At 37.7% G+C, this 111497-nt stretch overlaps 7 protein-coding genes, 1 long non-coding RNA gene, 2 other non-coding genes and 1 pseudogene across 12 annotated transcripts; 6 read left to right on the forward strand and 5 right to left on the reverse strand.

The window, feature by feature from the left end:
- Positions 1-5936: 5936 nt before the first annotated feature.
- LOC147789064 (uncharacterized) lies at positions 5937-6650 on the forward strand. The gene has a single exon (XM_087118492.1). It carries the CDS (start codon positions 5937-5939, stop codon positions 6648-6650), a length of 714 nt encoding a protein of 237 aa, XP_086974618.1.
- A 6783-nt stretch (positions 6651-13433) lies between these two features.
- Positions 13434-21791, reverse strand: LOC111777216 (nuclear pore complex protein NUP98A). Its single transcript, XM_023656701.2, has 13 exons — positions 21655-21791; positions 20945-21015; positions 19964-20269; positions 18668-19354; positions 18330-18557; positions 17638-18242; positions 17162-17249; positions 17009-17069; positions 16210-16345; positions 15962-16081; positions 15651-15822; positions 14733-14789; positions 13434-14375 (listed from the first exon to the last, which is right to left on the reverse strand). The coding sequence occupies exons 2-13, from the start codon at positions 20961-20963 to the stop codon at positions 13711-13713; spliced, it is 3144 nt and encodes a 1047-aa protein (XP_023512469.2). The 5' UTR covers positions 20964-21015; positions 21655-21791; the 3' UTR covers positions 13434-13710.
- A 4237-nt stretch (positions 21792-26028) lies between these two features.
- Positions 26029-30915, forward strand: LOC111777200 (cellulose synthase-like protein D3). Its single transcript, XM_087118532.1, has 4 exons — positions 26029-26498; positions 26761-27669; positions 27877-28687; positions 28932-30915. The coding sequence occupies exons 2-4, from the start codon at positions 26792-26794 to the stop codon at positions 30687-30689; spliced, it is 3447 nt and encodes a 1148-aa protein (XP_086974658.1). The 5' UTR covers positions 26029-26498; positions 26761-26791; the 3' UTR covers positions 30690-30915.
- A 3736-nt stretch (positions 30916-34651) lies between these two features.
- Positions 34652-41461, reverse strand: LOC111785629 (pleiotropic drug resistance protein 1-like). The gene is made up of 22 exons (XM_023666004.2): positions 40924-41461; positions 40734-40854; positions 40576-40664; positions 40401-40485; positions 40160-40319; positions 40002-40078; positions 39878-39931; positions 39411-39803; positions 39049-39330; positions 38650-38966; positions 38408-38568; positions 38217-38320; positions 37977-38133; positions 37636-37901; positions 37220-37552; positions 36842-37132; positions 36685-36768; positions 36471-36604; positions 36165-36392; positions 35915-36086; positions 35150-35404; positions 34652-35061 (listed from the first exon to the last, which is right to left on the reverse strand). The coding sequence occupies exons 1-22, from the start codon at positions 41244-41246 to the stop codon at positions 34804-34806; spliced, it is 4344 nt and encodes a 1447-aa protein (XP_023521772.2). The 5' UTR covers positions 41247-41461; the 3' UTR covers positions 34652-34803.
- Positions 41462-49458: 7997 nt separating this feature from the next.
- On the reverse strand, positions 49459-66408 carry CPSF73-II (cleavage and polyadenylation specificity factor 73 kDa subunit-II). Of its 3 annotated transcripts, XM_023657614.2 has the most exons (13): positions 66098-66408; positions 65840-66017; positions 65669-65741; positions 64340-64457; positions 63443-63516; positions 62119-62255; positions 61130-61193; positions 60494-60559; positions 60311-60380; positions 59523-59627; positions 58389-58530; positions 58022-58118; positions 49459-50781 (listed from the first exon to the last, which is right to left on the reverse strand). In XM_023657614.2, the coding sequence occupies exons 1-13, from the start codon at positions 66120-66122 to the stop codon at positions 49900-49902; spliced, it is 2031 nt and encodes a 676-aa protein (XP_023513382.2). In that variant the 5' UTR covers positions 66123-66408; the 3' UTR covers positions 49459-49899. The 3 variants fall into 3 exon arrangements, with proteins under 3 accessions (XP_023513382.2, XP_086974759.1, XP_086974760.1); XM_087118633.1 differs by lacking the exon at positions 66098-66408 and having other exon boundaries at positions 65669-65724; positions 65840-65969; XM_087118634.1 differs by lacking the exons at positions 65669-65741; positions 65840-66017; positions 66098-66408 and adding an exon at positions 64879-65451.
- Positions 66409-72912: 6504 nt separating this feature from the next.
- Positions 72913-73034, forward strand: LOC111777911 (small nucleolar RNA SNORD14). The gene has a single exon (XR_002812436.2). It is a non-coding gene; the product is annotated as a small nucleolar RNA SNORD14 (small nucleolar RNA).
- A 119-nt stretch (positions 73035-73153) lies between these two features.
- Positions 73154-73277, forward strand: LOC111777914 (small nucleolar RNA SNORD14). Its single transcript, XR_002812438.1, has one exon. It is a non-coding gene; the product is annotated as a small nucleolar RNA SNORD14 (small nucleolar RNA).
- Positions 73278-75288: 2011 nt separating this feature from the next.
- On the forward strand, positions 75289-77042 carry LOC111777335 (cytochrome P450 89A2 pseudogene; annotated as a pseudogene).
- A 689-nt stretch (positions 77043-77731) lies between these two features.
- Positions 77732-80232, reverse strand: LOC147789065 (uncharacterized). Its single transcript, XR_015412164.1, has 3 exons — positions 79549-80232; positions 78923-79001; positions 77732-77929 (listed from the first exon to the last, which is right to left on the reverse strand). It is a non-coding gene; the product is annotated as an uncharacterized LOC147789065 (long non-coding RNA).
- Positions 80233-90707: 10475 nt separating this feature from the next.
- On the forward strand, positions 90708-92644 carry LOC111777684 (cytochrome P450 89A2). Its single transcript, XM_087118341.1, has one exon. It carries the CDS (start codon positions 90920-90922, stop codon positions 92516-92518), a length of 1599 nt encoding a protein of 532 aa, XP_086974467.1. The 5' UTR covers positions 90708-90919; the 3' UTR covers positions 92519-92644.
- Positions 92645-106083: 13439 nt separating this feature from the next.
- On the reverse strand, positions 106084-107767 carry LOC111777376 (cytochrome P450 89A2-like). Its single transcript, XM_023656935.2, has one exon. The coding sequence runs from the start codon at positions 107747-107749 to the stop codon at positions 106211-106213; it is 1539 nt and encodes a 512-aa protein (XP_023512703.2). The 5' UTR covers positions 107750-107767; the 3' UTR covers positions 106084-106210.
- Between the last annotated feature and the right edge of the window lie 3730 nt (positions 107768-111497).

Genomic DNA, 111497 nt, shown 5'->3' on the forward strand with positions numbered 1-111497 from the left:
AGGGTTTGGAGAAAAAGATGAAACTGTTTTCCTCACTCATGCAGAATGGAAGGGACGAGAAAATGCAAAATCCTCAAAGAAAGAATGGAAGGATCAAGGCAGTTCCAGAGGAGGCAGGGGATGTTGGATTTCGATAATCAGCCAGTGAAATTCTTTCTTTTCGGTGAGAGGAAATCTTCGACAAGGGGTTGTTGGAAGAAAAATAAAATGCGTACATATAACAAAGAGAGAGAAAAGCTGAAATTTTGACTGCGCTTAAAATCAGGTTGTTTGATATTCTCGATAGATTTCCTATTTAAATATAAATTATCCTAAAAATGGCTGGAGAGGGACCAACTAAATTTGTGCCACTCCCTACAAAATTGTCGTAACTTTGGTGATCCATTCCCGTATTCTGAAATCGTGTGAATCTAAATAAGGAAAAACTGAAAAACTCAGGTTTTATCTAACAATCTTTTATCTAACAGGGGACGGGGTCGTGGAAGATGGAGAGGCTGTGGGTGAAGTGACTGGCATCGAGGAGATGAAGGAGAGCCACAACCTCAGAAGAAGAAATTCGACAAAAGTAAAATTAAATGTTACAAGTGTTAGTAGATGGGACACTTCGCATCAGAGTTTCCACAAAAGACGAACAACTCAACTTGATAGAGACGTAAAAGGATGAGGAGTCTTCATTGATTATGATAGAGGCGTGTGAAATTAAGACCACACATGACAAAGAGCCTGATTTTGTGATGTTAAATGAAACTATAGTGCCGCCACCAGCCAATATTGGGGCTGAAAATTCCTTGTACCTAGATACTGGGCAAGCAACCACATGTCAGGAGAAAGGAGGGTGTTTCGTGAGCTCGACACATCTGTTGTTGGAAAGGTACGTTTCGGTGATAACTCTGTAATAGACAATTGTGGTCGAGGAATAGTGCTCTTCAAATGCAAAACCGATGAACACTTGATCTTATCGCAAGTCTATTACATACCTAAACTCAAAAGCAATATAATCAGTTTGGGACAACTGGACAAGAGTGGAAATAAAATTGTTATAGAGGACAGTGTGATGAAGATATATGACAGGGTCAAGAGCTTGATTATTATGGTGACCAGAAAATCCAACAGATTGTATGTAGCAAAGCTGAAGCTTGCAGATCAGGTGTGTTTAATGGCAAATATCAGTAACGATGGTTGGCTCTAGCACGCAGGTATGGACACCTGAATTTTCACTCTTTAAAGCAATTAAATGACAAAAGAATGGTTGAATGGTTGCCGCAAATGACCCAGGTCAATCAATTCTGTGATGGGTGTTTAATTGGAAAGCAGAATATGACTCCTTTTCCGCGAACAACAAATTATCATGCGAAGGAGTCATTGGATCTCATCCATGGAGATCTATGTGGACCTATTTCGTCAATGACATATGGAGACAACAGATATTTCATGTTACTGGTGGATGATTTTTCACGATTTATGTGGGAGTTTTTGTTGAAAAACAAGAATGAAACAAGGGTGGTATTTAAAAAGTTCAAAATCAGTGTGGAGGTAGAGAAAGGCAAGAAGATTAAGAGCTTTAGAACGGACCGTGGAGGAGAGTTTGTATCTACTACTTTTAAAGACTATGACGAGAATGAAGACATGAAGAGATTTCTTACTGCACCATCTTCACCACAGCAAAATGGCGGAGTAGAAAGGCGTAATCGAACGGTTGTAGAGATGAACAGATGTATGTTAAAGAGCAAAGAGATGCCTGCAAAATTTTGGGGAGAAGCTGTCAAAACTGCCGTGTATATTCTGAACAAATCGCCAACAAAAGGAGTTGCAGATGGTACATCATATCAAGCTTGGTTTGACAAGATACTGAAGGTTTATCACTTTAAAATCTTCGGGTGTCTTGCTCATGCCAATAATACATATTCACACCTTCTTAAAGTTGCTAATAGGAGTGTGAAGACAATTATGTTGGGATATGAAGATGGAACCAAAGCTTATAGACTATTGGATCCATAAAAGAACAGAATTATGGTAAGCAGGGATGTGTTGTTCGAAGAGGAGAAAAAGTGGTGTTGGGAAGAAATCATAAACGGTGATGATGAATAAAGAGAAACTTTCACGGTTCAAATTTCAGAAAAACAGAGTAGAACAGAGGAGAGGAATATTGAACAAATCGAAGTTGATCTAGATGAAAGGCAAAGGGAAAATTCGTCCTCAACTTTATCAACGCCAGACTATACCTCAAATGCATCATCATCAAGCTTGTCGACGCCCAAAAAGTTCAGGTCTGTAGAAGATATTTATAGAGAACTGAACGAAGTAGAGGAGGGAGCAGTGGACCTTTGTTTTCTTTATATATAGGAGCCAACCTCATATGAGAAAGCTGCTACGAATGAAAACTAGAGGAATGCCATGAAGTCTAAAATTCTCTCCATTGAAAAGAATAGAACGTAGGAACTCACAGATTTGCCGAAGAATCATAAAGCAATCGACATCAAATGGATTTTCAAATTAAAGAAAAATTGAGATGGAGAAATCTGAAACATAAGGTGAGACTCGTGGCAAAGGGATATGCACAGTAGTTTGGTGTAGATTACAGTGAAGTATTCGCACCAGTGACCAGGTTAGAAACAGTGAGATTAATTATTGCCTATGCAGCCATTAAGAACTGGGAAGTACATCACATGGATGTGAAGACAGCTTTTCTAAATGGCGAGTTAGAAGAGGAGGTGTATGTTGTTCAACCAGAAGGGTTCGTTGACAAGGAAAATCCAAACATGGTATTAAAACTACGTAGAGCCTTGTATGTATTTAAACAGGCTCCAAGGGCCTGGAATTTTAAACTTAATCAATATTTGCAGTCACTTGGTTTTGTTAGATGTCCACCGGAATATGCTCTTTACAAGAAAATTAATGGAGTTGAAGCAATGATAATCAGTACATATGTGGATGACTTAATCATAGCCGGCTCAAACAAACAAGTTATAGCTCAGTTCAAAGAAAAGATGCAGCAAAACCTTGAGATGAGCGATCTTGGACTTTTGAGCTATTACTTGGGTAGTGAGGTACAACAAAGCAATTTGTAACGAGGATCGAGTACCACTACTATGAATATCAACTTATTAATTCTTTCCACTGAGCCCCAATATTTTCATACTTAACTTTCATATTTGAACTCATGTTACTTAAAACAGAGTTCACATTTGTACTCCACTGAATTAAAAGTTCTCGAATACCCCAAAGTTCATGAAAATAAGAATTAGAAGTCACATATAAAAAACCACTTATCTTCGTAGTGACATCATAGAAAACCTTTAAAAACTTTACAAACGCTGCAACATTTTTCCAATTATCAATGGTTGGTGACCCTATTCTTTTGTTTCCATGATCCTCCTTTGGAGTAATCAACATAATCTAATTCTTCTTCCTCTAATACTTTGAAAGCTTTTTCAAATTTCAAGGCATGATCAAGCATCAAATAAGTGGAATTCCATCAAGTCGCCACATCCAAACAAACAAGTGCTTCACATTTAATTTTTTCATGTTCAACACGATCTTTAAATTTTGTCAATTTCTTGGAGGATGATCTAACATACCTCACGATATTGCGAACACTAGAAATGGAGTCATGCATTTCTTTAAGCCTTTCATTCACAATCAAATTAATTATGTGAGCACAACACCTCATGTGTAATATTTCTCCATGACAGGTGAATTCCAACTTCTAAGCCTTCTCATAAGATATGAAGTAGTTATATCCTTGGAACTTGCATTATCTACTGTGATAGAGAAAACCTTATCGATTCTCCATTCCAGTAAACAACTCTCAATAATCTTGCTAATAGTCTCTCCCTTGTGGTTAGCAACTTGACAAAAGTTGAGAATTCTTTTATGTAAATTTCATTCTGAATCAATAAAATGTGCGGTGATTACCATGTAATTAATGTTTTGCAACGAAGTCCATGTGTCAGTGGTAAGACAAACCCTCTTGGAATGACTGACTAAAAAATCTTTCAACTCCTTTTTTCTTCCACCTTTTTTCTTCCAGATAGAGCTCAAATATATCTCTAACAATAGTTACTCTTGACGGATGGTCAAACTTGGGACATGCAATATACTCTTGACGGATGGTCAAACTTAGGACATGCAATACTACAAAACAATTTGAAACCCCCGTTCTCTATAAATTTAAATGATAATTCATCCATAATTATCATCTTGGCACATGTTGCTCTACGTCTTGTTTGACTAAATAATGAAGTAATAATATTACTACCACCCTTTCCATCTATTGAACGTTGAAAACTTAGAGTGGTTTGTCCTTTGTCCTCCACCTTATATGTGTACTTTCTACACTGATTTTTTTAGTGCTTCCATAACGTGCTAGTTCCACAAGAATTAGTATCACAAGCGTAAGCATACTCCTTAGAACAATAGTTGCACTTGCACCTCTTATTATTGTTTCTAATCTTGTAAAGTGATCCCACACGGTTGATTTACTGGGTTTCTTCTTCTTAAATTCAGATTGTGTAGCCAATGGTGGTTTCGATGCATTATAATTACTAGAGCTATTTACACATACAGTTGTACTATTGTTTTCCATCTATAGAAAGTAAAATAGAACTATTATGATTCAAACATTTAACCCAATATGAACAGTTATCATAGAATACATCAAAATTAAAATATACAATCAGTCTTTGCAAGGGGATATAACAAAAAAGAAAAAGCTTACCCGTTATAGCATTCCAGGAGACTAAAGAGAGAAAGACGGCGTGTGAGAAAGAAACAAGACAAAGAACTAGAGAGAATGCTATTGAGATGAAATTTCTTATGAGAGACTAAGTATCGAGAGAGATTTGTATGTTGTGGGGAGGCTGAGAGGAGAGAGGCAGGGAGAGAGGTAGGGAGAGAGAAGAATAGATTGTAGAGGAGTAGGGAGAGGAATGGATTTAGAGCCGAATGGATTGCAGAACTGTAGGGAGAGGAATAGATTTAGAGTAGAATGGATTGCAGAGAGGTAGGGAGAGGAATAGATTTAGAGTAGAATGGATGGCAAGATGGCAAAGAGTTAGGGAGAGGAATAGATTTAGATAACTTGATTTAAAATAACTTGATTTAAAATAACAGTCATTTCACAAGAGAGTAGAGGGAGGGTGCCTGCAAGAACCCAGAGCACATAGCAGAGAGGGAGAGAGAAATTTCTTTCACTAATCAAGTAATTACTGGGTTTAGGGTTTAGGGTTTAGGGTGTTTGGGCTTGGGTTTTGGTCAGAGATTAGATAAATTGTAGATTGGGCTTTGACTTTGGACCTTTGGGCTTTATTTATTTTTTAATATTTTTGGGTTGGGTCGGGTTGACCCAATCATTTTCTTTTGGTACCCCAACCCAACCTAACCCAAATAAGATCGAGTTAAAAAAATGGACCCAACCCAAACCCGAAATCCAACACAACCCAACCCCCAACCCTTATATTTCGGGTTGGGTCGGGTTGGGTTATCGAGTTTTCGGGTTGGGCATACATCCCTAACGACAAATGGAGTAAATTTGTTATGTCAAGGAAACTAATTTGGAAAATTAAGTTGAAAGGAAAAGGTGGAGTTCTCTCGAATGATGATTGTAAGATTTATGAGAGTTTCTCTCCCCTATTATTAGAAATATAAATTTTTTTAGTGGATGAGGGTAGAATTTAGGAGAGTTTCTCTCCCACTGTTATTAGAAATAGAAAAGGTATACCTCATTCCTTTCCAAGTAAGAGGAAAAGAGCAGAGAGCAAGAGAAAAGAACTCTAGGCCCCTTTTGAGTATTTCTTGTCTCTCCCCTCTCGACATCTCCTTCGTAAGTATGCGAGTAGTACTTTTACAAAGCGGTATCGGAGCGTTCGATTGTTAGTGTGTGTGAGATTAATTCACAAATGAGTGAGTTTTATTTTAACAAATTGGTATCAGAGCCGATGGCGAATGTGATGGGTCAAATGCCGCTACCGCAATTAACAAAGACGAACTACAAGAATTGGAGCATCCAAATGAAAGTTCTTCTCGGTTCTCAAGACACATGGGAGGTGGTTGAAGAAGGTTTCGAAGAACCAAAAGATACCACTGGTTATACGGCGGCACAAAACAAGGCGTTAAAGAAATTGCGATCAAAGGATAAGGCAACATTATACATGTTGTTCCGAGCCGTTGACGAGTCAGGCTTTGAGAAGATTGTCAGGGCAACTACTTCAAAAGAAGCGTGGGGCACTTTAGAAAAAGTGTTCAAAGGAACCGACCGAGTCAAGCGAGTGCGTCTCCAAACTCTGCGTGGCGAGTTGAAGAGAATGAAGATGATGGAGTCAGAAAATGTATTTGACTACATTACCCGCGTACAGACTGTGGTAAACCAACTAAATCGAAACGGAGAAATGTTACCCGAGACACAGGCTGTGGAGAAGATCTTGAGGTCGTTAACCAACAACTTTGAGAATGTTGTATGTGCGATAGAAGAGTCAAAGGACCTAGCAACGTTCATGATCGATGAGCTCGCCGGTTCTCTTGAGGCACACGAGCAATGTAAGAAAAAGGAGGAGGAAACACTCGATCAAGCACTTCAAACCAAAGCATCAATAAAAGATGAAAAGATACTCTACTCTCAAAATATTCAAGGTAGAGATCGTGGAAGTCGCTGAAATGGTCGAGGTGGTCAAGGCAGTAGGTAATAAAAGACATTATAAGGAGAAGAGACAACCAAGCCAAGCAAATTGGCGTGAAAGAGGATGCAGTCGAGGAAGAGGCGGTCGATCAACCTATTCCAACATTTAGTGCTATAAATGTCAAAAATATGGTCACTATGCGAATGATTGTAACTCCAACAAATGTTACAATTGTGGCAGAGTGGGGCATGTTGCAAAAGATTGTCGAACCGGAAAAAGGGTGGAAGGAGCAACCAACCTAGCCTTGGAAGACGTAACAAATGAAGGTCTTCTCCTGATGGCTCAAGATGAAGACAACATCAGCAACAACACTCTGTGGTACCTCGACTCAGGGGCAAGCAACCATATGTGCGGTCCCGAGTACCTATTCAAAAAGATGCAAAAGATTGAAGATGGTCATGTGTCATTTGGAGGTGCGTCAAAGGTAGAGGTCAAAGGCCGAGGTACGATACATTTCTTGCAAAAGGATGGTGTAATGGGGTCAATCTTTATTACGTACCAGACCTCAAGACCAACATATTGAGTATGGGGCAACTAACAGAGAAAGGTTACTCGATATTCTTAAAGGACCATCTGCGACACCTAAAGGATAAGCAAGGGCATTTGGTTGCTCGAGTCGAGATAGGAAGAAATCGGATGTACAAACTGAATTTAAGAAGCATACGAGAAAAGTGTTTGCGAGTCGACGTAGAAGACAAGACAGCACTATGGCATCTCCGTTTTTGTCACCTACATTATTGCGGCCTAAAGGAGTTAGCGAAGAATAATATGGTGTATGGGCTACCCAACATGGACTTTGAAGGAAAATTTTGTGAAGAATGCATGCTCAGCAAGCATGGAGAACCTCAATTCAAAAGAAGGCTGAATTTTGGGCTAAACAACCTCTCGAGTTGATCCATACAGATATATGTGGTCCAATTACCCCCGAGTCTTTCAACAGAAAGAGGTATTTCATTTCCTTTATCGATGATTACTCACGAAAAACTTGGGCTTACTTTCTTAAAGAAAAATCTGATGCGTTCGAGGTGTTCAAAAGGTTCAAAGTGATGGTGGAGAAGGCAACTGGTAGACACATCAAAGTTGTACGATCGATAGAGGTGGCGAGTATACTTCGACGGCTTTTATGGAGTATTGCGAGGAGCAAGGCATAAGGCGATTTCTAACCGCACCGTACACCCCTCAACAAAATGGTGTGGCCAAGAGAAAGAACCGGACTATTCTCGACATGGTTCGATCAATGCTCAAAAAAAAAAAAAAAAAAAAAAAAAAAAAAAAAGCAAAGAAATATATAACAATAGAAAAGATTTTTTCAGTATTCTTTGTCTCATTGTCTCTACTCTCTCGACATCTCATTCACAAATACGCGAGTAAGATTAATTCATAAATTAGTGAGTCTTATTTTAATAAATTGGTATCCACGTACAAAATCGATGTCCACATGCGAAGTTAGATGATCAAACACCACAAGAGGCTTGGAGCGGACAAAAGCCTACAATCTCTCATCTTAAAGTGTTCGGTAGTGTGGCTTATGCTCACGTACCGGATCAACGAAGAACGAAGCTCAAAGACAAAAGCAAAAGGTATATCTTTATTGGATATGATGAGAAGACAAAAGGATACAAGCTACTTGACCCGATAAGCAAGATGGTGATAGTGAGTCGCGATTTGCGAGTAAATAAAGCAAGCGAATGGGACTGGAACAATTCGACAAAAGTCCATATCGAAGTTGGAGAATCATCAGTCGTTGCACCAACAGACTCAAAAATTTTCAATGATGAAAATGAACAACGACAACCCAAAATGCAAAGTTTGCGAGACTTGTATGATTCAACAAATGAGGTACACCTTGTATGTCTTATGGCAGATGCTGAAAATATCAGCTTTGAAGAGGCGGTGCGAGACAAGAAGTGGCAAACAGCCATGGATGAGAAGATTAAAGCAATTCATCGCAACAATACATGGGAGGTGATAGAATTACTGGAAGGAAATCAGCCCATAGGTGTGAAGTGGGTATTCCAGAAAAAGATGAATTCTCAGGGCAAGATTGAGCGGTACAAGGCACGACTTGTTGCGAAGGGATACAAGCAAAAGGCGGGAATCGACTATGACGAAGTGTTTGCTCCCGTCGCAAGAATGGAGACAATTCGATTGCTCATTTTCCAAGCGGCTCAATTTAAATGGCCGATTTTTCAAATGGATGTCAAGTCGGCATTCTTGAATGGTGTGCTTGAAGAAGAAGTCTACCTCGAACAACCACCCGGGTACATGAAAATTGAAGAAGATAAGAAGGTACTAAAATTGAAGAAGGCATTTTATGGGTTGAAACAAGCACCGCGAGCATGGACTACTCGTATCGATACATATTTCAAGGAGAACGGGTACAAACAATGTCCCCACGAACATGCACTTTACACAAAGAAGAGTGGAGGTAATGTGATACTTGTGGCTCTTTATGTCGATGACCTCATCTTTTCAGGCAACAATGATGAAATGATAGAAGAGTTTAAAAGCACAATGACACGAAAATTTGAGATGACAGACTTGGGCTTGTTGAAGTTTTTCCTTGGTTTGGACAAGGAGAGATGGGTATCTTTATATCACAGGAAAAATATGCAAAGGAGATTTTAAAGAAGTACAAGATGGAAAATTGCAACCCGGTATCAACAACAATGGAACCAGGTGCAAACTCTCAAAGTACGATGAAGGAGCACGAGTAGATGCAAATAGGTACCGGAGCTTGGTAGGAAGCCTTCGCTATCTTACATGCACAAGGCCAGATCTTTCATTTGGAAGGCGTTGAAGCGAGTCATACGGTACATCCAAGGAATGGTGTTACTTGGGTTATTCTACTCGAAAACAGAAGATTACAAGTTTGTTAGTTACTCTGACAGTGATTGGTGCGGAGACATAGACGATCGAAAAAGTACATCAGGTTATGTATTTTTCATGGGCAACACAGCATTTACTTGGCTTTCAAAGAAACAACTGATTGTGACACTCTCGACATGTGAAGCTGAGTATGTGGTAACATCTTAGTGTGTGTGTCACGCGATATGGCTTAGAAATTTGCTAAGCAAGATGGAGCTGAAGCAATGAGGTGCAACTGTGATTCAAGTTGACAACAAATCAGCAACTGAGTTGACCAAGAACCCAGTGAACCATGAAAGATGCAAACACATTGACATTCGATTTCATTTTATTCGAGATCATGCGAAGGAAGGAAGCGTGGAATTGCTGCATGTGGCAAGTCAGGATCAAGTTGTGGACATCTTTACAAAACAGCTACCGAAAGTACTTTTCGACAAATACAAGAAGATAATTGGCACGACAGATGGTAGGAGCATTTAGGTTTATGGGGGAGAGTCATAAACTTAAAATGTCAAATGGAGTAAATTTGTTAGGTTAGGAAAACTAATTTGGAAAAGCAAGTTGAAGGGAAAAGGCCCAAAGTTCTTTTACCAAATGATGGTAGGGATTATGAGAGTTTCTCTCGCCCTATTATTAGAAATAGAAAAGGTATAAATAATACCTAATCGGGCAGAGTCAAAGGAAAAGAGCAGAGAGCACGTGTAAAGAAAAATATAGTGTTATAGAAAAAGGTTTTTTCAGTATTCTTTGTCTCCTTGTCTCTCCCCTCTCGACATCTCCTTCACAAGTACGCGAGTAGTACTTTCACAAAGTAGTATCGGAGCGTTCAATTGTTAGTGTGTGTGAGATTACTTCACAACTTAGTGAGTTTTATTTTAACAGTTAATACCCAGCCCGACATAGCCTACTCAGTGGTGTGATGAGTAGATACATGGAGGCACCAACAACTTCACATCTCACAGCAGTAAAACAAATATTGAGGTATGTGAAATGTACTCTAAGTTTTTGTTGTGTTTATAAGAAGCTATCGAATGTGGAGCTGGTAGGATTTAGCGACAGTGATAGGGCTAGGGATATTGATGATAGGAAGAGTACAACTGGAGTATTGTACTATTTGGGAGTAAATCCAATCACCTGGGTATCACAGAAGCAGAAGGTGGTGGCTTTGTCGTCATGCGAGGCTGAGTATATAGTCGCAACTGCTTGAACGTGTCAAGGAGTATGGTCGGGCAGAATTTTGAGTAACATCAGTCAACTGCAAGTAAAACCCAAGCTTAATGTTGACAACAAGTCAGCTATAGCGTTGGCGAAAAGTCCTATTTACCATGATCGAAGTAAGCACATTGATACCAGGTTCCATTTTATTCGCCAATATGTGCAAACTGAAGCTATTGAACTTGAATATGTGAACACAGATGAACAGTTGGCGGATATTCTGACAAAGCCGTTTGCAAGACAACCGTTCATGTAGTTAAGAGAGAAGATTGGCTTGAAGAAAGTTAGATTCAGCATAGTTAAGTTAGTATTTATTTTATTTTTGTTGTTTATTTCTCCCTAAAAAAGGCCCGAAATATCCTAGTGTAACTAGTTTTTAGGGAGTGGAATTAGTTAAAGGAGTGGTTTCTTTCATATTCTATATGCAGCCTTGGAGATCAGGGTCATTCCGGGTTCAAGCTCGATGTTGAAGTTCATTTTCTACATGGGAGGAAAACTAAAACGTTCATTAGGAAATACATCTTGAATTCATTTAATACTAGAAGTAAAGTTTATGTCACATCCCATGCATCCAACATCTACAATACTAACCAAGAGAGCCCAAGCTTCTCGACTTATCATTTTTCTCACCTTCAAGCACGAGATCAATTTGGGTACACCCTTAGGCTTCGATCCCCTAAATCTAAAGTTCTTTCCAAAGGGAGACTAGAATATAACGTCTATGATGTAACCATCCATGTTGGCATGATTTTTTACTTGTCAGTCTGTACTCAAGATGACATCAAAATTACTCATGTCCAACACCATCTCTGTCGTATGAAGGGATCATCCATTACACCATTGCCTTACCAGCCTTGATGCTCTCTTCTACCAACAATACTATCCCATATGGGTAGATACTAACCATCTATATTCTAAACGTTCTAACCTTAGTTGTATTTGTCTAACGAATGTAGTAGAATGTATAGACCTAAAATAAAATAGGACTAAGGCATAATGCCCATGTATGGCCAAGTATTTGCCACCACAATGTTGGCATCCTTCAGTCTCATGCTCGTGATAGCATTGGTCATGCCTCATCCCACTTCTAGTTCGAGCCTAAATGTTTTTAACTTTTGGACACTATTTGTATGGACAATTTACTACTATATGCCCACTTTTGCTGTGCTCTCATTTTATTTCCTGTCTTAAGAATGCATTTTGATTCCAATACCTAATCATTGCGGAATAGTACTTTCAAGAAGAAAAAAAAACTGATCTAGAATAGGTGACTGGTCTCTGGTTTTGTTCTACTAAAACACACTAAAAATGGGTCTTTTATCACCACAATTCATATACTTGAAAATGGACTTCCAAATCAAAAATCGGATGAAATCATGTGATTTTGGTCGAAAAAAGTTATAATTTTTCATGTCGTCAACCATACGTTTATAGTGCCAGTGATTTTTATCAATTTTCTATTTTTCTTCATTGGGTATTACATTCTACCTGGGTATAAAATTGTAAGAGAAAGAATGTGCTAAAAAGTTCAATGATGGGCCATAGTTCTTTAAAAATAAATAAATAAATAATTTAAGAAAGCTACAATCTAAAAACTTAATATCCATAATTCCTAAACATATATTATTAAGACAGAAATCTTGAAACACTTCAATTTCAAATAATCACTTCATCTAATGTTATGAAATCTTTGAAATATGATCTACGAGATAAATTTTATAACATAATCTTTAAAATGTGATCGACATGATTAAGAAAATTCATTACTAAACTTGACCTGAAACAAGTCATATTGACATAGAGTAATCAGCTAGTCATTATATACATAAGGAAGACTCGAAATACACAACAAACAAACAAACAAACAAAAAAAAAAAAAAAAAAATCTAAATAGCGAGTCGGACTTGTTCAAGTAATACTTGTAGGGATCACTAGGCATGCTAACATGTGAGCGTATCTTACTTTATGTGGTTAGAATATGCATGATTAGGACACTTAAAATGGGCAATTTGGATGAAAGTGTTGGATATGTTATGAAAAATTACTAAATTACCTTATGATGAGAATTCAAATTGTAGTCTATTTGAATGATTTTCGATGTGTAAGACGGGAAGATTGGATTTTGTGATCTGTATTCTGGGAGTTTGATCGATGTTATCACCCCGATGAGTTTGTATGAATGATTATATTATGATTTATGTACTTTAGGCGATGGATATGAATATTTTCTTAATATGTATGAATAAATAGATCATGTTTCTCGTGCTTTAGGTGATTCATAGGAATATCTTCTTAACCAAGCATGCATGAGTGAGACAAGTTAAGAATAGTGCACCAAAGCTAGAGCGGTTTTCATGTTGTCCAAGGTTATTACGTTTCTAGTAGATCAAGCACCCTAGGCTCATGAGCGGCAATCAAAGATTTAAACTTAAGTGCACCAAGATGATTGGTTTAGCCCCCAAGGAGCTATCCCAAAAGAAACACGAGATGAGATCTAAACCACCTAAACATCCTAAAAACCTAGTAAATCTTCACTGCACCCAAGAAAAGTTATGAGAACTTGTGACCGTTAGCAGCATGAACGTGTGTAAAATAAACTCAAAGACAAGGGAGTATATAAATAATTGACTTGAAGAGTGTGAAGTAAACCCACTTTTAGAGGGGGAGAAAGAGACATTTTGGGGACCTAAGTATCTATCTAATTGAAAATATTAAAAGAACAATCTGTAAGCTTACATCAATATTCAGTAACAAATCCTTTAAAACATATAACACTAACACTGAATTAGAATAGAAACCAACCAACCAACCTTGAATGCCCAATACAGACTCCTAAAAACAAAACTTACCTCTTCCTTCCTTACTTGTACATACTTCTTTACACACACACATTTCAAACCATTCATTCAACACAAAATCAACTAAAGTACAGACCAGGCAACCATGAACACACTCATTCCCAATCTTCAACTTCCTCCATGTTATACCTGCTGAAATGTTCAACCCTGAACTTCCATTCCCCTTTCACTGAGTCGTGGGATATGAACGTCGCACCTTGACCCTCCGTCTTCTTCCTTAGCAACTCCTTGTATTTCTCTACTTTCGGCCCTTCCGTATACTGATTCCCGCTTTGCTTGTCGATGCATTTGATGTTCAGTATTGTTACTTCAGCTGGCTTATTCAGACCCTGCCCGCAAGGGGGCTTCTTGCTCTCATCTAGGTACACGATCACTTCGCGATTGTTAAATTGAACAATGGACTCTAGATCCAGCCTTCGCACGTCTGTTTCACCAAAGAATTTGATGCTTCCGTAACCGTGGCGACCCACCACAAAATCTGTCACACGGCGGCAAAACCCAGGTTCGGCCCTTTCTTTGGCAGCTAATTCTTGAATTTTCGGCTCGGTATAATAATCTGAATGTCGGAGCTTTGGCATTAATGCCTCAATATCTGCCCCATGTTCATAAACAATGGCAGCCTCACCAGCTCTGTACCCTCCAAATGTCCTATAACAGTCTTCCTTTGAAGCAGGGTGGTCCTCATGGACACCGTTAGGTTTTTGGTTTACTTTGTTAACATGAATGTTGTCTTTGCAGGTACCATTCTCAACAACATTTCCTGCAATAAACAAAACAGAAATTATTTAACATGAAAAATGCAGCTCCTACTATGATGCACACTGCACTTCCATGATGATAGCCAATTTATATCGGCTCATCCACCACATCATTCAAAAAAAATATTATGAGCAAAACCCAATAGTCACATCACAAAGGTATCTATAAAATGGAGCTTTTTTCTCATCTGTTGAAAGAAGTTAGAAACTCCAATTTTATAAATAGATTCCACCACAAAATATTTCATTGCAATCAGAAGTAAAAGAAGAAATAAGACCTTGTTCTTTGAGGTGTGTGGAGAGGCAAAATGGAACAGAGAAACTGAAAATATACTAAACTCAAAGGGTAAAAAGCTAACCATTGGTATCCTTCGAATTGTTGACAGCCGAGGAGGAAGCATCTTCAGCAATCTTCCCTGTTAAAAATTAAGATTTGCTCAACAACAAAAACTTAAAAAATCTAATCTCAGATCACAGGGCCACAGGCCATTACTCGATCTTAGCTAAAAAGAAAATAATTATACTATCACGCTAGGTAACAGAAACCATAAAATTCTCTTAAAACTAAAATTACGATTAGAGTAAAAAACATCCCGATTATAAATAGAAGAAAATGGGTTTAAAAAGTCCATGTTAGTATGGATTGTTGACTTGGCACCTAGCTATCTCAGCAAATCAGCACTATTAATAAAAAAAATAAGTACAAATGACAAAGCTCAGGATCATTTTTGTTAATGTGATGAACAAGCCGCTCCTCGGACCATCCTTTTTTTTTTCCTTCTTTTTTGTTCTTCACCAAGCCACTCCACATACTTGGTTATAGAGGGAAAATGTTAATTAAAAATAGAGAGAGACATCATCACAGTGCAAGATAGCATCTTCAAAGTAAAACACTATTCCACAATATAAAAAACATCATTCACGGAAAAAGTAGAAACAAAAAGTTCAAGACTATCTTAATTAATCCTTCCAATAGATAGACTTGCTTGTTATCGTATCCAATTTAATTTTTTTAATTTCAAAGTCGCTGCAAATGAATTTAGTTAATTTCTAGACACAAAAAGTGAGAACATTAAAACAACATTTACATGCTTCTCAATATTTTCAAATTACCCAACATATTCTCAAACAATGAAAACATGAAAGACAACTCTATTTTACATTAAATACCTTGTTTTCAAATTCATGATTTTGAATCGCCAACCAAATGAACCCTTTTCAAGTGTTCTCAATGATGAAACATAAAAATTCGAAGGCGCAAAACAAAAAAAGCATACCATTTTCACGCACTGAAGTATCCTTTGATGGCAATGCTTTCTCTAAACTGGCTCTTGAAGGCCACTGATCAGTGGGACGAATAACCAAAGCTCTAGGATTCTCTCTGGGAATAAAAAGAGCATCGGCCTTTGGTGTACTTGGTGTTTCTTCATCATCACTGAAAAATGGAACCTATAAATGACAAGGAGATATAAGCAATCCGTAGATACAAAATTCAAGTGGCACACCATTTTTGTAACCACTCAACCCAATAGGAATGTGAGGAAGGAGAAAAGGAAAAGATTAACTATAATAGAAGAAACATTCATACCCTGGGACTGCCATCATTCTTAGGATTATATTTTCTCACAGGCAATCTCATCCGTCTGTTAGATAGGTGGCGAGGCGTCAAGAAAGTTGATATTCTAACAGGAGCCGCTTTATCAACAACCTACATTAGCAGTATCAATTAATGGAAAGAATGAAAAGAGCATCAAATCATATTCTTCTTGCAAATATCAATCGCTCATTGATCTAAACCAACTCAAACTTCAGTAAATAAAGACAAGTTCAATTTACCGGCATGCTGGAAATTCCATATTGAATCGAAGGTGCTGCTCCTGGTCTGCTAATTGACATATGTGGCATTGCAGGGAGTGTCCCAAACGGATTTGTAGCAGGTGCTGGTTGTACTGCGGGGCTTTGGGTGATAGGCCTGCAAGGTACGTGCATGGAAATTAACGATACATGGCAATGAATATATAGGCACAAAAGATTGTATGTTTTATATTTATGTGGCCCTAAGTTATCATAATACAGGTCAATTAGTTGATGCCTGACAGATAAAATCACCATACAAATCACATGCAAGAACCAGAAAAGGAAATTTCCATGCAACAAAATTAGAAACATTGGTATCGGAGCAATTCAACCTGGGAAGGATCGGCAAGATGGCACAAGAACACTTGGAAGAAATAAGGAACTATAAGGAATCAAGGAGAATGTACAGAAACTGCCAACGTTTGAAGGGATAGACCCCTGTGACACCCAGTGTCCAGGCAAAGGTCGAAACCCGGGTAACGGAGTAAATTCATGAAACGATGGCAAACATGAGTGCAAAAATCTCGATGTGTTAAGGGACGTATTCGTCAATTTACTATGGTCTTTAATGTGCTTAAGGACAATACTTTGTATGCCAATGCTGGAAAATGTCAGTTTGTAAAGGAACAAATTGCCTATTTGGGACCACCCATAAGAAATGTCATCCTTATTAAATTCAAAAAGTAATAGTAATAGTACTAAAAAATCAAATAAGAGAACTAAAACTCAACAACATGCAAATAACAGAACCAATAACCAAGCAATGCATGACTCTTACGATTGCCCAAAGTTATTCTGGCCAAACATGCTTGAAGTTCCTGCAAACCCACTTGAACCAACTAGTGGGTAGAAATAATCAAGTTAGTACACTAATATAAAAGGTTTGAATGCTCAACAAAATGATCAATCAATTTTTATGAAATGAGCTTACTTGGTTGAGCCTGACCCAGGTTGCTAAAAAAGGAAGTGGGTGCCTGTGCTTGTGCTTGTGCCGGTTGAAAAGGCATAGAGAAAGAGCCCTACAGTATGAACAAGATTAGAAGCCAGTTAGTATAAAAACTATAAATAACCAACTACAACTTACAAGTAACTAGTGTTACATGGAATTGAAACTATTACTCAGAAAAAAACCATTTAATGAATAATCGTTACTAAATTAACTCATCTTGAAAAAGTAAATAATCAATTGCAAATCAGAGCCAACTCATAGAGGCATAAAAGAAAGTGCAACCAAAAATAGGAAATTATGAACTTTACAACTACACCTAACCCAAAGTAAAATCGAGTGAATCATCAAACATAAAGTTCCATGATCATACATTTACATTTTACTCTAATAATCAATACACAATTGTCTCCCCACAATAAAGGTATAAAGTAAAATGGTAATGTCTAATGGCTACTTACAGATGTTTGACCAAAACCCATCGGATTGCTTGAAGTTAGGAGTGATGGCGAGCTTGAGAAAAGATTCCCTCCAACCCCAGACGAAGGTTGACTAAACAAGCTGGATTGTGAAAAGGGAGCACCAAAGGCTGAACCTGTCTGCCCAATTGAAGGTGTTGTGGATTGGAAAAGGGAAGATGTTTGAGTATTGCTAAAATTTAAGCTGGATGGAAAGGTAAGATTTGTTCCTGGAGATGTAGTTGAACTAAAAGCAGACTGTGAGGCAAGGGGTTGAGCGTTAGATGAACTGAATAGAGATGAGCTTCCAAATTGAGAGGTTGTTGATGGTAGGAAAGAGGATGTTGATGCTGCTGTTGTCGATGCAAAGGGGTTTGATGAAGAGGAAGGAGCAAATGCTGAAGAATTAAATGAAAACGTCGATGAAGGTCCAAAAGCACCAAAACCAGAAGATTTAGGGGCAAATGGATTGGTTGATGTGGCCGTAGAAAAAGGATTTGGACTTGATGATTGATTAAATGTTGAAGAAGCTAGAGGGTTAGGCTGTGCATTAGAAACACCAAAGCCAACACCACTACTAGCAGACTGACCAGCTGGAAGAGGTCCACCTGCAGACAACCACAAGAATCCAAAATTATCCATGAACTAAACTTTGTACATTTTTCAAGAAAAGAAAAAGAAAAAAAGAAAGGAACCTTTGTCTCCCGATTGATAATCCTCCCATCTCAACTCTTCGTGACTTTTATCTTTGTAAACAGGCATGGCTGATATAGACTCCAACTTTCCAGCTGCTTGTGAACTGCCACTTCCAGCATCGGGCTCAGTTGTTGGTGTATATGCAGCTACTCTACTGCCACCACGCTGACCACCAAAACCAGCCTGCCCAAAACCACTGGTCCCAAATGCAGATGTAGACTGTGCTCCTGTAAGAAATTCAAAAGAACACATACTCATACCCAATGAAGCAAAAAAGAAACAACTCCAAAATAGATTTTTACTGTAATAAGTAGTAAGAAATTTCAGAATGGCTCACCAAAAGGAGAGGTCTGGGCTCCAAAAGGAGATGTATTAGTACCAAAAGTGCTACTACCAAATGCAGAAGTAGACTGGCCAAACGCTGGAGTGGACCCAAAGCTAAAGGATGGAGTGCTAGAAGCTCCAAAAGCAGGAGCACTTGAAGCCCCAAAAGCAGGAGCACTTGAAGCCCCAAAAGCAGGAGTACTTGAAGCTCCAAAAGCAGGAGTACTAGAAGCACCAAAACCACCACCAGATCCAAAAACAGGGGTGCTTATTGAACCAAATGCATTCCCAGTACTACCAAAGGCAGGAGTGCTTGTTGAACCAAAGGCAGGAGTGCTTGTAGCGCCAAAGGCTGGGGTGCTTGCAGCACCAAAAGCTGGGGTGCTGGTTGCACCGAAGGCTGGAGTACTTGTGGCCCCAAAAGCTGGGGTGCTTGTGGCACCAAATGCCGGAGTGCTCGCGGCGCCGAAAGCTGGGGTGCTTGTGGCGCCAAAGGCAGGGGTGCTTGTAGCGCCAAAGGCAGGAGTGCTAGTAGCTCCAAATGCAGATTGACTAGGGGCGCCAAAAGGTGATGTGGAACCAAAGACATTGCTTCCAAATGCTGGCTGAGATTGCTGGTTTGTATTTCCAAATGGATTTGTTTGAGTGGGAGTAGATCCAAAGCCTCCAAATAGGGGCTTCTGCCCAAAAATGGAAGAACCTGCCAGAAAAGAGAGCCTTGGATTTATACAAGCAAAAAATTATCTACCCAATTTTCCTAGTTACCATTTGTGTAATGAATTGAATGCCATTCAATAAAAGTAATGGTAATGAGGAAATATACAGTGGCTTCATCAAAAGGAATAAGCAAAGAAGAAGTAATCAAGTTTTCTTAGATAAAAGAGAGACATTTTCAAATGAAATAACGCTAGAAAAGTTAATCCTTCTCCCAAGGAAGATAACAAATACATCCATATAAGCAGAACAAAAGGCAACCATTCCAGTAACCACATTTTAAAACCCCACAAATGAATAGGTCTGACAGAAATATGTTCACAAAAATCAGAATAACATCAACTCTCTTATGTTCATTGAAAAAATGGTCAACTAAAAATAAAATATAGATCTGAGAACTGCATTTGCAGGAAAATGATGGTTTAAGAACACAAGGGAAAATTTCTCATAGCTGAACAACCAAATAAAATGCATGCACAATATAGCACATATTTGATGTATTCCATGTAAAAGACATTAGCATTGCTGAAACTCTTACAGGGTACATGAAGAACTGATTATCCGAGGACAAAAAATAATAACTTAGAAGACATACCTCCAAATGATGAAGATGATGAACTACCAAAAGCAGGAGTTGACGATGCTCCAAAAGTGGATGGAGTAGCTCCAAAAGCTGGTGACGATGAACCGCCAAATGTTGTGTTGGAAGGAAAGGGGGAAGAAGATTGGGCTGCCCCAAACACACCGGTTGATGTACCACCAAATACTGTATTTCCTGTCTGTGAGCCAAATGGGGATGTACTGCCGAAGGGCTTCGGTGCAAAAGGATTATTACTTGCGTTGGCAGTCTGCCCAAAGACTGGTTGAGATACAAAAGGGCTGGTAGACGGTTGCCCAAAAGCTGTGAAAGCAACAATGGACAAAAAAAAAAAAGAGCCCAGTTAGCACAGGAACTTAGAATTTCAATCAGTAAAAAAGAAAAAGAAAGTTCAAAGATAAAAGAATCGAAGGTAAGATGTGCAGAAGTAAATAAGTAGACAGTTTCAATGTGAAAATAATCTCACAAGCTAAGCCATGACTCAGGATTCCATATACAAATGTAAATTTAAATACACTAAAAAGCTAGAAAAGAAGCAGGAAGGCTATGATAATTAAGAAGTACACATACCTAATCCCAGGCACACATATCAGAAAACTGATAAACAACAAGTTAACATGATAAAATCCTTAGTATAAGACTGCAATCTACATGTCATGCTTCCAGAAGAGGTGCAATATAATTACGAAATGAAATATAGTCCCATAATTTCTTGGACCCTTATAGGGATTGAGATCTCCTCCACTTAATTAATTTAAAGGAAATATGAATATGAGAGATTAAACAATGTATTTAAGCCTACTCGTTCCAAAAATTCCTACTCGGTTTCTTCCCTACATATCTTTTTCAAAAGAAAAATGAAACATAGAGTAAGGGGAGTCCGCAGCTCAGCAAACAAAGTGCAATTAGGATAACAACCTTATGAGAAGACAAGCACCAATCCTTCAAAATATAAAAGAACTGAAAAGAAATACTTACGGTTGGGAGAACCAAACATCGCTCTGTCTATTCCCAGGCGCAACAGAGTAAAGCTAGCAACTAATCTCGAACTGGCAAAGAAACAGAACCCAAATCAATCATTCACGGAGCACATAACATAAAACAAAAATCTCCACCACTAGCATTGAGTCACAAAAGGCATAAAAATAAAAAACACGAAGAAAGAAAATTAGTATTCAATACAGCGCAACACAAAATTAGTTGAACAAAAATCAAATATAAAAGCAGGTAAAAATAAGAACACGTCCAGAATCGGAAACACGTCCCCGTTAGAACATTCAAAAAAGGAATAAACAAACTCTAAACAAGCATAGAGCAATAAATAACGATGGAGCATGGGGCATACGCATACCGTAAGTTTTGCAGATTTTCCTATTCCCTAAATGAAATCAACAACAACATCGACAAAAACACATAAAAATCGAGATTAAAAAACCACAATGGCACAATAAAATCCACTTCCTCCCGAATAAAATAAAATAAAATAAAATAAAATAAAAATAAAAAGCCCTAGCATCAAACCATTGAACGAAGAACCAAAAACCCAGCTGCCTCCAATAAGGAAACGACAAATTCCACCATCCAGAACAGGAAAACAAGGGTAGAGAAAAACAGAAAAATGCAGGAAGATAGGGATTTAGATGAGGAACAGTGCGCACAGATCTGTATAGGGGGGAAGAGAAGCGTACCGAAATCGATTATGTGAGCATAAGCAGTGAGGTCGAAGAGGAAAAAGAGAAGCCCAGAGAGAGATGAGAGGAAGAAGCGATGGAATGAAACGACGTTATTTATGCGAAGGAACCAGGCGTGTAGCGTCGATACTAAGTCCCTACTCCGAAGTCCCTATTTTTTAATTAGCGTTTAAATCAAGTCCCCAAATACAAATTCTATACGACGTCGTTTTACTCTTAATTGAGAAATAAAAATAAAATTGGGATCCAAAATATGATCCATATTTACAACCGTTCAAATACGATACAAACTATCAACTAATACCTAACAATAAAAAAAAATATATAACTAACTAAATCTTGTAGATAAGATAAAATATACTGCTAATCATATCAACTAATACTAAATCTTGTAGATAAGATAAAATATACGGCTAATCATATCAACTAATACCTAACAATAAGAAAAATATATAACTAACTAAATCTTGTAGATAAGATAAAATATACTGCTAATCAAATTCTAAGATAAAATATACTACTAACAACTCCCGAAAATAAAGAAAAAATATTAACTGAATATGTAAGATATATTCTATAACTAATTATTAAAATATATTCTCCAAATATCATATCTTAATACACTGAGATATTAGGGTGTAGTTTGATAATTTGACAAATTCAAACTAACTAACCTAATCTATTATATATTTTTCGATTCTGGTTAGGTTAAATATTTAGATAAGCGAAGAATTCATTTCGATTTGTCGCATAAGTTAAGGTTTAACGTAGAGGAATTCAAAACAAAGTAAGTGGCATATCGAGCTTCTCAAGAATATTTGTTCGTTAAAACTTAAGTAAATGACAAGTTAGCTACTTACCGAACAATTTAATTACTTATCAAAATTATTTTATAATTTCTTTCTAGATAAATGTGATGCAGAGCGACCGACCAAGGTGACGAGGCAACTGAGCCGGAGACTTTAGTGAATCCTTTCTAGATCGGAGTTTGTTTTAAGTATATACGCGGTTATTGTTGTTTATAAACTTATACAAAATATTCTGTTTTATGGTTTAGTTTTCAAAGCAAATTATATCTGTCACCTCCCTCCTGTGATTCGATGTGTCGATGAGCGGGCGTTACAGAAAGCTATTAAAACTAAGGACAAGAGTTTTCACGTAGAATCAAAATAACTAAAAAAAAAAACATGAATAAGACCACTAAAGCATAACTCAAATTCAAGTCAAACTCTAACGGTAGTCTCACTACAATTGTTATAAGCGGTAGAATTACAGGTACAATCAATAACATGGATGAATATAAAAATATTTAGTAAGCAGCCCACGCTCATAATTACTCAGACATCATAAAATTATAAACTCTTGATACTATCATTTGGGATTCTAATTGTTCTTTCATACTTCATTTGAAGCATAACAATCATACTTTTAGGTTAAGTTTATGGAGCGGTACAACTAGCTATAACCGTGTCAAACTAGCTAAACAATCAATGTGGGTCTAGTCATAGTTGACTTCATCATTGCTAGAGGTATCTGATGATAACTCTCTGACGTAAAAGTTCCATCATAGTAGCATCATAACATAGATAAGTAACCCAAAGATAATATGTGGGTTAACTATATTTGACTCTCAATCACTAATACGGGCTTTACCATATAAAGCTTCAAACGTTGTCATCTAAATAGTTTCCTAATATATATTATTCTAGGCAAATTCGACCCGGTGCAGGTGGGTATTCCAACTACCTGCAAAGCCCAGTACACAATCTCGTAACGTGCTTTATGTAATTTGACTAAGTCGTCCTATCTTATTATTTTTTAGGATAGAAGGTTGTGATGAAGTTTAATCGAGCACCAATACCTTTTATATACTCCTTCAAAAGTTAGACCTATAATGAGTATCTCTTCCAAAGTTAATGTCACTGTACTATGGGTTAAAAAGATTAAAATTATATATATATATTTATTCTTTAAATAATGTGACTATATAAGTTTTGTATTTATTATAATTAATAGTGTCTAAATATATACATCCACTCCTTTGATATTACTTTGATATTACTTTTATAAAAATTAATATATATAATTTTATTTTTCTAATTAATATTACTTTTTAAAAAATTAATGATATTATATTTTAAGAAAATTATAAATATAACTTTTTATAAAAAAATTATTAATCTTATTTTTTAAAAAAACTATTGATTTTATTTTTCTAAAAATTATTGATTTTATTGATCTAAAAAATATTAGTTTTATTTTTCTAAAAAACTATTTATTTGGTTTTCTATATAAAAAAAGTAATTATTTTTTCTAATTTTTTATTTTTAAAAAACTTATATATTGTATTATAATTTAAATTTTATTTTAAAAAAATTATTTTATTTCATTTAAACATATTAATTTTAACTTTTTATTGATTAATTGAATTTTAAAATTTATTTTTTATTTAATAATTACATGTATTAAACTAATTTATAAACAAAATTCATCCATATGTTTAAATAACTTTCAATCAATTAATGAAAAATAAAATTAGGTCTTAAACATTTTTTAAAATATAAACAAAATCATAGTCATACTAAATATGCACCAATCATATTTTTAAAAATTGATTATTTAATATTCAAATCTCCACTTGCAGGCTAATTTTATTCAATTCAATTTTAAAAAAATTAACTTTATTAATTAAAAAATAAATTATTTTGGCTAAACTTATCTAATTATATCAATTATATCTCCCAGCTTTTAATTTGTTACTAAATGTGGCCATTTCTATTATATATATTCATTTTTAGCTAATTCACATGTCGGTTCAAGTTGCACGTTGACTAAATTAGAAAAATATCATGGATATATAAGAACGAGGCACTATTTTATTGTTACGAGACTTTTTTAGTGAACTAAAACTAAAGCCATGAGAACCTGTATTCAAATTATACAATAACGAACCGTCTTAAACCACATCTTAGTGAGTGAGTTGTTGAATAGACGGTGACCTCCGAAGAGAAGGAATAAAAATAATTATTTTTGAAATATGAATATTTTCCGACGTTATTTTATGCCGAGAGGGAAAAAAAGAAATATTACCGAATTAAAATTTTATATTATTTTTTAATAAATGTGAAGACATTCTCTCTATATATATATAAATGCAAAAGAGACGTAGGAGAATGTACAAAACCTGGATAATTTATTTTGAGAATGGAATTACGTTAAATATATTAATGAAATATTAAATATTAATAAATAAATAAAGAAAATTGAAGTATTGAAGGAAAGACAGCTAATTAATAGCTTTTATTATTACTTTTTTTTTTTTATTTATTTTTATAATGAAAAGGCTTATTCACGTTTCACGCACCCGAAAAAAGAAAAAAAAAAAGAAAAAGAAAAAGCAATATAACAAAACAACTGGCGTTTGCACACCAATTTTGAACCTCAAATTAAGTACCCATTAAAAATATAATATTTTTTAAAAAATTATTTTATATTAATTAAATTTTTAATTTTTAAAACTGATAATTTAAAATACATTTTATTATTATTATTATTTTCTAATATATATATATATATATATATATATATATATATATATATATATATATATATATATTAGGTTAAATTTTAAGTTTTTTTTTTTTTTTAAATTTTATTTGGCCTCTTCCATTTAATTTTTATAATTTAATCAGATGGGTAGAAATTGAACCCTTGATAATGAGGTTCTTTAATTTTTTTTTTTTTTTAAATCTCTATATTTTCATAGCGAAAATAGAGAAGTAAGTTTATTCCGACTCTCCGGATTTAGTTTGCTGCAGTTTGTTGGATGAAAGTATCACGTCCGCTAATTTAGGAATGATCATGGGTTTATATCAAGGAATACTCTCTCCATTGTTACGAGGCTTCTTGTAAGCCCAAAACAAAGTCACGATAGCTTATGCTCAAAATAGACGATATGGACAGTCATGTTCATCTAATATGGTATCAAAGCCATGCTCTAAACTTAGCTATGTCAAAAGAATCCTCAAATGTCCGAACAAATGACTCCAAAATAGTATGCAGAAAAATTTCATAATTTTTTTTTAGGATCTTACCTTCTTTGATGGGAAGATGTTGTTGTTAAGCTTTTATAGTCTAGTTTTTCATTATCAATATCCTCGATAGGATATTCATCAAAATTTAATCCCGTAATCAACAAAAATCCCTGAAAATAAGAACATTATATCTTGTAATAACACAATTTTGTAGATAAGATATGAATTAGCGTTTGCCAACATAGAATATAATGAAGATTTAGAGTATATACAAAACTTTACATTAGAAAAGGTAATTTATTTTTCTTTTTCAATGATGTCCGCATTCTACTCCATCCTGTCCGGATTAGACCCAAGCAACAAAAGGCCACACACTCCCATTACAATTTGAAAATTCTGTATTAATTTATTCAGAGTTGAAAAACGGGTTCCTGAATTAGCTTGAATCCTTGTTTTGAAGCAGAGACGGGTAGATATTTGATAGGAGCCGGTGAAGAATCGCCCGCTGTTCGTCTACTCTGGTAGACGATTTCCTGAAAACGCTATCACTTCAACTTTCTTGCCATTTCTGTAAAACCCCATTAAAGTTAATCTCCTTTGAAGGGATTAAATTAATCCCAAAACCCTTCTGTTATCATATGATTTGTGGGTGTTTCCCCTCTTTCTCTCTGTATCTTCCTTCGATCTCTTCATACCGGAGGAGGGTTTAGTGGTTTGAATTTGATTTCTTCATCATCGGCGACTGCATGCGGCGGACGCGGCTGAGCTGCTAGATCTTCGGTGTTTAGCTAATAAACAGAGTTAAAGGTGTGAGTTCATCCTTTCTTCCTTTGCTAGGTTGTTCATCTTTTGTGGTAATGTAGTGTAGCCTACGAGTTCTCTGCTAGGTTTTTCATCGGCTAGATGGGTTCTTGATTTGTTTGATAATCCGCCATTTCTGCTCTTGGAAGCTTTCAATAGATCGATCGAACGATTTACTTTTATTGTGATGCTGTTAGGTAGGATCTTGTACATGGTGCTGATGGATTCTTGATTCGGGTTTGCTTTGTTGTATTTTGTAATTGCAGAGTCTCAGGGAAGAAGCTTGTTAGTGTTTGGTTATGGCGTCTAAGTCATTTAAGCTGACCCGTTCAAATCTGTCATCATCTTCTGATGTGTCTGATGCACAGAAGCATCCAATGACTCAGATTGTAACGTTTGCCCGGAGAACTTCTTCTGGTCGGTATGTTCGGTATTCGAGGGATGATCTTGATAGTGAGCTGGGGAGTAGTGATTTTACAAACTACACAGTTCACATACCACCAACACCTGATAATCAACCTATGGATCCATCCATTTCACAGAAGGTTGAAGAGCAATATGTTTCAAATTCACTATTTACAGGGGGGTTTAATAGCGTGACACGAGCTCATCTTATGGATAAAGTAATTGAATCTGAAGCAATCCATCCTCAAATGGCTGGCATGAAAGGATCTTCTTGTGCAGTACCAGGGTGTGATGCAAAGGTTATGAGTGATGAACGTGGTAACGACATTCTCCCCTGTGAGTGTGATTTCAAGATATGTCGAGATTGCTATGTGGATGCTGTTAAACAAGGGAATGCTATCTGCCCTGGTTGCAAGGAGCCATATAAGAACACAGATACGGATGAAATAACTGTTGAAGATGAGCGTCTGCTGCCACTTCCTCCCACACGCACAATGTCGAAGAATGAGAGAAGATTGTCATTAATGAAATCGACTAAGTCCATGATGGTGAGGAGTCAAACCGGTGTTGGAGATTTTGATCATAATAGGTGGCTTTTTGAAACAAAGGGTACTTACGGGTACGGAAATGCTATATGGCCAAAGGAAGGGGATATGGGAAATGGAAATGATCAAAACGATGAGGTTGTTGAGCCAAAAGAATTTATGAACAAACCATGGAGGCCATTGACACGGAAACTTAAAATTCGTGCTGCTGTTCTCAGCCCATATAGGTATGATTCTCTGCTACACAGGATGAAAAAGTTGCAGTATGTCGATAGTATTATTTAATGCGTATCAGTTATCCATGATTAGACATAGACCACCCATTTTAGTTTCGATTCACATTATGATTTGAATTGTATATTTGGTGCTCGAATTCATTTTTCCATTCCCGTTACGACTGATTAACTTTTGATATGCAATACGTTTCCTCACAGGCTTCTAATTCTCGTTCGTATGGTTATTCTTGGATTATTTTTGGCTTGGAGGATTCGACATCCAAACACAGATGCCTATTGGTTGTGGGCGATGTCAATTGTTTGTGAAATATGGTTCGCTTTTTCTTGGCTTCTTGATCAATTGCCCAAGCTTTGCCCTATAAATCGAGCCACGGATCTTAATGTTCTGAAGGAGAAGTTCGAAACACCTAGCCCTAGTAATCCTACTGGAAAATCTGATCTTCCAGGAATAGATGTCTTTGTTTCTACTGCAGACCCAGAAAAAGAGCCTCCTCTTGTTACTGCAAACACAATCTTGTCAATTTTAGCTGCTGATTATCCTGTTGAAAAGCTCGCTTGCTATGTTTCGGATGATGGAGGTGCACTTCTAACCTTTGAAGCCATGGCAGAAGCAGCAAGTTTTGCTAACACATGGGTTCCTTTCTGTCGAAAGCATGATATTGAACCTAGGAATCCCGAGTCTTACTTCAATTTGAAGAGAGATCCGTTCAAGAATAAAGTGCGATCCGATTTTGTCAAGGATCGCAGACGTGTGAAACGTGAGTATGATGAGTTCAAGGTTCGGATAAATGGCCTTCCTGATTCTATTCGACGTCGATCTGATGCTTATCATGCAAGGGAGGAAATCAAAGCTATGAAGCGTCAGAGGCAAAATGTGGTTGATGATGAACCTCTGGAGACCATAAAGATTCCTAAAGCAACATGGATGGCCGACGGAACCCATTGGCCTGGAACTTGGATGCAACCTTCTGCTGAGCACTCCAAGGGCGACCACGCTGGTATAATACAGGTACTTATTTAAGGTCATTGCAATATAATCGTCATCTGCTTGCCGATCATTCCGGCACGAAGTCAAAATGAAATAAAAGAAAACGAAAATTTGACTTCGTTTGTGAAAATGTAGCTGTAGCTTTTTATGTTCTCTGCATTCATTCATATTAGATATGTTTTTAGATTTTTTTTTGGAGTAAAGAAACAAATGTTGGAAGAAACAGTTGGGAAGTAGAGGGTTACTAATAATCGTTCGTATGCAGGTGATGCTTAAACCTCCGAGTGATGAGCCGTTACATGGAAGTGCTGATGAAATTAAGTTAATTGACTTATCTGAGGTTGACATCCGTCTTCCTTTACTTGTTTATGTCTCTCGAGAAAAACGTCCTGGCTATGATCATAACAAAAAAGCAGGGGCCATGAATGCTCTAGTTCGAGCATCGGCTATTATGTCAAATGGGCCATTCATCCTCAACCTTGATTGTGATCATTATATCTACAACTCCCAGGCAATGAGAGAAGGAATGTGTTTCATGATGGACCGTGGAGGTGATCGTATTTGTTACGTTCAGTTCCCTCAAAGGTTTGAGGGCATTGATCCTTCAGATCGATATGCCAATCACAACACGGTGTTCTTCGACGTTAACATGCGAGCCCTTGATGGCCTTCAAGGTCCAGTATATGTTGGAACAGGATGTCTATTTAGACGGATTGCCCTTTATGGTTTTGACCCGCATAGATCAAAAGAGCAGCACCCGAGTTGTTGTAGCTGCTGCTTTGGTAAACGTAAAAAGCATACATCGATTGCAAATGGCTCTGAAGAGCATAGAGGCCTAAGAATGGGTGATTCTGATGATGAAGAAATGGACCTATCCTTGTTCCCAAAAAGGTTCGGAAATTCTGCTTTTCTTGTTGATTCGATTCCAATTGCGGAGTTTCAAGGACGACCATTAGCTGATCACCCAGCTGTGAAATATGGACGTCCTCCCGGTGCTCTTACCATTCCTCGTGAGCTTCTGGATGCATCGACTGTTGCAGAGGCGATCAGTGCCATTTCTTGTTGGTATGAAGATAAGACCGAATGGGGCCAACGGGTTGGGTGGATTTATGGATCTGTCACAGAAGATGTGGTCACCGGGTACAGGATGCATAATAGGGGATGGAAGTCCATTTACTGCGTAACGAAACGTGATGCTTTTCGTGGAACTGCGCCCATTAATCTCACTGATAGGCTACATCAAGTCCTCCGATGGGCTACCGGGTCGGTGGAGATTTTCTTCTCCAGAAATAATGCACTCTTGGCTAGTTCAAGAATGAAGATTCTGCAAAGAATAGCCTACCTTAACGTTGGAATCTACCCGTTCACGTCCATCTTCCTCATAGTCTACTGTTTCCTCCCTGCACTCTCCCTATTTTCGGGTCAATTTATCGTTCAGACTCTAAATGTCACTTTCCTCACCTATCTTTTAGGCATCACCATCACTTTATGCCTGCTTGCTGTTCTTGAAATTAAATGGTCTGGTATTGAATTAGAAGAATGGTGGAGAAATGAGCAGTTTTGGTTGATTGGAGGCACCAGTGCTCATCTTGCTGCTGTGCTTCAGGGTTTACTAAAAGTAATTGCTGGGATTGAAATCTCTTTCACTTTGACATCCAAATCATCTGGTGACGATGTGGACGACGAATTTGCCGATCTCTACATCGTGAAATGGACGTCCCTCATGATTCCGCCTATTACGATCATGATGATCAACCTAATCGCCATTGCAGTCGGGGTCAGCCGTACAATCTACAGTACAATTCCACAGTGGAGTCGCTTGATAGGTGGTGTTTTCTTCAGTTTCTGGGTTCTGGTTCATCTCTACCCGTTCGCGAAGGGGCTCATGGGAAGAAGAGGAAGGACGCCGACCATTGTTTTCGTGTGGTCGGGACTTATCGCCATCACCATATCTCTTCTCTGGGTGGCCATTAGTCCCCCAAGTGGTGCAAATGAAATTGGAGGTTCGTTCTCTTTCCCTTGAGAGGTGATTGATATGAATCTAGCAATGTTCTTTAGTTCTTTATCTGGTTTATAAAGCCATCGTTGTTGTTTTATTGCTTTGGAAACCATGTCCTAAAGCCATTGCCTTGGGACTGTTTTAGTTAGAATTGTATTAAGAATAGAAACACATCATTTCTTCATATGTAACCATGTAGGATATCTGCAACTTTTATTATTTTATGATCATGTTATTCATTTTTAGTCTCCTTCCTATGATTCGATTGATCGAGAACGCTCAAATTAAGGAATGAATCACAAGGTGAATTGTAAGCCTCAACAATTAAGAGACGAACATTTTTTTAGGACTAGCTTGCTTCCCATTGCTCGAAAAACTTATTTACGTTCATATTATTTCTTGAATGACCATGATACTTTGATATTTGTGATTATATGACTGAATTCCTCACTATCATCCGTTAGAGGAGAGGTTTCTACATCTTTATAAGGAATGTTATTAGTCTAACGGTTTTGTAATGCGTTTGTCAGTGGAGAGGTTTCTACACCCTTATGAGAAATGTTTCGTTCTCTTGTCTACTACGTATGACATTAGCCTCACGATTTTAAAATGGTTTGTTAGGGGAGAGGTTTCCACATCTTTATAAGCAATGTTATTAGCCTAATCGTATTAAAATGCTTCGGTTAGTGGAGGGGTTTCTACACTCTTACCAAGAATGTTTCGTTCTCCTCTCCAATCGACATGGGATCTCACGGTTTTAAAAGTTTGAGTTTAAAAATTTAACCATAGTTAGGTAAAGATTTGGTAGAAAGGCATATAAGAAGAGGTCAATGAAGAAAAGGCGAATAAGTCAATGAATTTGTTGTAATTTTCTCACAAACAAAAGCATTTATTTATTTATTTAAATTTGACCATTGGTAGATGAACTAATAATTCTTGAATGATTATAAATGGTAGGTGAATGATAAATTAGAGTTATGACGGCTTTTTATTTATTTTAAGGTTACATTTATATAACGATTAATTATGGTAAAAAAAAAAAAACTATTACAAAGATTATAATGGTTGAAATGCCTCGTTAAAAGTCAAAAGGCCGGACTAAGTTTCTTTGCAATTTTATATTTTTAGATTGTATGCTCACAATCATTCCGTGTCATTTATTCATTTTGACTCTAAATCAACCGCTATTTTTCTATTTTGCCGTTGATTTATTTGCCCAAATTTATATAAATGTCCAATTTTTAAAAATATTTGAGGTTGGTCAATGGCCCAACCAAGTAAGAAACTATACATATCCCTATGGTTTACTTGTAATTATTGCAAAATTGAAAATATGGTAAAGAAAAAAAAGGGTAATATTTTTCATAACGGCTCGGATTCATATTAATTTTTTTTAGGGTATTAAGGCTAACAACACGGGTTTAGTGCAAAATTTTCATATGCTTCGACGATGTGCTTTTCGATGAACTGTGAGACCTTTTTTATCTTTAACAAGAGCATTTTAAATGTTGAAACTTTTTTTCTTCTTCAACAAGCTAAGTCAAACGACGAGTTGTTGTTCTGGTTGTTGGTATGTTATGTACGACAAAACATTGTCTAGTCTATTGCAACGGTGAACTTCCGAGCTGTAAAATAAATATAAAATGCTTAATAAACTATATAGTATAGCATTTGGAAGACTAAAAATGAAGATTTAATTACTACAACAAACATGACGATGATTTAAGAGTAATATGTGGAAATTCTTGTCTTTATATGAGAATATATAATAAAATATAAACAAATAATTCAAAAAAAAAAATAATAATAATAATTGAGAGGGTGATGACGTGGCGTGTGAGAATAATTATGAATATAATAAAATAGAAATGACAGACTCCGTGAATTGCGGCGGAAGAAATTGGAATGTTCGAAGTCAAAATTTTGATTTGTCATTATTATAAAATAAAATTTCTATAATAATTAATATTATCTAAAGTCTATCTTAAACAATTGCATCATAAATGTATAAAAAAGTCAATTAATTTGGATAACTTAACCTAAATTATAAATGTCGGGTCGGTTAGATTTTTTTTGTGTTTTAACTAGGTTGAATTTTTTGAAAATCGAAAATTCGGGTCAGCTTGTGAGTTGACATTTTTTGATTGAGTCAACTCGACCATCATGAAAATAGGATTACAACCCAACTCTATCCTATTTTTAAGATTATTATGAATATTAAGAATATTTGACGTTTCTAACAAATGTTAGTGATGTAGTTTGACTTGTGAATTTTATATTTGAGATTTATAGTTAACGATTGGGTTGAGTTAGGTAGTGAATTCTGTTAAGGTATAGGTCGTGAGGTAGTTGCTTGGCGAACAAGATAAGGCAGTAGTATGCAATAATTTTTATTTTAATAGTTGATAGGTGGTCAAAAATTATATTATTTATATATTCTTGTTTAAAATTAAATGGCTAGGTCCATGACTTCATGTGCAAATGTTTTATTTCAAATTTCTGCATATGTGAATCAAGGCAATCATGTAATAACGTCTCTAATTTAGGCAAGAAAATTAGGGGCGTTACACAACAACTTGCGTATGGCTCTGTTTAGTCGATCTCTCTATGCCCGGCTCCAACAATTCGACTTGATTCTTGACTCAACTTGATTGCTTATTCGGCTTGGAATAGGGTATTTGCTATCGTTTCCTATATTTTCGACCATTCTAGAGTTGTTTTTGACCTTATTGGAGGTGTTTAAGCTCAATTTAACCCTAAATTGCTCAAATTAAGATACCTAGTGGGTGATATAGGTTAGAATGAACGATAGAAGCATCTCAAACCATCTTTAGTATTATTCGTTAATTTCGGTTCAGGCCAACCAAGTAAATGACTCCATTATCGATTTGGTTTGAAGAATTGTATTTTTTGTATGATGACACATGCCCCGTGGTCCTTGCATAAAACAATTAAGCCAAGTTCTGCATATTTGATCATGTTATAATACATCATGCTATGATGGGTCACGTCATGAATTAAAGCTATATTATAATATGATCACACCATGTTGTATAAAAGTGTCATAAATTCTAAATGCTAAGATGTATAAATCTCCATAGAAAAAGTCACGAAAGCTAAGTTATGTATGAACGAACGCACGAGAATTATGTAAACATAATTCACACACTTACTGTATTATAGATGTATGGAGGTTCGTCTGCATCATGTATTATGAGGTGTTCGATATAGAGCCCATCAGAGAGTACTAGACCAACAAGCTATTGAACACAACTCTCTGTGCAAAACATTCACACACTTCGTTAAGACCAATCGAGAAGAGATTTACAAGACACTGTGTAGAATACTACTGCTTTGTATTGCTTGGGATTTCTTAGGACGATGAACTAAATAGGATGGAGGAGTATTTATACTAGATGATGGGTAATCTATTCCTAAAATTTCTGGACGCGTTTAAGTCATTTTCCTAAATTTATTCCTAAAATTCCTAAATCATTTTCTTAACCTACAATGTTGGGTTTAACTCTACTCGGCTAGTGATGATATTTTAACACAAGCCATGCATAGGGAGTGTGCAAGCTCACCTAGTGGGCCTATGCTCGCACGCATGGGTCGTATATAGAGAAGTATTACACATCCAATCTTGCTAGGATTAGAAAGCTGCCTAAGGCCAATAGTGGGATTACTTACCGAGCTTTTCTTAAAAAAATACTCTAGCTAAGTGCTACTCTTACATTTTAGGCAAATGTAAGGCCCCCGTATGAATGACGGCGACATCACGTTGAAGATCATAAAACTAGTGTTATCAGGGGCAAAAAGACGATAAGTAGATACATAATTTCTTTTGTGTTTAGACAACAAAAAATCAGACAATGACAAAGCGATCTTTGATAGATTGATCAACGTAAGAAGAACGCTCGACCGAAGGAATGAGTCATTATCAGCCTCAATGTTAGAAGAACGAGTAGTTGCATTTAATTGAATAATGATCGATAAAAAAATATTTTATTATATATTTAGAGAACACAAAACATTTATTTCTTTACAAGCTTAATGAGTAAAAGAACAAAAAATAGTTGAATAAGCTACACTTTCATATCATTCCTCACAACATTACTAAAGTGTTTAATGTTTTGAATCACCTATTTTGGAAATTAAAGACCTTGATAGAGAACGCAAAGATGAACCCAAATAACACAGTAAACCCCACATGAACTGCTGCAACAATCCCCAAAAAGTCATACTTGTACCCGAAGTAACTTCTCACAAACTCCGCCACGGTTTGGTTCGAGTCCATTCGGTCTTCTATGTCCCCAAATTGGGATGTCACCAACCCATATAGTGTCCATGCCACAGGACATATCCAATAGTACCATCTCCACCATATTGGGATTTTCTGTCACACGTTTCGGGATAAAAATATGTTAGAACGTTAGGTTCGATTGTTTCGAATGTGATATCAGAAGGAAAAGAAACGGACTCACCGTTCGAGGGATGATGAACCCGGAGAATAGGTTCCAAAAGCCATAGAAAGCAGATGAAACAATGGCAGCAATGTTGTGGTTAGGAGTTACAGCCACAGTCATCATCCCATAAAATGTGAAGTACAAAAGAGTGAAGTACATGAAGAAAATGTACCAAAAGAACTTAGCTGCAGTCCATTCAAATCCAATCATTCCATATACTATAACCCCATACACAATTGTTTGGATGAATATATATGGAAGTTCAATCACAACCTGCATCAAAAAAAAAAAAAAAAAAAAAACTCAAATTCGTATATTCCTTTCTAAACCGAAACGTTATTGTAACGGCTCAAGTCTACCGCTAGTAGATATTATTCTTTTTGGGCTTTCCCTTCAAGGTTTTTAAAACGCGTCTGCTAGGGGAAGGTTTCCACACCCTTGTAAGGGTGTTTTGTTCTCCACCCCAACCAATGTAGAACATAATAATCCACCCCCCTTTGGGGACCAGCGTCCTTACTGGCATACCGCCTCATGTCTACTCCCCTTCAGGGAATAGCGAAAAGGCTGACACATCGTCTGGTGTCTGGGTGTGATACCATTTGTAACAGTCCAAGTCACCGCTAGCAGATATTGTCCTCTTTAGGCTTTCCCTTTCGGGCTTCCCCTCAAGGTTTTTAAAACATGTCTGCTAGGAGAAGGTTTCCACACCCTTATAAATGGTGTTTTGTTCTCCTCCCCAACTAACATGGGACATAACAGTTATCGATGTTCGTTTATAGTTACCTGTCCAAAAGCATATGGCAATGCTGAGTACATTCCTGCTGCTTTTTCTCTATAAAACACAGTTCTTTCAATGGCCACAACTGGTTGAACTGATGTGGCGTTTTGTACTCCAACGAACAGAACAGCAGCATACATGGAGCCCATGGCATTGAAAAGATCTTGCTGGTTGTCTCTGAAATAGCCAATATGATATCAATTTTTTAAAGTTGAGTATCAGTTCATTAAGGGAATGTTTATGTGTTTCTTTTACCTCTTGGATCCAAGATCCCAGAAGATAGTTCCAAACATCAAGGCTATGATTGTTGTGAACAAGAATCTCACAGCACTGTATGATGGGTTTCTCCAATACGAAAGATGTTGTTTCCATAGGCAAGCAATGCATTGAACCACGAAAGATTGGGAGTATTTAGTGGGAAAATACAACTCTTTCGAGTTTTCACTTGGAACACTTAGTTGTTTGATCAAATCCTTGTTTCTCCTGCATAATATTGTTTGTTCATACTTCAAATTCTTGCATTTTTTTGTGTTAAGATCATAATGATTGCCATTTACTTACCTAAAAAGCTCTGATTTTTTGTATAATGTGTTGAAGTTCACTCCAAGATTTGCTTCTTGAGATGCTGTGGTGACTTCAAGCATCCATGTTGCAGGGTTGTACCCATCTTTGATCTTTGGAACTCCTTCAATGCTCTGTAATGAATTGAATGAAAGGCTACGTTAGATGTTTTTCGGCTCGAAAATGGAAGTGTTTATACGATATGAAACGATACCTCGAAGTAGTCGATTAAATGGATCGAATGTCGACCAATGGGACCGACGTATATCTCTTCACCTCCACGTCTTAACAAGAAGAGCTGCAAGAGAACATGATCTGATGATCAGCTATTTGGAGTGTTGTGGTTGAGAGAGTAGTTTATTGTATTATACCTCGTCAAAAGCATCGAATATATCGATGCTTGGTTGGTGAATGGTGCAGACGACGGTTCGGCCTGTGTCGACCGTGTTCCTGACCGTTCTCATTACGATGGCTGCTGCTCGAGCATCAAGACCAGAGGTTGGTTCATCCATGAATATTATAGATGGATTTGCAACAAGTTCAACAGCTATGGTTAATCTCTTGCGTTGCTCAGTTGAAAGTCCATTGACTCCAGGCAATCCAACAATTGAATCTCTTATTGGGTTGAGCTCAATAAGATTCATAACTTCCTCAACAAACATCTGCAAATCATAAACAAAACAGGCTCAAGACATCATCAAATCAAAATTGGTGACAAAAAATGTGATAAGGAATGTGTTGAACTTCACCTTTCTGGTAGCATTATCAACATTAGGAGGCAACCGCAACCATGCCGAGTAAACAAGTGATTCGTAGACCGTAACGTGCGGAGAATGTATATCAGTTTGTTCACAATATCCCGAAATCCGAGCAAACGTTTCTTGATTTTTAGGATACCCGGAAATGGTGATGTTTCCATCTATGTATCCACCAGTTTTTCGCCCGGCTAACACATCCATAAGAGTTGTTTTTCCAGCACCACTGACACCCATCAGGGCTGTTAGAACTCCGGGCCTAAACGAACCGCTCACACCCTTCAATAGCTCGAGTCGGTCCTCAGTAACGCCTTCTGATTTCATTTCCTATGTATGACATTAGCACATCAGAGTGGTGTAAATAGTTGTTCATGTCTTAGAACACATATCATATCATATCATATATATACCTGTGGCATGTCTACTGCATATCGAATTTCGTCGAACGTGATCGTATGCGGTTCGAAAGGAAGAACCATTCCTCTCTTCTTGTTCCTATCAGCTTCATTAATGCTTCCAACTCTTGCAGATGATGTTCTTGATGATAAACTAACCTCATTCTCACTCCTCTCTGCATTATAAGTGCTATTTCCTTCTTGAATATCTTCAGATTTCTTCACACTTTTCTCAGTTGAGCTCTCTTTAGAGGACAGGATAGCCTGAGGCTTCCCAAAAGCTACAAAATTCAAACTCAAATATCAATAATCAAGACACGTTCGAGTGCATAACAAGTCGAGCTTCGACTACTTACGATCGAGGTACTTCAACGCGATAGTGAAGAGAAAATTGAATAGCAAAATATATCCAATTGTAGCTGCAACCCCAATCCAATACCATCTAGCTTCTGGGAAGATCCCACGTGATTTAAGTACCACAACTCCGAGTGATTCGGTCGAGTTCGGCGCCAACTGCAACAACACAACAACGACGAAGACGAGAGTCAGTGCTATAGTTGTTAGTTTTGAGCATTTTGTGTGCATAAATCACTTACATGACTCCACTTATGGCCAAGAAACTCATTAACACCTATAGCATTTTGTGCATACATCATTGGAGAGATCCAGTAACCCCAAATCCACCAGGGATGAATGTTTTCTAAACACAAAGGGAAGCAAAGTTGTGTATATCAGTAATTTTTCTGATGAAATGGCATTGAAAACACATTAGTTACTCGAATCCAACCTCGAGCTATGATGAATCCACCCAAAACAAGAACTGTTAGTAAAGCAAATGATCCAAATGTATTTGAAACGATGAGATTTCGTCCTAACGATGCGATTAAACGAAATAGAGCCGACGCCATTTGGTTCACACACAACAGCAACAGAAACTGCTTGAAGAATCTGCAAGTTCATCATGTAGCTTAATGTTATCAAGCAGGTAATCATCAAATTTGGTGTTGAATGTTCTTCATTTTGCCTCACCTTTCGACGTTTGGATCGAATCCGATTACGTAGTAAGTCATTGCTACCCAAATCCCTACTTCAACAATTGTAATAGGGATCTTAAGAATCCATGTGGGAAGTGAATATGCCCAAGCCGGAAAGAACAGCAAGTCCCTTTGCTTGTAGAACACAGGAAGTTTCAGGATTGTCAAAGCTAACTCAGAGAAACCATTGAACATGATTATCAAAATCGCAAAGAACATCGCCCCCATGTAAATTGATCCGTCGTCCGTCGTCCTTCGGTGCATCTTCGTTCGGAAAAACAACGTCATTGCCACAAAAGACATGATAATCAGCTGAAAAATGAACAAACATTGTGTCAAACATGTTCTTTCAGACATAGTGGATAAAGACATGAACTATGCAACTCATACTCACTTGAACTAACTTAAAAATGTACACAAATGAGTTCCTTTTCATCAGCAAAAACTCCCTTGAAATGCATGCTTTCAACAGTTCCTTCTTGGTAGCACCATACGTTTTTGTTGTTAAAGCAGCTGGATGACTTCTAGATTTGTCAAATGGAATAGCAAGTTCATCACCAAGCTTCTTCCCGACATGAAACGATTGAAATGCTTCAGAAAACTCTCCCACATCGATGAATCTATAAGGCTCATCTCTCTTAGCCCAATACTGTTCTTGATCTTTCCTTGAGGTGACCTATAAAACAAAACAGTTTCCATCACAAAACCAAACAGATACATTCAAAAACAGGACAGCCAAACTCCAATTGAGCTTACTTCTTGTAAGAAATCTGCTACTCCTTTCCTCTGAGGACAAGTGAATCCCATATGTTCGAAGAACTCGAGCACGTTTTCGCGTGGACCTTGATACACAACTTGTCCATCTGATATCAGAATTATATCATCAAACAGATCATAAGTTTCAGGTGCAGGTTGAAGAAGAGATATCAATGCAGTTCCATTCAGAATTTGAATGGATTGTCTCAATGAATTAACAATCTGGTACGTCGTCGAACTGTCCAATCCTGTCGATATCTCGTCCATGAACAAAGCTCGAGCCGGTCCGACCAGCATCTCCCCGGTCGTTACCCTCTTCTTTTGCCCACCAGAGATCCCTCTAAACATTTCATCTCCCACCATTGTATCAGCACAGATTTCTAATCCAAGAATCTGCATTGTTTTGTTTAAACAATCATTAGATTACACACAGAAATTGTTTGATTATTATTACAACAAGTTTTCACCTTAAGAACATAATCTGTCACAACGTTGGTCTCTTGTCCTCCTAAAGCAGCCGCCTGCAAAATCCCAATGATATTAACACAAGACAAGCCAAACCCAAAATGGATATGGAATTTGAATATCAACCTTCATGATGATATCAAGATCTTGGTCAGGCTTAATATTTGCAGCCTTTTCTCTCCTTGATAGCTCTGTTAACATATCTACAGAGAAAAAAATGTTGGGATTTACAATAACTTCATAAGAATTTCATGAACAAAACATGAATGGTGTTGTAAACTCACCATAACGTTGATCAACTCCTTGACATCTCGCTGAAAATGATAACGTTTCTCTTACAGTCATCTCTCCAATGTGAAGATCTTGTTGGCTAATGTAAGCTGATGTTCTTTGTGGAACAAACTCATTCATTCCATGTCCATTATAAGTAACTCTCCCAGAAATCTGTCAAATACACACAACCAACCACAATCAGCTCAAATTAAGAATCAAAATCTTTTGAGAGATGGGATTTTTGTGTCTTACTTTGAGATCATTCCCAAGCTTTCCGGATAATGCTCGGAGTAACGTCGTCTTGCCAGAGCTCGGCGGCCCCAAAAGAAGACTTATTCTGCAAATGCCATGAAATCAAAAGCTTAAGGTAATAGCATTTCATGATTGTTAATATCAAATCAATACCAATATCAATATCAATACCAACCTTCCTGGCTTGATGATTCCACTAACATCATGAAGAATTGATAGATGTTTCTTTCTATTTGGGATGATATGAAAGTAGCTCAGAAACCCCTTGAAAGAGAGTCAAAATATGAGAAGTTTTGGCCATAAAAAGCTGTAAGAACATGAAAAGAAAGCTACCTCAAGCATGTTGAGAGAAAAGTTGAAAATGGTTGGTAAAGCTCTGTCGGCTGTATGAGCCTCTGCTTCAACATTCAAATGCTCAAATCGAACTTCAATGGCAGGAAGATCAAGCCCAACTCTACAAAACCCACCTTCCAATTCAACAAAACACCAAAAAACCATAACCCATTTCATAAACAAACAATACCTTTCCATTCGATTCTTCAATTTGAGTAAGAATCTTTCATTATCTTCCTCAGCGATCTTGACAAGCCGTTCCAAGATGTTCCTCCGCTCCAACAAACCCAGATTTTGAACATCAATTTCTCTAGCAGATTCACCTTCAAGAGACAAAATCCCTCTCCTAACACGTAAATAAGTAGGAAGCCTTTCAATGGAAGCCCATTTAAGAGCTTCTTCATCATCTTCATCACGAGAAGACTTCGAAAACACATCCATGGCGCTGTTCCTCCATATAGTTGAGCTGTTCATACGCGTACTGCTCACTCTATAAATCTCTCCACTGTCCATCTTCAACACTCTGTTTTAAAACCCTTGAAGAAAAACCAATCATAAAAACAGAGCAAACACTCTGTTTCTCCTTCAAAGAAGGGAAAATGAAGAAAAAGTAGAGATTTTGAGAGAAATATGAAGTGGGTTTGGTGTACTTATAGGTGTGGAAGAACAAGAAATGAAAAAGATGAAATTTTGAATCATATTAGAAGAGAAAGAGAGAGAGAAAGTTGAATTAAAAAAAAAGTCCATATTCGGTGGCGCCATGAACATCACCTGTGTAAGCCCCTGGCTTGCGCTGCAAACATAATAACGAAATTCAATCTAATAAAAATTCTTAATTTACCAACTTTTTTATTTATTTTAAATATATATATTTTTTATAATTTCCCTTTTTTTCTAATAAATCCAATAATATATATTAAACGTCACTCGTGACAAAAACATAAATGTTACAGTAAGTTTTAGATTTTTCTTTTGTTTAAGAAGTTCGATAACTACTGTAAATAAAAATGGTTTTAAGCAAATTTACAGTAAATTATTTGAGTAAATTATTTTATCATAAATAGCAGTCATTTTCTAGGAAAGAAAATAAAATCAGAATAAATTTTAAGGAATTTTCTTTTTCAGGAATTAAACATAAAATACGATATTTATTTAACTTTTAAGGTATTTAAAAAAAAAAAAAAAAAGAATATTTAAGGTTTTTATTTCATTATTTAAAAGTATTATTATTATCTTATTTATGAAGCAATAGAGAATCATTATTTGCATGTGGAAATAAGTCATTCTTAATGAACTTGTCTTCTTTATTTCATTTTTTTTAATGAAATAATTAAAATATATAATAACAGAATATTAATTAAGTTGACATTCTTTTTATCTTATTTTATCCTTACAAATTCACCCAACTTCTTTACCAAAACATAGAAAAAAATATGTTTTATTTTATTTTATTTTATTTATATATATTAACGTCCGTAGATTCGACAATTATGATATAAAAAACAAGATCCTATTAAAAAAAACGACATAAAATTAAAATTTTAAATTTTGTAAATAAATATAAGTAATCATATTTTTAGTAAATAAATAATAATAATAATGTAAACTTAATTTAAAAAAGAAGAGTCAACTCCTTATTAAAAAAAAAAAAAAAAACTATATTTTGAAGCCCAAAAATATAATTATTCAATTTTTTAATTAAGGTATTTGAGCATCTAAATCTTGTGTTCCAAAAGAATCTTCTTCGGGGTTAAATTGGTAAAATCACCTCTCTAGTTTGGATGTTTTTTTTTTTTTTTTTTTAAATAAAATAAAATAAAAGATTGAAATTACTTGGTCAACTTTCTTAAATACTATGAATCTTGTAAAGCCACGCTACAAAATCCTATTTGTTTTTTAACGAATTTTAATTCATTTATTTTTTTAAAATAAAATAAATACAAAATTTAAAATTTACACTGATAAATGTTTCAATTTCGACTCTAGACATTAAATTATACTCTCGATTAATATTTAGGCACGTTCTCAATAATAATATAATTATATTGACGTATAATTTTAGAATTATTTTTTAATTAATTTTTTTTTTTTGAAGTATAAAAATTAAAATAGAAAAATATATTATTTAAAGAAGGGGTTTAAATATTTGCATTGATGAGGAAGACTTTTAAGCAAATTTGCTTTTTTTTTAATAATTTCAATTGAAAAAAAATTAAGGAATTAATATTTAATTTGGAGTTTGGATTTGATTTTGTGTGTTAAAAGCACCGAATCCTTTGGCGTGAGCAATTCTAGAAGCCATGGATTTTAAAACCCAAATTATTTAATATTAATAATTCTTTTTTTTTTATAAATATATATATATATATATTGACGTCTGCGCTTACTTCATCTATCTTTGACTTTACACGTGGCAGCTCCTGATTTGACTTCATATTGAGCTGCTGTGTCTTGAGGTTCAATTGTTTCTTGTTCTGGTTGCCTTCTTCTGCACGATCAGCTTCACCAAATTAATTTCTTTAATATATTATTATTATTATTATTATTATTATTATATTCTTTTTTATATAATGGCTGCTTCAAAATGGTTTATTTTATTTCTTTTTTAATTAATTATTTATTTATTTTGGATAATAATATTAATAGGAGGTTTGTCAATATATATATATATATATATATATATATATATATATATATATATATATATATATATGTATATTTACCATTGACTTTTACTAAATAATTTAGAAATAATTTCTTTTAAGGTCATATTTTCTCAAATATCTATATATATTTTGGTTGATTTTTATATTTAATTACTACGGTGTAAATAACTATTTTTTATTTTGAAATTTTCTGGTCATTTGTGGTATAGTCACGTTACTTACTTCTCATTAGACTATCTCTACATATTAATACTAATTCTTGTAGTATATTTTGTCTTCACTCACATGTATTTCAGGAAAATTTATAAGAAGTTAGGCAACATAGAAGTCTCTATGATTGAGGCACTGGGAAATAGAGTGCATTAGGTTGGTATAGATATTAATTTTCACTTATGGGATCTTTTTTTGTACGCATGAAAACCGGTAACAATACTCATCTATGTGCTTGAGAACGCTTTGGAGCTCTGTAATGTAAAATTATTTATATGCGTGCATGAAAATTGGTCCAGTACTTAATGATTTGATTTGAGCGCTTATGCTCAAAGTGGACAATATCATACCATTGTGGGGAATCATGATTCCTAAAATGGTATCAGAGTCATGCCCTAAGCTTAGCCATGACAATAGAATCCTCAAATATTGAATAAAGATTGTGAGCCTCGAAAGTGTAGTAAAAAAGTGACTAAAGTGTCGAGGTGTAACACCAAAGGTTGTGAGATAAAACAACATTTCTCTCTAATTTTTCCAATCACATAACACGAATATAGAGAAAAAAACAAACGCAGTCGAACTTACCATGCGATATTCTACGTTTTTTGTCTCTGCGCAATAACCAATAACAGTTTAGATATTGAATCTTTAGAAAATTGAAAATTTGCTCGTCAATTAAATATATATATATATTTTAATCCAATCCAACTCGTATACGCTCTTAATTTCTAATTAAGATTGAGGTGACAGTAACGTTTTTTTTTTCTTTCGATAATAATTACTAAATGAGTAAGTTTTTTACCCAACATTTCTAACCCAGATTAAATGTATGTACCATAGTTTTTGAAAATTGTAATTAAATTTTTTTATAAAAACAATAAATTAATAAAAAAAAATAATAATAATAAAACATTTTATTATTAAAATATTGACGTGTTATTGTGCTTAGTCATCCTCAATTAAATTAGTTAAATAAAGTATTTTTTGAGTTCAACACGGGAGGGCTTTGTACTTTATTGGGTCGATCCATTGAATTGTGCTCGAGTTAATTCTAAAAAATAAAAAATACTTATTAATCTCTAACCATTAAAAGAAAGAACGCCCGTCACATACTCTATTAAATTTTATTCAAACTAGTAAAATAATTTAATTACTAGACATGGTAACATTTTTTTTTCTGGTATTAAATGGGTGAAAATCTAAACCGTGTTAAAGGAGGGGTTTAGGTTAACTTTCACAAAAGTATTATTAATTTCAAAGTTATTTTTCTTACTTTATTTACCTAATTAATTTAATTTGTGATTATCCTTTTCGTCTTTTTATCCTATAAATTAATTTTTAAAATTTATTACTATTACTCGTCCTTTATTTAATTATTAACATTTGAAAAACATATATTTATATCAATTGAGTTAGGTTCGACTATTTATTTAAATATATATATATATATTTTATAAGCTAAATATTAATAATTTTATTAACCATAAGAATTATAGGTTAATTACTTATAAAAAAAAAAATTATATTAAACTATTAGGCCTATTTTGATTATTATAATGGTTCGTTGGATATTTATTTTGAAAAGAAAATAATAATAATAATAATAATAAGTGGACTTTTCAACTACCACCACCCCACAAAATAGCAACCAATCATAAGATTACACGTTTCAATTTAACCCTTAAATAATCTCAAAATTCCCATATTCCAAACATAAAATTTTCATAATCTCATATATTTATGTCACACCTCACTTCAATACTTAACATATAATAAACACTTTAGTCCAAACCTTTATACATTATAATAATCATCGGAATATATTTTTATTAAATGTATAAAATTTTTATAATTTAATATTTAAATTTGTCATCATCGATTCATTCATGAAATACAGGCGGCTAAAAAGTACATTATTGTATAAAATATTTTATATAATGGTAGTTATGACGACAATATTTTTTTAATAAAAATTAATTATTATTATACTTAAAATTACGTAAATAAAATATTTGAGCACTTTTTTATTTTTAAAAAATATTTTTATCATTATTCAAAACTTACTTTTTTTTTTAATAATTGTTTTGAATAACAAACTTATTCAAAAAAAAAATTTAAATGTTTATTAATTTATTTATTATTTAGAAAATACACATTTGATTTGACATCTATAATCACCGGATAAGGTCTACTTATCATATTTTAAATCAAACCGTTTTTTCAATTATTAAATATTATTTTAATTTCTAATTTTTAATTTTTTTTTTCTCTAAAAGAATATTCTTTTTGTATAACTTTCATTACGTGCATGAACATATGTTAACTTAAGCATGATGTAATACATATTGTCTTTTTTGTCTTTCTCTTTCGAACTTTTGCTCAATGTTTTTAAAACATGTTTGTTAGAGAGAGATTTCCACACCCATATAAAAAATGTCTCACCGATATGGGATTTCACAATCACACCTTTCGGGGCCCAGCGTCCTCGCTAGCACATGGTACTAGAATCTCACAGATGACTTCAGGTCACATAAGTCAGACACAAGATAGAGATGTAGACCAAAATAGAATGGTCTTAAAAATCAAGGGTCAAATAGACATTTTGAAAGTTTACGACCCTAAAACGTTCTATAACCAAAATGATATTTAAATCTTCTCTCGTGTCGTGAGACAAGGATGTATCTAAGTGGCCATGTTTGAGGAGCTTAAACTTAGTATTTAGAGCATAATACAATAAAGAGAACACATATAGAATCTCTACCAAACTCCATTTAGAATGTGAGGTGGAACACACTCATGTTTGGTAAGAAGGAGGGACCAAAGTTAGTAGTGAGTATGACACAAAACAAGATGGTGTCTTTTTGTTGGCCAAGAAGTAATAATTTAAGATGAGAAACACTTTGTGGTGGATATAAAGTTGTGGGTTGAGCTTTGAGATGATGCCACTCAAACATATGAGACATGCTAGACCCACTTTGGAGAGGACATTAGGGTTTTAAAGTGCTTCTTCAAACTCACCATATTCCACATATGAATTTGGATGAGTTCTTCCAAAATGTGTTTGTGTTTTCATCATGAAATATGTAATGATGCTTAAATTTGTAATGTTTTGGTTGTTGGTGGTGGTCTATTCCCACTTGTGTAAGAGTGATGTATGCATTGAAGAAGAATAATAAGAAAATGATTCAAGACAAATGCAACACTCATGTTCTAATAGTGACACAACTCAAAGTTCTTGATTAAACCCCATTTTGTTATGGATTATAAAAACTAATTTAGCATGGTGATGCATGTAACAACCCATAGAAAAAGTGTAACGTGTTAGGTTTGACATGTACCCATGTCGGGGTTGACCTGTTAACGGACCATGTACTGAATTTATGTGCTCTCTTGATGAGAGGATCATTAGTTTGGGATGTGAAGGACGCGTTGACCTAATCCCATGTTGGAATTGACCTATTAGTGGACCAAGCGATGAAATTGTGTGATCTTGATGAGAGTTTGGAATACATGTTATTCCATCTGTAACGACTCTGGATTTCTAGTAACTTAAAGTTGCTATTGCCATCATAATCTATGCTCTTAAAAATTGATCTTAAAACACTGTCATGAACTTATGTGTTCGAAAGTATCTTTAAAACAATATAAAGAAATAATAAATAAAAATAATTAAAGGTAAAAACACCCTTATACTATCCTAACTCCTCCTATGTTTTTTTTCGTTCACAATTACTTTTAGCCCGTTTTAATTGATTTTGTAAAAAAGATGGCTACCGACTTAATAGAATATTTTTTTATATTTAATTTCTAACTAAAATCTAAATAATTGCAATAAAAACATAATAAATAAGAAGAAAATGTAAGATATAACTTAATGGGATTTTCTTATATTTTTAGAACATACCAATCATTTTGGTATTTATTTTCTAGCACAATTCGAGAGATTTGTAAGAAAATAGACGAAATTTTGAGAAAGAGTGAATTTAGAAATTGACTTACCGAAATGATCTCGAAACGATAGTATTACTTCTTGTGAGTTTGAATATATGCACTACTGCGGACAGAACAATGTACATCTTGTAGGAGGTTTATGGAAAAGCTTTGTTTTTTTTTTTTTTCTATGTAAAAAAAAAAATTACAGTAGAATGGAAAAATCTGAGAATCTGTATTTGTTTGTTGAAAGGAAGGAAGAGAGAGATTGGATAGTAGGATTCTATGGAGACATCAATCATGCACTATAAACTTCGAGGAAAATGTGAAGAAAATATTGTTCAAATTATTATAAGAGGTTACAATTCGTGTCATAGTTAAGAATAATCCAACTTTATTTATTCTTAGATAATTAGAATTTTGGGTGGATGATAATTTAGAGTTATGATATTTATTTAATGTATTCTAAGACCTATTTACTTAGTAGTTAATTATGCTCATAAAGTATATATAATGACGTGTTATGACCATAAAATATAAAAGTTACTACTCATTAAATGCCTCAGGTAAGGTTAAGGGTTGATTTTGAGACTATGTAAAGTCATGTGTGTTATCTTTGTAAAAAAGACTTGAAAAATATAATAAAAAATCATGTTTTTTTTTTATAGCTAAAAGCTAAATTTCTTTGCAATTATATGCATGTTTAGAATCATTCAAGTTTGACATGATTGATTTTACCTATGGAGTGATATGAATCTCAAACAAATGTTTTTTTCTTGAGATATTCGAACAACAAGATAATCTAAATCTTACCCTCCTTGTAGTACTCCTTATCATTTGGTATCAGAGCTCACAAGATAATCTAAATTTTACTTTTCCTTGGGTGGATTCCTTATCATTTGGTTTCAATTTACATGACTAACAAATAATCAAAAACTTTTTTTTAGTTCAACAATTTCTTAATTATTGTTATTGAACTAAGTTTACTTTGACTGAAAATTTCGCAAGTTGATCACGGGATCAATTATATCAAATAGTATGGGATAAGGTTCGTATTGAGACTTTGAATGAAGTCCGAAGAACTTTTCAAATAAGCTATCGAAGAATGATTCCAATCTTAAAATACGAAAAGGAAATGGAAAAAGAGTTCTAAAAAAAATCAAACCTTTTCCACTCACTAGTGTTTTTTTGTGTGGAAAATGGCATTGAAAAGCAATCGTAAAGAAAGGTCAGACACAATTTAAAAAATGGGTAAATTAAATATAGACATCATTGAATTTTCGCTTTCTCATTAATCATAGTTTATTCAAGTTCCCGTGATTTGAGCCATAAAAAAAGTATACCTTATTGATATAGGTAGTAACTTTCATATCATTTAAGTCTTTTTCAGTCATCTTATTAAAAAGTATACCTTATTGATATAGGTAGTAACTTTCATATCATTTAAGTCTTTTTCAGTCATCTTATTAAAAAGTATACCTTATTGATATAGGTAGTAACTTTCATATCATTTAAGTCTTTTTCAGTCATCTTATTTTCGAAACAGACTCATTCATATATCCTTACTTTACAGAGGTGTTCATACATATGCTAATTAGGTGCAAACACAACCTATTAGAAAAAGCAAAGCGCCAACTAAGACTCCAAAGGACAATGATTGCTTCTTCTAGAAAAGCAAAACATGGTGGCTTTCTCTAAATGAATACTTTTCTCACAAATTAGTATTCAAAGTCTTTATAAAGTCATTTGTGTTTCAAATAATCATATTTTTTTTTTCTTTCAAATTGTTCATCACAAAGAAAGGGAAGAGATTTTGAACTTACAACTAGTTGGGAGAAAAGAATAAAAGCCTTCTAGAAAGGGTAGGTACCTAGTTCTTAGGTTTTCAACGTTCTTTTCATCTAAGTCTTCTATGAAAATGAGTTTGAAGCAGCCCATATTCCATTTCCATTGTCTAAGAAAATCTTTCATGGAATGCTAGACGTTTGGTAATTTTTCATTTGACCAGACGTCGACACGACTACTCCCATACATTTTGTCTGTACACCTAGCTAGAAATATAACGGAAATACAAACTATGAACTCTTCATAGGCAATGGGACTATAGAGCAAATAAACAAAAAAAAAAAAACCTATTAACATCGATGCCAGTTTCAACCATATTCAAATCTTTCAGAACCAATGTTTCGTAACTTAAACCTCCAGATTTGGTATACGACTATGAACATGAACATCAACCCCGAGTACTCGTGATAAGCAAATCATTTCCTTTGTCAAACAAGTCATCAATTGAGCTAACCTCATGTAGAATTACAGCTTCCATGTTAATTATGTAAGGAAACCATGCATAATAGGCCCCTTCATGTTGAACTGAGATCATGCTTCTCCAAGATGGAAATGATTTGCCATGCGAGGACTTCATCTGCTACTAGCCAACTACAGCAATAGAATGCTGCAGCAGATTCATTTTCAATTCTGTTTGTAGTTCGGTAAGGGCAACTTTCCTTTGAGCAAATGGACAGTGTAAATGATTCAACTTGAAGATACTCCCCAAAATTTTGAACGTTCCTGTCTGAAAGTTCACTTGAAAGCTTTGAAGATAGCTGGGAAAGCCATAAAGATTTTCTAGATATGCAATCCATGACATGGGTATCATCTAAGCTTCCAAAATATATAGGACTACAGTTAGCAAACCTAACCTCATGCTCTTGTTCTCCCAAGAGAAGCAATAGTTCATCTTGGTGTACCACCTTTGTTTTTTTACCTTTTTCCATCACCAAGATCCCTTCATTCACTCTATTATCACTTACCTCTAGCTCTGGACCACAACTTAAACTAGAATCAAAATTTTCGTCAAGATTTCTATTCAAATGCTTGACATGGGGATTCGAGCGTCTGCGGAAGAACATGCTTGAAGTTCCTCCTTCTTTCGAACTTAACTCTTTTGAATTAATCTTATCATTCAAGTTTCTTTTCAAAAATTTGAAATTGGGAGTTGAACAACTCTGAATAAACGTGCTTGAGGATTCTGCTTTGATAGAAAGAGTTGAAGAAATGGATACAGTCTCGTTATTTGCAGGATCATGACATGGGATTCCCAGTTCTGAATGAATCCTCTCCTTTAAAGTAACCATTTTAGGCTTCTCTCCATGTACAAGTATCACGTGCTTGGGACTAAGGAACTTCACAAGATCCATGATTCCTTTGGAATCAGTATGTGGGCTGAATGCCAGTTGGTGAATCTGGGATGAAACATAGTGATATATAGTCAGGAACATTTAATAGAATGATTACAGGACTAAAAATTTATATATATATATATATATATATACACAATAAAAGAAAAAAAGAAGTTCATCCAGGTCAACTTTAACGGTGTTCATTTGCGTATGTTTCGTTTTGAACTCAAAGTACCAATAATGTTTCCGGATTTACAGTGAAATGCTTCCCTTTTAATCGAAGAGGCGATTGTCCATAAGAAAGCCCAAATAAGATGCATCCAAATAACCTGGTTCGGAAAGTTGACACCATGCCTCCCTACCTAGTACATTTTGAGACATTTTCAATTTGGTGTGAGTAGACATAATTTTGGCGAACGGGCATAAGGTATCGTGGAGAGTTTGTTCGGTGGATTGACACCAAATTTGGTGAGCCTTCATAGGGACAGACTTGACTCCAAAACAACATGTGAAAATTCCCTTCGAAACCCCGTCTTTCAAGTTTGGCTCAGGCCCTACCCGACCTTTCAACAAGCCTATCTTTGACGCTCATGTTCACATCGTTGCCTCTGTCTTGCCTATGCCTCGACTTATCTTTCATGCACATCTCTATGGTGTGTTAGATGATGGACCGTCCTCCTTGGTCGCATCATGCCACTCATCTTGTCTCGGCCTTCGCGTGGCCAATCGGGCGCCACTATCGTGTCCCAACCTTGTCTTGTCTGCACGTGAGGGTCACAACCTACTTTTTTCATAGTATGGTCGGGACATTCTCCCCCACTTAAATTAGTCATTGTCTTCGATGACTTTCTAGGAGCACAATCCCATCGCGGATTGTGACATTCTCCCCCCACTTTGGACTGGTTGCTGACTTGACCTGCTGGAACAGATCGTGCTTCAAATGAGTATAAATTCACTAAGTATCTAACTTCTCATTTGTCATAATACTTATCTTATTGACGCCTCTTGGTCAGCTTGGGGACAAATTCGAGTTGATGCTTCCGACTATCTTTGTCATGCGGCACCACTTCCCGACTCTCTTTGGTTAATTATTTGATGAACTTGCCCCAACTTAACTTTGACACTTCTCTGGGCCAATGTGCATACTCTCTACAACAAATCTTCTAGAGAGCGTACTCTATGTAAACATTCTCTCTTCTAAAAAAAAGGCGGCACATAACCGTAAACTCCATGGGGTGTGGCTCGCAAGCCAACCACGACATTCCTCTTCGTGGTATCAACTCTCATGGTAGCGGAGTTTAGACTGCTTGCTAACTGACTTGCCGGAAATAAACATGCTTCAAATCGAATATGAAAAACTTGTGCACACTATCTATGGGCTATCCCACTATCAGACCTATTCTTTTTTTCTCCCATCTAGGACTCCGCCACTGAGACTTGTGTCTACCGACACTGCAATTCAATATTGGCATAGCTGTGGGTGAGGCTGGCTCTTACGACGTCTATCTCGGGCTTGGTCAGGGACACTCACCAGATGTCCCCAGACAAACTATGGGCTTTCCTTGCCATGGCATGGGTGAAGCTGGGCTTACGATGCCCTACCTTCGAACTTCGCCAGGGACACTCACCGATCCACTAGAGGGTGTTTGCCCCAATCATGGCCACTTTTGCCTCAACTTGCGTGTCTCTGAGTCGCATAAATTGGTGCACCCCTCAAGGTGGGGCTCGCAAGCCCAACCACAACATTTCCTCGTCGTGGTCACATCCCTCATTGAAGCAAAGTCCATGCTTTTTGACACAATCCTTTAGGTTGTTGGCACTACCCTTCAGCCAACTCTTTTCTTGGCCACCTTCACTTCTCTCGATCTTCCCATAGCTTCACTCTTCTGTTGCCTTCATATCCAGCCTAGTGCTCCTTCTAGAGCAAATGTTCATCTTGACATCTGCTGTGAAGTCACCCACCTTACGCAAGAAGGGTTGACGGAATTCACTTGTGCTCACTTCTTGGAGCACTCACACTGGGTGAGCAACGCATTCTCTCGGGCTCTCCCCACTCAAACTTGCCTGTCTCTTTGCAGTAATGTCCTCCCCATAAAGACTTGCGTTGTGCACAACGTGGCATTTGGGTGGCGCATGTCTCAACTGACCTCCAACTTCTTTGCTTGCAACCATTAGCATTATTCCTCTCATGAAAATTGCTCTTTGGAAAACCGACTTGTTACACCTATTTCATCTGTCTGCCCAATTGAAACCTCGAGCCTTAGCAAATGAGCTTGGTTTATCTTTTTGACGGGTAGAACTCCCCCTACTAAGGTATCAACACACGGTACTAATGTTGAACACAACTCACTGTGGGAAACACTCGTACTCTTTATTAACACTGATCGAGAAGAGAATACAGGACACTCTGTAGAATACTTCTGCTTTTTATTGTTTTTGGATTTCTTGGATTTTCAGGTGCATCGACATTTGATTGAATTTGTGTAGTTTGCTCCCCCAGCTTCTGTTGTAGAATTTCTTCGATGTTTGAATCTGGTAAGACTTTCTTCTCCGAGGACCACCATGTAGATGCTTCATCAAAAACTACATCTCTTGATGTATAGTATTTTCCACTTGTTGGATCACAGCACCTCCATCCTTTTCTTTGATTGTCGTATCCAACAAATACACACTTGACTGCTTTCTTGTCAAACTTGCTACGTAGATGGTCAGGCACAAATACATAGCAAACACAGCCAAATACTCGGAAGTAACTAATTGTAGGTTTCATATCCCATAGTATCTCAAATGGTGAGACGAACCCTAGCTTTGGTTGAGGAAGCTTGTTGATCACATGGGCAGCAGTTCACATAGCTTCAGCCCAAAATCTTCCTGGAACGTTCTTTGTGTGTAACATGCTTCGACAGGTTTCTGCAAGGTGTCGATTCTTTCTTTCTGCTACACCATTTTGTTGTGGCGTGTTGGCACATGTAAATTGACGTCGTATCCCACACTCGTGTAAATATTGATCGAACTCATCTGACGTGTATTCTCCGCCATTGTCTGAACGTAGACAACGGATCTTCGCTCCTACTTCTCCTTCGACCATCATCTTGAATTCTTGAAACTTTGAGAACGTGTCAGACTTTTCTTTCATAAAGAAAATCCACACATATCTTGAGTAATCGTCAATAAATGTCACCATATACCGCATTCCGCTGATCGATGCTTGTTTGACTGGGCCGAACAAATCAGAGTGAATTAACTCTAATGGTTTCTTTGCTTTGAAACTTGACTCTTTGTATGGTAATTGATGAGCTTTACCATATTGACATCCAGCGCAGACAACGTCTGTTTTGACTTCAAGTTGAGGTAGACCTTTGAGCATAGATTTCTCCATAATCAGCTTCAACTTATGGTAGCTAATATGTCCCAATCTTGCATGCCATAGATCTGTCGTCTCATTCTTTCGGGTCTTGTCAACATAGGCAGACTCTGCAGATAGGACGTAGACAGACTCCACTCTTCGTCCTTCTATTGTCGGCTTTCCTATTATCTTAACATCTTGATAAACTTTTACATCTTCTGGCCCAAATAAGACATAGCTTCCTGATGTTGTTAGTTGTGACACTGACAACAAGTTCTTCTTTATACCCGGAACATGGTAAACATTATGTAGCGACACTGTATCAGACTTATTGCCAGGCATGATTGTCGTATTGCCGATTTGAGCAATTGATAACTGTGTGTTATTTGCTGTACGTACCATACGACTTCCTTTGTACTCTTTCTTGTCTTGCAATTTTCTCTGATCGCCAGTCATGTGATTTGAACATCCTGAATCAACGATCCAGTCATTCTCATAGTTGATATGGTCTTCTATTGTCGCCATGAGTGCTAGCTCGTCTTCTTCTATGGGGCATAGTACCTCTTCATCCCATTCATCTTCTATCTTCTTTTTGGATATTGCCACATTGTTTTCAATGGACTTTTTCCTGGACCAACAATCTCTAGACATATGGCCCTTTTTCCCGCAATTATAGCAAATACCACCAAATCTCGTTCTTTGGAAACTCTTGTTGTCGTTCTTCTGAGCTCTCTCAGGTTGTGCAATCCCTTGGTGGCTTCTTTTGTCACCATTGTATCCACGTTTGGTAGACGGCCTATTATTGCTCCGACTTTCACTCGTGTAGAGTGCTTCTTCTTCACCCTTCAATGTGAAGCCTCCCATTTGTTTAGCCATGGCTTCTTGGCTGGCTAACAAATTTTCGAACTCTACAAGTGTTGGTTGAGTGGACCATCCTTGTACAGCAGTAATGAAGCTTCGATATTCCGGTCGTAATCCGTGGATTATAATCCTCTTCATTCGAGATTCTACAATGGCGGACTTTGGGTCTAGTTCAGTAATCTCCCGACAGATTGATTTGACCTTGTGGAAGTACTGAGCAATTGTCATATCACGTTGTGTAATTGACAACAACTCATTCTCCAGAAGTTGTAGCCTCGTATCGTTCTTCTTTGAGAACAACATCACGAACGTATCCCATGCTTCTTTCGGTGTCTTGTCATCCCAAATATGTTCTAACATCTCTTCTCCGATGGTGGTCTTCAAGGCAAACATTGCTTTGCCTGCTTTGATTCTCCATTTGCGCAAGGCGCCGTTAGAATCCTCCTCTGGCGGCGTAGTTTCACACCCGCCAACGATCTCCCAAAGATCCTGTCCTTGTAAATAGGACATCATGCATGTTGCCCACGTGTTGTAGTTGTTGTTGAGTTTCTTAATTCCTCCAACGATTTGGAAATCACTCATCGTGTTGGCCATACCTCAGTAATACCAAACAAGTTCTTTTGACACAAGACTTGCAGAGTCACAGACTTCTCACGACACAAAAGAAACTCACTCACCACTAATCTCAAGAAATCGTTTCTGATGTGGAAGATCAGGCAGAGCTGCAACCACAGAGCATACTAAGGATTCCAAGAGATCAGATAACCTACACTAACCTCGCTCTGATACCAAATGTTGAACACAACTCACTGTGGGAAATACTCGTACTTGTTGAGGATTATTGGGATTGGGAGTGTCCCACATTGGTTAATTTAGTGGAAGATCATGTGTTTATAAGTGAGGAATACGATCTTCATTGGTATGAGGCCTTTTGGGGAAGCCCAAAGCAAAGCCATGAGAGCTTATGCTCAAAGTGGACAATATCATACTATTGTGGAGAGTCGTGATTCCTAACATGGTATCAGAGCCATGCCCTAAACTTAACCATGCCAATAAAATCCTCAAATATCGAACAAAGAATGGCGAGCCTCGAAGGTGTAGTCAAAAGTGACTAAAGTGTCGAACAAATGGTGTACTTTGTTCGAGGGCTCCAGAGAAAGGAGTCGAGCCTCAATTAAGGGGAGGCTATTCGAGAGCTCCATAAGCCTCAGGAGAGGCTTATAGTGTGCTTTGTTCGAGGGGAGGATTGTTGAGGATTATTGGGATTGGGAGTGTCCCACATTGGTTAATTTAGTGGAAGATCATGGGTTTATAAGTGAGGAATACGATCTTCATTGGTATGAGGCCTTTTGGGGAAGCCCAAAGCAAAGCCATGAGAGCTTATGCTCAAAGTGGACAATATCATACTATTGTGGAGATCGTGATTCCTAACAACTAATGACTTGGGGGAGTCTTGGCTTCAACACATGATTTGTTTAGGATCCTTGACAATACAACTGCCCGGTCGACACTGACACTCTTGACACGCTTGTGATGCCTTCATTCGACCCTCAGTTTCTTCTTCTTGACAATCTTGTCCGATTAGACACACAAAGTGTAGCTCCAATACCAACCATCATGGTCGTACTTTTTCAACCATGCACTGTCGAGATCTTGACAAGCTCACGACCAACCTTGATAAAAACCTAAGCCCCATATTCGTTTTTTGTCTGGCTTTGAGGCTTGTCGAACCTTAGGCAAGGTTTGTCTTTGCCCACCGAACACGAAGTTGCAGAATCCAAGCTTGTCGGCCACCCACGCCGCCTGCGCGTGTTCAATCATCTGCGACCCAACCAACTTGCCTCTACACTAGGCCAAGTCACTCGGCTCGACCTTGCCTCTACTCGAGGCCAAGGTCTCTCAATGCAACATCGCATCTCACATCCTCTAGGTTCCCAATTAACATGATCCATATGTCTTGACATCATCCCAAGCCACATGGTGTCGTAATCCATCACAACTCACTCAATCATGCCATCAAGAACGGGTCCAGGTGTCATTCATAATATCACGACATCCCAAACATCCATCCATCTGGGTTCTATCGAGGCATTAAACCCTCCTGTGTCCATGTCCTATCGTTTACGAACTTCGTACCGGATAACAGGTATCTGATCCAACCTCCGACACATGGGCTAGGACACAATGTTGGCACACCTGTACTGTCCGACATTGTCCTTGAAAAAATCCATTTCAAAGGAAGTTGTAGGAGACACTAGTCTTGTAACACTCACCCTCACTATGACATACATATATGCCACAAGGTAGCTCGCTTAAGCCACAGGGCTTAGAGGTGGTGGAGAGCTAACACCATGTCTCCCCCTATAGTATATTTTGAGACATTTTCAATCTTGCGAGTGTAGACATGATTGTGGTAAACAGCATACGGTGTTGAGTGGATTGACACCAAATTGGGCAAACTTTTATATTTCATATGGATAGACTTGACTCCAAAACCGCATGTCCAAATTCCCTTCGAAACCTTGATTTTCGAGGTTAAGGCTTGAGGCCCTACCTGACCCTTCAACAAGCCTATCTCTAACACTCATGTCACATCCTTGTCTTTATCTTGCCTATGCCTTAGCTAATCTTTCATGCACATCTCTGTAGTGTGTTAGATGATGTACCGTCCTCGGTCGCATCATGGGACTCGTCTTGTCTTGACCCTCGCATGGCTACTCGGGCACCACTACCGTGTCGCCACCTTGTCTTGTTTGCACGTGAGGGTCACAACCTACTTTCTTCATGGTATGGTTGTGACATTCTTCCCCACTTAAATTAGTCATCGTTCTCGATGACTTTCTCGAGGCACAATCTCATCGCGGATTGTGACACATAGCACCATGCATTATAAGTTTGTTTTATATTCCTAGTTTTCCCTAAGGTAAACAACAGTCTTAAAAGGCTATCAACCAGAGCTACCGAGTAGTGAACCTCTAAGAAACATTAAAATCCAAATCGAGATGTAATTTAGGCCTAGTGAAACTGAGGATTAACGATTCTAAAAATCATATTCAAAAAGGAAAACACAACAACGTAAAGCTGATAGATACTAGCCTGGCATTGCACATCAATTTGAGTGTCCTTGTCCAGATCAATTTTGGTGGGTTTTCCGGACATTAACTTGTGTCCAATAGTTCCGGCCACGCAATACCTACATGGGATTAAGTAATATGGCTTTCAGATAGCAATTTCACATTATGCTTGGATGTAGTAAAGACCATAACATGACCAAACACAAACTATGAACATAAGCAAAAATTGGAATAATTATTAAAAAAAAAAAAAGAGCTGCAAAAGTGAAAGAAAAGCTCAGTCACAGAAGTTATCCAACTTTATGGTTTGTCAAAGAACCAACCTGCAAAAGTATACTTGAATAACGAATACAAAGCGACAGTCAAAAGAGAGTAGCCATAGTCAATACCCGGGTAATGTGATAAGATTCAATTTAGAAGGTGCCCAGCGCTTAAAAACCTCAAGAGAAAACCCACCACTAATCATCCCTGGTGTAGCAAAGAGAACACAAGGCCCAGGAGCATCAATCATAGAACGGTCGAACTTTTGAACTGCAAAATGTAACGCAAGTTTGTCAGTGGTTAAAATATGACACTTGCTATGTGGTTAAAAGTGACTTTAGAATAAGTGTTACCATGATTTAATTATAAGTGATGTTATAAAAGGCATTTAATAATAATTCACTTTAGATTTCTAAAGCCATTATACCTGTAACTGATTCCTAGTCAATCACCCACCAAAATCACCTCCTATCTACTACTTCTAGAATCACATAAGAGTGAGTCTGGATTTTTTCAAAATAACTTCTACATTATTGTCAAATATCATTATTTTAAAATGAGTGATTTGGGCAATGGAAGTAAGTTTGACATAACAATCTCTTCCAATTAACCCGAAAGTGGGAGAGGAAGTGGAGAGAAGTTTTCTTGTTAGCTAAACGGGGCCGATGGAAATTATATTCCCCCCCCCCCCCCCCCCCCCCACCCACCTCACTTATTTTTATATATATATAGTGTAAAAGACTATGCTGTAATATTGAAATTATATTAAACATTATATTATTATATTATTATCTTGCCTATGAAATATTATTGGATTTATTAGGATGTTTTTCATTTTTTAATATAAATTATGTTGGAAAAGGAAAACTATCCATTAAAAAATTCTTTGAAATGGATATTTTTAATAACAATATATATAAAAGATGGGAAAAATTTCCCCCATGGAGTCCCATCCCAATCCCCGCAAAAATAAATAAGACATTTCGCGGGAATGTGAAATAAAATAGGAGGCGGGGACGGAGACCTTGGCCCCCACCCTATGAACATCTCTGGTTCCAATTTAAATGTCCTCTCCTTTTATTCATTGTTCAGGTAAGAAGCCTCAATACTCAGATAAATGTTCCCACCTAGGCTGCCACTTTGAAAGGGGTACCCACATCACTTCCCTGGTAAGCAAATATGCTCAACATAATAACATTTATTTTATTGCAGTTCATCAATTGATTCCAATCCTGAAAACATGAAACATGTGAATGACATACCATTCTTAAAGTCAAAAGCATTCCTTGTCGTGTATGTCTCCTTAACCTTCTGGCTGGTCCAACTGATGAGCATTTTATAGTACATATTAGCTTGAACAGTCAAACCTGAAAGCAGAAAAATGAACACAAGAACATAAAAGTTGAGAAAAGCAATACTTATAGGAAACAACAGAGTGAGAAGAACTGTTTATGAAACAAAGCAATTCCTAACAACTTTAAAGAAACGTATTTAGTAGCTATCATTATCAACTCTTTCTCACGGTGGTCTATGAGATGATGCTGAAATCTGATTCAGCCTGGTCTTCCTCTCACCACATGCCTCATCTATAGAAGAAAAAAGATCGCCAACTCGAATAATCCAGACAAGTTGATTAGCTTAATGCTTATAAAGATTTGAAACACATTGCTCATTGAAAGATGGCTTGGACTCACCAAACAAGTGTATCTCAAGCTTGAATCTAGTTCAATGACTACATAAATTCATCACCCATGCTCACCATTAATTGTGAGACAAATAGAAGGATTAGCCCATCACGAAATGCTCTAATCGCCCTAACACTCAATAATCACTCATAGCAACTCGGCAATTGCAGTTCTCGATAAATGCCTAACATGCATCTCAACTTTATCAGCAAATTGTGGGCAGAAGATTATCAAAGCAGATCATGGACTTACAAGGCAGTTGGAAATCATGAAAAGGAAACTGGAAGCTGAAGAGTTGCCTAAGATGTATTAATACATATCTACTAGTATAAGGATGAAATGAGAACTTATTATTCAAAGGACACCTGCTGAAAAGTATATTGGAATCTTTAGATTCATGCGCTCCCAATAGTCATCCAACAAGATACAGAGTTCCTGCTCATAATGGAAAATTTTATAACTGTAACAGTGTTACATAACATGAATTAATCATGAAAGATGCAGCTTGCAGATAAAGATATAAAGCTACACAATATTTAGCAAAGTACCTGAGCCCGTCCAAGTGCAAAAGTAGGAATAAGGACCTTCCCTCCACTAGCCACACAATTATGAACCTATACCAAATCATCCGGGAAAAATATCTTGTTTCAAATCATTTTCATGGCTAAACGTTATGAATTTTTTTAAGATAAAATAATTCAGTGTCTATTAAGGAACTTAAGAGTTTATGATGGGTTTAGGTCACTAATCAATGCCCAATAGCCATTCATTACCAGTTTATATCTTATATCATGGGTCCTAAACTATGATGCTACAATTCTCACATGCAATACCCTGTACAAATAATCATCTGAAAAGTTGTAATAACCTATAAACACAGTATAGGAATCAACCAACCTACAGTCCTGAAACATCACAAAATAAAACCTACAACAGAATAGAAGATTTTGCAATCTTCAAACGAGAGACAGATAATATTTCATTCAAACAATATGCCAAGTTGGTATTAGAACATGAGCAACTTCGCTAAACTTTAATTATGTCCTGGCTCCTGAATTACTATTAGGTCAGTATGCATGACAATGAATGAAAAACAAACATATCAGATTTATAATTAAAAATATAAAGAGGTGCAGAAAAGGCAAATCTGGGTTAATGATTTTAATAAATTAATTTATACATACAGCTTTAAGAAATTCTCTCTCACGGCCGTATTTGGAATCACGGATTGTTGTTGCATATGTAGACCTGCGGAAGACAAACATTGGAAGATTAAAAATAGAAATACTTTGCAGTGAATACACATGCTGAATTACGGATGAAAAGGCATCAGGAACAGAAAACTCTCCTATGTTAACTAGAAGACCATAAGCAAATAGAAAAAAAAATCTTCATCTTTTTGTTGACAACTTAAGAAAAAAAGGAACTAGAATTTAGTTCTACAAGTCAAGCCCCAACAGCTATAAATCTAACAAACAATCTACAAGCAACGGCTAGTTCTTCAAAATACTCTGTGAACCGTCAAACTAATGCCCAATTAACTACTAACTAAACCATTCATTGACAAAATACAAACAAAAGCCTAGAAGTAAAATAAAATAAAATATAAAAAAAAATCCAGCCCTCGAGATATGGACTACATCAGGACCAGTTGAGTTTAATATACATTTACAACCCAACATAATGGGAGTATAAAAACCCATTTATTTTAAGTCCAATCTCAACCCATTTGATGTTGCTCATTTTGAGCGTCATTCTTTTTCATGTACAGCATGCAAATAAATCATAGGTGTATGATTTTATTACAATATGCTTCTTTCTTTAATGGTCATTTAACTCCTTGTTTTTTATGTGCCTAAGGGATTATTTAAATTTTCATTACCCATGTTCTCTTTTAAGTACAAATGGTTCTTTTGCCCTATTTTCTGAGTTCAACAACGTGAGAGTGGATATTCGAACCAAATAGATATATAGTTAAGTTATGCTTAGAAGATCAAAAAATTGAAACCACAAATTTCTTGCCAAAGTTAGATGATGGATTCAATGTTACGATATAACTTTCCCCTTACAGAGAGAGAAATCAAGGGTTGGAAGAAATTGTTTTCATAGCTGAAGATTAAAAGGGTGCACAACCAACAATATAACAAGTAAAATAGTTCTTTGAACTTCTTACTCCGTTATTAGAAGGTCTAATTGCATTCGATCGATTTGAGCTGCTCCAAGGTGTCTATCAGGTGTCATATTATAGTCTCCTGTGTATACCATAGCAGCATCTCCAACTTTAGCATAAAACATGGCAGCTCCTAAAACCTTAAGAACATGATTAAAATATAAATATGCACATTCCACATTACAGTTGTGTTGATGGACAAAGTTCGTGGAAGCAACAAGAAAAAGCTTTGAGAATAAGTCAAGTAAGCACAAACAGTAGGCACAATGATGTAGCAATATTAAGAACTAAGTTCACAACTCTGGGCGATAATTCAAGCATAAGTTGCTGTGGATTATATTTAAACTGGGGATAAAGGTACGACACAATTTGGGGTTCCACAATTTGCAAAATAGTAGATTGATAAAGAGATGCATACACACAGCAAGCAACTAATTACTGGATTCATGCATGCCCATATACGATGCAAAAGAAATTCCATTTAAAAAGCACATACAAGTAATAAGTTACAATTTTTCGTTCAAACTACCATTTGTTTGACACATCAGATAGAATTAGGTATATCAATATGTCAAACTCAAACTACTATACATCCTTAGCAAAGTTACCCCTCTCATTTACGTCTATTAACTTTTTGTGAAATAAATACCCTATGTCCAACATGCGCATTCACGTTCACCTACAAAAATATTCTAAGGAAACTAAATAGAATTCCAGAGAATGCACAGACTTCAGAATTATGTAATTTTTTCTATTTGGAAGAGTTCATTGAGTTTCCAGATCTGCCTACCAACTGAAAAAGTATTAAAAAAAAAAAAAAAAAAAAAAAAAAAAAAAAAAAAAAAAAAAAAGCTAGAGGGGAAACAATAAACCAAAAAAAAGAGGAAATTAGCAGAGAAAAATAAAAATAATATCATCATTGAAAAGTTTCAAATTGAAAATACAGGAGAATTTCAAGGCTCGTGCATTGCAATTCTTTCTTTCTTTCTTTTAATATGGAGGAGATGAATTAAAACCAATCAGTGTATGCATTTTAAAGGACTAGGGAGGTTACAAAATCCCCAACAACCTAATTTAATATAAAGGTTGCTATCGTTACTGTTATAGCATTTACATAAGTGCACATATTGTTGCGTAAACACAAAGAGTGAGAGAGAGAAGCTTAATAACATTATGAAAATCAAGTTGAATAATGAAACAAGGATGAAATTAAGCAACAATACATAGGACATGTCTACCACCGATGAGGAAGATTGTCAGCCAGCTTTAAATGAAGCCAACTAGGAGATGCAAAATAAGAATACTAAATATATCAACGAGGCCTTACATGTCCAGCATAGTAAGCACGAATTTGAAGATCTTCATCAACCTGTATAGTCTGCTTCAAATCCACAGGTATAACTGCAGGTGAATCAAGATCAATGACAGATAATCTTAATATACTGAAGATGTACATCAAATACATGAATAAAAAAAAAGAGGTACCCACAGAAGCTTAATTGTTAAGCCATACACAACTATCAATAGTGCAGTCTAAAACGCAATCTGAGCAAGAACAATCATCAAATGAAGCAAAAGGGTACAAACACAAATGATGAACAATTAGTTAAACACGAAGGGTAAGGATCTCATAAAATAGCAGTTTTCCATATTCAGTCAAAGGTTTCTCCTTCTACACTGTGTTTGTAAGGTAGAACGAAAACAAGCAAAAAAAAAAAGGAACAAGTTTCATTTAATATAGAAATAAATGAAAAATAAGAGGTCAAGATGTCCAAATCCAAAAGTATTTGGAATCAGACAAAAGGTATAAAGCACGCCAAGTAAACCAAGAACATAAATCATACCCCTAAAGAGAGCTAACTATACAACGTAATGACGTGTGTAACAATATCATTGATGGAAAAAGTTGTGAGAACATAGTATCTAAGGCATTGGTGAAGGCACTGGGTTAAAAAAGGGAAGGTTCACCTAGAACCCCACAAAATTGGATGGGAGAAGGAAGGAAACAAAGTAATTATCACAACATAGTTGTAATATCTACATTGTATGAGAGATAAGCAACATGGACGTGTGTAACATCCTCCTAATGGATCACAGCACTTTGATGCTTCATCCGTTTTAAAAAATAGAGATAATGCTTATACTTTGGTCACCTAAACAATCACATTTCCAACCAAGAGAGACTAGTTACATACTACTTATGAACTTGACATAATTCAGTTACCTTTTTTCATGCACTCCATAATATGATCATTACTAAATTGCTCTGCTTCACCCCTTCGGTCAACCATCACTTTCCGGTAGTCCTCCAACATTAAAGGAGCCAATGCCAATGTTGGATACTGCGGCCAAAGGGAAGTAAAGAGAGCTTCAATGCCCATATCAACGTGTAAGAAAACAAAATTGACAATAAACTTCATTATAGGACTAAAGAGTCTAAAGTTCTTTTTTTTGGTAACAAATCACGCTTTCCTAGAGAGATGAAAGAATATACAAGGGCACACAAAAAAAAAGGTAACTATAGAAAATTACATCAATCTAAAAAAACAATACCAAGCTCATAATTCCAAAAAGCCAAAAGAAACAATGTCAAGCTCATAATTACAAAAAGATCTAGTGACTAACGCCCACAATGATGCATTAAACCTAGACACCTCGCAAACACCCTCACCCGACCTCTCCACCTCCCTAAAAGTTCCATTGTTCCCCCCAATCCAAAAGACTCAAAACTAGCAAATAAGCTAGCATGTCAAAAAAATTTACCCTTCTCCCTAAAAGTAGAACTGAAAAGCACCTCCTCCACCTGAGACAAACAGCAATCGCACTCGACCAATACTCCAAAGGTGGTCAGAAAATTGGAAATTCCAAGAAAAATGATCCAGGTTTTCTTCATGTCTACCGAGAATACACAATTGCGAGAATAAAACATAAGAACAGAGTCTTTGCATGCGATCCATGGTATTAACTCACCCATGTAAAACCTGCCACACAAACACCTCAACCTTCCTTGGAATATTAACCTTCCAGAGAGAGAGAGGAGAAAACAAACAAGGGCATCAAGGGGGAGATGGGGAAGACAATTTGAGAAAAAAGAATGATAAGTGAAGCCCTTAGAAGGATCAAGGGACCAAATCCTAACATCCCTACTCCCTAGAATTACATGCTCGTCCTGAAAGAGAGAAAGAAGGCCTACCACTTCCAACGCCTCTCTATCAGAGAAAGGACGCTGGAAACCTAAAGAAAGCAAAGAAGAAGGGTCTAAAGAAGGCAGCACCGAGGCCAAAGGAAGCAAGCTATACATGGATTCAAATTTTTCCAACCATACTTTGTGTGAGCTCTTCTTCTTCCAAAGTTTTTTTGTACCTCTGAATTTAGGTCTAGGAAAGAAAGCTATATATGAATTCTCCGACTATAATCCGTGTGTTCTTTTTTTTTTTTTTTTTTTTTTTGGATGACTTCATACAACATTTTGTATGCAAAAAACAATCTAACATGGCCATGGTGAAACCAAAAAGACAAACATCTATGAGCATGTGTATTAGATGATATGTACCGTCATGTAAATGGGTCCATTATAGCCACAAACTTCGGTGAAGTATGGAAGCGCACCTATATGGTCCAGGTGACTGCAAATTAGCAAAGAAAAGACAAATAAAAACAAAGCATTGTAATGTAATGTAACAGAGATTTATCGATTACTATAACAAACAAAAAAACATCATACAAGTGTGTAATGATGACACAGGAGAGAACAGTATTGTAATCGCGAGATGCAGAGATGCGAGAGAAATCAGGATATCGACGATGGTCTAGATAACCCATATGCATGCCGCAATCAAACATAATTCGCTTTCCATTGATTGTGACGACCACACAACTCTTCCCAACTTCTTGCCCAGCGCCTAAAAGACGATAAAGACTAAAATCAACGTTGGAAACCGTAATTGGATAAAGAATACATAAGAAAAAGCTAAGGGATTACCAAGAACGAGACAATCGATGGTCATTGCAGTAGTCCTTCAACTCAGATAAACTTCTACACAATGCCAGCCCTCACCCAAGCGAAGAGAGACCAGGAGGCCAGAGCATAAAAAGACGTCAGCAGTACGAGTGGAGAAAAACGGCGACTGCGGCACTGAGCTGGGAGAGGCGACAGCGACTGTAAGGGAAGAAGAGCCGAGTGAAGATTGAAGATGGAGAGGGAGGGTAGCCACCAGGCGAGTGCTCTGCGAGCGGCGAGCGACGTGTTGCGTGCAGCGGCGGCGCCAACGGGGCGGGTGGCGGGGCGTCGAAAGTGAGATTGGGTTTAAAAAGTAAATAGTTATCAAATTTATTTACGTCGAATGTTTTTTTCTAATCTTTTTATTTTAATTATTTAATTATAAAATAATTTGAATCGATAATCAGATATCAATTCATATATTACATTTAACAACGTGTTCGATATACTAAATAACTCTCTAAACTAAACGACTTCATATTTAATAATTTCACTCAACACCCTTTAAAATTTTCATACACTTCTAATATGTGTAGATACTTAGTGGCATCGACAATAATTTAGGAGCTAAGTTGCAATTTAGCTCGTGTTCATTATAGGACTCAATGAGAGTTACGGTCTTTAAATTGATCATATAGATTACTCCCTCATCCACACTAGTAGCTCAGATGAGCGCGCACACCTTTAGTCCAGTCCCGCTTCTTGACCCAGCAATGTTCCAACCCATATCCCTCCGTCAGTGACCCGCCCGCCAATCACTTGAGGGCCAACCCAAATGTCCAGCTGCGACCTTCCACATGTGGCATGCATGCCAACCGTCCCTCAACTGCTTATTTTGAGTTCAGTTTGACATTTTTAAACCATTTCCTACCTTTTTTTACTCTCCAAAAGGATGACTCTTTAAAGCTATAAGACCTACATGCTAGCCAACTGCGCCACCACCCCTGATTATAGTGATGTGTATGTATTATCGATCGTATGTATTATCGATCAAGAAATTAAATGTTCGAATCAACGTGTGAATCGGATGACTCTTTAAAGCTATGAGACCTATGCGCCAACTGCACCACCACCCCTTACTATGATGATTTGTATGTGTGAATCCGAAAAGTATATGACACAAAAATAAATAAAAAAATGATTAAATTAGGATGAGAGAGGCTCAGACTCTTGACCTCAAGATGACTCTTTAAAGCTATGAGCTACACACTAGCAACTACACCACCACCACTTACTATGATGATTCGTATGTATTATCGATCAAGAGATTAAATGTTCGAATGAACGTGTGAATCCAAAAAGTATATGACACAAAAAGGAAAAAAAAGATTTAATGAGGTGAGAGAGGCTTGAACTCTCAACCTTAAGATGACTCTTTAAAGCTATGAGACCTACACACTAGCCAACTACACCATCCCTTACTATTCTCATTTGTATGTATTATCGATCAATAGATTAATGTTTGAATCAAAGTACGAATCCAAACAGTATACGTCACAAGAAGAAAAAAATGATTAAATGGGGTGAGAGAGACTCAAACTCTCGACCTCAAGATGACTTTTTAAAGCTATGAGACCCACGCACTAGCCATGCACCACCACCACTTACTATGATAATTTGTATGTATCATCAATCAACAGATTAAATGATATGAATTCAACTACTGACCCTTTGCATGTACCCAAAGAACCGATTACAAGAAGCGAGGCTAAGAAGATACAAGAGGCCTATACATTGCATCTTCAAAGGCTAGCTAGTGTACAAGTTGAAACAAAGACTTTTGAGCCCAAAAATCTTTATAGCATTAGCATATCAAATCAATAAAATAATGGAGTGGCTGACATTGAAAAATGATTAGAAGACTTTGCCTTTGGTAGTTAAACTAGCAATTAAAACAATTTATGTTTGTCTTATTTCCTTCCCTTTGTATTTACAAGCTTTTATTGGTAGTTGTAATTTGTAGTTGGTAGATAAACTTCATTATGTTTAGGTTATCTTTTTCGCCTATTTAATATTCATGCTTAAGTATCATTGTGGTATACGAACAAAACCTTTGTGTTTTCCTAATACCTTTTTGGTGTTATTCTTTTTCAAACTTTGTTTTAGGTTTGATGTTTAAACCGATTCATTGAATTAGTTTTGATCAAGCTAATTCTGGAGTGAGTCGTCTTGGAATCTAAGAGTGACCATCATAGATTCTAAGTTCGATCTAAGAGTCATTCATCTTCTAACTCTTGGTTGGAATCAATTCGTTAAGTTAGCTTTCTTTGTGAATGTTTGCAAGAATTCTAGAAGGACCTCTAGCTTTGCAAATCAAGCATTGTTGACGCTTATCATTTGGTATCAGAGCATTTGGTCGACGTTCTTTGGCCGCTCTAGAGGTGAAATATTTTTGTTGTTATTTTTTTTTCTATCAATTTTTTTAGTCTCTCTCAAATTATCGAAAAAAGAAAAGAAAAGAAAAATCAGTAGAAAAAAAAATAAAAAAAAATAAAAAAAATCAGTTCGGAGAAAAAAAATATATTCTGTTCTTATCATTTATTTGAGTTTGTTCAAAAAATTTCAAGCTCTTGATCCTTGAGATACTAGTCTTAGCTGGTGAGAGTTGATCATTGAATTTGTTATAATCAAGCTTAAAGCAAGATTGTACCAAAAAAAAAAAGTCAGTCTTTACATTCTTGACCTAGTTCCAAAAGCCTACCTTTGATGTCCTTGAGTGAAATTTTTGTGAGAAGTGTGGAGAGGTCCCTGTTACTGATAACAAAATGTCACATAATAGAGGAGAAGTACCACCAGTACCAGATCTTAATACAACCATTCTTCAAGCAATTCAAGGTATGATGGAAATGATGATGGAAGATAGACAAGAAAGAAGGGCACAACAACAAAGACAAGAACGAGTATTACAAGAAGATGAAGGTATAGTTGTACAAGAAAGACAAGTTGAAGGAAGATGGAGGGAAGAAATAACCATGCAAATATTATGCAACCTGTAAGGATGGAAAGAGTACATGAAGATAGAGATGGGGGAGTTAAACTCAAAATCCCACCTTTTTGTGGAACGGCAAATTCTGAGGCATACTTGCAATGGGAAAGAAAGATAAAGCATGTGTTTGATTGCAACACCTATAGTGAAAATAAGAAGATGAGACTTGTTATTGCCGAATTTACCAGTCATGACGGTGATTGGTACCAACATCTCAAATCCGAGAGAAGAAGAAAAGAAGAGGATCCAATAGAGACTTGGGAAGAACTTAAAGAAGCCATGAGAAAAAGGTATGTTCCGAAACATTATGAAAGAAATTTGAAAACTAAATGGCAAGGTTTGAGGCAAGAAACAAAAAGTGTTACTGAATATTATCAAGAGATGAAGACTTCGATAGAAAGAGCAAACATTAGAGAAGAAGAAGAAGATACCATGTCTAGATTCCATGGAGGTCTGAATCGAGAAATTGCTCATCTTGTTGACAGAAATCCACCACCCTATCTGGAGGACATGTATCATTATGCTATCAAAATTGAAGACCAATGGAAGGAAGAAAAAAGAGCATTAAAAAAGGTACACATCACGAACTAACACCTTTTCAAATTCTAAAACTTGGAAAAAGGATAGTTTTGTGAATAGAAATGAATCGACGTCACCAAAAGAAAAGTTTGAGGCTGCTAAAAGAGTGGAGGTTGAGAGTTCTAATGGTAACAAGAATGAAGCTTCAAAGATGGTAAATGAGAAGTCTAGTTCTATTCAATGTTGGAAGTGCAAAGCGTTTAGACACATGAGCAAAGAGTGTGTTAATAAAAAAATTATGGTGATAAGGAATGGTATACTTGATTCAAATGATGACTGTGAGGATCATGATTCACAACTTGTGGAAGAAATCACAAGGAGAGTACTCAATGTTCAAATCAAGGAAGAGAAATTTGAAGATCAAAGGGAAAATTTGTTCCACACAGATGTTTGATAAAAGGAAACCCATGCAGCTTGGTGATTGATAGTAGAAGTTGCACAAATGTGATAAGTAGTTTCTTGTAAAAAGACTTTAACTTTCTGTCCATCCCCATCCAAAACCATACAAACTTCAATGGTTGACAAACAAAGAAGAAATTAAGGTGAACTCTCAAGCTATTATTTCTTTTACTTTGGAAGATATAAAGATGAAGTCCTTTGTGATGTCGTACCAATGCATGCGGGGGACATTTTGTTCGGTCGACCTTGGCAATATGATAGAAAGGTAACATTTGATCGTTTGATGAACGAGTATACTTCTACTTTGTGTGGGAAGAAATTTACTTTACTTCCATTGTCTCCATATGAAGTACATTGTGACCAATTGAAATTAGAGAAGAAAAGAAAAGGATATGAAGAACAACCGAGGAGAGAAGAAACTAAGGTAGAAGAGAGAGATAAGAGTGAAAAAAGAAAAGAAAAGTGAGGGGCAAAGGAGGAGTGAAAACCAAGAAAGAAAAAAGAAGTGATTTCGAGGAAAATGGGGAAAATGTGAGTTTGGTTATAAGAAAGGGAGAAATGAGGAATATGTTAGCTCAAGAACCAAAATTTGTAGAACAAAAAACCGATGATGTTTTGCCAAGTGCTTTTAAGTCTCTTTTGCAGGAATTCACTGACATGTTTCCACATGAAGATGCATGTACGGGGTTACCCCTTCTAAGAGGGATTGAACACAAAATTGACTTCGTGTCTGGGGCAACTCTTCCAAATACGGCTGCCTATAGGACCAATCCCATCGAGACTAAGGAGATTCAGAGACAAGTGGAACAACTCATGGATAAAGGTTATGTTAGAGAAAGCATGAATCCTTGTTCGGTTCCTATGATTTTGGTACCCAAGAAAGATGGCATATGGAGGATGTGTGTTGATTGTCGAGCTATCAACAAGATAACGGTAAAGTATCGACATCCGATTCCTAGATTGGATGACATGTTAGATGAATTATATGGTGCTAATCTGTTTTCAAAAATAGATCTTAAAAGTGGTTATCATCAAATTCGAATGAATGTGGGAGATGAGTGGAAAACGGCTTTCAAAACCAAGTTTGGGCTATATGAGTGGTTCGTTATGCCATTTGGCCTTACAAATGCACCAAGTACTTTTATGAGACTAATGAATCATGTTTTGAGAGACTATATTGGAAAATTTGTTGTTGTATACTTTGATGATATCCTTGTTTACTCAAAAAACTCTCGACCTCAGGATGACTCTTTAAAGCTTCTCTAAGATCTACGCACTAGCCAACTATGCCACCACCTCTTACTATGATTATTTGTATGCATTATCAATCAATAGATTTAAACGTTCGAATCAACGTGTGCATCTGAAAAGTATACGGCACAAATAGAAAAAAAAATTAAATGGGGTGAGAGAGGCTCAACTCTCCCTCAAGATGACTCTTTAAAGCTATGAGACCTACACACTAGCCAACTACACCACCACCTCTTACTATGGTGATGTGTATGTATTATCGATCAAGAAATTAAATGTTCGAATCAACGTGTGAGTCCAAAAAGTATTATGACAAAAAGAGAAAAAAAAAATTAAATGGTGTGAGAGAGGTTCGAACTCTCGACCTCGAGATGACTCTTTAGAACTATGAGACCTACGCGCTAGCCAACTCCACCACCACCCCTTACTATGGTGATTCATATGTATCGACCAAGAGATTAAATGTTCGAATGGGGCGAGTGAGACTCAAACTCTCAACCTCATGATGATTTATGAGACCTACGCGCTAACCAACTGCACCACCACCCCTTACTATGATAATTTGTATGTATTATCGATTAAGAGATTAAGTGTTCGAATCAATATGTAAAGCAAAAAAGTATATTAAAAATGACAAAAAGTTTCATTCGAAAGCCGTATAAAGTCAAACATGTTGTGTTTGTACCATAGACTTGAAAAATGGAGCAAAAATAGTATTTGTTTATTTTAGCATATAATTAAATTTCTGTACCATTCAATATAATTCGGGTGGCATGCTTAAAATCATTTAAACTTTAACCTAATTAGTCTTATTTGTGGAGTGATTCGAATCTCAATAATAAATAAGTAAATAAATAAATAAATAAATAAATAAATAAATATATATATATATAATTTATATTTTTTGAAAAGGCAAGTTATTTAGTTATTTTTAAAAATCCAAAATTTAAGAGGTCGTCGTCTCTTAATTCTTCCCCGTTTTGTTGGGTTGAGGCCCAGCCCAGCCGCTGCGCTAATGAAATCAAGAAAAACCCTAAAACTGTCGAAGACGAGAAACCCTAATTCACCCGTCGTGCCCTATAAACACACCTTTCGATCTTGTTTCCCCACATCGTCTTGGTCTTCATCTCCACAGCTTTTATGATTTTGGTGTAAATTTTACTCTTCGGCGTGTTGTTGAGTTTTCAAATCTTCGTCTTTCTGGTTTCAACTTCGATTCTTATCTTCTGTTTCTTCTTTTTGATGTTCGATGTGATGCTATGACGAGGCTAATTCTATGGACTAGAGTTTCTGATCTGGGTACAATTCCCGGTATCTGATTGATATACCCTTGGCTGTCTGAGCACTCTTGAATTTTGTTGATTATCTGTGTCAGTTACTTGACTTGTTTTGATGTTTTGTTGGATTGCTTATTCGATTTTGTGTCCTTACGATGATATTTCAAATAATTTGAGCGGATTTCAATGAGATTTTACTACCAATCTTCAGATTGCTATACACAGTGAAGCCAATTTTACTTTTCCTTTTTTATTGAAGCTGATTTGTATCTGAATTTTATGACATTCACCATTTGAAATTGTGTTGACAATGATGATATCTGTAAGGCTTGTTTCTCGAAACATTCGCAGTGGCCGCCTAAGAGCTTTCGCCTTCGCCGGGCTTGAGAGCTAGTGCTGCTTTATCCTTCCTTGGATGTCTGAGTCTCTTCTTTAAATGCTTACCACTTCGATAATTACAACTGGTTCTTTTCATGAGCTTCTTGGGGTTTGGTTTCCCATCCTGTTTAGTTGTTAATATCATTTGCTTATCTTGTTCAACTTATATGTTAATGATGACAATTCCAATGGCTTGTTTCTCAAAACATTCGCAGTGGCCGCCTAAGAGCTTTCGCCTTCGCCAGGCTTGAGAGCTAATGCTGCTATATTCCTTCCTTGGATGTCTGAAGCCCTTTTTTGATTAAGCTTCTTTCCTCTTTCCCTGTTTTGATTCTTTGGAATATCCTTAGGTTTGGAGTATATATTGAAGGGCCGTTTTCTTCAATTGAATTCGTTATTTCCCCTTAGTTTTATGTTTCTGGGTGCTTGAGTTCTTGTGAAGAATTCTATTGTTTAGAAGTCTGTATGTTTTAAAATTATGTTTTTGAACTTTCACTCACTATCTTCAGTTTTCCTAAGTTGAATGCATTACTTTGTGAATTTCCCAACTTTTTGTGCAGGTCTTACTGAAATAAACACTAACAAAAGGGAGCTTTTAGAGAGAAATAGAGGTGAAAATAACCAAATTTAAAGTAACAAACACTTCAATTATAACTTGAGTCTGTTAAGAAATGTGCTGGATTAAGAGTGGACATTGACACCTCGTGCATCGATGGTCTTTTGACTTGCCACCATCAGCTCATTTGACAGCTTGATGATGATGCTGCGCCCAAATATGATCCCCCGCGGCCGTTTTTGAATAGCAGCGTGTTGGTGGGTTCCGGAGTCGTTGTGGATGGATCATCAGTGTAGGACCATTTTGTGCCACCCGTGGTTATTTAGCCAAAACCGAGCACACAAGAGGCAAGTTTCTCAGATTGTTGCCCCATTGTGGGTCAGATCGCCGGTAGCGGTCGCTCGGGTTTGTCGCCAATCAAGTCTTCTTGTGTTTAGCCATGGCTCTCCTAGTGCTATTGCTTCCCTCTAAAGCTGAATTGTAATGGTCAGTGACATTCATGGTGTATATTAGAAAAAGTTATGCGCTGTAATGGTCAGTGGAAGGCCTCATGCGCTGCTTGTTTGGCTTCAACCTTTTGCAGGAAAAAGTTATTGGTTATGATCCTATATTAGAAACCTCTTATATTTGTAAGTGGTGCTAAGAACGAAAGTTCTTTTAAGCATTTTTTAGTTATCTTATCCTCAAAATTACTCTTATTTGGAAGTGGTCTCATTTTTTTTACATATCCTATACTCAAGATGTCACAACCCACTAACGATTGATAGCTTTAAGAACACAAACACAATTTATGTCTTTAGCCCGCTAAATAAATACATATGAAGAATGGATGGGAAGATGTAGATAAACAAATATTATTGGTAATGGTATACATTGATGGTTAAGAAAAGAAGTTACCCTACTTGTGTTTAGACCAGCTAAAGAAGCAATTTAAGCAATTTACGTGTTCCATTTGAGAACTTGTGTTTATTTTTGGTTACTTAATCTTCTAGAAACTCTCTTGTTTTGGAAGTGCTTTCTTGTTATGGTTGAAAAAATAACCTAAGTTTATTAAGTGGAAGTGATAATTTAATTGAGAATGTAACTAACATGTTATTATTAAGGAATCATTCCACATTTTGGATTGGCTAATTTCCCCATTTTTAATGTGAATTCAATCAAATTCTATATGGTAGAGAGTTCAAAGTAATCAAGTCTCGTTATTCACGAGGAGAAATTTCACACGGTATTCCATGGTGTCATAAGATGAAATTACCCTAAAGAACACGAGCGATGAAGTTACCCTAAAGAACATGAGCGATGAAGTTACCCTAAAGAACATGAGCGATGAAGCTGACAAACGAACGTTGAATTGGCAACAAAATACGTGATAGTTTAATCTTCAAATGATGTTGAATCGACAACAAAATACGTTATAGTTGTCAATCTTCAAACGTCGTCTACTGTTGAGAACAAATTTCAAACTCTTCAAATTCCAAATTGATCAAGGAGAATGCTTCTACCCAAAAAACTAAAAGTAATTTTCTTTTAATCGAGCGTTGAGACTATTCAAATTATATTGGTTAGAGGTTAAAAATTAAAGGTCGCTTATTATTACCTTTACTTTAACTTTGTATATAAGAGATATATTATTGAATAAGATGAATTAAAATATTTTTTTAATAGTAAGAATATTTTTAAAAGTGTTAGGAAGGGTATTTTTGAAAATTCATAGGTCCGATTTGCTTTATAAGTTTGATTCAACAATCAATCACAAATACACACAAAAAAAAAAAAAAAAAAAAAAAAAAATGGAGATTTGGTTCATCATCCTCGTCTCCCTCTGCATCAGCTATCTTCTAAGCTCCATTTTAAGCCATTTCCGAAGCTCCACCAAGCTCCCACCAGGCCCTCCTTCAATCCCCATCATCTCCACTTTCCTATGGCTCCGCACATCCCCTCTTCAATTGGAGTCTTACCTCCGCACCGCCGTCGCCAAATACGGCCCCATCGTCACCCTCCGCATTGGCTCTCGCATCTCCATCTTCATAGCCGACCGCACCATTGCCCACAACGCCCTCCTCCAACACGGCGCTCTCTTCGCCGACCGCCCACCACCTCCTCCTTTGACCAAAATCCTCTTCAGCAACCAGCACAGCATCCACTCCGCCCCTTACGGTCCACTCTGGCGCCTCCTCCGCCGCAATCTCACTTCCCAAATCCTCCATCCTTCCCGTGTCAGGTCCTACTCTCCTGCTCGCAAGTGGGTTTTGGATATTCTTCTTAAACGCCTTCTCTCCCACTCTGAATCGGGAACTCCCGTCTGTGTTGCTGATCATTTTCAGTACGCCATGTTCTGTTTGCTGGTGCTAATGTGCTTTGGGGATAAACTCGACGAACCCAAAATCAAAGAAGTCGAGAATGTGCAGCGTACGATGCTGCTAAATCTTAGTCGATTTGGTCTCCTTAATTTCTCTCCTAAATTGACAAAGATTTTCCTTCCAAAACGCTGGGAGGAGTTTCTCCAACTAAGAAAGAACCAAGAGAGAGTCATAATCCCTCTAATCGAAGCAAGAAGGAAGGCCAACCAAAACAGAGGAAACAGAGGAAACAGAGGAAACAGAGAAAACAGAGAAGGTAAAGAAGAAGAAGAAGATGAAGATTTCGTGTTGTCGTATGTGGATACACTCCTCGAATTACGCCACCCCGAAGAGGACAATAGAAAGATAACAGACGGCGAAATGGTAAGTCTATGCTCGGAATTCCTCACCGGCGGAATCGATACCACCGCCACGACCATGCCGTGGATAATGGCGAATTTGGTGAAATACCCAGAAATCCAACACAAGCTCTTCGAAGAGATCAAGGGAGTAATGGGAAATGGATCGGAGGAGGAGGTGAAAGAAGAGGATTTGGGGAAGCTTCCATATCTGAAAGCAGTGGTTTTAGAAGGATTAAGAAGACACCCACCAGGGCTTTTCCTAGAAGCACGAGGGGTGAAAGAGGATATAGAATTCGAAAACTACGTGATACCCAAGAACGCGACTGTAAATTTCATGGCGACGGAGATGGGTCGGGGTGCAGACGTATGGGAAGATCCGATGGCGTTTAAGCCGGAGAGGTTCATGGGAGGAGGAGCGGCGGCGGCGTTTGATGTAACGGGGAGTAGAGAGATAAAGATGATGCCGTTCGGAGCAGGGAGGAGGATGTGTCCAGGATATGGTTTGGGGATTCTTCATTTGGAATATTACTTAGCGAATATGATATGGAGGTTTGAATGGAAGGCTGTGGATGGTGACGACGTTGATCTGTCGGAGAAGGTAGAGTTCACCGTTGTGATGAAAAACCCTCTGAAAGCCATCATAAGTCCCAGGTTTTGAATTTGTGAGCTGAATTAGTGTGAGTTCATAGTCAGAAATGTTCTGACAGGTTATGTTGAAAAAATTAGAGTAACTATTTTATTTAAAGAATAATAAACGGAGAAAAAGTATTAGTCGGAAACGGTCCCCGACACAGTTTCTACTTGGAATCCCATTTAAAAAGATAAGTGGAGAATTTCGAGAGAATGTAGAACAAAATAGATGGTAGAGATGGGAACGGGAAATCGATTCCCGTACATACTGTGCAGGGAATCCCAATTTCGAAAATATGTGAAGAATTACGAGAGAATGTGGAACAAAATAGGTGGCAGAGATGGGAACGAGGAAGGCTTTCGAGGCATTATACTTTCAAGCATGTTAATTTCGTGGGTATCTAATGAAACTTTGAATCATACTGTCCTTAGTTTAAATGATTCAAAAAGTTAAAAATCGTTCTAAAGATGCTATTAACATGTTTTGTTAGAAAGAAAATCCTAACGATCAATGAACATATCATAGATTTGAATCTTTACGTCTAAACTAGTAGACCAATATTTGTTGGAAAAAAAAAAACAATTTTGAAAAACAATTATGATAAAATAACAATTTTCAAATAATATTAAGAAAACGTGGGCTCCATGTTGCTTACCGTGACATATATAGCTCGATCTCCGGTCATGTGATTGCTCGCTCTGTCTTTACTTGGTCTTCTCCATCTGTGAAGCGGTTTGTCACAACTTTCTCTTTATTGAGTGTCACGACCCGATTTTCGAGGCTTCGAAAATCAGACCGTGACTAAAAAGACGAAATCGAAAACAAACAAAAGGAAAATAAAAGAAAAGAAAACCAAAGTAAAAATATAAAAACACTTTGAATTAAAACAAAAGAGAGAAATTTTGTTTGTTAATTATTACAAAAGAAATTGCAAATATAAAATGAAATACAAAAGACTCTAAAAGACCGAAAAGGGACTGACGCTCCGGAACGACCCCCTCTGTGACTGTACAACTCTCAAACGCTCCTCTACCTCGACCAGCAGCCAGTGAACACCTGAGAAAAATAAATGAGAACGGGATGAGTATAAAAATTATACTCAGTAAGCCACCTACTTGTAGGCTCTCTTCGCATCTTAATTTAACAGAACTCCCACGGTTTTCTAATTCGGTTCTAGGACATCGGGTTCTAACCTTAGTCTCTTGGGGCTTGCCCCTTGGGTTTCACCGGTTCATCGTCCTTTCATTAGTCACCTAGAGGTTCCTTATGCCAAGCTAATATGGTCGGTATCTCTCTATGAGGCGCTACCTCTACATGGCTATCTAGAACTACATGGTACCTAGCCTAGGGGTGTGCTGAATACCCCTACGCCCATATAGTTCTCCTATGGGGGGCGCGACCCAACCCATTCCCATGCAGCTAATGGGCTGTACGACGTGGGGACACATTTCCCATGCGAAATGGCTAAGAACAGTAAGGACTGATCAGGGACCCTTGGTCCTCCCACGAACCTATAGATACCGTTCTCACGCTAGCAATCTGTGAACCCTCCTAGGTACTTTCTTGCCGTGGTAAACCGCTAAGTTTCTAGGGGAAAATTAAGTCTGTCCAGAGCGACATATCGCTCCTAACAGAAATTCCCTAATCTTGTCATAGAAATGGGCCCTAGCAATGAACAGAGGGTGCATGCAATCTTCTTCTAACATCATAGTATGTAATTCATGCAAACTAGGCATACCGGCTCAACGGGGCGATGACCTCCATCAAGCACCCAGAGCACGAAGTTCGCGCTCAATGGGACGAATTCGTCCATCAAGCACCCGAAACCCGGCATACACAACTCTAACATAAATTAAACGCATGCATACGTACAACGGAAGCTTAAGGCATACAAGCAACACTCAGAAAATTCACCCAACACATCATAACAATCCATCTAATTAAGCTTATTCATGGAGAGCTAATTCAAGGCAAAATTACTAACATGCATACATACAATCCAAGCGAACCCTACAAGTATTTCTTCCTAAATACCGGGTGGTGACTTACTTGGTTGACGCGTGCCCTCTCGCTAGCGTTTCTTTGCCCGTGAGGTGTCCAAAAATACTGATTTCTCTAAATTAAGTCCCTATCCACGTAAAAACAGTATTAGAACTGGAGCTGGGACAAAAATCGAGAAAACAGAAAACAACCGGGCCAAATTGGCCGTTCCACGCGCGCTCACGCGCCCAGCAGCACGCTGGAAGTGAGTGGCCACGCGCGCTGGAAGGCGCCAGCCGCAGGCTGCACGCGCGCCCAATTCTGCACAGTCGCGGGTCGGGCCCGGCCCGGTCCGGTCGGCCCGGCTTGCAGGCGACACGTGTCGACGCCTCGCTGGAGCTGCGTTGCTCCAGCCGGTGGTCGACGCGTGTCCGGCGCCTGTCGCCGCCCTCCGCCGCTCGCCGGCCGTTTTTTTTTCTTTTTTTTTCTTCTTCTTCTTCTTCTCTGTCCTCTGAAAACCGAAACCCAGTCGGTTTTGTTTTTCTGATTTTCATATCTTTCGATCCGTAGATCGGATCAATATGATTCCTTCGGCAACGTTCTAGATCGTGTTACAGGCTACGTCCTAGTATTCTTTTTATAATTTTTTTTTTCTTGACTATCGGAGGATTTAAGAACGCCGGAAGTTCGCTCACCGTTCTCGGATGACCCTCGGATCTCCGCCTTTGGGTTGAGGTCTCGGCCAAACTTCTTCACAGATTACGCCTCTGTAGATTAACATACTCAAATTTTAGGCTCTAACTCTTACCGTATCTCACAGATCTAAAGCAATTTCGAGAATCTGGATTCAAGAACTTTACATTTAGATTTTTCCTCGTTTCTGGATGGTTTTGGACGATCTAAAAGTTAAGAATGTTCCTCTCTACGTTCTGTGAAGATTTCATGAAGGCTTGGCCGGAACCAGACTCCTCGTGGCCGGAGCGGCGGTTACCTCCCTCTCTCTCTAGAACTTTCATTCTCTCTCTAGAACTTTCATTCTCTCTCTATAATTTTCTTTCTGCCGTTTCTCCTTCTCTTCCTTTTCCCCGTTATTTTTTTTTTTATTTTTTTTTTATTTTTTTTTTCTTTTTCTCTTTTATTCGTATGTTACTAAAAAGAGGGTATAATGACCAAATTACCCTCCAGGGATTAACCTTGACCATCCTTTTAATTTTCTATCATTTTTTTCTTTTATATTTTTCTTAAGTTCTTTTATTCCTCATCATTTTTCTCTTCCGTCTCATCTCGGATTTTGGTCTTTAAGACCTTCACTAAAATTGAGAGAGATCGACTTTTAAGGTAAACTTAGATTTTAAACTTTCAATAGAGGCTCGGGTATTACATTGAGTATCAACTAGTTGGGCATTTCGCTTTTGGTACAACAATTGGTATTTGGGTACAACAGGTTGTGATCGATCTTACTTCCTTGATACAAAAATTGTTATCAGAACATTGTTGTTGTGGCATCGAAATCTCTGCTGCAATAGAAGGAGTGGAGATTGCTGAAGCACAACAAAAAACAGTTGTAGACCAAAAGCTGAAAAAACGTGAATGTCAAAAATTATTTGTTCCAAGCCATTGATCGACCTATTGTGGAAATAATTTTCAATAGAGATACTGCAAACAAATTTGGAACTTTATGAAGCAGAAGTATCAGGGTTCCACAAGAGTCAAGACAAGAGAGCACAACTCTAAGCTCTTAGGAGAGAGTTTGAAGTCCTACGGATCAAAGAGAACAAGAGTGTTGATGCATATTTTGCTCGAACTCTCACCATTGCAAATAAGATGAAAATTCATGTCGAAAACACGAAACAAGTGGGGATTATTGAAAAAATCTTGAGATCATTGACCTCAAGATTTGATTATGTTATATGTTCGATTTAAGAGTCTAGTCACTTAGAAACTTTAACTATCTATGAATTGCAAAGTAGCTTGCTAGTACATGAGCAAAGACTAAATGGATGCATAAGTGATGAACAAGCATTAAAGGTGACATACGATAATAGAATTGGCAGAAGAGGAAGTGATCGAGCTCGTAGAATGTTTTGAGGAAGCGGTAGATATCCATTAAACAAAACTACAGTTGAGTGTTGTAAGTGTCATTCTTTAGAACACTTTCTATACGAGTGTTTTCAACGGGGAAGGAAGCAAATTATGCTGATCTTGAGGAGGAAGAAGAAATGAACAGAACAATCAGGAACATGGTTAAAAGTATATTAACAGAGAAGCAAGTTCCAAAGAATTTTGGGGCCAAAAGTAATATAGTGGACAATGCACAAGTAATATAGTGGACAATGCACATGTTCAACAGAAGTCCTACATGGGTAGCGAAAGATACGACTCCTATAAAAGTTTTTAGTGGGTGCTTCCAAGGATGAGTGAAGAGTCTAAAGACTCTATGATTTAGTGTTCAAGAAAATAGTTGTAAGCAACGATATGGAAGATTATGTGAGCGGGAGATAATTCTCCTAACCTTGTTAGACGAACACGACTCTCCACAATGGTATGATATTGTCCACTTTGAGCCTAAGCTCTCATGGCTTTGATTGGGCTTCCCAAAAGGCCTCCTACCAATGGAGTTAGTATTCCTCACTTATAAACCCATGATCTTCCACTAAATTAACCAATGTGGGACACTCACTCTCAATAAACCTCAACAAACCTCAACTATAGATCTGACTACCTTCGTTGCAATGGACTTGTTGATAGAAGCTATCAAACTAAATGAGACTTGGGAGTTGACAGATTTGCCTGAAGGAATGAAGAAGATTGGAATAAAGTGGATTTTCAAAACCAAACTCAACAAAAATGGCGAAGTTGATCGATCACACCCATCTCCAACAGCAAAAAGAGGTATTTTATCAGTTTCATCGATGATTTCAGTCGAAAAACTTGAATTTTATTCTTAGCGGAAAAATCAGAACCATTCTCCATTTTAAAAGATTCAAGAGTATGGTTGAAAAAGAAATTGGTATATACTTGAAGGGCTTGAGAACTAATCGGGGTGGTGAATTCATATCCAAAGAATTCACTAGCTTTTGTAATGAAAATGGTATTCAAAGGCAACTGACAGCGGCTTATACTCCGAAACAAAATGGCGTGACAGAAAGGAAAAATAAGAAAATTATGAATATGGTTAGATGCATGTTGACCGAGAAAAAAGTACCAAAAGCTTTCTGGGCGATAGCAGCAAACTGGACGGTTCATATTCTTAATAGAAGCCCCACTCTAGCCGTGAAGTATATGACTCCAGAAGAAGCTTGTTGCAGACATAAACCATCGGTTTCACGTTTCATAATTTTTGGATGTATTGCGTGTTAGATAAAACCTTTGTTTTTCCTTATTTAGTTTCACACGTTTACATTTAATTCTCCGTTTGACCATTTGACAAACACGACGTCGAATGGATTAGCGAATTCTTAGACAGCAATTTTATAGGAAGTGGCACAGATTAAGTTGGCCACTCTCCACCCATTTTTAGTATAGGTTATATTTAAATAGGAAATCTGTTTACAAGATTTGATAACCTGATTTTGAAGAGCAGTCAATCAGTCCTTCTCTCTGTTATTTTATGCATTATTTTTTCTTCCAACAACCTCATGTCGACAATTTCCTCTCACCGAAAAGAAAGGATTTACGTGGCCGATTATCGAAATCCAACAAGTGCTATCAGAGCCAAGTTGAAGCCATCGGTGTATATCATTGCGGAGGAGCCATTCTATCAACAATCAAGTTGAATAGTTCAAGTGGTTAGAGTGTCGACCTAACAACACACAGGTCTCAGGTTTCGAGTAGAAGAAAATGCAAAGTGCGAAAATAAGCACATCGTGGGATCCTCCATCCCGAGCAGGCTCGCTCACTCCTCCACGCTGTTGAGCCAGAGGAAGGAGAAATTGTGAAGAAGATGCTGCAGGTCGTCCCCGATCACCCGAGCAAGTTGCAATTTCAATCGAGATATTGCTTGACGTGAATGACCTAACGGTGGAAGAGGTGACTGGAAGACTGCGTAACGTCGAGCAGCGGAAGAAAAATACCATTTCAGCTATCGACAAGGAGGGTCGTCTACTCCTCACTGAGGAGGAATGGCTTGCACGCCTAAAGCTCCGTGACAACACCGGCGAGAGCAATGGGCCCTCCAGCTGCAAATGCGGTAAGAAGCCGTGGAAATCTCGCCGACGCATGCACGGGAAAGAGGCGGATCAAAAGAAGGAGTCGACTGATGACGGGCCAATCCAGTGCTCGTACTGTGGGAAGAGAGGTCACCTGAGCAAGAATTGCTGGAGCAAGCTCAGGAACAAGGAGACGGCCGAAAAGGCCCATGTGGCTCAATCCGAGGAGGATGAGCAGACCCTTTTCATGGTGACTGCATCAGTCCTACCTGACGTCGAACCCGAGGAAGAGCTCCAACTGTGCATAACAAATGCACCGGCTGGGGAGCCAATTCGACTGAAGGAGGAGCGAGTGCTCGCTCAAATCGGTGAAAGAGGCGAGCAGCAAGAGCACCGGCGATGGGTCCTCGACACGGGGGCAACAAACCATATGACCGGAGCCAAGTCTGCGTTCTCCGAGCTTGACTCGGGGATTCGCGGGACGGTGAAATTCGGCGACGGCTCCGTCGTCGAGATCGAAGGGCACGACACCATCCTATTCTCGTCGGCAAGGGAGGCAATCATCACAAGCTGACCGGCGTCTACTTCATCCCGAGACTCAAGGCTAATATTGTGAGCTTGGGTCAACTCGATAAGGCCAGCTGCCACATTTCCATCAAAGGCGGGCTACTTAGGATCCGCGATGATCGACGACGGTTGCTCACGCAAGTTCGGTGCACGGCAAACTGCCTTTACATCCTAAAGCTAGAGATAGAGCAACCAGTCAACTTCTCGGCCAGGTACCGGAAGATGGAAGACCTATTAGGAAGAGGTGAACCACCTGGACTGGCGGCGCGCCAACTCGAAGAAGAGGCGGCCGAACAAGACGTGGAGTCTGGAGGACATGCCGCCAGGGACACCGAGCAACCGGTCAACCTCTCGGCCAGGTACCGGAAGATGGAAGACCTATTAGGGAGAGAGGTGAACCACTTGGACTGGCGGCGCGCCAACTCGAAGAAGAGGCGGCCGAACAAGACGTGGAGTCTGGAGGACATGCCGCCAGGAACACCGAGCCATGGGCTCAAAACGGAGTTCAAACGAAACGAAATAAGGCAGATATAACACATGTTTTAGGAGGAGATTGTTAGATAAAACCTTTGTTTTTCCTTATTTAGTTTCACACGTTTACATTTAATTCTCCGTTTGACCATTTGACAAACACGACGTCGAATGGATTAGCGAATTCTTAGACAGCAATTTTATAGGAAGTGGCACAGATTAAGTTGGCCACTCTCCACCCATTTTTAGTATAGGTTATATTTAAATAGGAAATCTTTTTACAAGATTTGATAACCTGATTTTGAAGAGCAGTCAATCAGTCCTTCTCTCTGTTATTTTATGCATTATTTTTTCTTCCAACAACCTCCTGTCGACAATTTCCTCTCACCGAAAAGAAAGGATTTACGTGGCCGATTATCGAAATCCAACAAGTGCTATCAGAGCCAAGTTGAAGCCATCGGTGTATATCATTGCGGAGGAGCCATTCTATCAACAATCAAGTTGAATAGTTCAAGTGGTTAGAGTGTCGACCTAACAACACACAGGTCTCAGGTTCGAGTAGAAGAAAATGCAAAGTGCGAAAATAAGCACATCGTGGGATCCTCCATCCCGAGCAGGCTCGCTCACTCCTCCACGCTGTTGAGCCAGAGGAAGGAGAAATTGTGAAGAAGATGCTGCAGGTCGTCCTCGATCACCTCGAGCAAGTTGCAATTTCAATCGAGATATTGCTTGACGTGAATGACCTAACGGTGGAAGAGGTGACTGGGAAGACTGCGTAACGAGCAGCGGAAGAAAAATACCATTTCAGCTATCGACAAGGAGGGTCGTCTACTCCTCACTGAGGAGGAATGGCTTGCACGCCTAAAGCTCCGTGACAACACCGGCGAGAGCAATGGGCCCTCCAGCTGCAAAGGCGGTAAGAAGCCGTGGAAATCTCGCCGATGCATGCACGGGAAAGAGGCGGATCAAAAGAAGGAGTCGACTGATGACGGGGCCAATCCAGTGCTCGTACTGTGGGAAGAGAGGTCACCTGAGCAAGAATTGCTGGAGCAAGCTCAGGAACAAGGAGACGGCCGAAAAGGCCCATGTGGCTCAATTCGAGGAGGATGAGCCGACCCTTTTCATGGTGACTGCATCAGTCCTACCTGACGTCGAACCCGAGGAAGAGCTCCCCAAATCCACAGAGGTGATTGACGACGGCATAACTGCTCCGGTGAGCGTCGAACCCGAGGAAGAGCTCCAACTGTGCATAACAAATGCACCGGCTGGGGAGCCAATTCGACTGAAGGAGGAGCGAGTGCTCGCTCAAATCGGTGAAAAGAGGCGAGCAGCAAGAGCACCGGCGATGGGTCCTCGACACGGGGGCAACAAACCATATGACCGGAGCCAAGTCTGCGTTCTCCGAGCTTGACTCGGGGATTCGCGGGACGGTGAAATTCGGCGACGGCTCCGTCGTCGAGATCGAAGGGCACGACACCATCCTATTCTCGTCGGCAAGGGAGGCAATCATCACAAGCTGACCGGCGTCTACTTCATCCCGAGACTCAAGGCTAATATTGTGAGCTTGGGTCAACTCGATAAGGCCAGCTGCCACATTTCCATCAAAGGCGGGCTACTTAGGATCCGCGATGATCGACGACGGTTGCTCACGCAAGTTCGGTGCACGGCAAACTGCCTTTACATCCTAAAGCTAGAGATAGAGCAACCAGTCAACTTCTCGGCCAGGTACCGGAAGATGGAAGACCTATTAGGGAGAGAGGTGAACCACTTGGACTGGCGGCGCGCCAACTCGAAGAAGAGGCGGCCGAACAAGACGTGGAGTCTGGAGGACATGCCGCCAGGAACACCGAGCCATAGGGCTCAAAACGGAGTTCAAACGAAACGAAATAAGGCAGATATAACACATGTTTTAGGAGGAGATTGTTAGATAAAACCTTTGTTTTTCCTTATTTAGTTTCACACGTTTACATTTAATTCTCCGTTTGACCATTTGACAAACACGACGTCGAATGGATTAGCGAATTCTTAGACAGCAATTTTATAGGAAGTGGCACAGATTAAGTTGGCCACTCTCCACCCATTTTTAGTATAGGTTATATTTAAATAGGAAATCTTTTTACAAGATTTGATAACCTGATTTTGAAGAGCAGTCAATCAGTCCTTCTCTCTGTTATTTTATGCATTATTTTTTCTTCCAACAACCTCCTGTCGACAATTTCCTCTCACCGAAAAGAAAGGATTTACGTGGCCGATTATCGAAATCCAACAAGTGCTATCAGAGCCAAGTTGAAGCCATCGGTGTATATCATTGCGGAGGAGCCATTCTATCAACAATCAAGTTGAACAGTTCAAGTGGTTAGAGTGTCGACCTAACAACACACAGGTCTCAGGTTCGAGTAGAAGAAAATGCAAAGTGCGAAAATAAGCACATCGTGGGATCCTCCATCCCGAGCAGGCTCGCTCACTCCTCCACGCTGTTGAGCCAGAGGAAGGAGAAATTGTGAAGAAGATGCTGCAGGTCGTCCCCGATCACCCGAGCAAGTTGCAATTTCAATCGAGATATTGCTTGACGTGAATGACCTAACGGTGGAAGAGGTGACTGGAAGACTGCGTAACGTCGAGCAGCGGAAGAAAAATACCATTTCAGCTATCGACAAGGAGGGTCGTCTACTCCTCACTGAGGAGGAATGGCTTGCACGCCTAAAGCTCCGTGACAACACCGGCGAGAGCAATGGGCCCTCCAGCTGCAAATGCGGTAAGAAGCCGTGGAAATCTCGCCGACGCATGCACGGGAAAGAGGCGGATCAAAAGAAGGAGTCGACTGATGACGGGCCAATCCAGTGCTCGTACTGTGGGAAGAGAGGTCACCTGAGCAAGAATTGCTGGATCAAGCTCAGGAACAAGGAGACGGCCGAAAAGGCCCATGTGGCTCAATCCGAGGAAGAGCTCCCCAAATCCACAGAGGTGATTGACGACGGCAGTGGAAATCTCGCCGACGCATGCACGGGAAAGAGGCGGATCAAAAGAAGGAGTCGACTGATGACGGGCCAATCCAGTGCTCGTACTGTGGGAAGAGAGGTCACCTGAGCAAGAATTGCTGGATCAAGCTCAGGAACAAGGAGACGGCCGAAAAGGCCCATGTGGCTCAATCCGAAAATCCACAGAGGTGATTGACGACGGCAGTGGAAATCTCGCCGACGCATGCACGGGAAAGAGGCGGATCAAAAGAAGGAGTCGACTGATGACGGGCCAATCCAGTGCTCGTACTGTGGGAAGAGAGGTCACCTGAGCAAGAATTGCTGGATCAAGCTCAGGAACAAGGAGACGGCCGAAAAGGCCCATGTGGCTCAATCCGAGGAAGAGCTCCCCAAATCCACAGAGGTGATTGACGACGGCATAACTGCTCCGGTGAGCGTCGAACCCGAGGAAGAGCTCCAACTGTGCATAACAAATGCACCGGCTGGAGAGCCAATTCGACTGAAGGAGGAGCGAGTGCTCGCTCAAATCGGTGAAAGAGGCGAGCAGCAAGAGCACCGGCGATGGGTCCTCGACACGGGGGCAACAAACCATATGACCGGAGCCCCAAGTCTGCGTTCTCCGAGCTTGACTCGGGGATTCGCGGGACGGTGAAATTCGGCGACGGCTCCGTCGTCGAGATCGAAGGGCACGACACCATCCTATTCGTCGGCAAGGGAGGCAATCATCACAAGCTGACCGGCGTCTACTTCATCCCGAGACTCAAGGCTAATATTGTGAGCTTGGGTCAACTCGATAAGGCCGGCTGCCACATTTCCATCAAACGCGGGCTACTTAGGATCCGCGATGATCGACGACGGTTGCTCACGCAAGTTCGGTGCACGGCAAACTGCCTTTACATCCTAAAGCTAGAGATAGAGCAACCAGTCAACTTCTCGGCCAGGTACCGGAAGATGGAAGACCTATTAGGAAGAGGTGAACCACCTGGACTGGCGGCGCGCCAACTCGAAGAAGAGGCGGCCGAACAAGACGTGGAGTCTGGAGGACATGCCGCCAGGGACACCGAGCAACCGGTCAACCTCTCGGCCAGGTACCGGAAGATGGAAGACCTATTAGGGAGAGAGGTGAACCACTTGGACTGGCGGCGCGCCAACTCGAAGAAGAGGCGGCCGAACAAGACGTGGAGTCTGGAGGACATGCCGCCAGGAACACCGAGCCATGGGCTCAAAACGGAGTTCAAACGAAACGAAATAAGGCAGATATAACACATGTTTTAGGAGGAGATTGTTAGATAAAACCTTTGTTTTTCCTTATTTAGTTTCACACGTTTACATTTAATTCTCCGTTTGACCATTTGACAAACACGACGTTTTGTTAGATAAAACCTTTGTTTTTCCTTATTTAGTTTCACACGTTTACATTTAATTCTCCGTTTGACCATTTGACAAACACGACGTCGAATGGATTAGCGAATTCTTAGACAGCAATTTTATAGGAAGTGGCACAGATTAAGTTGCCACTCTCCACCCATTTTTAGTATAGGTTATATTTAAATAGGAAATCTGTTTACAAGATTTGATAACCTGATTTTATGCATTATTTTTTCTTCCAACAACCTCCTGTCGACAATTTCCTCTCACCGAAAAGAAAGGATTTACGTGGCCGATTATCGAAATACAACATTGCGCATGTTCATGTCCCAAACAACAAAAGAACAAATCTTGAGAATAAAAGTTTGAAGTGTGAATTATTTGGAGTTAGGGAGGAGTTAAAGACATATAGACTTTATGATCTAGTCTCACAGAAACTAATTGTTAGTAGAGATGTGAAGTTTAAGGAAGAAAATGGCTGGGATTGGCATAAAACCCATAAAAAAGAAGTTACAATTGATCTAGAATTGAGTAATGATACCTGCAATGAAGTTGAATGCTCGAAGGATGAAGTATATAATGATGATTCATGTGAGTCAACACAAGAACACTCATTTGTTGATACCGAAATAAGAATTAGGAGGCCACCAAGATGGATGGATGATTATGAGAGTGTTGAAGGTTTTTTCTGATGATGAAAATATTACATATCTAGCTTTGTTTGCAGGAGGTGATCATTCATTACATAGAAGCCGCTAAAAACTCTAAATAGAGAAAAGCTATGGATGCAGAAATAGAAGACATTGAAAGAAACGATACTTGGAAATTGCAGACATCATGGCTATGTTGGGGGTTTGTTCAGAGTCGAGTATAAACTAATGCCGCTAGCATTTAGTTTAAGGGAGAATGTTAAAAGGTATAAACTAGTTTGTGATCCCTTGTAAGGACTCATGACCCATGTTGAGTGTAAGGACCCAGATCCACCGCTAACAGATATTGTCCTATTTGGGCTTTCCATTTCGGGCTTCCCCTCAAGTCTTTAAAACGCGTCTGTTAGAGGAAGATCTCCATACCCTTGTAAATGGTCTTTTGTTCTCCTCCCCAACCAACGTGGGACAACACATTGAGATTTTGGATTAGGATTCGAAATACGGGTTCGGCTTTGCAGCATGATCTAAGATCACATTAAATATTCATCGTTTCTAGTGAAGACTATCTTCGCAAGGCAACACAAGTCCTTCTAGCATGCTTTATACTCACTAACATGTATTTTTCGAGTAAAGTACGCTTAACTATGAAGTTCTTATGATTGAACACCAAGAAAGAAGATGCAACTTTGTATGATAGGCAATGACTTTCAATTCTTTCAAGTATTTCTTAATCATCTTATCTTCAAGATCGCGCTCATTTGAATGTGGTCTTGATTTTCTTACCTATCCTATACTTGAGTGATAGCGTCAAGAAATGAAGAACGGATTAAAGAGGTACAAAAACAAATATTATTGCCAATGGTATACATAGATGGTTAAAAAGCAATCTACGTGTTCCATTCGAGAACTTATTAATTTTGGGTACTCATATAGATTTTTGAAACTCTCTTGTTTTGGAAGTGCTGAATATGACTAACATGTTATTAAGTAATACTTCGAGATTTTGACCTTATGTTATAGTCATGAGATGAAGCTACCCTTAAGAATACGAGCACTAAAGCTGACAAACAGACGTTGAATTGACAACAAAATACGTGATAGTTGTCAATCTTCAAACAACGATTACTATTAAGAACAAACTTCAAACTCCAAATTGATAGAGGAGAAGGATTCTACTTAAGAAACTAAATGTAACTTTTCTTCAATCGAACTATCTGTATCGGTTGAGCTTATTTAGATTATACCGATTAAAGGTTGCTTATTATTACAGTTACTTAGCTTTGTAGATAAGAGATATGTTCTCTCATTTATTGAATACGATGAATTAAAACTTTTGTTTTCTTCTCCAAAACATCGAGTTTTCTTTATTTTCTACTCAAAACACATCGGGTCGTGTTCTATAACTAAAAACACACCACTTAGCTTTTCCTCAATAAAACCAAACAAAAATGTCAGAAATCCAATCTTATAGATTACATCCATTTTTACTCATACATGATATTAAAACTTAACCCGTACACCCCATTTTTTCAAAGCTTTGTCTATGGAACTCAACAACAATATGTCTTAACGAGCTTCGATCTTAAATACCTAGTTAAATTACAAAAGTAGTCCTATACATTATCATATCATTTAAAAAATATTCGGTTACTATATTACTCTCGTTCATAAATGTTTCAAAATTGCCATCCAAGAATTTTAGATGAAAATTAAGACAAGAGGATAGTAGTGTTCTAATATTTATTAGAGGTCATTATCACACTATTTCAAGTGCTAATTTTTATCCAATACGGGACGAGTTGATGAGTGTTAGAATATATATATATATATATAGATGGGTATGAGTTTTTTGATTGGATTCAACAAAAATAACAAGCAGAGAAAATGGCGATGTGGTTCATCATTGTCATCTCCCTCTGCATCAGCTATCTTCTAAGCTCCATTTTAAGCCATTTTCGAAGCTCCACAAAGCTTCCACCAGGCCCTCCTTCAATCCCCATCATCTCCACTTTCCTATGGCTCCGCACATCCAATCTCCAATTGGAGTCTTACCTTCGCACCGCCGTCGCCAAATATGGCCCCATTGTCACCCTCCGCAGAGGCTCTCGCCTCTCCATCTTCATCGCCGACCACTCAATTGCCCACAAGATCCTCGTCCAAAACGGTGCTCTGTTTTCCGGCCGTCCACCGGCGCAACCTGTTAGCAAGCTCTTAACCAGTAACCAACACAGCATCAGCTCTGCCTCTTACGGCCCACTCTGGCGTCTCCTCCGCCGCAATCTCACTTCCCAAATCCTTCATGCTTCTCGGGTTAAGTCCTATAATCGAGCTCGCAAGTGGGTTTTGGATATTCTTCTTAATCGGCTTGTTTCTCATTCGAAATCTGAAACTCCCGTTACCGTCATCGATCATTTTCATTACGCCATGTTTTGTTTGTTGGTGTTGATGTGCTTTGGGGATAGGCTTGACGAACCCCATATTAGGGAAATCATGGACGTAGAGCGAGCGGTTGTATTGAGTTTTGAGCATTTCAATGTTCTCAATTTCTGGCCTAAATTCACCAAGATTTTGCTCCGAAAACGCTGGGAGACGCTTCTCCAACTAAGAAAGAACCAAGAGGACGTCATAATTCCATTGATTGAAGCTCGCCGGAAGGCCAATCAAAACAGAGCAAACAGAGCAAACAGAGCAAACAGAGCAAACAGAGTAAACAGAGCAAACAGAGCCGAAACTGAAGAAGAAAAAGAAGAATTCGTGGTGTCATATGTGGATACCCTTCTCGATTTGGAGATTCCCGACGAGGACAATAGAAAGCTTACCAATGAGGAGATTGTGACCATATGCTCGGAATTCCTCAACGCCGGCACCGACACCACGTCGACGGCGCTGCAATGGATAATGGCGAATTTAGTGAAATACCCAGAAATCCAACACAAGATTTTTGCAGAGATAAAAGGAGTAATGGGGGATAGAACAGGGGAGGAGGTGAAGGAAGAGGATTTGCGGAAGGTTCCATATCTGAAAGCGGTGGTTTTGGAAGGATTAAGAAGACACCCACCAGGGCATTTCGTGTTACCACACGCAGTGAAAGAAGAAACAGAGTTGGAAAATTACGTGATACCAAAGTATGGGACGGTAGATTTCATGGTGGCGGAGATGGGTTGGGATCCAAAAGTGTGGGAAGATCCGGCGGCGTTTAGGCCGGAGCGGTTCATGAAAGGAGGGAAAGAAGAGGCAGAAGAAGTGGCGGAGTTTGATGTAACAGGGAGCAAGGAGATAAAGATGATGCCGTTCGGAGCAGGGAGGAGGATATGCCCAGGATTTGGTCTGGCGATTCTTCATTTGGAGTATTTCCTTGCTAATTTGGTTTGGCGGTCGGAATGGAAGGCCGTGGAGGGAGACCAAGTTGATCTGTCGGAGAAGTTAGAGCTTACCGTTGTCATGAAAAAGCCTCTGAAAGCAATAATCCATTCACGGGGATAATTTGAGTTTACTTATTTTGAAATTTAATAAACTTATATTTTATGGTATTAATTAGTATCTTATTAATTAGTATCTTGTATATGATTGAGAGGTGGTGAATATTAATGAAGATTGGACCCTTAGATCCCAATTCTATTTCTTATTCTTAAATCTGTATTATTTGTGGATTCTATTTCTTATTCTTAAATCTATATTCTTTGTTGATTTTATTTCTTATTCTTAAATCTGTATTCTTTGTTGAGTAATAATATTTTCATATCTATTCACACTTTTGAGTGGTAGATATTATTTCATTTGGTATTAGATCCTAGTTGGTGACTAGGGTTTGATATTATTACTCAAACGAGATGAATGGTAGAAGTGCTCCTATGGGTATAGCTATGGAAAAACTTGTTAGCAATAACTATAGTTATTGGAAGTTATGTATGGAAGCTTATCTACCGGGGCAAGATTTGTGGAATTTATATTAGAAGTTATGTATGGAAGCTTATCTACCAGAGCAAGATTTGTGGGATTTAATTGAAGGTGATGACATAGAAATTCTAGTACATATTCCACAGAATGTAGAATTACGCCGACAATGGAAGATCAAATGCGGAAAAGCCTTATTTACCTTGCGAACTTTGATTAGAAGGAATATATTGATCATGTTCGTGATTTAAAGTCACCAAAGAAAGTATGGGAAACACTTCAAAAGTTGGTCTCAAAGAAAAATACCGCTCGATTGCAATTTCTAGAGAATGAACTAGTTGTGTTAACTCAAGGTAATTTTTCTATTGAAGAATATTTCTTGAAAGTGAAAAATCTATGTCCTGAAATTTCAGAATTAGATGCTGAGGAGCCAGTGGCTGATGCTCGATTACGACGTTATCTCATTCGTGGAATACGAAAAGACTTTATACCCTTTGTTTTCTCAATACAAGGGTGGGCAAATCAGCCTTCAGTTATTGACTTGGAGAATCTTCTTTCCTAGCAGCAACGAGTTTTCCCCAAAGTCAGAAGATGTGTTGTATGTCAAAGATCAAAGGAGACTCAGAAATTAGGAGTCATCAAAGAAGTCATTTAAAGCTTGTTACATGTGTGAAAAACCTAGTCATATTAAACGAGATTGTCAGGTGAAAGTGGTGTGTCATCGTTGCAGAAAGTCAGACCATATCAAGCCAAATTGTCGAGTTAAAATGCAGGAATTAGAAGTAAATGTTGTACATGAAAGTAAAAGTTCTTCAAATCCAATTTGGGAACACTGCTTAACCACTGAGGTTCTTGACCAGCCTGTTGTGCGCCGAAAGCGGAACAAATGTACTCACAACACCAATGAACGAAATTACACAAAGAGACACCAAGATATTTACGTGGTTCGGAGAGAAGAAGTTCCCCTACATCCACGGGTAGCAACCAATCACTAATAAACAAAGTGTTACAAGTTAATACCTCACTATCACACTACAAAGACTCTCACCAATGTCCTCTATTCTTTAGGACTAATTAGTCCTATTCTTTGGGACTTTAAGTTTCTTTCTGCTGATATTTTTAGGTTCAACCATGATTGTAAAGGCTATATAATGCCATGCTTAGAATTAATAAAACAGCACTGGAGATCCAATTGTTTATGTTCTCTACGCTGAACTTATCAAGTTTTGTGTGTCACATTATATTTCTTGAGTGACATATTGGTGAGAGTCTTTATAGTGTGATAGTGAGGTATTCACTTGTAACACTTTGTTTATTAGTGATTGGTTGCTATCCGTGGATGTAGGGGAACTTCTTCTCTCCGAACCACGTAAATATCTTGGTGTCTCTTTGTGTAATTCCGTTCATTGGTGTTGTGAGTACATTTGTTCTGCTTTCAGCGCACAACAAGTGGTATCAGATCCTGATTGTGGTATTTGGGGTATTGTGAAAGTTTTGGCCTCATCGATCACTAGACGTGCTCACAATCGTGCTTATTTTCTTAAAAATCAATTTTCAAGAATTGTGTTTTTTAGTTACATCCAGATTAATTATTGCAAATGGCAGAATCATCTGGAATTAAATCACGGCGTGGATCGAGATTGTTGAGTTCCAATCTCGAAGTAGAGAAATTTGATGGAACCAATAATTTTGGTGTTTGGCGAGGCGAAGTTAGCGATTTGCTGGTCATGCAAGATCTTGATGCTTCTCTCCAAAAGGAGATGCCTAAAGACATGACAGACGCCGAATGGACGAAATTAAATCGACAAGCTTGTGGAATTATTCGATCCTATCTTGGCAAGGATCAGAAATATCCATTTATGAAGGTTACCATGGCGAAAGAACTATGGGACAAGCTTGAGGCGAAATATATGAAGAAGAGTGTGGAAAATAAACTCTATTTGAAGAAGAAACTCTTCCGTTTTGACTACAAGAAAGGTATCTCAATGAGTCAATGACTGAGCATTTGGATGATTTTAACAAAATCATCACTGATTTGCTCAATCTAGATGTTACAATTAATGAAGACAAGGCGTTGTTACTATTGAATTCTTTGTCGGAATCCTATGAGTTTTTAGTAACCATCGTACTACATGGACTCACTGATCTTGTTTTTGAAGATGTTTCAAATGCCTTAATGAATAATGAGGTACGAAAGAAGGAAAAGGAGACATATCAAGACCTAGCACAAATGTTCTCATTGCTCGTGGAAGGACTTCTACTTGGAAAAAGAGCGAATGTGGAAAGTCTCGATCAAAGTCGAGAGGTAGATCTGATAATTGGAGAAAACTTGATAAAAATGAGTGTGCATATTGTCGACAGAAAGACCATTGGAAGAAAGATTTCCCGATCTTAAAAGAGAAGGGGTTGAAGTCCAATGTGGTTAGAGATGACGACACTGATATATATAATGCCTTGACGATCTCTTTACCAGTTAGCCAAACCAATGAATGGATTCTTGATTCTGGGTGCTCCTATCATATGTGTCCCAACAGAGAAATGTTTTTGGACTTCAAAGAGTTCAATGGTGGAGTTGTCTATGTGGGCAATGATAGTACTTGCAAGATGATGGGAGTCGGCTCAGTACAAATCAAGATGTTTGATGGGGTTATACGAAAACTCAATGATGTGAGGTATGTCCCAAACTTGAAGAAAATTTGATTTCCCTTGGCATTTTGGATGCAAGTGGTCATCGCATCATTTTGGAAGGAGGGAATTTGAAAGTAGCTCGTGGAGCTTTGGTGGCAATTAAAGGAACTAGAAGAGGTAGCATATACTACCTCAACGGAACCACAATAATTGGGCATGCTGCTGTGGCAAGTTCGAAAGAACAAGACATATCGAAATTATGGCACATGAGACTTGGGCATGCTGGTGAGAAGACGCTTCAAACATTGGTGAACCAAGGAGTCCTTAATGGTGCCACAACTTGTAAAATTGATTTCTGTTAACATTGTATATTTGGTAAACAAAAAAATGTGAAGTTTGGTACAACTATACACCAAACAAAGGGCATTTTGGATTATGTTCACACTGATGTATGGGGTCCCACGAAGAATGTCTCATTGGGAGGAAAGAGGTGGTTTGTCACCTTTATTGATGACTACTCGATGAGAGTTTGGGTGTATCCCATGAGGCACAAAAACGAGGTTCTCCAAATCTTCCTAGAGTGGAAGAAAATGGTAGAGAATTAGACGGACAGGAAAATTAAAAAGCTGAGATCAGACAACGGTTGAGAATATACTTATGATCTATTCCTTAAAGTATGCCGAGATGAAGGGATCATTCGACACTTCACTGTTCCTTGTAAGCCACAACAAAATGGAGTTGCGGAGAGAATGAACCAGACATTAATAGAGAAGGGTCGATGCATATTGTCTCAAGCAGGATTGAGTAAGGCATTCTAGGCTGAGGCTCTCAGTTATGCAGTTCACTTGATGAATCGTCTACCTGTTTCTCGAAATGGTGGGAAAACTCTGCTTGAGGTATGGTCGGGTACTCCTATTAGTGATTATGATAATTGCATGTGTTTGGGTGTCCTGCTTATTATCATGTGACAGACTCAAAGCTGAATCCTAGAGCAAAAAAACCTAAGTTTATGGGCTTTAGCAAAAGTGTAAAGGGGTATAGGTTATGGTGTCCAGAAACAAGTAAGATTGTTAATAGTCGAGATGTGACATTCGATGAGTCTGGAATGTTTTTGCAGAAAATTGAAAATAATGACGAGGCATTGAAGCAGGTGGAGAAGGTGGTGTTCTCTCCTGATATGGTTGCTCCTACTAAAGAACCTATTGATCAGGTAGATAATAACTCTGATGTCTTAGAACAAGAGGAGTAAAGCCTTGTAAATGAAAGAGTGGAGGAACCTGAGTTCATCACCAGGAATAGACCACGAAGGGAAATTCGAAAACCTGCAAGGTTTGATGATACGATAGCATATGCTTTCCCTTTGATTGATGAAGTTCCCAACAACTACAAAGATACTATCCAGAGCCCGGATAGATTGCACTGACAAAAGGCTGTGAATCAGGAGATAGTAATCATTGGAGACAAATCAAACTTGGGATTTGGTACAATTTCCAAAAGGTAAGAAGAAAATTGGTTGTAAATGGGTTTTTGCAAAAAAAAAAGAAGATTCTTCTAGTATATGTTATAAGGCTCGACTTGTGGCTAAAGGCTATGCACAAAAAGAAGGTATTGATTACAATGAAATTTTCTCACCTGTGGTAAAACATTCTTCCATTCGAATTTTGTTGGCTTTGGTTGCTCAATTTAATCTTGAGCTTGTACAACTCGATGTAAAAACTGCATTTTTGCATGGAGATTTGAAAGAAGAAATATATATGGCTCAACCGGTTGGTTTTTGAGTAGTTGGACAACAACATTTGGTATGCAGATTGAAGAAATCTTTGTATGGGCTGAAGCAATATCCTCGCCAATGGTATAAAAAGTTTGATCATTTCATGGTAGAGCATATGTATACTCATAGTCAATTTGATCATTGTGTGTATTATCGGTGTCTTGATGATGGATCGTTTATCTATTTGCTCTTATACGTTGATGACATGTTAATTGCTTCAAAGAGACAGGTGGAGATTGATAAGCTCAAAGATCAACTTTCTAAAACATTTGAAATGAAAGACTTACGCAATGCAAAGAAAATACTTGGAATAGAGATAGAGCGAGATCGAAAAAAAGGTATAGTCTGGTTGACTCAGTCTCAATATCTACGCAAGGTATTGACAAGATTTAGTTTGAATAATCAACCAAACCCGTTGGTACTCCACTTGCTCCTCATTTCAAACTTAGTGCTTTCATGTGTCCAAGTTCTGACGATGACAAAAGGTATATGGAGAATATTCCTTATACAAATGTTGTTGGTGCTTTGATGTATGCTATGGTATGTACTCGACCTGATCTTTCACACGCAGTAAGCATGGTGAGTCGTTATATGCATAATCCTGGTAAAGAGCATTGGCAGGTTGTCAAATGGATTCTTAGGTACCTTCTTGGTACTATTGATGTTGGTATTAAGTTTCAAAAACAAGAAATGTTTAATCATGACAACCTTGTAGTTGGTTATGTGGATTCTGATTATGCTGGTGATTTGGATAAGCGACGATCTACTACGGGTTATTTATTGACTATGGCTGGTGGACCTTATGACAAGGTGGAGATTGTTGTAAATTGTCATAAGGTCCTATTCTTTAGGACTGATGAGTCATATTCTTTGAGACTTCAAGTTTCTTTCTGCTGATATTTTTAGGTTCAACCATGATTGTGAAGGCTATATAATGCCATGCTTAGAATTAATAAAACAGCACTGGAGATCCAATTGTTTATGTTCTCTGCTCTAACAATCTGCTGCTGAACTTATCAGGTTTTGTGTGTCACATTGTATTTCTTGAGTGACATATTGGTGAAAGTCTTTGTAGTGCGATAGTGAGGTATTCACTTGTAACACTTTGTTTATTAGTGATTGGTTGCTACCCGTGGATGTAGGGGAACTTCTTCTCTCCGAACCACGTAAATATCTTGGTGTCTCTTTGTGTAATTCCGTTCATTGGTGTTCTATGTACATTTGTTCCGCTTTCGGCGTACAACACAGCCAACAAATGTGACTTCAACTATACACCAAGATGATGTCTCTGCCAATGCTCATGCCTTTATAGACTACAATGAAGAATGAATTGTCGATTTTGGTTGCTCTCATCATGCAACTGGAAACGAAACTCTTCTATTAGACGTCTGTCCACATTGTCAAAAGAAGGTTATTGTGACAGCTGATAATTCAATGCATCCTGTGACGAAAGAAGGAGATTTGAATGATGGAAGTGTTCTATTCAAGGACGTTTATCCTGTTCCTGGTTTGAAGAAAAATCTTGCTTCTGTATCACAAATAATAGATTCAGAAAGGTATGTTCTTTTTGGTCCTAAAGATGTTTAAATACTCTCTAATGTGAAACATGTTGATGCTGATATCCAGTTTTGTGGAAAAAGAAAAATATCTTTGTATGTTTTATCAGCTAGTGATGAATATATCAAGAAAGTTGGTCATAATGCAAGCTCAACTCTTTGGCATGCTCGTTTCGGTCATGTGGGTTTTTAGTTGTTGCAGAAAATATCCACAAAACAACTTCTTTAAAGATATTCATCATGATGAGGTTTGTCCAGGCTGCCAATATGGCAAGTCTCATCGTCTTCCTTTCATAAGCTTAAAGAGTAGAGCTTCAACGGTATTAGAATTGATTCATTCTGATCTTTTGGGACCGACGCGAACAGCAAGCTATACCGGCCTTCATTACGTGATGGTGTTTGTGGATGGTTTCTCTCACTTCAGTTAGGTATACTTCTTAGAACACAAAAGTGAACCTTTTCAAAGTTTATTCAATTTAAGCATGATGTGGAAAAAGAATTTAAATTGAAAATCAAGTGCTTGCGCACGGATAATGGAGGGGAATTTCTTTCAAATGATTTTATGAAATACTGTAAGGAGCATGAGATTTAGCGTCAATTGACTTGTCCATGAACCCCGCAACAAAATGGGGTGGCTGAGCGCAAGTTAGCTCATCTTACATCAGTTTGCTTGTCTTGGCTGCATGCGAGGAGTCTTCCAAGAGAGATATCATACCATTGTGGAGATCTGTTATTACTAACAGGAACGTGTCACACCGTACGGTTTGAAAAGTATAATCATTGTAACCTTACAGCTTGAATGTGTCACACCGCATAGTTTTTGTTAGGATTGTACAACAACGCACACGCTCGATCTAGATGAACACAAAGAACAGGATAGAGAAGAGTGCAAGGAGAACTCTGGCTAAAAGAATTTTTCTATTGATGACTTCACGTATGTATAGTAAGAGAGAATTACAGAGAATAGAAAAGTACATCTCAAAGATCTACCGGACGGATATATATATAGTTCAGTTTACTATATATAGCTTTACCAGATTTAACTATCTACTATATATAACTATTTACTATATATAGCTTTACCCGATTTAACCATCTACTATATATATCTATTTACCATATATAGCTTTACCGGATATAGCCTTATCAAATATAGCTTTACCGGATATAACCGTTGACCAAGCTATAAATAAACATCAGGCTCCATAACCTAACAATTTACAATTGTTGTAACCTTAGAGGTTGGACGTGTCACACATCATAGTTTGAAAAGTACAATCGTTGTAACCTTACACCTTGAACGTGTCACATTGCATAGTTTGAAAAGTACAATCGTTGTGACCTTATTTTATTATTATTTTTTAGAGTACAGGTCATATTTAGCTAAAACTAAACAACTTTGTCACTTAAAATCTACTTAAACATAATGATAGTTTCACACTTAAAAAAATAAATTCTATGATCAATTTTGGTGCATGATTATACTAGGTCGGTCCGCTTTTGATTAAAATAAAGCTCATTTGAAATAAATTTTGTTGAATTGAGTGCTCTCATTGTTACTAATCATGACTCTCCATAATGGTATGCTATTGTCCACTTTGAGCATAAGCTCTCATGGCTTTGTTTTGAGAAGACACACTCCCAATAATCCTCAATAATCCTCCCCTCGAACAAAGTACACTATAAGCCTCCCCTGAGACTTATGAATCTCTCGAATAGCCTCCCCTTAATCGAGGCACGACTCCTTTCTCTAGAGCCATCGAACAAAGTACATCATTTGTTCGACACTTTAGTCACTTTTGACTACACCTTCGAGGCCCACAATTCTTTGTTCGATATTTGAGAATTCTATTGACATGGTTAAGTTTAGGACATGACTCTGATACCATGTTAGGAATCACGACTCTCCACAATGCTATGATATTGTCCACTTTGAGCATAAGCTCTCATGGCTTTGCTTTGGGTTTCCCCAAAAGGCCTCATACCAGTATTCTCCACTTATAAACCCATGATCTTCCACTCAATTAACCAATGTGGAACACACTCCCAATAATCCTCAACACTCATTGGTAGTGGTTTGTTGTTATTTTTATTTATCGTCATTCTAGAGGTCGATTTGTCCTCCAGTTATCATTGCGAGTGAAGGGCTTTTAGGATCACCTCGTGAAAATCTTTGTCCCCTTCCTCTCCGACATCAATGTCATCTTAATCCTTCAATGACCGTTGACTGGGATGACAAGTTTGGCTATGACTAGTTTATTGTATTCATGAGAGTTGCTCTTCACATCATTGCTTTTCCTTGTTCTCTCATACATTTTAGTCAAACTCAAACTCCTCACCACAGAAGTCGGTGAAACAACCATGGTCGTAACCACCATTAGCATCGTCATTGCATGGATTTGTGAGTTTGTAATAAAAAAAATTCTTAGTCAAAGTCAATTGAGGGGCAATTTTCCGCTAAAGCCACGGTACGAGTCCATGAATGTCCTAGTAAAACACTTGCAAAAGAGGGAAAAAAAATGAGAGAGAGAGAGAGTTTTAAAATCTCACTGGACCACCGCCGGAAATCATTTACAACTACGATCTAGTTGCAAGAACTCTTTTCTTGGAACGATAGATAGGTCTGAGAGGTCGGAGTCCTATTTCTTGTTAAGAAAATCATGAATCCATGGGATAAGATCTTGAAGGTTTTTCCTCAGATCGGAGCCTTTATCTTGCGAATCGAGATCTAATATTTTGATAAGTTTATCTAGGGAGGATGCTCAATAGATTCCATGAAGGAGCTCGGCCAAAATCTTGGACCTAGGGTGAAACTTGGGAGAGTTAGGTGTTGGAGTTAAAATCCAAGAAAAAGATATCAAAATGTAGTCGGGATTGGGATCTTCAACTTTGCTGAAGAAATTGTCTTGATTTGAGTTAAAAATAAAAAGATATAAAAGTGTAAATTTCAAGAAAACCTAATAGGAATATGTGTTTATGACCGCAAGGAGGAGAGAAAATTTCAGCGAGCCACGTATCAACCGTTGAGAAGAGATTCGCATTCGGCCAGGCAAGGGACACGTGTCGCTCACTGCGTTGAGCAACATGTCAAATGCTGAACGAAGCAACACGTCTCTAGCCGAAGAGAGATGCGACTTCTGCAACACTAATTCGACTGATGGGGTTCGACTCGAACCGACTCGTTACTCGAGACCAAACCCGACTCGACCTGTGGTTGAAAGGAAACTAAATCTAACAGACCCGATCGAATCGACTAGAACCAATCCAGCGACTCGTGTCTGCAAAACTCGCCCGCTTATGGTACTCGTGTGTGACAGTTGCGAGTAGGTGCCTCCCTGATGCATGGAAGCGCGTGGCCGGCGCATGAGGGACCTAATTGAAGAAAATCACTATTTTTGGACACTCTATATGGGGAAACTTTAAACAAAAGAGCACGAATCAATCAGGTAAGTCACCCCATAGAATTTAGAAAATTGGCTTGGCGCATGCATACTAGTATATTTATCTTAGATGGTAAGCTTTTCCATAAAAAGAATTTAGGTAATATGATTATTAAAAGTATGGATGCATAATATGAAAAATTATGAAAATTGTTGAATGATGCAATTATATTTTATGCTTCTGTTACATATATGTTTAATTCATGCCGAAAGGTGGATGAGAATTGTGATCTGGGCTCCAGGTGCTTGATGGATGTTATCGTGTTGAGCATGTGTGTTTATTTTGCATGAATTTTGTATGATGATTCTAGATAATTATTGTGTGCACACTCAAATAATTCTAATGAACCAGTATCATGTACCAGAGATTTGTGGTTAGGTTGACTAGTTACCTAATTTAAACCTAACATTTTCCTTAGGAGCCTAACCAATCACCATGGTTTACAAACTATCTTAAGAGCGGTTCTTAGACTACAAGATCTATGAACGATGTCAATAGCTTCGTAGGGGAACAAGGGTTTCTAATCAAAATCTGACTAAACCTAGCCATTTTTGCATGGGAAACGAGAGATCCACGTGGTGCAAACCATTAGCTAGATGGGATAAGGGAGGGATCACGCCCCCCACCGAGGGTGACTTTATGGACCTGGGAGGCGTCAGCTCACCCCCTAGATAAGATACCATATAGTCTCTGTTGGGATTTATGCCCTAAAGCTTCGTAATTAATTATTAGTTTCTAACAATAATTTTTATTATTTTATTTGTAATTTAATTGTTATCCATGGTATGAAAATTCAAGGTTTTTAATGTAATCTTGAAAAATATGTAGTTGACATACAAATGATCGTGTTCAAGTAATAACCTAAAGAGTCTATAGTATATGGATAAGGTTGGGTGCCTTATCTTGGTAACACTATTGATACGACCCATTTTGTAATAGTTACAAATGATTTGATCCAAATCGTTCATGTGGAGACATGTAAGTGGGGGTATCCTATACAACTAGTTTGTATAAGACTGGACCAAGAAATATTTAATCTCTCTTTATAAATTCGTTTATTGAGATGATTAATATTTCACATGTCTCCACATGCGACTAGATCTTAATCCTGAGTGAGTTATGAACTTCTGCCTATGAGTGCTTGTCCTTTAGTTTACATGGGTGAGAATGACTCTGTTAACCGATTCAATATACCTACCATTTTGGGGGTTTGACCAAATAGGGAGTTAAGAACATAATATCATGAGATGAAATTCACCCCTTTCCATGTAAGAAAAATAGATGAGTTGTTCTCAAGTACTGATTTCTAGACTTAAACAATGAGGCCCCACCCTCTCATTGGCTCGAGAGGGACTTGGTTTATGATTGGATCATAAACAAATTGCTCATTAGAGAATCAGTGGTACTTAAGGTAAAAGATGTAATTAGATGGGTAAAACAGAATTTTGACCAAACTGTAATTATGAATAACTATCGACTTGCTTGTAATGGTTATATCAATGAACATAACTTGTTCTGTAATGCATAAGAGTGCAACTCTATGTCTATAGTGGAATGATTATAGTTAATGAATGGAAATTAATTAATTAAAGAGTTTAATTAATTAATTTTGTATCCTTATAATATGTAAGTACCTGAGATCCCTAATGCCAAAAAAGTTCAATATATTTGAAAGAAAATTTGAAAGGTTCATTGATATTTAATATATTAGATATATTAAATATAAAGGAGAAAATAAATTTAAGATTTATTATATTAGATATATTTTAAAAAAAAATTTATTGTATTTGATACCATTAAATATTAAATATTTTGATAAATTAAATAAAAATATATTTAAAATTTAATTATATATTATGATATGTTATAATATTTAAATATGATTTGTATAAGATATTATATCATAATATATTAAATACATAAATATATTATTTGGCAAAAATTCTCAAAGAGTCCCTATAAATAGAACCTTCGGGTTGAGCCAAACATATACGAATCTTTCTCACATTCTCTAGAGAATCAAATTACATCTACAGAGAATTCTCGAAACTCTCCTTCTCCAATCCGTTTGAAGTTTTCTTTTAAGAGGCTCCCACAAGTCCTGACCTTGTGTTCGAGTCATAGCAAAGAAGATCTCGTGGAATGTTGGAGAGCTTTTTCATGGTTGGAATACCTTAAAGGAGTATTGCAAGTTAGGGTTTCTACAAAGTAGAGTTCTTACTCTCCTATTTATTACTTTGTTTTAATTATTAATAAAAATCAAAACGGTTCCCAATACTTCCGCTAGATGAAGAGTTCATTCCTTTCGAGTCTGATATGAGCCATACATGAAGTAGCCTTTGACAGAGGGTCACTAGTCATTCACAGCTCGTATAAGGAACTCTTAGGGTTTAAAATGAAAGGACTGAGACTAAAATAGCCTCAAGAAGATAAAACTAGAACCAGACGTTTTAAAGCCAAGGAGAAGCTTTGTGGCTGATTGAGTTAGAACGCGATGAGAGTTTACAAGTAGGTGGCTTATTGAGTTAGAACGCGATAGAGAGTTTACAAGTAGGTGGCTTATTGTCCATCCGATTGGGAATCTGACAAATACCGAATTTCTTATACCGAATTTACAAATCTTTGATGTTAGACGAACATGACACTCTCCATAATGGTATAATATTGTCCATTTTGGGCATAAGCTCTCATGAGCTTACTTTGGGCTTCCCCAAAAGGCCTCATACCAATGGAGTTAGTATTCCTCGCTTATAAACACATGATCATTCCCTAAATCAGCAGATGTGGGACTTCCATCATCCAATATTTGATTCATGATTCAATTGGTCTTGCGACTCTTCTTTGATTTAGTTCATTCTGGAAGATAATTATGTGGGTAAATGACGGAGTGTGATGGTGGCTATTTTGAGTTCACTTATTTTGAAATTTAATAAACCTATGTGTGTGGTCATGCTAAGTTCCCATTAAAGCTTGAATATGTCACACCACACAGCTTGAAAAGTACACACTAAATCGTTTGAAAAATATAACTCAATGACACGTGACCTATAGCCTTATTTTATTATTGTTTTTTATAGTACATGTCATGCTTAGCTATACTTAGCTAAGATTGAGTTACTTTGTCACTTAAAATCTATTATTATCACATTATCACGTGATGCATGAGAATAATTTCATACTTACAAATGGGAAGAAATATATTTTAAACTCGAGTGTATTAGGTATTTGGAGATAAGAATAAAGGGTCAAAAGCCCGAAAGAGCACCTTAGCCCAAGCCTATGCACTCGAACCCTAAATTTGCTATGTGCTCGAACCCTAAATTTGCTCGAGCCTTAAATTTTTCTCTATATTTGATTCAAATATTGGAGTATGTGTATCTACACTGCAAATGTGAAAAGTAAATTAAAAATTAAATATTAAAAAAGAAAAAAGAATTAATTTCTTTTAAAAAAAGATAAAATTGTAATTAATATGTAGCACCATACTATTGGGCCAAGTGGCTCGAGTGTAGCCAAATATATTATTGGTGATAAAGAGAAGTTGATTTAAAGTACGGTAGGAGAGGCTAAGATGAAAAAGATTGATCTTTACCTAGCTTGTGCTCCAATCTTCTAAAGATTATGCACACTAGGTAACCGATAGCTTGGTGCTATATCATAAGCACATCCGGGATGACATGTTCCATACTCGATTCTCCAAAAGATGATACACATTACATAATCTACCGCTTGGTGTTACATCATAAGCACATCGAGAATGACTTGAACTATACTCGATTCTTCTAAAGATAATACATAGGTAACCGATTATTTGGTGCTACATCATAAGCACATAGAGAAAGACATTCAACGGCTTGGTGTTACATGATAGTATTTTATTTTAATTCACCTGGGATGAATGTTGGCTTTGAGAGGCTTATCCATCACCACCGTGAACTCCACCTTCTCCGACAGATCGACGCCGTCGCCCTCCACCGCCTTCCATTCAAACCTCCAAATCAGATTGGCTATGAAATACTCCAAATGAAGAATTGCAAGACCAAATCCTGGGCACATCCTCCTCCCTGCGCCGAACGGCATCATCTTTATCTCCTTGCTCCCTGTTATATCAAACCCCGCCACTTCTTCTTCTTCTTCCCCGCCCTTCATGAACCTCTCCGGCTTGAACGCCATCGGATCTTCCCACACCTCCGGATCCCAACCCATCTCCGCCACCATGAAATTTACACTCCCATTCTTTGGTATCACGTAATTCTCCAACATCGTGTCCTCTTTCACTGCGTGTGGTAACACGAAATGCCCTGGTGGGTGTCTTCTTAATCCTTCTAAAACCACAGCTCTCAGATATGGAAGCTTCCCCAAATCCTCTTCCTTCACCTCCTCCCCTGTTCCATCTCCCATTACTCCTTTCATTTCTGTAAAAAGCTTGTGTTGGATTTCTGGGTATTTCACTATATTCGCCATTATCCACTGCAAGGCCGTGGACGTCGTGTCGGTGCCGGCGTTGAGGAATTCCGAGCATATGGTCACAATCTCCTCATCGGTAAGCTTTCTATTGTCCTCCTCGGGAAGCTCCAAATCGAGGAGTGTGTCCACATATGACACCACGAAATCTTCTTCAGTTTCGGCTCTGTTTGCTCTGTTTTGGTTGGCCTTCCTTCTTGCTTCAATCAAAGGAATGATGACTTTCTCCTGATTTCTTATGATTTCGAAGAACGCCTCCCAGCGCTTACGGAGCAAAATCTTGGTCAATTTTGGCCAGAAATTAAGGACGTTGAAACGGCGAAAGCTCAACAGCATAGCTCTGTGTACGTTTTCAATTTCATGAATCTGGGGTTCCTCAAGCTTATCCCCAAAGCACATCAACACCAACAAACAGAACATAGCGTAATGAAAATGATCGATGACAGTAACGGGAGTTTCAGATTTCGAATGAGAAACAAGTCGATTAAGAAGAATATCCAAAACCCACTTGCGAGCTCGATTATAGGACTTAACCCGAGAAGGATGAAGGATTTGGAAAGTGAGATTGCGACGGAGGAGGCGCCAGAGTGGGCCATAAGAGGCGGAGCTGATATTGTGTTGGTTGCTGGAGATGATCTTGCTCATGGGTGGAGCCGGTGGACGGTCGGCGAAGAGAGCACCGTTTTGGAGGAGGGCTTTATGAGCAATAGAGCGGTCGGAGATAAAGATGGTGGGGCGGTTGCCGATGCGGAGGGTGACGACGGGGCCATATTTGGCGGCGAAACTGCGGAGGAGAGATTCAATTTGGAGAGGCGATCGGCGGAGCCAGAGGAAAGTTGTGATGATGGGTATTGAAGGAGGGCCTGGTGGGAGATTGGTGGAGCTTCGGAAATGGGTAAAAATGGAGGTTAGAAGAGAGCAGACGCAGAGGGAGACGATGGCGACGAACCAAATCTCCATTTTTTTTGTGTGTTGGAGATTAAGCGTCCAATTCAATCGGATACCCGTACGCTATATATGTCAGGGTAAGCAGCTTGGAGCCCACGTTTTATTATTATTATTGTTATTGTTATTATTTAAAAATTATTATTTCATCATAATTGTTTTTCAAAAATTAGTTTTTTTTTTCTTTTCTTTGTCTACTTGTTCAATGATTCAAGCCTATGATATGTTCGTTGATCGATAGGTTTTTCTCCGTGGCATCTTTAGAACGACTTTTTAACTTTTTGAGTCCTTTAAAATAAGGATGGTTTTGGTTCCCACACTTATTTTTGTGAAGATAGGAGCTGATATGAAAATCACTGCAAGGGGAATAAGATTCAAATTACCTTGTTGATCGAATATTTCAAGGAAAAAAACACTTGTTTGAGATTTGAACTACTTTACAAGCAAGATCGATCATGTCTCGCTTGAATGATTCTTGTTGATCAAATATCTCAAGGCAATAACACTTGTTTGAGATTCGAATCACTCCACTAGCAAGATTGATCATGTCGAACTTGAATGATTCTACATGCAACATAAGCTATATAGAATTGCAAAGAAACTTAGTAATTGGCGAAAGAAAACACAAAGGCTCATTGTACTATATTTTTCGAGTCTACTTACAAATATAACATACATGACTTTATATAGTCTCAAGATGAAACTATTAAAGGGATTCCAAGAGTCGTAACATTCATACTTTAGGGTCATAATTAACTATGATATAAATGTAACTTAAAATAAATAAAAAGTCTTAAAATACATTAATGAAATACACCAAAATTTATAACACTAAAAGTTCATTCTTCTTTAATGTGCCATGAATTGAAATATCTTTTGATAATTTCAACAACATTTTCTCCTTATTTTCATTAAAATGTATTGTATGATTGATATCTCTAGGAGGTGGGAATTCTATGCAAGCAATTCTTACCGGTTTGTTATTCTTTAAAGAAAATAGTTATTATAAAAAAATCAATATAATATTTATTAAAAAATTTTACAAATTTTTTTTAACCGATCAATATATTTCATAAGCAAACATATGGCAAATAGATATATATATATATAATGTTCTACCTACATCATTTTTAAAAATCTGAATTTTAATATTACCACATAGCCTTTAACGATTAAAAAAAAAAATCTAGAACGTAGTTTTTAGTTTAAATATTACAATTAGAGTTTCAAAATTAACTATATATATTAAACGAGGTTGAGACGAGGAATTGTATGGGGGCAGGGATGGGAGAACATAATCCCGTTCCCGACTCCATTTATCTAGCGACAGAAAAAAAAAAAATGTTTCCAACTTGTTAAAATATCATCATTAGTTCAATAAGGTCAAGCCCAGTAATCGTATAAGCCCATTAATTTATACATTTTAGAAAAAATGATTTAGGTATCTCAGGAATAAAAATACCTACCACGTATTTACCAAAATGATTTAGATACTTAGTAATGAAGATACCTAATCATTTTAGGAAATGGTATCGACTTCTATGTTTTGTCTTAAAATGATAGTCTAGATTCCTCACCAACTGTCTGACACTCTGACTATCTCTATAAAGAATCTTTTCATACTGCTTCTTGCCCAATTCTTCCAGATAGTCAGTCATCCATATCGTCTCCTTTTCAACTTCAGCTATTGCCACGTACTCAGCTTCAGTACAATGCATTTTTGAAGCCTAGACATCCCATCATCTATGGCTTGCTCCCACTTGGTTGTATCCTCCAACTGTAGAGCCTCATCAAAGGGCTCTAGTGCTCTTTTATCAGCAACAGATAGTGTAATGAAGGTACATACATATCTGGTACTTTGATAGTACTAGTTGATCTTCTCAGCACCGGTTTAGGTGTCACTTGCTTTACCGCTGGTTCCTCTGCAACAGTTTCAGGAGTTTCTTGAGTATCTGCTACAACATCACTAGGTGATTTTTTTCGCAACTCAACCTCAACTCCCACTTGCTTTGTTGTCTTGGAAACTTGCTCCACATCTGGTTTCTCAGCAGTAGTCTCAAGAGTTTTATGAGTATCTGCTACAATATCACTAGGTGAGTTTCCCCGCAACTCAAGCTCAACTCCCACTTGCTTCGTGGTTTTGGAACCTTGCTCCACATCTGTATGGACCATTTCCAACCGCACTTTCTTCAATTCTCTAGCAGTCCTTGTGAAACTAACTCGTTTCTGCTTGCTCATAACGTAGTTCTCACAATGACCCACATTAAGAGATTTCAGACCTTCTAAAACTCGTTTTGCAGCCAGCATCTTCATTCCTTTCACACTCATATGTCCAAGTTTATTGTGCCATAGACTTGAATTTGAAGCACTCTCAACAATAGCAGCTGTTCATACACCCTGCAGTGGTGTATAAAGTTCCAGATTTTATGCCACGTGCTACCACCATAGCACCCTTCGTAATCTTCCACAAACTTTTCCCTAACTCTGTTGCATAATCTGTGCTGTCCAACTGACCAATAGAGAACAGGTTCTTCTTGAGACTAGGAATATATCTGACATCCTTTAATGTCCACTGATTTCCTACTGAAGTTTTTATGCAGACATCCCCTTTTTCTTTAATCTCCAAATCTTTGTTATCGGCAAGATACACCTTCTCAAAATTTCTAGACTTGAAATTTTGGAACAACTCTTTATTTGGAGACGAATGAAAAAATGCACCTGAATCCAAAATCTAGAATTCAATCGAACTGTCCACGCTGAGGATTAGAGCATCCCCAATGTCTTCTGCTGAATTTATAGAATCATCATCATCTCCAGATTTGTGATTCTGCTTGCTCTTTGGTCTTGTACAATCTGTCCTAAAGTGACCTTTTTCTCCACAATTCCAACACGTTACGTTTGGTCTATTTGAAGATTTTTCTCGATTCTTTGATTTTGATCGCCTTTTGTTTGGGCCCTTCGGTTTACTTCTTCCCTGTTGGTCAACACTGAGAGCACTACCAGATGAATTTCCAATTTCTCGTTTGCGAATACTTTCGCTGAGAACTACATCTCGAATTTCATCAAACTTTAGTTTATCAGATCCTCGGGAACTGTTGCTTACAGCAACAACAGTATCTCACGGCTTGGGAAAAGATGACATCAAAATCAATGCTTTAATTTCATCCTCGAAATTAATTTTCACCGAATTTAGTTGACTTACGATCATATTAAATTCATTTATATTTTCAACAACATATCCACCTTCAGACATCTGTAGATTGAACAATCTTCGCATCAAATACACCTTGTTTATAGCCGACAGTTTTTCGTACATATTCGACAGTGCCTTCAACAGATCTAACGTTGTCTTCTCCGTGATGATGTTGAACGTCACGTTTTTGGATAGCGTCAACCGGATCAGCCCTAAGGCTTGTCGATCCTTGAGTTTCCACTGCTCCGTAGTCATGGTATTCGGCACACCCCCAACAAAGGGTTCGTGAAAACCTTTCTGATACAGATAATCTTCAATCTGCATTTTTCAGAAACTGAAATCGGATCCATCGAACTTCTCAATTCCAATCTTTAAGTTTTCCATCTTCACAGATCGTGGTGAATTTCGTCTTGCTCTGATACCATTTGTTAGGATCGCACAACAACGCACACACTCAATCTAGATGAACACAAAGAACAGGATAGAGGGAATGCAAGGAGAATATTGGCTAAAGAATTTGTGTTGATGACTATAGATATGTATAGTAAGAGAGAATACAAAAAATAATGA

Source organism: Cucurbita pepo, chromosome 16 (assembly GCF_057944985.1).
Source record: "Cucurbita pepo subsp. pepo isolate OVF chromosome 16, ASM5794498v1, whole genome shotgun sequence".
In the NCBI taxonomy this organism is placed as follows: domain Eukaryota; kingdom Viridiplantae; phylum Streptophyta; class Magnoliopsida; order Cucurbitales; family Cucurbitaceae; genus Cucurbita; species Cucurbita pepo.

What these genes read in the sequence shown, in the direction of transcription:
- LOC147789064 (XM_087118492.1), top strand. Translation starts at nt 5,937, where the DNA reads ATGGCGAATGTGATGGGTCAAATGCCGCTACCGCAATTAACAAAGACG.
- LOC111777216 (XM_023656701.2), bottom strand. An exon ending in TACTTCAGTGCGTGAAAATG is followed by an intron (nt 14,790 to 15,650) that starts GTATGCTTTTTT and finishes AATTTTTAACAG; the next exon opens with GGAAGATTGCTGAAGATGCT. An exon ending in CAATTCGAAGGATACCAATG is followed by an intron (nt 14,376 to 14,732) that starts GTTAGCTTTTTA and finishes TGTTTATTGCAG; the next exon opens with GAAATGTTGTTGAGAATGGT.
- LOC111777200 (XM_087118532.1), top strand. Translation starts at nt 26,792, where the DNA reads ATGGCGTCTAAGTCATTTAAGCTGACCCGTTCAAATCTGTCATCATCT. An exon ending in GCTGTTCTCAGCCCATATAG is followed by an intron (nt 27,670 to 27,876) that starts GTATGATTCTCT and finishes GTTTCCTCACAG; the next exon opens with GCTTCTAATTCTCGTTCGTA. An exon ending in ACCACGCTGGTATAATACAG is followed by an intron (nt 28,688 to 28,931) that starts GTACTTATTTAA and finishes GTTCGTATGCAG; the next exon opens with GTGATGCTTAAACCTCCGAG.
- LOC111785629 (XM_023666004.2), bottom strand. Translation starts at nt 41,246, where the DNA reads ATGGACAGTGGAGAGATTTATAGAGTGAGCAGTACGCGTATGAACAGC. An exon ending in TATTCGATGCTTTTGACGAG is followed by an intron (nt 36,769 to 36,841) that starts GTATAATACAAT and finishes GTTCTCTTGCAG; the next exon opens with CTCTTCTTGTTAAGACGTGG. An exon ending in GGTTCATCATCCCTCGAACG is followed by an intron (nt 35,062 to 35,149) that starts GTGAGTCCGTTT and finishes AACGTGTGACAG; the next exon opens with AAAATCCCAATATGGTGGAG.
- CPSF73-II (XM_023657614.2), bottom strand. Translation starts at nt 66,122, where the DNA reads ATGACCATCGATTGTCTCGTTCTTG. An exon ending in TGTGTCATCATTACACACTT is followed by an intron (nt 65,742 to 65,839) that starts GTATGATGTTTT and finishes GCTAATTTGCAG; the next exon opens with TCACCTGGACCATATAGGTG. An exon ending in TTGCACTTGGACGGGCTCAG is followed by an intron (nt 60,381 to 60,493) that starts GTACTTTGCTAA and finishes CATTATGAGCAG; the next exon opens with GAACTCTGTATCTTGTTGGA.
- LOC111777684 (XM_087118341.1), top strand. Translation starts at nt 90,920, where the DNA reads ATGGCGATGTGGTTCATCATTGTCATCTCCCTCTGCATCAGCTATCTT.
- LOC111777376 (XM_023656935.2), bottom strand. Translation starts at nt 107,749, where the DNA reads ATGGAGATTTGGTTCGTCGCCATCGTCTCCCTCTGCGTCTGCTCTCTT.